This window comes from Pieris rapae, chromosome 14 (genome assembly GCF_905147795.1).
Source record: "Pieris rapae chromosome 14, ilPieRapa1.1, whole genome shotgun sequence".
In the NCBI taxonomy this organism is placed as follows: domain Eukaryota; kingdom Metazoa; phylum Arthropoda; class Insecta; order Lepidoptera; family Pieridae; genus Pieris; species Pieris rapae.
In genome coordinates, this window is record NC_059522.1 from 8,266,370 (window position 1) to 8,405,178 (window position 138,809).

General features: G+C 32.2%; 4 protein-coding genes across 7 annotated transcripts in view; all 4 read left to right on the plus strand.

The window, feature by feature from the left end:
- The window catches only part of LOC110999221 (F-box/LRR-repeat protein 4), a 14,667-nt gene extending 8,078 nt beyond the window's left edge, over positions 1–6,589 (plus strand). For both annotated transcript variants that reach the window (XM_022268177.2, XM_022268178.2), the window contains exons 7-13: positions 32–129; positions 676–785; positions 2,185–2,340; positions 3,140–3,305; positions 4,168–4,353; positions 5,009–5,078; positions 5,417–6,589. In XM_022268177.2, coding sequence (XP_022123869.2) covers positions 32–129; positions 676–785; positions 2,185–2,340; positions 3,140–3,305; positions 4,168–4,353; positions 5,009–5,078; positions 5,417–5,527 — 897 coding nt within the window. In that variant the 3' untranslated portion in view covers positions 5,528–6,589. The remainder of the gene's footprint in view (positions 1–31; positions 130–675; positions 786–2,184; positions 2,341–3,139; positions 3,306–4,167; positions 4,354–5,008; positions 5,079–5,416) is intronic.
- A 3,199-nt stretch (positions 6,590–9,788) lies between these two features.
- LOC110999215 (alpha-amylase 1) lies at positions 9,789–19,501 on the plus strand. 2 transcript variants are annotated; one of them, XM_022268160.2, is made up of 10 exons: positions 9,790–9,927; positions 11,763–11,941; positions 13,233–13,384; positions 13,543–13,723; positions 14,584–14,699; positions 15,270–15,506; positions 16,245–16,515; positions 18,167–18,367; positions 18,706–18,867; positions 19,416–19,501. In XM_022268160.2, exons 2-10 carry the CDS (start codon positions 11,771–11,773, stop codon positions 19,425–19,427), a joined length of 1,503 nt encoding a protein of 500 aa, XP_022123852.1. In that variant the 5' UTR covers positions 9,790–9,927; positions 11,763–11,770; the 3' UTR covers positions 19,428–19,501. The 2 variants fall into 2 exon arrangements, with proteins under 2 accessions (XP_022123853.1, XP_022123852.1); XM_022268161.2 differs by lacking the exon at positions 19,416–19,501 and having other exon boundaries at positions 9,789–9,927; positions 18,706–18,873.
- A 3,685-nt stretch (positions 19,502–23,186) lies between these two features.
- Positions 23,187–119,116, plus strand: LOC110999222. Of its 2 annotated transcripts, none has more exons than XM_022268179.2 (9): positions 23,187–23,404; positions 71,720–71,830; positions 75,264–75,396; positions 84,050–84,195; positions 92,816–92,907; positions 94,848–94,985; positions 96,046–96,123; positions 116,254–116,441; positions 117,002–119,116. In XM_022268179.2, the coding sequence occupies exons 2-9, from the start codon at positions 71,755–71,757 to the stop codon at positions 117,213–117,215; spliced, it is 1,065 nt and encodes a 354-aa protein (XP_022123871.1). In that variant the 5' UTR covers positions 23,187–23,404; positions 71,720–71,754; the 3' UTR covers positions 117,216–119,116. The 2 variants fall into 2 exon arrangements, with proteins under 2 accessions (XP_022123871.1, XP_045487090.1); XM_045631134.1 differs by having other exon boundaries at positions 84,056–84,195.
- On the plus strand, positions 32,896–37,947 carry LOC123689754. The gene is made up of 2 exons (XM_045631180.1): positions 32,896–33,147; positions 33,886–37,947. Exons 1-2 carry the CDS (start codon positions 32,896–32,898, stop codon positions 37,945–37,947), a joined length of 4,314 nt encoding a protein of 1,437 aa, XP_045487136.1.
- Positions 119,117–138,809: the final 19,693 nt, after the last annotated feature.

The following is a 138,809-nucleotide window of genomic DNA, read 5'->3' on the forward strand; positions in this document are numbered from 1 at the left end:
TTGAATAATTGTTCAAATTGATTATTTTTAGGTGTTGATGTCATTGTCAAAACGTTGCAAGTTTCTTCAAAAGCTTGACCTGTCATGGTGCGGAAGTCACTGTATGATTCAACCACATTTTGTTGTCGAGTGAGTATTTTAAAGTTGGTCACTGGTATTACATGTAAAATATTTTTGTAGTTGTTATTTTCTTATAGAATTTGAAGGTTGTTTTAAAAAAGTTTTGCTGCAACAATTGTACCATGTTCCACATGACATCTTCAAGTAATTAACTATAAAAAAATGAATAAACGAAAAAAAATTGTAGTCCTCTATCAGCAGTAGGCATGGTGAAATAGAAGCACGCTCTTACATTCCCGTGGGAACAACTTATGATCCAAAATGTTCTGACAAGAAAATCTTCGAATTAAAATTTATGACAGGCTACTAGCGTCTTTCCCACATATATTTATTAAATACTGTATGCGTTAAAAATATATGAACCGCCACTCCTAGCATCGTATCTGACAATTATTTAAAATATTTTAAAAACAAATTTATGTTACTCAGGGATAATTATGCCAAAAACGAAATAATTTTTAAATCACCCAGTATTTCAGTTTTTGTATATATCCTTAATATAGTGAATAAATATCCATTTTTGTTTTATTATTTTTTTTGTATAACATATTACAGTTTTCTGAAGGACAGTGGCGCGGAGTTAACTCACTTGCGGATGAATTGTTGCAAATTCGTAGACAACTCCGTGTTAAGAGCAGTTGTTGAGACATCGGCGAATTTGCAAGGTTTGTAACTTTCCTGTTATTATTTATTTATTTCCTTCATTAATTGTGTACAAATAGTATTTATATTACTTGGATATTTATGTTTCAATCTTCAACATTTACCGCAGTAGTAGATTGAAGTTAAAAGAAAAGTAACTTTTATTGTATAGTCCTGCAAAGAGAGTGAAACTTTTAAACTTGTATCTACTACACTTCAGGGACACTATGAAGGTTTTTTTTTTTCAAATATAATTCTATTATTTATTCCAAGAAAGCGCGACGATCTTGAATCAGAGGCTTGAAAATCGCCCTTGTCTACCTTTTTTAAATATAAATATAGCATTATATATTGACCCTAATGTTATTTATTTGGCGATTTTGAAAATCTCCCTTGTAATCTTTCTTACCAGATTAAATTGAGAAACAAATATACTGGAACGTTTTCAGTTTGTTGCGCAGTTTGAGTTGGTATTACATTATTGAAATAAGTTAAATAATGTTTCAATACATTCAGCCTTACAGAAATGAATACATTACATTGACATACATTGCTTACGAATATAAGCTTTGTCTCTTTCATTTAGAATGATAAGGGTAGAGACAACATACGTCCTAATGTAATTCGTCTGACGGTATGGAAAATTCCATTGTTGACGGTTTCATTTTTCGCATGTACCTATCATTCGTATGAATTTATTCAATAGTTTTTTAAGCATTCAGCTGCAAGGGACTGTGTTATTTAAATATTATTTATTGATGTCCGAGACTTCATTTTGAGGTTTTTTATGTATTTTACGTAGAAACTTCTCGAAACAAAACATGTTTAACGTCTACTTAACTGTGATACGTTTAAAATCTGAAATCTAAGAAGAGTATATCATACTATACTGTGCATTTTTGTTGGTACTGATAAATCTTTGTAATTTTTTTAATATTGATACTTCCACAGCATGAAAACAATATTTTTTGCAGTTTGCCCGTTAAGATAATTTGTAATATAACTATTTAAATATCAGATTGCTTGAATTAGAACTTTTGTAAAAATTCAGTCATAATATCTTTAGCTCCCAGAGTACACTTTTGTAACTATTCGAAACTTTGAGTTATGCCAATTATTTCTTCGTGTTCTACATAGACCTTTTATTAAAGCGATTGAGTCTTATTAAAAAAGTGAAATTACGTACACGAAAAAGAAATCAATAAATGTACAAAAATGGGCCTAATTAAGTTTTCTTAAAGTTACCATTAAGTTGCTGTCACCAGCAACACTGATTACAGTGACAGCAAAAATTGTATCTATAAAATAAACAGAAAAAAACTATTTACAGACAGAAAAAAATTGAGAACTACTGACGGTTTCCAGTCCGGTAATATAAATTTTAAAGTAAAGTATTTTAATGGGTTTATTGTAATTTTTCAGAATTATGTCTTCGCTCTGTAGTTACCTGTTCCGATTGGTCGAGTCTTGTGACGCTAACGAAGTTAAAAAGATTAGACTTATATAGAACTCATATAAATACAAGCGCGGCTGTGGCAATAATACGAGCGAACCCTGGATTGCAGCATCTTAATGTTGGTATGCAAATTATTGCTCATATTTATACCCTTGCTAAAAATATAAGAATAGTATAAAAATAAAAATAAAATTTTTTTTCACTGTCTTAGGATGTTTGTATGTATTTTTTCCTTTTTGTTAATTTTGACTGAATAAAATTCTCTTTATGTAATTAATGCTTAAAGAAATTTATTTCTCATTACAAAAATATATTTATTTACATGAGAAACTTAATCTGTATATACGAGCGAGATACACGAGCGATTATCCGTCCCAATTATAAGTCTACTATGTTTACTCTAAAATGCATCGTTAATGCCAATTTGAATTAGTAAAACGCACTAATATTGCGAGTTTTAGACTTAGATTATATTTTCCTAACAGGCAAAACTAATTTGCTTTCGCTTGCTTATTGAAGGAGAGTAGAAAATTAAACAACAAACGTAAATATAATCTTGTCTGACGTGTACAATAAGGGAAAACTGTTATTTAAATTTGCGCCTATTTTACCTACTATTTATCGATAATCCACTAAATATGTTGTGGTGAAAAAAGAAAAATTATTTCTGTGGCGACGCCTGTATGCCTTGGCGCCTATGTGTGAAGTGTATTGCGATCGGGCAAACATTTCCAAACAGCATTTTAATAGTTTCATGAATCTTTTCGTAAATTTGTCGTCGTGACGTCGTACGACGCGATCGCTGTGTTAAACGTACTCGATAATTTTCATAGGAAATAAGAGACATATAAGACTGCTACATTATCCATGGTCATTGGCTATATTTATTTCCGAAATATACATCAGCCTAATATATTTTAGGTTCGTGCAAAATGATATCTGGTATGGATGAAGTTGCAATCGCACTTGGAGCTAATTGCCCGAATCTTATGTCAGTGGACTTTTGGAAGTCTTACTCTTTAACGGCTGTTGGGATTCGGGCACTCGGTCATTGCAAGCATTTACAGGAACTGGATGTTGGATGGTGGTAAGTTTCAGTTTAACACACACACACAGTTTGGAACAGTGGCAGGCAAATAATGGCGGGCCACAAAGTTAAAGAAATTCTAGAGGAGGGCCAGAAATATCAAAATAAATGCATTATGTGTTAATGCTTTTAATCTTAAAATTACAAGTAGAATATTTTTCTTCATTGTTCTTCATCTATCCTTGTCCATGGACCCTCGATGGGTCCTATTAAACACTTCTGCGGGCCGTACTTCCGTACTTTGCCCATCACTAACGTGACTTTAGAATAAATTTGATTGCCATATGACATAGGCGGTTTCTTTAGAAGTTCATTTAGGAACAAAACTATCTTATTTGATTCTTGTAAAACAGCTAAATGATAACAGCAGAAGGCCTCAAAAAATGGTTTTCTGTTTAAAAAAATGATAAGTCCCCTAGGCCTTGTATTCGGATTTTTGTATCTGTTTACTGAATATTTATTTCTTAATATCATATCAGTTGACTAGCAGCACCGTTTTTTTGCTACAACGTTTTCGTTGCAGCACATAATTGTTCGTTGTTGTATTTATTCGCGAAAATATTCGAGATTTCTTAAAACAGAATTTCTTTAAATATTCAGTCACAATATCCTCTATACTATACTTTCTCCCTGGAGATGGAAGAACAGTTTACTTAACTACTGGAAACTTCGACTTATATAACTTATTTTTTCGCGTTAAAATATATAGAACTGTTATTGCAATTTTGTGTTACAACACACTGGTTCCTGCTCGTCCCAACATGCACGCGTCCACGGAAAATCATTTCGTGAATTTTCTTTTGCAATTATTGATTTTCCGAGAGATGTGAACAGTCTGTAATTTTTTAAAATTTTGTTTAAGTCTCCAAGCTGGTGGTTCAGGTGAATGGTTAGCGGCGCTAAATGGCGGAGAACTTCGGAAACTGTTTCTTGGTGCTTTGCGTGGGGTTTGCGATCGAGACCTAAGGACCTTATTGCCGCGAGCCAAGAAACTATCGCAGCTGGATTTGTTAGGAGTGAGAGCTGTAACACCAGATATTTGTTCTGAGTGAGTTTTTCTTATACTTAACACGTTAAAGTAGTATGAGAGGTAGTTTATAAATTATTATAAGACTAATTCTATGGGAAAACGACTTTTAGGATGTAAGGCAAGTGGGTTTCACGATGTTTTCTTTCACCGTCGAGCGAGTGTTGATAGCGTACATAGAAAGAAAGTGCACATCTTGGTATGGTATTTACGATCTCTGGAAACGCACTCGCGAGCCCTCTGGCACTGAGTGTCCATGGGCAGCGGTATCACTTAGCATCAGGTGAGTCTCCTGCCCGTTTGCCCGCTATTCTATAAAAAAACTTTTACCTTAAGAATAAATTCTAGAATTCGAACATCAAATTTAGTAATACAACTAACCCTAAAAGTGATTAAGAAATGTGGCTTAGACTTCACTAGGACTCCTGTCTGTCAAAATCCAATACACTTTTTGTTTTTTGAAGTCATTTATATTCGAGACGAAATACGGTAGGTACGTACGTACGTAGATAGGTACGGAACCTACGTAAAAAAAGTATTCACGCAAATGTAGTTGCAAATTTTTCTTTCTGTATTAAGATTGACATATTACACAGCGCTCAAGACGAGATTGTGTCTTGAGTCACGAATTAGAACCTAAGTTTAGACTCTTAAATATGTTATTTCTTAATTTCAGTATATTAGCGGAATGTCGGGAGCTGAAATTGCTTGATGTTAGTTTTTGTGATCAAATACACGAGGCACAGGTAAGTTTAATGTTTAATATAGACACTGCCTTGTTTAGTATTTCCTTTTCAAAAGTAATGAGGAATATTTAGGAATATTTATCAATTTTTTTACATATTTTTGATGGTCCACCATTATGAGGTTTAAATCATTTTGTTTCCCGTATTTAACTAATAACTACCGAGTAACGATGTAAATATTAAGAAATCAAAACTTAAAATGTTCTCTTACGTATACGTGTACGCTTAGGCGTACCCAGAAACGTATACATTAATAGATATGTTTGTAGTGGCTTGATACGATTCGATTAGTGGTTGAATCTAATAATTTTGAATTATTTGTTTATTATTTCTTACAGGTACTAGAATGGCGTCGTCAATATCCAAACGTTAGTATAAAACGATCTTTCCAGTCCGCTAATCTCACAGCGGCTCCGAACTCATTATTTTTAGCACCCAGTTTGGAGTAAATATAAACGAAGGAAATATCCAACGAAGTGTTAAACAACGATAAGATGGTCAAGTCAAATATAAAATTAATTATTAAAAATTATTCTAGTGATTTTGGAAGACTGAATAGTCAATTGAATCTCTCATAGATAAGATATGCATATACTAGATTTTCTTTAAGATAAACGTCAATTAACTTAATAATTGGAACCTCTAATAATTAGCAAGACCAGGTGTCCATATTCCAATATGTCACTTATGACATAACATATGTCATTGTCAAATATTGTTAACTGTCAAAGATGTAAAACATACTGTAATGTGAGCTTTATGTTTCAAAGATTACTTTTTAATGTCACGAAATTAAGACTGATAAATAACCGTATTTTTAACTAATTTGCGTCAAAATTCAAATAAAAATGTAACTATTTTATTTGTGGGCTACAAATGTATATAATTACACCGTTTTAACTAAAGTACGCATTTTGATAGGAGACAAAAGAGTAATTTAGTTAACCGTGCAATTAGATTGATTTATGTGAAACGGGAATTTGGTAGCTAGGTTTTTTTAATAACAATTGGTATTATTACTGAACGTTTTTGTAAATATTAAATATAAAATGATCCGAATATGAATCCGTAAATTCTGGTTTTGTTTCCATTTGCTACCATTTATATCTGTTCTTTTGACAGCCTTAAAAACTCCAGCAGTACGATCGGGAGTCCATCTGCAAAAAGGATTTTCTCAGAATTCATGTTTCAGATCGTATCTGCCGGACTAGACTTTATTACTAACTTTTTATTGGATTTTATGTACTTACTAGGAAATAGGCTAAAATTTTACACCGAGTCCCAGATTGGATGAATAAATGTGAACCATGTAGGTTTAATATAACAATCGTAAAAACTAAAATATGACCAAATTTTTGATCGTCTCTTAAGATGCGTTAAAAATAGCGCGTATCGTATGTATCGAGGCAATTAATAAAATTTCATTAAGTTTATTATCGGTTAACGCCCGAACCCAATAATTTATCCACAATTGAAAACAATCTGAGATCAGATTGTGATAGTCGATCGATCTCCTATCTAAAACCCAATAAAAAAAAATTTACGAAGACAATTAATTTTTGGCGACGCAATATCTTCGCTCTTTACACTCGTGTTTGATAATCAATATAAACATAATAAATCCGTTTAAATAATATTGAAATATACATGTCTATGTTTAAAACATATCAAATACCTTTTTAATTATTTAAAAAACTGGTTTTAGTTAAAATCTTTAGATACAAAGGATATCCACAGATGGTTATTACAATCTGTCGATTGGTTATTGGCCCTCTTTATTTTTAGATTTACATGGCTATCTCATATGGTAAAAAATGGATTGAGATTATTGGGTTTGGGCGTAAAGGTTTAAAGTAAACTTTCTATAAATCTAAAACAACTGCACTGCTGTAATAATTCTAGTGATAATAGTTGTTAAAATTAATTACACATTTAAATATCCGCCTGCGAAATGAATTAATTAGTTATGTGGATAATATTATTTTAAATATAATTACACTGATTATCACACCGCCTGATAATTTAGATATTATCTATATTACTTATTATTATATAAAGGGTATTATATCTGATTGCAACCCAAAAAAATCAAATTTAGTCTGTGGAGAATTTTTTTGAGATATAACGACGCGGATATAGTATTACCGCCACAATAGTTCTATTTCCGCACATACTATATGTGTTCATAATAATTCTAAGAGATACATAAGTTTGCTTAATGTATGTTTTTAAAGGCATGGGATACGGTGCAATTTCCCTAATTATATTTCAGTCATAGTATAAGTGCACTTTATACCACGAAATAACACATGGAGCCTTTAAATATATATATATATTTAGTATATAAAATATTAATGTTTTATGACACGGTCCGCTTGCTTGCGTCATACGTGCCACTAAAACTTTTCCATACGTATTTATTTCGTGGTTTTTACTCATACAAGGATCTTTTTGTGGCGAAAATTTGAAGAAGCGCCATCTTGTGGGTTCAATGTCAAGTTATTGCCTACCCAGTACGGTAGTATTACTATCCTTGTGGAGTTTTTAGTCTTAAGTATGCTGATGAGTCCATAGATACTTGTATGTTGTAGAATATTTTATATAATAAAGTTTTTAAAAATATGTGTTTTATTTTTTTTTGTTTTACTTGAGTCAGATTTTTCTTCGCCTATTAGTCTAATATATTCAGAGCATATCGAATAATCAAAGGAAAGCGTATTGTTATTTAAATCAGTATACACCATCCTGTGCAGCGATAAATCAGCAGCGGAGATAGCTTAAAATAATTCATGTCTAAAGATATCATGAATATGATGTCAATCAAAGACGCCAAAACGAAGGGATCAGAGATCCATTCATGTACGAGAAGAGATGTTGATGCTAGTCAGCCTCATCCACCTCGAAATACGAAGGCGGATGGGCTGATTTGAAAGTGACCCTTGCAGTATCATCCTCATACCCGTGGAGAACCAGGGTTAAGCGTTTGTCGCGTGGTGGGGTGCGAATATCGCTGGCTGTTCCCGTTCCCCGTCTAGAACGATTCTTGGTGTTGTAACTGTTTTTTTTGGGTATGCACAGAGAGTCCCCTCCGCCCAAACATTTAATTCAGATTTCTTATTTATTCATTTAGGTAGGTATTTCTCGTAGGAACAACACGTAAGCAGCATTTCTCCACTTGATAAAAAAACAAAATATATGTTAAGTAAAAACGACACTAGTAACTATTCTAGACAACAAATGAAAATAATATCGACGGCGTTTATATTTAAATAATAATTACATAGCAACAGAATGGACTGGAAGTTACATTACTTTAATCACAATCAGTGTTATATGCATTGATAGAGTAATTAAATGATTAGCGTCGACGCAAGATAAAACCATAGATACTCACAAAAACTTGTTTGAGAACATGCAACTGCAATACATTGCAAGAGTGTGAAACGATTGGCTATTAAAATGTATTAACGAATAGGTATCGTGCTAGATTCAGAGGTAGATATAGCTAGTTACACTACTTCTAATGCAGTACGACAGATAACATAGGTCAACAGATTATTTGAATGAACATAACAGAGACAAACTTTAAAGAAAATATTGAACTAAAGCTTAACGAGACTAAAAACTTTACTGTAAGTATGATATAAGAAGTTAACAGTTAACAGAAATAAGTAGTGCTTAATCATCTTAGTTACAAAAGCTATTTACTTAACATACATAAGTAAATACCCTTAACGACAATATAAAAAAATATGTCCAAATTGCCTTTGCGATGCTGACTTTAAAGTTGATTTCAAGTATCGGGCAGTTTTAAGAATGCGACATTATCCGTAACGGGTAGGTATTGAAAGAACTTTATGAAATACGTCAAAAATAACGCATTCAGTTTTTTTTATCTTCGAGATGGAAACATCTAGAATAACTGAGTAATTTATAAATATTAATAAATATTCGTTATAGTTATAAGGAGACTCTTTTACAGGAAAAAATAATTACTGTCCACTTATTGGGCATGCCATAAACTGAAGTGGTTTCAATTGAATACACATAATTTTATTTATATTACAAATACAATAATGTAATTTCAGTAAGTAATTATCTAATAACGAAAAAACTTGAAATAGTCAGTAAAGATAACACGAACAAAATGTTATTGGGTTAGGTTTGTCTTACAAATTGTCTGATTTTCTCTGAGTAAATAAAGACCTAGACTATTATCATCAATCACTTATTATTGACTTAGATTTTTATCGAAAACTGATCTTCGCGATGTCATACCATATATTATTACACTGACTATACATGGACTGATATCTAAAAATCAGCAGTATAGGACTTCAATGGCGGTTACCTCAACAACGAGTGAATAATTAATTTTATTACTGCACCTTAGTATCGTATTATCCTTAGTACTATTCACAGAAGTAAATAGTCACATCTTGTAATGAATATTCTAGATTAAAACAAAGGGTTCTTGCCAGTTCTCGATCTCGATTTGTGGCACTAAATCTAAATTCCGATATTTTTGACTATTATATAATAAGTTTAATACTCTTTTATGACACTGTTAATCAGTTATTATTGACCTGAATAGTCTCATAATTATGTCGCATTTTCCTTAACTGCGTAAACATAGTATTTAGTACTTAATTGTATGCAAAATATTGCAGTTGTTTTGATAAGCGAATACTATTTTAATATTTTTACTTGTCGTTGTAATAATTAGTTATCATGGATTAGTAGATAATATATAAATGATTGAGATTGTTTTTATTGATTAAAGAAAATCTATATAAAGAATATCAGTGGCGGGTGGTCGAAGATAAGACGTAGTGAACGAAGGATTCAGGTATGGGAAAGTTGTAATATTATTTTTTAATAATTCATTCCATAGCACAAGCATACTTTATCGATAACAAATGTACCCATATTTTCATGCAATAAATACGTTTCAAAATTCTATACCTTTCCTTAAATGACATTTAATATTGCATTTTCACTTCTTATCATTTATTTATTTGTTTATAGTAATATTATTGAATTCACTGCCGTGATATAAGTGAGATAATGTAGATGTGTCGCAGCCAACTTATTTAATAAGCTGTTCAATTAACACCCTAGCCTTTTAACAAAACCTCGCCGTTTAACCAGCGGCCTGAAAGATTTTTTACAACATTTTATAAATTGGCTAATCCTTCGGACATTCGTACGATCGAGTGACAATGTGGCAGAAATAAGATGAAATATCTGACATAAAAATATAAATATAAATATATAATAAATATTTCTTCAAAAATTACATTACTTGAGTCAGACACAGCTAAATGCACATTATTTACATACCGACGCCTAAATGACGGATGAATATCTTTCAGGCTGCCAGTTACACGGCGCTGTTTACCTACTTAAGGGGCTAGGCTGTTGTTCCAACGGCTAATTTAACTAGTTGACTGCGACATAAACGTTTGTAGGTAGGACTTATAACCTCGTATTGCATACTAACTTAGGCAATTAACTCAACCAAATATTATTCTATAGACGTGTGTCCTATTTTAATTGTGAGGTTACGTAAAATAATTATATAGTAAACTTCTAACTAACGTAAGTAAATAAAGAAGTATACAGATAATAATAATAATTGGAATGTGGAATATTATCGTTAGTATTTCACATCATAATTGTTTATCGCTCGCCTTCGTTGGTTGCTCGATGTGCGTTGTTATTTAATATTTACTGTTATTGATGTCTTGATTGGTATAGCTGTTGGGAGTTCTGGGACATCTCCTTCCACTTGACCATATTCACCGTAGAGGGATTCAAATTTACGACAACCAATAATTTTCCAAGCGGCTTCATCCTTTGGCGTTGTATAGATATGTGGGGTCTCGCTGCATCTTCTACCGCATTTACCATGGAGAGTGTTCAGAGGAGTTGTTCGGATTGTTACCTGCAGCTTCCACCTTCTGAAATCCTTCTGAAAATTCCACCCGTCAAATCGACGTACATCGTTCCACAACTGAGCGTACTGAAGTGACTCCAGGACCAATTTGTCTTAGGGTCTTTTAAGAACAGAGCGTACGAATACGTAAAAGGCCGGCAACGTACTTGCGAAACCTCTGACAACGAGAGTGTCTATGGGTGGCGGTACCACTTAACTAGCACTTCTTACTGGCAGGTCTTTTTAAAAACACACAACAACGGCTTCAGTTAATCTATTTCAGGACTGATATTTTGTTGTTGTTTTTGTTGCTTAGATTAGGATATATGATATTATCTTATATATCTTATCTTCATTATTCTATCGAATGCCTATCTTTGACAATCTGAATCAATTCTTTCTTTTAATTTATATTATTATTATTTATTACTTAAGATATCACGTGGAACATGGTATGCAGTTCGTTACAAACGTTGTGTAAAACAAAAGAGTGGCATCGAGTTTATTGCCAGTTCTTCTCATCCATTCTACGCCCTTGATTTGAGAACTGGCAGTAAATGTAAAATTAGAAGTATTTAAAATGTATTTTTTTTTCGACGTTCATAAGTGTTATGAATAAATGATTTTTGACTTTGACTTTGAGTGAAGGCCTATAAATAACCAAAAACCAGATATCCTGCCCTGGTACTTGTAGGTACTATTAAAAAAAAAGACAACTTTACTAAACTAAAGAAATTACTTTTCAGTCATCAAGATGCTGCGGCTCATCCTACTGGCGTGTGCCGTGGTGGCAGCGGTAGCATTTAAAAACCCCCACTATGCTTCTGGTAGAACGACAATGGTCCACCTGTTCGAATGGAAGTGGGATGACATTGCAGCTGAATGCGAGAGATTCTTAGGCCCACGAGGATTTGGTGGTGTTCAGGTAGGAATTTTATATTGTGTACACATCGTTAGCTTTGAGTCATTACTTAAAATTAATGACCGAGTAAAATAAAAAAGAATAATCAAAAAGGTTTTACTCATTTATAACTCATTATTTAGTTTTAACTAACGCTGGTTTTTTGAATTTAGAACAAAAAAAAGCTTTTTTTTTACTTGTAATTAAATACTTATCAAAGTGTGATTAATAAAACATAATTGTTTTATTTGAATATGGAACATATACAATACCAACCTTAAAAATATTACTTTGACAAAACATTATCCGATTTTTCTTATTAAGCAGTCAACGGTGATGTTCTGCACAATATTTTAGACAACCGATTTATGCCGACATTTATTTAAGAGCGAACTTCTGTTGTTTACGATGTAAATTAATCTGGGGCCTAAACCTTCTTAAGTCAATTATTCAACCGTATTTCTTTACGCGTCTAAGCAAACTTCGTGTTACGCAAATATTAATATTGCAAATTTTGTATTGCGAACTTTCTAGAATTAAACTAATAATTATGTTAGATATAATTACAGAGTGGTAAAGTTTGTAAGCTGGTAGGGGAATTCTCTTCAATTTATTGGATAGAAAAAAGTTATGACATTTTAGTTGGAGAAGAAATGGTCGAATGAAAATATTTCTTGCAATCGCGATTTTAAATTTTATTTTTTTAAGGTTAAGGATTAACGGTTTTTTGAATGCGGAGATCGCTTGTATTAGATTTAGTAGATAGAATTAGAGTTTGAATTTCATGAGTCATTTTTATTATGCAATGTAGGTTACCTATGTACATAATCCTTTTTGGTATGAGATCATTTCGGGTCCGATTTAAAAGTCTTATTATTTATTCTCTTTTACACATATAATCGTCAAATAAAAATAAAATTACTGTAATATTTAAAATATAGTTATGAAATCAAAGACGTAAGAAACCAACTCCTTTTATTTAACGAGATATATGTATTGGGTTAGAATAAGTACCCATGCACATTATATGGAATAACTTATGATAAATAAACAACTTATAAATGAAAATAATCATTAGATTCTTCAATAATAATAATAATGTTTTCTTCAAGTTTGTCAAAGTCGCTTCAAAAATAATCATTATAAATTTTATCATAACCTAAACGTAAGAATTATTACTTTTAAAATCAGAGAACTTGGCAAGTTTAAATGCTAGCAACGCACTTGCGAATTGTGTCATTAGGTATAACTTAACGCTCCATGAACCTCCTATAGGTTTATCTCCTGTTACACTAAAAAATGTTTTTTTTTTAAGATCTCACCACCGAATGAAAATTTGGTTATTTGGTCCCATAATCGTCCATGGTGGGAGCGATACCAACCGATCTCTTATCGTCTTGTAACGCGCTCTGGAAACGAGCAACAATTCGCTAATATGGTTAGAAGATGTAATAATGTTGGTGTCAGGTATGTAAATATGTGTGATTATATAATAATAATTTGCTTTTTATAAAAATATGATCATGAAATATGACAGTTGGCTCAATGTTTTAATAACTTACTTCGTACCAAATACTTTTTTATTTATACAATTATTTACCTTATACCATTCTTATTATTAATAGAATCTACGTGGATGCCATCATTAACCACATGACAGGTACATGGGGTGAAAACGTCGGAACAGGCGGGAGTGAAGCCTTCTTTAACAGGTGGTCGTATCCATCTGTGCCCTACGGTAGAAACGACTTCAATTCACCGCATTGTGTTATCCAGGGGAATGATTACAACTGTTGTGCGGATAGGGTAAGAATTTGATTTAATGCGTATTTATTTTACGTAACTCGTTGTTTCAAGCGCTTGACAGGGCGTTGCAGATCCTGCGAAAAACCACAGCTCAGAGGCATCCAAATGTGCTTGGCTAGCCGACCCGTTTTAATCCAGTTTTGTATGTAATCAATACAAAGACTTTATATTTGTATTGTCACAGTGTTTAAAGTCATCGGACATCGAGACAGAATACAAAAGCCGCCGTAATACTTCGACGCTTGTCGTTGCACAAATTTTAAAACCAATTCGACTTAGGGTCCTATAAGAAACTTGTATACTAATTGTTAACATGCCGGCAACATTTGTGCGATTGTTAATGGGCCGTATTACTTAACACTAGGTGAGCCTACTTCTCATTGGCTCACTGTTACAATGAAAAGTGCGTGCGTATAAAGTACAATTGTGAAACTTCTTTGTACAGTTATTACTAAGGTTAAAGCCCCAATGGAATTCATGTACCAGTATATGATCACTCCATGTATTTGTATATCTATATTCACACTGTTTACGCACTGCTTATGATCATATAAATAAATAAAAATGTGCGTTTACTGCATAGCAACAGAATTGCCATCTAAAGTTTTAATTTGTACCAAACTAATACATCAACCAATAGCGTGTATTTTTTATTGAACTCCCTTTCTCACTCTCTCTCAATCGGGCTCAATCGCTCTCTCCCTTTTCTTCGACGAAAACGCTGCATATCTTCGTGACGTTCTGTAAATCATTTACCCTCATTCGCCTAAAGAAGATTCACTTCAAAAAAGAAGCCACTTTATATATATTAGGCGAACTGCCTAACATATATCTTTATATAGTTCTAATTACTGTTTTAGGTTCGTAACTGCGAATTATCAGGTCTCAAGGATTTAAATCAGGGCTCTGAGCATGTTCGAGGAAAAATTGTAGAGTACATGAACCGACTCATTGATATGGGAGTCGCTGGTTTCAGGTAAATATTAAAGCATATCTGTGCTTTTAATATATGGCTATAAATTATTCTGAGAAATTATTTATTAAAATCAATAACAACTTTGTCATTCCTGGCTTTTGTAAACAACGTATTATCGCTACCTCTCAGAATGGCAAAGACTTCTTCTAGCGCCTAACTATCGTGGTGAGCGGACCCGAAAGTTTTAAAGAAATCACCTTGAACCCCTGATGCTACCCGTAGGCCTCAGTCTATAATCTTAGGTCTCCTGGTGCCGACATCCTACATTTATATTTAAATTTTTATATTTACGACTTGTCTTAGTCCTGTACAGTTGTTAGGTTCACACTCTCTCATATATTTATTTATCTACTGCTAATACATAAACTACTTATCACAGTATCAATAAATCTTGTATACTATAATGGTATATGATGAATTCTTAAATAGTCCAGTGGTTTGCAAGCTAAAACATCGAGAAAGTTTAGTAAAATTGCTGTAGTAATTAAATATGTAATGATAAATTAAAAAGTAATTTATTTATTAGGCCCAATCATTTATTTCTGAGCAACAAATAAATTTTAATTTCAGAATTGACGCTGCGAAGCATATGTGGCCACATGACCTTAGAATCATGTACAACAGGCTTCACAATTTGAACCCAAGCCATGGATTTCCAAATGGTGCTCGACCATACATTTTCCAAGAGGTCATTGACCTAGGTGGTGAGGCTATCAGCAGAAATGAGTACACAGCATTAGCCGCGGTGACTGAATTCAGATTTGGAATGGAACTTAGCAGAGCTTTTTCACGTGGAAACCAGCTCAGGTGAGCTTTGTTATCTTTTTAAAAAATAATAATAATTTTAAATTGATAGCTGTTATCTTATACGGATTCCATATACGTATTGTCATAATTGTTATTTATTACGCAATAGAGAATGTGCTAGTAAACCTTTATCTATGATGCCGATAAACGGTTGTTTTCTTTTTTATTATAATTACTTGCTTCACGATAATTTACTTAAGACACTTTATTTGATTTGAGAACTGGTAGTGAAATGTGGCCGTTCATAAGTGTACATACATTATGTTACCTATATGAATAAATTATTTTTGACTTTGACTTTGAATGTTAATTGCATTTAAAAGAAATGTTAATGATTTTTTATCATCGTAATCTTGCACACTGTGCTATCTATATTAATAAATGGTATCGATAAGAAGTTAAACAAAACATAAATATTGTATGTAGATTGTATGTACTTTGAAGATAAACTTCACTTCATGTTTGGAAGCTGTCAAACTTTTTGGTATATAGAACTTAATCGTCTCGAAGTAAATGTGAATCCAAATTTATTCATTAACACTGGGTTACAGGGACATATAATACAATTGAAATAATTAAATGAAAATGACCTGGCAGTCTTTTCGCTTTCGAGCGATCTCTTCCATACAACCACTTTACGCAATTTATTGTAAAACATATTGTTGTTGAGTTTAATATTTTTTTACTGGCCCAATGTGAGCTGAATTTTATTCTTATTAAATTACATGCCTATTGCAGCTGGTTATCGAACTGGGGTGAAAGCTGGGGTCTCCTAAGTTCAAATGACGCTCTGGCCTTCATCGACAACCACGACAACCAAAGAGGTCATGGTGCCGGTGGCCAAATCTTGACACACAAGCAATCGAAACAGTATAAGGGCGCTATTGCCTTTATGTTAGCGCATCCTTACGGAAAACCTCAGCTGATGAGTAGCTTCAGCTTCCATAATACAGAGGCTGGACCTCCGATGGACTCCAGTGGAAATATCATCTCGCCGTCTATTAATTCGGTATGTGTTTTATCATCCGTAATCTTATAAGATTCAATTTCCTTCCGTCTTTTGATGGCGTTGACATCTCTTAACATATCGTACTATAAAAATTAGCAAAACCTAGTTTATCTATTAAGGAAGATGCACTTTGTTGTAGTTTTGGTGTTTATCTTAAAACAATGCGGCATAGATAAGGTGAGGTTTATTGTAATAATCTATTTATTACAAATTATTTCTGCTTATCAATATTAATATTATAAAGAGGAAAGATTTGTATGTAAGTATGTTTGTAAGGAAATGGCTCAAAAAGTACGGGACCGTTTTAAAAAATTCTTTAACCACTTTAATGCTACATTACCACCGATTAATATAGGCTATTTTGATTGCAAGAAAACAACAGGGATCCCTACTAAAACAGCAATCATAATTAAATAAAATATCTTTCATTGCATGAGCTTCGAAAACTATTGATGATAAAAAGTTCCACTGTATTAAGGAACATACCTATCAACCTACAAATTAAAAAACTATATTCACCCGATTCGAAGCCGGGACGGGCCGTTAGTAAGCTATAAAAGTAAAATTTAGTCTTGTGAAAAATTCTATTAATTTAGGTTTTTATGTGTATAACTAGGATTTAGTTATAAAAAGAAAAGTGTTTGTCTTTGTGGGCATATGTCCAGAAATCAATTCCAGTTCTTGTGAAGTTCTTAAAGGTTTATTGCTAGCCTCTTGGCAGTATATGCAATGTTGCTTTAACTTAATCATATTTAGGTATAAATGTAGCTTAATTAAGATAGAACAACGTTTCTCTGCTCAACATTAATATAAATTAAGGCTTATTCGAGACTAGCTCACGTTAGATTTAGCCTTTGACCGTACATTTATGCACATTATTAGAATTATAAATTGAATTCAGTTATGCAAATAATTAGAGAATTAATTTACGAAAAAATAGACAGATTAATTTATTTTCTGTACAGTTTGGAGAATGTTTGTAGTAAAAGTTAGTTAAATCGGCAAAAGCCAGTTATTATTCACAAGCGTTATTAGGACTATAAGTTTTTCAAACATTTGTCTTACGTTTTCCAGGAACAACAATGTTAGTGATTTTTTGCAACTCAAGTTTTCCATGTAACAATCTTTTTCGTAATTATATATTGGTAATTATTTGATTTACTACAGCGGTCTGATCTCTCACTCTTTCAATCCATTTATTTATTTCGTAATCCTACTGCTGACGTAAGTTATATAACAAAAAAACAGTTTAAGTACTTAATATATACAAAAAGGTTAAAACCAAAGGCAAAAAATACATTTAAATGAGTAATACGTATGTGTTGCTCATGATGCAGGATATTTAGCGCTACATTATTGTTGTAATTACATGTATTGATATTCTTCACACTCCTTTTAAGCATATTCCCCTATAGTTTAAATATATCGAGGCTTAAATAGGCCTAGTTGAATAAAAAGATTAAAATAACTGGCTGAATTCACAAGAATTGCATTATATAAAACTAGTTATAAAATGGTTTAGGTTTTAGTTGTTACTTGTTAGGTTTATATTATGTTTTTAGTTTAGTTTTCTATTGTATTAGTATTAAGTTACTGTAAAAATAGGAAATAAGGATAAATAAATATATTTATTTTATAATTGTCGTTGTAGGACAACAGTTGCGGTAATGGTTGGGTATGCGAGCACCGTTGGCGTCAAATCTACCAAATGGTAGCATTTAGGAACGTCGCTGGCAACACCGGTCTAAATGACTGGTGGGACAATGGTAGCAACCAGATTGCCTTCTGTCGAGGTGGTCAGGGCTTTGTGGCTTTCAACAATGATAACTGGGATCTCAACACTAGCTTACAGGTTAATTAATATTTATGATATTATTGAAATAAATAATGTACCTATTCATAAGTTATGTATAGTTATTAAAATAGTTTAGAAGGCAAAAAAGTCATCAGCCTTCTGTGCCTGAAACGCGCCGCTGTTTTTTGTGACTTAGACTAGAGAATCGTACTCAGTATGAGAGAGTATTAATTCATACATATAAATATCCATTCTTGGAAAGTTGGTTATCTAACGTATCTTGAGAGCTGCTTCTTTTTAATTTAATTGTGATTTTGCATATATTCTCTCTAATACTTTGCAAAAGCGATACGGATAGTTTGATATGAAACATTTAATTGGCATTTAAATTTCAGACCTGTCTCCCAGCTGGTAGATATTGCGATGTAATATCTGGTGAAAAACGCAATAATGGTTGTACTGGCAAAACTATCACTGTGGGCAATAATGGTGTGGCTCAGATAACAATACGAGCTAATGAATATGACATGGTGCTCGCCATACATAGAGGAAGCGAGGTATGAAAAATGTAGATTTTTACGTCTGTTATTAATGTGAAACGGATAACTGCAGTATTGTCTTGCAATATGTTTCATGAGGATTGTAATTCAGAACTTGAACTTATTATTGTATGATAAATATAAATAATGTTGGTATATATTATATTTATTATAACTAAAGATTTTTTTACACAGTGTATAAGTACTGACTGTATGTCTCGAATATAATCCAGAATGTTCTAGTTAACATATTTAAATGATTATATGATGAAATCATATTGCCATAACTTAAGATTTTTGTAGACAGTGGCAAAGAAAAAAAAACATTAATTTAAAAAAATATATATTTAATTAAGTCCTAATATATAATTATCTTTTTACTAGTCGATCAAATTTATATTTTACTGTTATATAATTTGCCTTAAGACTGTTGTTCAGATTTTTTCAGATAAGGGATTTGAACTTTGTTTCTCTCTACTAAAATATTCTCTCTTGCTTTCTAAGAACTAAAGTCTCCTAAATAATAAAAACTCATTACATTATTTGACCTTGAATTTCTTTTTCAGTCGAGATTGTAAGTGGCTGTGACACGGGTAATGAAGATTAGTACGCCGTTAATACAAAATAAAAGAATAAACTTTTCAAACAAGAATTTGGTTTTATTCATTCAAATTCCTTAAAATAAGATTTTACGCTATTTTATTAAGTTAGAACATCGAAAAGGAGAGAGAGAGAGAGATTAGACTTAACAGAAGATTGTGTGTTTAAACGTTGTAATTGACTTTTTGGCAAGTGTACGCAACTACACAATTGTCAAACTAAAATGAAAATTTCGTCTAAATTGTACGTTTGTTGTATGTTTTGGCATCCCTGTACAATGATTCCACTGCTGTAAGACCTATCAGATGTGGCAGTTTCCCGAACATTATACGACCTACCATTATACTGCTATTATTATTTTTATCACAGATCTTTGGTCAAATAAAATGTTTGATGCCTTAATCCAGTTAGAACGTGCGTTCTTAAACACGCCCTATAAAAAATGATTGGGTCCTCTACGAATTCTTACCCAATAAGTGGGTTTATAATTCGGTATGATTCTTGTGTTCATTACATTACTAAAATGAAGAAGGGTTGCTAGAGACAGTACAATGGAAATTGTTAGAGGAGGCCTTTGCCAAGAGGCAAATTGAATTGATGAGATATTTTATAAATAAACAGACACCACTATACAAAGAAAGAAGAAAGCAGTTAAGGATAAGAGGCTTATTATTATTATTATTAAGATTCTCACATAAGGTAGGCGAGGAAAGGGCATAGAACAAACAACACTTACTTATTCAGCAAATGACAAATGAATGCAATATACTACAGGTTACCAAAGCGTTCCAAATTTGAACTTAAAAAAAGTTTTCATTAGCCATGTTTCTAACTGGCCAGTTCTAAACATTGTCAGTGTTACCTATGTATAACCGGCCTCTCCTGGTTTCGCTGTTTATTTTGTTATTTCATATAAGTAGATAACATATAACTTTTCACATATGACAGGATGCTCACCAGATGTTAAGTGATACCGCCGCTCATGAACACTGTCAACACGACATAGGGCTCGCGATTACGTTGCTGGCCCTTTCAGAATTGGTACGCTCTTTCCTTGAAGGACCCTAAGTGGAATTGGTTCGGAAATAAATTGATATACATTTTGGAATTGGTATTTTTGTTACATCTACCAAAATATAAATACTACCATAATATTATAACATACATGCTTATGTGAATATAATATAGTAACGGCAAAATATTGAATTTATATATGGGTCATGGATTCACAGTTCGTTTAGCGTTGATTGGCACCTTCAGCCCCAATAAATTTACGATTGCCTGCAGCAAACAATATACTGCATTAGGGACATCGGTATCTGTTAATTTTGTTTTTTATAGAATTCGGAGCAAACGGGCAGAATTCTTAATGCCAGTGGGCTTGCGAAAGCGTTGCCGTCTTTTTAAGAATTGGTACGCTCTTTTCTTGACCTTAAATTGGATATATTCTTAAATACTTCAGTGGATAGCTGGTTCCATATGGTGGTGGTGCGCGGCCAAAACTGCCTTAAATAACACACTGACAAAGTTGGTAGTTGTGTTATGAGAATTCAAACAACATACTTTAATCTGAATCTTACCGTCAGAGTTGTTACATAGCGTTAGCGTTCATCACGTCTTATCTATGGTTTTCACCATACTTAGCCAGTGTCGAGAGTTTGTCATTCCGCAAATAGACTTAGTGCGAACTATGATTTCCGTTGTCAAAATTCAATACAATTTTCAAACAAACGAGGAGCCTCTTCTGATGTTAAGTGATACCGCCGCCCATGTACACCCTTAGGTATTGCCAGAGGACTCGCGAGTGCGTCGTCAGCCTTTTAAGAATAAACTATTACTCTCTAAGACAATACATTGAACAAATGATTATCAAAGCTTTTTAAGTTTCTATGAGCTATGACATTAACATAACTTCCACTTTAAAAACAAAAATAGTTTTCTTCACCATAGACAATAGTTGTTTTTAAACATTCGTTTAGCAATAAATCGTGCTGAAATATACGCGTCAATTCGGAGTCGTAAATTGGACAAGTTGTAAACAAACTCCTTCGGTTTATAAACGTAAGTTTATAGACTGTTAAGAATTATGTTTCCTAAAATAAATGTTCTGATTTTGTTTTGCTATTAAGACCTCAGACGAATGCCTGGACATTTCTGCATACTATGTGAATTATTATATTGTTTCCTCCCTTAAAAAAGGTTTAACTATATAATATAACAAGTATTATGATTTTCAGTATAGACGACTTTGATAACATATATACAATGAACGCTAAATAATGACAATTAACTATTGAACCGAAAAAAAATATTGTAAATGTATGTAAGCCAGTGCTGAAATCCAATATAGCCCTGACATTTTTCTATCTGTTTCATTATTTTTTTTATATTTTTTGTAATCTATATACTTATCAAAAAATAAATGATAAAAACACTTAAGTAATTAATACAGAAACAGCCTCAAAAAGGATTATTGTATCTTTTCTGTGGGAGTGTAGATTATATTTAAAAAAAAGATGTAGATGTGCAAAGTACCCAAAAAATAAGCAAAATTTTGCAAAATCAAACCATATTTATTATGCAAATTATATTTTACAATATATAAGTGGGTAACACTGAAAATGTTTAGAACTGGCCAGTTAGAAACATTGCTAATGAAAACTTTTTTTGAGTTTCAATTTTAGAACTCTTTGGTAACCTAATGTATATTGCATTCATTTGTCATTTGTTGTTATGAATTGACGTCAAATCTAATACTCAACGACTGCAGCGCTCTCGAAGCAGGATCCTACTACACCACGACAATGCTTCAGCGCACTCCGCAAAACGGACTGTTGAATAACATTAATCATTAATAAAGTGAAAGCTTACGAAAATCTCATAGAAGAGATCCCTAATGAAGAAAATGCCTAATGCTTTTCTCAGTCGTTCCACCGAATGTGTAGAGAGGAACGGATATTACTTCAAAAAACAATAAAGGTATTGGCAACTTAATCAAAGGTTTTTCATTTTCAAAATATTTTCAGTGTAGGTATCTCAGTTCAAACAAATCCTAAAAACCTTTTTTTTAAACGAAAAGTTCCTATAAATAAAACAATATTACCTTAGTATTGTAAGTGATCCTAATATAGTACGAGCATATACATATTATTGAAACCTTATCTGAAACATTCAACAATTCCTTGACCTACTATAGAAGAGCCTTACCCTGCATGTAAAATTATCGTAACTATTGATTCCTAGTAATTTGTTGAATGAATTATATGAATTGGCTTTGTTGTGTACCTCAATTAGTTCATGTATTCCTAAGCGAAAGGTTAAGAAACTGTTGTTAATGCTTTTTTAATCAAGCATTTAATGTCAGCGAAATGTGAGAAGATCAATCAAATTATTTGAAGATTACATTTAAACTGATATTAAATAAAAAGTACTACTATCCTTTTACGACCTGCCGAACTCAATTAGTATAAGAATATAGCTTGATTTCATACGGCATAGAACAAGCGTCAAATCAAAGCTTTCATTAAACGCGACTAGCTTTTTAAACTAAATATATTATATTTAGTTATTATACTGTGAAATCTTAATTCGTCAAAATGTATTCCTGAGATATTATCGTAATTGAATACTGGAAATATAAAAACTGAAATACATTAATTTTAGTTAGCAAATCCTTATATCAACTTTTATTTTAGTCGTAAATATCCAAGTTTCAGTCCGCCCAAGCGGCTAACGATGCTACGACTTCAGTAGTTGCCCAGTCGTCGAGGTGTCGGCCGCGTTTCGCGTTGCTTCCGACCGTTAATTTTTAATACCGATGTATGCTTGCACGTATGCCCTATTCTAGTAATAGAATGTTTATTTAAAGTGATTTTCATAAGTGTAGTGAGGTTAAAGTTTCCGAAGTGCAATCGAGTGAAAATAGTCGCTTGCGAACTGTTTCCTTATTGGATTGGTAAGATTAATTACGTATTGATTAAAGTTATTCATTAAGTTTTGCATGGTATTTACGATTATTTCACTTATGAATAATTGTTATACGTGTATACATTTTTTAAGTTGAAAATATATATTTTAAGTTGGAATGCCTACAGGAGATTGCTTTTTGCGTTGCATTAAAGCCTTAGATTAAAACCGAATAATATAATCTTAATTACATAAATTAATTTAATATTTACAGTAATTAACAATTAGCATTATGAGACATGTACTATACAAAAAAAGAAACACACCCATGTTTCCGTACTCCTTAAATCGCTTTTTTGGAGGATTTAAAAAATTATAAATTTCCTAATACATATATCTATAATAGCGGTTATCCAGCAGCGCCTTCTGGCTGTGTGTCCATGGGCGGTGGTATCACTGAACATTAGAGGAGCCTTTTGCCCGTTTGTCTCCTGTAATATAAAAAAAAAACAGTTTGCGCGAACATTGATTGAAGTGGTCCAAATGACGGTTAATTAACAAAAATATTAAAAATTTTGTGCTGGCATAGGTATTAACTTAGTAATATCGACATAAATTTACTTAAATGTAAAGTATCACATATGTAATTGATTATGAACCTTTTTAAACTTGTCAAGTAATTCTTCTCTCCAACCACAAAATTTATTATTGAATTAGATTAACAAATTGAGTCTTTTTCTTTTTCTTATGTGTGTTTATATACATATGTTTAAGGTAAATAATAAATGTATGTGTCCCAAGCGTTAGCATGCTCTAGAGTAATGAAGAAACTAATAATGTCCCTATTTTCTACGATGAAATATAATCGGAGAGTTTTATGCCTCTTCGTTCTTCCCTTCCGTTCTACGCCTTTGATTTGAGAACTGTAAATGTAAATGTAAAATTAGAAGCATGTAATGTATATTTCTTGTTTTGACTGTCATAAGTGTACAATGTGTTACCTATATGAATAAATGATTTTTGACTTTGACTAAATTTAATATAAATATTATACGTATATAAGAAAAAACCTTCTTCGTGGCATGATGCCTACACAGCGCCCATCGTTTCACTTCGTTGAAATTAGGCTAAGTGCATGTGGGGACTTTTTTGTTTCAAAAAAGATTGAAAAATGGTTCACGAAGATTTGAAAACGATTTTGTACATATTTTCAAAGAAATTAGTAAAGTTTAATATCCTTTGGATTAGATAGATTCTTCGGGGACCACTAATAGAAATTGGTATTTTAATATTCAATGTATCGTTTAACCTATGTGGAAATTGTATCTTGCTTAGACTTATATTATCTTTCTACTTACTGACCTTTTAAAAGTGTGAACAATTAAGTTTTTGCAACATTTTGGACAGATACTAGTAACATATATAATAATTGTGTTTCAACATTTCGCCCTTTTAATAATAATTCTATTCAAATAAGTGTTATCATTAATTTGTTAACAAATATTTCATCTAGTCAGAATAAAACTTGGAAATTTAGGCGTGTCTTGGCCATGTGTTATGTAGTTTTTCAATAATAAGATTTTATTATTAAGTTAATTAATGACTACTAAAATCTGTCAGTTTTAGCTTCCTAGTTAGGTGACCCACTTGAAACAACTATTTGAGTAATACAAAATGTGACTCATTCAGTTATTATGAAGAAGTACTTCTATGAAGTATTATACGTTTTATTATTCATTAATGGTGTAATCAGTTACTACATGAGTAATTATTGCATTCGATTCTGCTACTAACTTTTCATATTTAGTTGTAATATAAAAAAATTCTCGTGCCACGTTGTTAGTAATTAAACTCCTCCGAAATGGCTCTAACGATTTTCGTGAAATTTTGTGTGCATAATATCGATTAGATCTTCGAATCTGAAAACATCTATTTTTCATCCCCCTAAATGTTAAGGGTAGTGAAACCCATTTTTTTGTCCAGCATACAAAAATACATATTACCCTTAATTTTCAACCCTTTATGATCAATCCCTATTTTATGTTATAATAGATAGTTATCTAAAAACATGTTTACTAAAAATAATATACATGTCAAAAGAACGTTAGCCGGGTCAGATAGTGTACAATAAATATGTAATTAAATTTTAAAACGTTACGTTATTGTAGTTTTTACTTAAAAAAATATATATTATTCCCACAGTTACAATGTTTTATTATTGAATTTTAATTATATATTAATAAATTATAATTATACTACTTTAATATCTCGATTATATATTCATTATAAAGTGGCGTACCCTTTCTAAGAAACCTCTACAAAGGCTCTCTTAATGTTGTGGTAAGGAAAAGATAAATTAATCCAACCTGAAAACTATTCCCGAAAGCTCCTAAGCATGGCTTAAAGCTTACAAGGTGATCCCTAACGTGCGATTATGGCTAAGATGTGTAATTTTCCGCTTTACAACTTTCTAAGAGAAAACTTGTACTCTATATCCTCAGACCATTGAATATGCATAAAGCCTTGTGCTCCTTAATGCATACCTTTTAAACTTAACCATTTATTGCAATATTCTACTTCCCGACATATATTTTATAAAAAGGTTAAAGGTTAGGATATAGTGAATGTTTTGGTTTGATTCGTTAAGCTATTTTTTTACGGCAAATTGTCTCTTTGATTTAAAATGAGCGATGTATATCACAGGAGACAGGGGCTGATAACATTGTTTTTCATAGCAATGAAAACCAATATTTGAGGTTAACAGAGTTCGAACGTCAATATATTTTTGCGCAATCATCGTTATTAATTAAAATTTTATTTAGTTTTTTTACCTTGCCTAAAGATACCCGCCGCTGACACACAATGCCAGGAGGCTCGCCAGTGCGTTGCTGGTCCTTTAAAGCACTCTTTTCTTGAAAGAACCTGATTTTGAAATACCTCGACGGATAGTTAGCTGGCGGTGTTGCGCATCAAAAAATATGTTAAAAAACGGTTAATTGTGGAAAGACAGCGAGGTGATACGTGGAATAGAGTTTTTTAAGGAAAGATTCAAGTTAGAATACATTGTTGAATTTTTATAAATTTTAAAAATTCAAATGTCTATGAATAATTATTTGGAAAGCCTCAATAATTAGTTAGTTTTAAACATTGTTAAATTCATTTGAAATCGCCTATATAAATTGCCTTGTTAACAATCTGTCACTGAAATATACTTAAATGTGCTACGAAGGTGACACTGAAAATGTTTAGAACTGGCCAGTTAGAAACATTGCTAATGAAAACTTTTTGAATTTCAATTTTAGAACTCTTTGGTACCTAATGTAGTTAATTGCATTCATTTGTCATTTGTTTTGTGAATTGGCGGCAAATTTTGTTACACGTGAAAATGAACGTAACGTGAGAAATTTTCGGTCAATGATTTATTATGACTATGCGGTGAAAGCGTACAAAAATGCTATAAAAAGACCCCTTAGGAAGAATGGGCCCACTGCCATCGAATACGACAATGTGTAGAGAGGAACGGAGATTACTTTGAAAAACAATTAAAGTATTCGCAACTTTCTACATTAAGCCGTTTTTCATTTTTTAAACAATTTAAATGTTACCTAGATACTAGTTCGTATTATGAAGAGGTAAGGTTTGATTATATGTTTGTTTGTTTGCATTGATCTGGCTCCAAAACACACTGACAGGACTGATTTGAATTATGAATTAGGCTATGTAAAAAAATATTGGTTTCTGTATGAAATTACAATAACGTACAGTGGGTGAAAATACCAGTAAATATTCCAAAATCATCTACCCTGCGGTAAATATTGATAATTAAATAGCACATCGTGTGACCGAATTAATGCGGGTCCAACCGCAAAGCACGGTTAGTGTATTATAAAGAAAAAATATTGTTTTTTTATTCAATTTAAAACTTCTAAAACGATTTCAAAAGTTTTTATACAAATATTTCGGCCGTTTATAAAAATAGTTTTTCAAAATATTTTTATTAGCTAACATAAAAACATCACAAACCTTGAACCTCAATTATGTCAAAATATACAGATTACTTCGTCGGGCCTAGATATTTACAACGCGGGGGAATGTGAGCTTCTCACGAAGATATAAATTTTATTAAAGCTAGTAATTTGAATCTGTTTTATGTCGCAGTACATTTTAGTTAAATCACACTGACAATTTTTTTTACATCTATGTCTAGAAGGTGGTTTAACATGGGTCTGAAAATATAAAGAAGGCCTCCTCCAACTTATTTCACCCTCTCAATCCCGTCAGCTCATCGCTCATCTATTGGTCTTCTTTTGTTTCTTGTTCCTTTTGGATCAGTCCATTCGGTTACTGCTTTATACCATCTGTCATCTGTATAACGCGCTACGTGGCCTGCCCATCTCCATTTCCATATTTGGCTTTATTGATTTAGTATATATAATATTTTTAGTAGTAGGTTTACTGCTTATAATACTTACTATACTTTTATGTAACTGAAAATTGATTCCATTAAAAGATGGGCATGCTGGTATAGGATGCATCCTGTTCAGACTCACTGGCCTCTTCCCATCAATATGGAACCAACAACAGAGCTGGTGCGGTTTGTGATGCGGCTGAAAAAGCTAAAGCCGGCAAATACAGTTGTCTGAATCTCATTTGTAAAATTCTCTAATTAATTTCAACATTGGAATTTAACATTGGGACAATCTAAACGCAAGTTATCTTATTAATTAAATAATAATATAGAGGCAAAAATTAACAATTAAACATCTTTAAAATACCACAAATAATTGTTTGATGGTTATCCACACATTTTTACAATTAGCTATTTGTTAGGTACCCGGTATATGTTATTGAATTATGTCATATTAAAGCGTACAACTGTTATTCGTACTCCGGACCATATTAAATAACAAGAATATAACAACGCTAACTATATTAAAGTACGACACAATTTCTCAGTAAGGAAACCTTATTAAATTAAGACGTCACAAAGTCACGGAAATCTTTACTAAACGAACTCATGCGTACGGCTTATATTTATTGTAATATTTATTGCGTTTTAAATATCGCTTTTTTACTTTAAATACATTGATAAACGGTCATGGATCCCAAATCTCATGAGAATTAATCATTGTCTATGTAAAAAATAAAAATAAAATACGTTTATTTTGGAACATAAGATCATCATGGTATCACTTATTCCACGCCATTAAATTCGAGCCTGTTGGCATCCCTACTCATCGGCAAAGAAGACAGAGGGTGTTGGCCGAAAGAAACAGCCGGCGTAAAAAACTCTCGGTACTCTTTTAAAAAAAAAGCAAATCATCAAACAATTCTACAATATTTAAAACAAAAATAGCAAAATAATGTATGGTATTACCGTCGTAGTATATTTGTATGTCAATCGGAATAAGTTAACTAATGCAAGTCACACTTAGACATTCTGAATCTTCTCTGATTAGACTAGTAAAATCTGTTAAGGGTCACATTTCGGCATTAATGAAGAAGTGTATACTTTTGTTCATTAAATAAACAAACTGGTAATATTGTAAGTGTTGCGGCTTAAACGATACCACCTCCTGTATTTAATTATCATGCGTTAATCATCAATTTTCCTTCTACTTACGGGTAGAACCAAGCCAAGTCAACAAGTCGCATGTACTAGCAAGTATATAAGAATTCATTGAGAGATTTGACTATAATTAAACGTCAATTTCGCATCTTTAACGTTTTATTACTACAGTACAGTTTTCAAGTGGTGAAAGCATAGTTTTAGATAGCTGATCAACATGCAAAAATTTAATTTTGTAACGCTTTATCAGAGAATAGAACCCCTGGCGAAATTAACTTAGTGATAACAGCAGACATTTTAACTAAGTTTCAAACATTTACAAAGCTGAAGTTAGGTGGCTAGTAGAATATTGAAACAGCTATTATATGCTTTGGCTGACCAATAGTTTGGAACTGTACCAGAATATTAAGTTATGAGACTTTACTTAAATGACTTCCAGTAGGTATCTTCAAGGACATATTTTAAGACAATACAGGAGGTAGGCACTACTTACAAACTAGTGTCAGAGAAACGCTATCTTCTGTATTTATTGCTGACGTCACTTAAAAAAAACTTCTAGTAGGTTCTTACTAAAACATTTATTTATTTATTTATTTTCCATTAAATAAACATATTTTAAGACTACAGAAAGTAGGCAATACTTACAAACTAGTGCCCGAGAAACGCCACCTTCTATTTATTCCTAACTTCACTTTAAATTGGTGTCATAGTAAACTACTACTGGTGAAAAATATTATGCCATTGACTCACGCGATTAAAGATTTTGTACCATTAATTTATATAATGTTGCTCATATTATTTTATAAGTAATACTTCAGATAACGACGCATTACAGGAAAATATCACATGGAAAATGAAATATCAGTTAAAAATAGTTAAACGTTACAAAACTCTAATTTTTACCCACGGTGAAATAAACTGAGGTAATTATTATGTTACCAGTATTAGACTGTTGTTATTTATATGACTACCTTAATGTAATTCGTTTGCAATATTCTAAGTGGCCAATCGCCAAATCGCTCGTTGTTATCGACACGCATGGAACTAAATTGTTAATAAATTTACTGTCTATTAATTATTCATAGTTTCAGTACTTCATACTTCAAAAGATTTTCTTTGATCATGACAGATTCGTTAATCTCGGCATTTACGTATAATTACAACCTTGAAGACTTTGACCCAGTGCGTACATTCCTTTGCCATAGCTAGACTTGATTGGTGATATAATCTTTAATACTGGTTATATGGTGGGTATATAACAATAATGAGTAATTACAATAGGAACGTTTTATGGAAAGAATTCTTTAATAAAAATAGATCTATGAAAAAAATGAAATGGAATTGTTACCACTATTATACATATCCCTTCAGAAATGCGTTATTTGTTGTACTTTAATTAGCACACATGCTTTAAACATAAATAGGTAACACCCAAATATTAAATTCTTAATTCTAATGATTAAAAAAAAAACGTTATTTTATTTTTTAATTCACAAAAAAAAAAAATAACGGGTGGTGTTTCGTTAATGGAAATATGATTGACACATGCGCTCACGACGGCTTCTAATGACCTAAAATTAAGGCGTAACGTTACACTCAAAGGGATTTGTAAAAATACCGCCAACAGTGCTCGCAGTACTGAATTGTAACATTTTTTCTTCTCGTTACATTACGTTACGTTACGTTACGTTAGCTGTAGCTGTGGCGTGATAATTTTTGGCTTTCTTGTACTTGACATGGCAAGGCAATGCATGCCGGATTCCACCTGATGTTTTACTTCAGCGAGTTTAAATTGCATATACAATGAAAAGTGTAAGTGCACAAGCGTGATTCACACTACTTTAAGTTGGAGGCGCACGCTTGAGCCAATACTTCCCACATAAATTATTTATTTTTATTTATTTATTCACACTTCGTTGCTAGAAAGAAACACAAATAACACAATACATATAAATTACAAGGGATGCAACGGGCGGCCTTATCGCTAACAAGCAAACAAATTAAAACCTATTTTAACCATTTTAAATATCCAACTACGAAAACTGCTTAGTAATTACTTTGAAGCCGTTCTACCATGCTTATTAAGTAACAAAATATAGGATTAAGTTGTATGGTATCAGTTATGTCGACCATGTGTTTATTTCAATCGATTTATACGTTATGTACAAGTGATATGTAGATTACTAAGCGTAGTATGACAAACTAAGCACCTTTTGTTAAGTTTGCCTAGATGAATGTTTGACACTTAAATAATAACCATTAATAAATCTTTACACAAAGGCGCGAGGTCGTCGTAAAAATAACCACCACTTTGTCACTGAAGTCTTTCCGAACCAATTCGACTTAGGGTCCTTCAAGAAAAGAGCGTACAAATTCTTAAAAGGCCTGAAACGTACTCGCGAGCCCTCTAGCATCGAGAGTATCCATGGGCGGTTACCACTAAGCATCAGGTGAGCTTCCAGCCCCTTTGTCTGTTGTAACATAAAAAAAGAGTGGAATTTCTGTGGTCAGGTCTGATCTGGCTTTGTCCTTTACATCCACCAAATAAAAAACCTACAGAAGACTAAAGAAGTATCCATAACCGACGATCATGCATGTAATGAAAGTAGTGGAAGTGAGGTATGTCAGGATCTTAGCACGTATATATCTGGTTGTCATTCGGAATTCGAATTGTAGATAGTTGAAAATTCCTCTTTGATTTTCACTTTTTGTAGTTTTGATGTGTCAAACGAAAGAATGTGTTCCTAAGAAACAAGTTTTATTTGAACACGTAAAGTTTTGGAGCAAAGTCCACAGGGATATTTCTTATTCGTATAAAATGCGTGGGGATCTTACTAAATTATCAGTTTTACGTTTGTTTTAAATCACTCTTTTTCTTGCCGAGAACATTTGTCATTTACACGGGTATATTAAAAAACTTCTTCTTTGACTATAAGTAATTTTGTTCGCGCTAAATCGGTGTCGGTCAAAGAAGGATGACACTTCGATTTGACTTTGACACACGAACCGGAGACGATAGGTGGCGTCCCGCCATAATAGCGCAAAGTAGTTGCAATTAAACCGCTGTCGCGTGCGCATTGAATACCGCAAAACCGTACCGCATTTCCGTATATATGATAGATTTAAGGATCCCGGATTTGGAGTGAGACACAACACCGTTGATGGTAAGTGCTAGTCATAGTCTTATCGTTTGTGGATTCCTTTTTAATTATACTGACACGCGATAGCCGAACCAGCGCAAATTTATTTTCACCGTGGGAAGGGATCATCCTGGATATAGTTTCCGGATACCCAGGCCCACACATCTTTTTTGGTCCTTCGAGCCGGATATGTATCATATCTCTTAGTTAGGCATATTTATTTTCGTATATTTTCTTTCAATTTTGTTCGTTAGGTGAAATTGCCGGTGGGCATTTTTTATTACCTGTATAACGACAATTTTAATATAGATTTTAAATATTATATGTATTTATAAATCTATTATCCGTATTTCATATCCCGTATTACGTATTTACGTATTTAATAATATATTGTGCCTGATTTGGTGAGAATGATCATGCGTAACATTAGTACCTACATCACTTTTTTCTAAAAATTGTTTCATAGTTAACAGTCGAAATAAATCTGTTTATAGTTTAATTTAATCGTATTGTTCATATTTAATTTTTATTTTTTTTATTTTATAAAGTTAATTTTGAAACGATTAATAATTATTTGTAGATAATATGGACAAAAGAACAAGAACAAAGGCCGGTGAATGTTCACCAATCGAGTTAGAACATGTTCAAAGTTCCATATTATTATTACAAGCACGACAAAATTCGTATTTTTCTAAGATGCAATCATTATACGATTTGTCGTTAAATATTAATAGTAAGGAAGACGAAAAAAATTTCCAAATTAAAACGTTTAATATACAAGTACTTCGTAGTGAATTTAATGAGTTAGTAACTCAATTAAATATTGAACAAATGAAGCATAACCCTCAGTTCACTCCTTCTTTTCAAACATGGGAGTCCTTTGAGGACCTGTACGCAACCATACAAAGTAAGCTGCAGGAAATTAAAAATACTTCACCTGAGGAGAAATTAGATCACCCGAAATTGAAATTGCCTCCAATTAAATTACCACAGTTTAATGGCGACCCAAATAATTGGACGTCGTTTTATGAAGCCTTTAACCATTTAGTGCATAATAATGGGTCAATTTCGAACTCAGAAAAGGTGTTTTATCTTTGTGGGCAACTAACAGGTAAGGCCCTAACTGTGATCGCTGGCATAAATCCAACCGCGAATAATTATAATTTAATTTATTCTACCTTGGTTGATAAATATCAAGATATACGGTCTCTCGGCTTTCAGTATTTAGATAATATATATAATTTCAAAACATTAACTAGTTCTTCTACGGACGGTTTAAATAATTTTCTTGATAATTTTGTTACATCAATCGCAGCATTTGAAAAACTAGAAATACCTGATAAATTGAATTTTTTATTTTTATTTTTGGCACTTAAAAAATTAGATAACGAAACAATTATTTCATTTGAGAATTCTGTTAGAAAAGAAAAATTACCCTGTTACACGCAATTAGTTATGTTTTTAAGAGAACAGTGTAAAGTTTTGGATCGAACAAATTCTATTATTATTAAACCGGCTAATAATAAATATTCCAAAACCGTAAAATCTTTTGTAACTTCTAACTCTGATCAAACTAATTTAAAATGTCCTTTATGTCATAGTAAAAATCACGATCAGTTATACGGTTGTCCTGATTTTTTAAAATTAAATGCAAGGGAACGATTCAATATCATTAAAAAACGAAATTATTGTGTGAAGTGTTTAAGCGTAAAACATAAAACCACAAATTGTAATTCTGTTAAAAGTTGTAAAACATGTAATTCTAATACGCACAATACACTGCTGCATTTTTCGTTAAATTCCAGTTTGTTTAATAAACAGGAGAAACCGTTCGAACCTGCTATCGATGGACTGCGATCAAACGCGCAAGCCATTGAGTCGCAGCGTGAGTCATTGCTAGTCGACAGTACCCCGCGCGTCGCGTCTGGCTCCTTTGACGAACCTAATAACAATCACGCGCCGATTTCTCTGTGTTCATTGCAGAATGAAGCGAATACTTTAATATCACAACCGTCAACGGTTTTACTTGGTACTGCCCGCGTATGTACTCTTGATACGCGTGGTAACCCGCATATTTTGCGTTGTCTTATAGACAACGGCTCTCAAAATCATTTTATAACGACTGAGTGTTGTAAAAAGTTACTATTAAATTACAATACGTTTTCCGAACCTATGTTTGTGAACGGGTTTGGTGGCTGTTCGAATGATATAATAGGAGCAACCAATATTGTTATATCCTCTCGTTATGATAAAAATATTAAATATTCTATTAATTCTTTAATCGTGAAACGCATTACGGATTATTTACCCACTTCTAAGGTTGATAGATCGAAGTTGGAGTATTTGTTTAACATACCGCTTGCCGATGATATATTTCATGAACCCGGTCAGATTGATATGTTAATCGGTGCGCAGCTGTTTTCGAAACTACTCAAGCAGGGTCGTATCCAGGGACCGCCTGGTATGCCCGATGCTGTTCAAACCACATTTGGTTTTATTTTAATGGGTGAAGCGCCTATTTTATCTATAAATTCTAATATAAAAAGTTCATCGGTTTTATGCGCTTACTCGAATATCCCTTTAGAAAACATTTTGCGAAGATTCTGGGAGCTTGAGGAGCCGTCATCTAAGTCTTCCGCTTTCCTTAGTGAGGAAGAGGAAGAGTGTGAACGTATATATAAGACTACCACGTATCGTGAATTGTCAGGTCGATATGTTGTTGCACTTCCATTCAAGAAAAGCCCTCTTAATCTGGGTTCATCTATGGACATAGCTAAAAAGCGGTTTATGTCACTCGAACGTAAATTACAGTCATCGCCTAGTTATCGTGAGGCATACGACAAAATATTCATTGAATATCTGGAAAAAGATTATATTTCTCCTGTAGTAGATCAGTGCGACAATATAGGTTACATTATTCCACATCACGGTGTAATTCGTGAGTCATCTATAAGCACCAAAGTTAGAATGGTGCTCGATTCCAGCGCGAAGACTGATAATAACATATCGATTAATGATATTTTACATGTCGGTCCCAACTTACAGCCTGACTTATTTGCAGTTATACTTCGGTTTAGAACGTTCCCTATCGCCTTTTGCGCTGACGTGAAACAGATGTATCTACAACTGAAAACCCTTCCTGAACATAATAAATATCAACGCGTTTATTATAGATTTGATCCGTCTGATCCGTTACAATTATTTGAATTTAAGCGCGTTTGTTTTGGATTTTCTTCAAGCCCATATTTAGCGCTTCGGACTTTGAAACAACTAGCCGATGATGAAAGGGCCAAATATCCTTTGGCTGCTGACGTTATTGATCGCGGTAATTATTATATGGACGATATTTGCTGTAGTTGCGATTCGATTCCCGAAGCATTTGAAGTATCCTCTCAACTTATTAAAATGTTTTCAGCTGGTGGATTTGATCTTTTAAAATGGTCTAGTAATTCTGAAAAGTTACTTTCTTCTTTACCTTCCCATCATTTGCATCCGCAAGCAGTTCATTTTGACTCAAATGAGTTTCATAAAGTTTTAGGTGTAAAATGGGATTCAAAATCAGATACCTTCTCGTTCGAAGTAAGCAACTTAACTAATGTCACAGCAACTAAGCGTAATATGCTTTCTATCATTGCCCGTTTATGGGATGTGCTAGGTTTTGCCGCACCTTTCATACTATACGTTAAACTTCTAATAAAGGAGCTTTGGCTTTTAAAACAGGATTGGGATGAGATTGCTCCTCCTCATATTATTAAAGCATGGAAGAAATTCTATAGTGATTTACCCTTCTTATCTAATCTTCAAGTACCACGGCATGTAGGTGTAACTAAAACTTCTTCACCCATACTGCTGGCATTTTGTGATGCCAGTGAAAAGGCCTATGGTGCCGTAATTTATCTATGTGTACAATCTGAGGGAAATAATACTATCCGTATATTATATAGTAAATCTAAGATTTCACCGCTGAAAGTTGTTTCTTTAGCTCGACTTGAGCTCTGTGCCGCTCACCTCATGGCAAAATTATTGTCTGCCGTGACACGTGCCTTCGAAAAGCAATTTTCTGTGCAGCGAGTAGTCGCTATGTCTGACTCAACGATTGTTTTAAACTGGATAAATTCCAGTCCCCACCGCTTAAAGACATTTGTAGCCAATAGGGTTACTAAGATTCAGGAGGTTTTATCCCCTAAAAACTTCTACCACATTTCCGGCAAAACCAATCCTGCCGATTGTTTATCCCGTGGTCTAACCGCTTCTCAACTTATTTCGCACGGTTTATGGTTAAACGGTCCCTCTTGGGCAGTTTTAAATGTGAATCAATGGCCACTAGAACCCTTCATATTGTGCGCGTCTGATGAAATACCAGAACGTAAAGTAGTCGCTTTACCGACTATATCCATCCCGCAAGATGAAGGAATATTAGAAATCGTTAATAGAATCTCTGATTGGTCTCGTTGTTTACGCGTATGTACATATATATTTAGGTTCATAGGTAAATTAAAGTCTCGAGGTAAAATATCACCTCAAGATTTACAAGAAACCGAAATAATTATCCTGCGTGCTGTTCAAAAAAAGCACTTTCATTTTTTAACTCAATCTCTTCTACTTAACAAATCGTACCCCGTAGCTTTGCGTAAACTTAGCCCATTTATTGTTAATGATGTAATTCGAGTTGGCGGTCGTCTTTCTAACACCGACCTAACATTTGATCACAAACACCCTATTATTTTGCCTCATAAAGATCATGTAGTGAATTTAATTATTGATTGGATGCACAAAAAGTCATGTCACGCTGGACCTCAACATTTAATTTCGTTGTTACGACAAAGATTTTGGATTTTATCTGCAAGACGTATTGTAAGATCAAGGGTTTATCAATGTATTAAATGCTTTAAATTGCGCCCGAGAGCTGCAACAGCGCCAATAATGGCTGACTTACCAAAGTGTAGATTATCAATTTCTAAACCTTTTACTCATGTTGGCGTGGATTTCGGTGGACCTTTATTATATACCCCTATTCGTAGACGGGGTAGTAAAAGTGAAAAGATTTATATCTGCGTATTTATATGTCTTGTGACAAGAGCGATTCACATAGAAACCGCAACTGATTTAAGTACTAACTCATTTCTGAATGCTTTAAAACGATTCATGTCGCGCAGAGGTCCAATCCAAGTCATTTATTCTGATAATGGAACTAATTTTATTGGTGCACGTTCCTATTTAAGCGAACTTCAAAATTTCATTTTTTCTAACGCATTCAGTGAGGACTTTCGCTGCGTATTAAACGAAAATCGTATTACATGGCAAATGATTCCGCCTAACGCTCCACATTTTGGTGGTAGTTGGGAAGCGGCAATCAAAAGTGTAAAGACTCATTTGTTCCGTGTGATAGGTAAGCAATTGTTATCTTATGAGGAGTTTCTAACTGTTTTAAGTCAAATTGAAGCAATTCTTAATTCTAGACCTTTAGGCATACTAAGTGAAGATCCTTCTGATCCAAGTCCCTTGACTCCAGCTCATTTTTTAAATTTAAAGCCATTAAATTACCTGCTTTCATCTAACATTGAGGAAGAAAGGATGCAGCTCCTTTCTCGGTACCATTTATTGGACAAATTAATTCAATCATACTGGAAAAGATGGAGTAACGAATATCTACATACGTTGCAAACGCGTGAGAAATGGAATTCTGCAAGTTATCCTATAAAAGAGGGTGTTATTGTACTTCTTATGGAAAAAAACGCACCATCACTTCATTGGCCTTTAGGAATTGTAGAAAAAACTTATCCTGGTAAAGATGATCGTACTCGTGTCGCCTTAATTCGTACCAAATCAGGAACATTTAAACGTCCTATCATACGTCTATGCCCTTTACCCATTCTATCTTAAATTTAGTTTTATCTTTAGTTTATTATCGTAGTTTAGTTTTTATTTGTATTATTATTATTATTATATATATATATATATACATTTTGTTTTTTTTTTAATTCTATCAATTTTTTTTTTCTTTCTTTCCGCAATCCTCTCTTTTGAAAGATGAACTTTCAAGGCGGGGAGCTATGTTCGCGCTAAATCGGTGTCGGTCAAAGAAGGATGACACTTCGATTTGACTTTGACACACGAACCGGAGACGATAGGTGGCGTCCCGCCATAATAGCGCAAAGTAGTTGCAATTAAACCGCTGTCGCGTGCGCATTGAATACCGCAAAACCGTACCGCATTTCCGTATATATGATAGATTTAAGGATCCCGGATTTGGAGTGAGACACAACACCGTTGATGGTAAGTGCTAGTCATAGTCTTATCGTTTGTGGATTCCTTTTTAATTATACTGACACGCGATAGCCGAACCAGCGCAAATTTATTTTCACCGTGGGAAGGGATCATCCTGGATATAGTTTCCGGATACCCAGGCCCACACAAATTTATTACATCATTTATATCACTCGACTTTCTGAGTGCTAAAATATGCGATGCAAATTTACTTCTAAAACACATAATTAAGTATGGCATAGTGTCTAGAGTAAGTATGACATAAGCTTACTATGAGGCTAAATTAGTAACGGAATCTTTTTTAATTACAAATTAATGACATTTATATGTAAGATGTTATGTGCAGGGAAGTTAATATTAGCTCACTCCGAAGTAAAAGTACAGAGTCGAAGAACCCAATGTATTTTAAGACATTTGAACTGGATATAACTGAGTTAAGTGCGACGTGTGCTAGATCCGTCAGTTAATTGAATCGTTTCCAACTAATGGACTAACATCTCACTTTTTACTGTTGAACAAGAATAAACTCTTTGTTCCTGATAAATTAATCCATATTTAGATGTTGCAACTCTGCATCTTCAACCGTGTTTACCATGGAAAATGTTCAAAGGAGTTGGTCGGATTTTTATTTATTTATTAACACTTCGTTGTATTACATAAAAGGAAAATATTAAACATAATTTAATGAAAAGCATCTGGCGGCCTTATCGCTTTAGAGCGATTTCTTCCAGACAACCACTTTTTTACCTGGAGCTAAAAAGATGCTCCTTTCGGTGGCGGTTTGTCCAACAGGCTGAGTAAGTAGTCTGAAGCGGCAGATTTCTGAGGCGACAACATTTTGCTACTTCTTAGACATCTAAAAGATTGGCAAGGGCGGTAAAAAGTACACAATCTATAAAGGTATATAGGTTGTGTATTTTTCCTTTGAAAATTTATAAATCCACATCTTCCTTATAGTCAAAAATAAATATATAATTAATACATTTACATAATTACAATTACAAAATACAGCCGTAATTTATTACCTATATATGTCCTATAGGGAACTAAGAGAGTCATAACATAATACCCTTTCCGATAATCAGATCAGGGGAGTTGAAAAAATATCAAGACAGCTCGAACTCTTCAAGAGACACTACATATCCAAATGCCTACTGCCTTTAACATTAGTAAATTTTTAATCAAAGAAGCCAACGAACTATCGATTTAAAAACTTAAGGTAAATAGTCGAGGTCTATTAAATTATTGAAGAGTATTGATTGGTACGCCTCGTTCGTGTTTAGTACATAATTACATACAAAATATACAGTTCTAATCGTTGTAAAATGCGCGTTATAGAAAAGTCGAATTATGAAACTGAAATTTACTGTTTTTCTTTTGAGTGACATGGTATCGTTTTGTTAGAAGAAAAATCTAAATTAATTTGTAATTTCTTTTTGGCTAGTGGCAAACATGTTGGTTTGATTATTGAAATCTCTGATTTTTTCCTAAAAGTTAAAAAAAAAATCTCATTAATTCTTCTGAAATATTCCAATAGTAAAATTACACAGTAAATTTATATGCAGCGAAGAATAATGTGTATCTCTTAATTAATTTGTTTTCATATTTAGCCAGCAATGAAGGGGATATATATTTTTAAATTATCATATAATTTTTATTTCTTTCCCTGACTCCTTGCTTTATACAATTAGTTAGTTTTTGATAATATGCGTATAATGAAAATTTAACTTAAAAAAATTATTAATCTACAATTGCTATGAAGCTCCTGTTTAGCCTTACCTTTTTAAAGTCTGTTAAGGGGTGAGCTTTTATGGTTTTATAAGTAAATACAAAAAAGTCTGTGGCGCTCCCTCAATCAACAACCTTTTTAGGCTGCTGCTAAAATTTCTGTATCTGTTTTATGATCATTTGTCAATCTAATTCAATTCAATACAAAATCATTTATTCATTTAGGTAACTTAATGAACGTTAAAAAAAGAAATTCTAATATATTTCCTTGATATTAAGTGGGGTGACGCTATAATCTTTGAAGCTATCAGATTTTATTGTCTTTTATTAACATAACTTTTACACATTTAAAGAAAAACACTTTTTTACGGATTATAGTTATGTATTATTGTATTTAAACCAACTCCGGGGAAATAAATACAGATAACACAACATTTTCTACAGCTGTAATACTTTTTGACATTTAACACCTTTGTCTTCAGTCACCGTGACCACGCACGCTGTAAAGCACGCGAAACGTCGGTTTAAATTTAAAAGAATGTGTAAATAATTATAAGTTTAAATACAATAATACATAACTATAATCCATAAAAAAGTGTTTTTCTTTAGCTATCAGATTTATTTTATTCGTTATCAAATATTTTTAAATATTCAAGTAGCTTAGTATCACCATATATTGAACAGAAAGTCCATTGGTGCACAGCCGGGGCTCGAACCTACGACCTCGACCTTGCACGCTGTAGCCCTGAAACGCTGCTGTTTGATTTTAAGTGTAATTAAACTGATTTTCTGTATTATGATCTCCAGACTAAATTTAACTTCGATACTTTTGATGTAACTTAAACATAAATCCCAAGCTGTTATACACAATAGTTAATATGCATGAGTGCATATGCTATATGTAATATTATATAAAACGTTATCTCAATTGAATCAGTGAATCACTCGTCTAGACTTAATAATACGTTTGAAATAATAACCGACTTACCAGACATAGGAATCTTAGTTTTAATTTAGATATCCTTAAATATTCTTTGTATCGATTTTATTAGTTCGAAATATTACCCTGGATATAAGACTAATTTAACTCATAATAACCGCTTTCAGAAGTTTTGTGGGGTGCTATTTTAGTTTAGTTCTGTGTAATTTATAAGTTTAAATTTCATAGGCTACAGTTAATGTATCGTATGTTAGCAAGACTTCCATTGGTTATCGATTGATACCTCAGTTAGCAATATTAATAATAATAAAGAAAATTATTATAAATATTGCATGTCTCAGCACTGTCAGCTGTCATTGTCATATCATAAGCTTATAAACTAACAACGGCGATATCAAATAAACTACTTGTATTATCAATATATAATATTAATTTAGTAACTTAAGATTTTTTAACAAAATATAATGTACGGGAATGTCTAATAGTTTCAAAAACTCATTAATCTGCTGTTAGTTAATTTTTGGTTGAAAATAATACGGCTATTTTTTTTACGATAAAAAGCATATGAGCCTTCACAACACCCGTATGACCCCAATCTCCATCACCTCATTTTACACAACTGAGCGTTTTTTATAGTTTGATATGGTTATACGGTTTGCCGCGTCCCACCTCTTTTTGGAACACAACAGCCCACTAAAGAATTTCCGTACTAATTCGACCCTAGAATTCCTTACCAATTCCTTTTAGGCAGGCAATAGGCACTTGCGATCCTTCTGGCAGTGTATGGGCAGCAGGGTATTACCTGTTTACCCCATGTTCTATAAAATATAATATACAACTACAGCGTACAATCGTTCTTGCTTATCCAAAAACACTGATAGCGGTACAAGGACAAACTACATACTTTTGGGAATAAATCTGCTCTGCGCGACATATTCTTCACGAATTCAGATTTACATATTCCTTACCTTGAAGAGAAACCGCGTCTAATGGATGAAGAACGTGATACTGTGTGAGACAGGCGGACACGATCTGACTATTATACAAATGCCAAAACCATTTACTTAATGCAATCTACATTTCTAGATGATGTGTGATGCAATTTAACTTTCTTAACTTTAAAGGTATTGTTTTATTTTATCCAAATAATTTATTTGTAGTTTCGAAATCGATACATTTAAATATTTAAATTTATCAAGCCTTCAATTTATAGGGACTAAATTTTATATTGTTTTCATATATACATATAAAGCCACTTTAAATCCATACTGTTAAAAATTACATTTAAAATTACTTTTGTTATTATACTCTTATTTACGTTAATTATTGTTATTTCCGTTTCTTTATTCTCTGTTGTATGAATCCCTTTTGGGTAACGGATCTCCATCCAATTCCAGAAACCTTAACTAAGTCAGCCCATCGCTGTTGTGGTTTCCCACTTCTTTTTTTTTGGAGGACCCCACCAGTAGCCTCGGCTGTTTATCTGTGCACCTTACAATATAGCCGGCCCATTTCTATTTCAGCTGTAAGGCGATTATCGGTGATCATCTTTTTAATTTAAGGATACTCCGCTCCACTGCTCTCTGTGCCCTAGTCAACTTCGAACCTAACTCTTTCGGTTCTAGTCCAATCTCCCGTAGGCAATGGAGCATAGTTGTGTCCATAACAGTATTTTTTTAATATCCATTCTGTAGTTTCCTTTTAAAACTTTTCATATAAAATATATACATTTTTAATCCGAAATCAATTATTATGTTACTAACAATATGATATTATATTTGTAATTAATAAGTTGCAACATATTTTGATTGTATAATTTGTATTTTGTATTACGTTTAAATTTCAATTTAATAGTACCGTAAAGAAAACCGTTTCATGTTTTTTAATTATTCAAATCTAATCTCAGATTTTAATGTTTCTTTCACATGTTTCATGAAGTTTTAGAGCTTGTTTAAGAAATTAATTAAACACTTAATAGGTATTCGAGGGATTAATTACGTTATTAAAATTGTATGTATCACTACGAAAAACTTGAATACATAAATATACAAATCATATATATATACATATAATTTTTTTTTTCAATGCATCTCTCTCTCTCTCCTTGATATCTTTTATAAGTTCCAAATTAAGAAATTACCACATCAAGTTAAATTAAAAGATTTATTACTCGCTAGCTACGACTTTCGTTCTAAGCTTTATGAAGAGTTGTAAATGTAATTTTTATTCCGAATTCCATTAAGCTAGTTATAGTATTCGTTTATAGATTAGGAGCAGATTAAATAGACGTACTTTTATTTAAACTAGTTGTGACAATAAAACCAATTTATTTGGCAAAGTCAAAAATTATCTTTAAAAAAAACTTTATTTATAAATTTACAATTAAGGTATTAAAAAAATGATTTAAATTCAATAGAGTCTCGTGTGGGTGATGTGAATAACAGTCCTGAGTCTTGAGTCTGTTTCAGGAACTTGATGTCTGAATGTCTGCGCGGGCGCAATGTAACAATGCTCCATCAAGTCAATCTCAAGTGTTTGTCTTTTTGAAGTATTAGATTTTTGTGCCTGTTTTATGATTAAGTCCAGTCTTGACACACGCCGTCGACTTTATTTTTGGGTCTAAGATTTTCTCACGCTATTTTCTTTCACTGTTCGAGAAAATGTTAAATGTGTACACAGACAGAAAGTCCAACTGCACAGCAGCAAATCAAACCTGCGACCGCAAGAATCAGAGTCGCAGGCTGAAATCACTAAGCCAACATTGCTTTAGTGTGATGAATTTAAGGAGAAGAAAAAAAAATAACATTCATTATTGGTTTTGTATCAATTTCGAAATATTACAAGCATTTGAAAATGTCTCCAGTCCAGTGTGGTTTTTACAGTTCTATTACATTTCCTCATGTAAAAAATTTCGCCTTTTCCACAAATTCAACAGTAGTGAAGAAATTATAAGAAGAATCATATCACTGATTACATAATATAAAACATCGTGATTCATTCCTTCGTTAGCCACTTTCAGCAAACAAATCCAGCTCAATCATTACGCGAAATCGTAGAACAGTGAAACATAAATAACGTACTGATAGCGAACGCAAATACCACTGGCTCAAAGAAAACAAAAAAACTTGATGAACGTTTTATTGCAATTTTATGTGGTTCGTTAAATGAATTCGTATTTTGAAATGCCAGTATCGGAATTGAATCGAAACAACTGAAGCCAAGATAGCCAGCAGCATTTGTTTATGATCTCGTTCAATAACTAAGAACCGAATATTTTTTTATTAACAGTTGAATGTTTTCACGAAAACAATGGTTAAGCATCGTCAAACAGTATCAGAAAAATATATCTGGCACAGGCCTTGCTAATTGATTTGACGTTCTCCCAAAAGAAAAAATGGCGAAAGCATAAAACAGAATTCCTTATCAGGGATTAGCTTCTATCTAATTGGAGTTTTCTATGTATGTCCGCTAATACTGGGAAGAATATATGTATTTCTTGCAGCTACTTATGTATTAACGTCAATGCTTGAATGGGCATGTGACGTTTTACGCGCAATATAATGGTTATATTTGTGCTTGATGGGTGTCATTGGTATATGATTTAAATCTGTTTGACGTCTTGATCGGAAAAAAACTATATCCAGCTTGTGTTTACCACACTGTTGTACACTTCTTAATGTTTTTGTATAAAATATATATTCCTTACTTTAATCGTTACGTTAATTTTAATCGTGCCAGCGAACATTTTGAAAATTCGTTCAAAACTGATATTTTTAAATAAATCTTATTTCTTATAAAAATGAAAGGTTCGCAATGCGATAAGTCTGAAATGTTCCATCTCCATCAATCCCTCAGGAGTTATCCAATGTCCCTTGTTCAAACAAGTTTGATGGAAACTCGGAGAACAAACACGAACATCGGATTACCCATATTGCAGATTGTTGCTTCGTCGGCAATTTTCAAGTACGATTATTGTTGTAGTACAAAAATATGGTATTAGCTGTAAGCTTATATTTCTACTATTGCTGATAATTTTCTTTTGGTTATATATTTGGTAGTTTGATTAACTGGTAAATAATGTAAAACCCTACATATTTTATACAATAAGTTTGGTATAATTCTTTTTGTATAGCTGTAAAATTCAATAAACAGAAGTTTAATATTCTGTGATTATTGTTAATCATAAAATATATAATAACTAAATATATTTCTCACCTCACCTCACCTCATTTATAGTGATTTCAGGATCTTCTTGATTGACATCTTATTAAGGTTTAAATTTAATTAATGTCAGAAAAATTCCCTAAACGACGTTGTTAAATAGTATTTACACTCTCATTTGCCTCAAAAATGAGACGCAAAATACTTTTACATTATAAATGACTTTCGCGATTCCCCGAAAGTCTAATTCGTTTACAATTAACGACCAAACAGAAAATAAGGTTAAAAAACTTTTCAAACATCCAAAAGCTAATTAGTTCCTCGGAGAATGTAATCAGGTGTGAGTGGATCCACTTCGGAGTAATTTACCTCGCTTCCTGTGACGTCTGCTTTAAGGAAAGTTGTATGTGACTTAAATAAGAATTTTAATATTTCTAATATTAGAGTGAGGTGGGAAGTTGGGGATGGTGTTGGTGTGAATCGCTGATGGAGTGAGGTCAGCATTAGCAAAAGCCAAATAAAACCATCTGCTGTGTTATGTAGTGAAACACTAGTGTAAGCAGAACCCTGGCTATTCCGAGTCATCCACGTCCTAGTCGTCCGCCCTGGGACCTGCTGCAGCCACGCTTTTACATGCCCACTACCTTGAGCTGTAGTTGAGATGAGGATGCAGAGCAAAATCCACTGTCAGACTAGGGCACAGTGGGCTAATCTCCTGCTTGCCTGAAAAACAATGATTCAAGAAATCGAAAAGTGATATTAGATTGAACTGTTATTGGAGGCTAGTGTTTTACTGGAAAATTCTGAATTCGATATTCAAATCCGAAACATCAATGGACGTGTATTTCGTTACATTCCTATACTAATATAAGGGGAAACATCGCTTATCGGATTTTGATATAGGTCAAAGTTCACGATAAATCTTGACGATGATCTTATGTTTACACTCTGAACATGACTATAATTATCGCTTAGAATGTATTTATTAAATTATTTAATATACACATAATACATAATGCAATTTCGATATCATAACTTACAATTCAACTTTACAAAAAACAATAAAAATACTTCCAACTACAAATTTTCGTTTTAACTAGTAATTTTCTTGTTTATTATTCATTTCCTAAAATTAAAGCAGTTCTTTGATTTAGGATTACTCTTAAAAATCTATAAAATGGCTATCATAGACGCTAGATGTGTTTGAGAATCTGCTAGTGGATCACATAGAAAACGCAGTAGATCTCTTCAAGGGTTTATTTTAAATTAATGAACAAAGATTTTTTTAGACTACAAATACTGGCACTTAACTTTCGTGCACCTAACACTACTGTATCAGTAGTCTTCACAATTCGCTGTTTAGCTCTTCGATGTTAATCTCTCGGAATCACACTCGTAACTGAATTCCTGGGTCATAATTACATATATACACAGAAATACATACATTATCCTTACAGACTATGCCAATACAATAATAGAAAACATTAAATAAAATATAATTTATTTATTTATTATTTATTTATTTATTAATTACAGACATAAAATACATATATAATATTATACACAATATCGCTACTGTGAATTCACTCTGCGAACATATAAATATGTCGATAATGTCGGAGACGTCAGTAGGCGCAACGTCCTGGATAGCGGGTATCTGTGCAACATACTTGTTCTTGCCCTTGGTATCGCTAATAAACTAGACCTTTGCCGTCGCACATATTCTATAGGTACTAAGGAATATGTGATTGACCCTCTCCTGAAACGGTCATAAATATTTCAGCTTGCTAAAAACATCTTTTATTGGTGGGAAAATGGAGAAACATTTCAGTTAACCCAACTTCGTTACACTATGTATGGAAATGTGTCAAAACTAACAAAGTTACGTATAACTTAATACATATGTACGTATAACGTAACATTTATACAAGGCGAGTAACATTGCTAACGAATTCTTACATTTAAAAATTGATTAACTTGCATTCAAACAACTTGCGCCAACAGGAATAAATGAGTTTGTTTTAAATATGTAGATTAGTTCAACAATGCGTTTAGTGCTGTATTAATGATCAAATTCACTGAATTTCAATTCAACTGTGAATTATTCATACATTTTCCATGTTATCATTATAATGGAGTCGGAATTATGCTCTTATTTTATTCAGTTTGTTTATTGAAAATTAACTCATACTTAAATTAACATTTATATATAAGAGATTAACAAAGGTATTATAAAGGGGGAACGCTGCTAGTATCTTCGGAACCTTGCCTAAAGGGACTCCTTTTAATAATATTTTTTAATAATTAAATTTTAAGGTTAGTTATTAGATATATTTTTAGTTTGTAATTGTATATTAATATAATTAAATGTAATTACATATTATTAACGTAATAATAAAACAGAGATTAACATATTTATAAATATAATAATTTTTTATCTGCGTCTGCGGGGCTTTACTTACGCAGTCTAGTACATCGAACCTTATTCAACAATAACTTGTTGGTAGAAACTAATCACATTAGAAAGCTGTAGTATACAAATTTATTTAAATTTTCAATACTTTAGATTAATATTATGCATACCTCTGATACCTTTCTTATTCTATTCTAAGACTCCAGGTTATTTCGTTAAACATTTGTGAATTAATATCATCAGTTGCTTATATAATAAAAATTCCTTCATGCCTCAGCTAACATTGGAATACGCGGCGTTGTACGTCGTAAGGCTAAATAACCCTCAAAAATCTTGTTGTGCACGACAAGGCGAGACTATATTTCATTCCGGGCCACTAGTTACAACTCTGTAAAGTGCAAATTGGGCGCACATAATGTACTGTTGTCACCTCTGGGCTCTCAGCTGGTAGTGGTAAGCTCCCGCCCTAGAACCAGCCCCTTCCGTTGACCGTTTTCAACGGAGAGCGATTCGAAAGGTCGACCAGTCACTTTCCGTGCGGATTGATTATTTGGCGTTGAGCAGACTTGTGGGGTCTCGCATCTTCTACCGCGTTTGCCATAGATAGTGTTTAGAGGAGTTGTTTAGTATAATCATTATAGCTAAGTGTCACTATCGAAAGTCAAGCCGGAATACAAAATACCACGTATCACCTCGATAACAGTCGTTCCTCAACTAAACACCTCTCGTTTTTGACGTGACAACCTCTTATAATTTGATGGAGCCTAGAAAAAACATGTCGCGTTAAAAACTTGACATAATTGTATCTATGCGTACAAATAAATGCAACTTTATCAATCCCATTTTGTGATTTCCATTTACCTCCTTCTCTATAGATGTAATATATCAAACAAATAAAATTAAAATATTCTTTTCAAACCATTCCATCAGTATTTTCTTTTGACGTTGTCACGTTTAACTATCGCCAGTAAACCGACTGTACATACAACCGACTGTTTTTGACGCTTACTAACGCTTTGTGGAACCAGCTGCTCACTCAAGTATTTCCGTACAAATTCGACTTAGGGTCCTTCAAGAAAAGAGCGTACCGATTCTTGAAATGCCGGCAATTCACTTGCAAGCTTCTGTCAATGTCTACTTGCATTGCCAATTCTCGGGTTTTATACCGGTATTTATATATACAGCATAAAATTAAATTTAATCCCGAAATGAACAAAACACAAATGAAGCGATGTTTCGAGGCCTCTTGTCGGCAACAAAGAACAACCCATCTAACTTTTACTAACAACATAATTAGCTTCATATGTAATTTATTCGTTCCCATCTTCTGTAGAATGTAATAAATTACGGCTTACCATATAACTCCAACGTGGCGTCGTACCTGAGTAGAGACTTTGTACCTTATGTTGGCTACAATATATTGTTGACTAGCAATTGAGTCAATCGTTAAAATTAAACTAAATAATTGGACCACTGCTTCTAAGCAATCGTTGCCAGCAGAAATTGTTAGTATACTAATAGTATAGTCTCAGTATTTTTTTTATATTCACGCGGGGTTTTCAACTCTGATAGTGATATTCATAAATGAAACTAAGCGCGAAACTCCCGAATGTCAAAATATTACGTCCTTACATATGAAATTGACCTTTTGTCGTACTAGCCACCTTGAACTCAAATAGTTCTAATTCAACCCTGATAATAAATAGACCATTATTTTTTTAGACTTAGCTCAGTCTAGTTTCTAAACTCTGAGGTCATTCGAAGCCAGCTATGCACAGATTACCTATTATGAGCTATTGATTCATACTGGTTCACACTTTAAAGTAACTTTTTTGACGCACACAAACGTAGCTAAGTCTCGTTTCTGAATCTTGTCTATCATTCGAACCCACCTTTGCACAGATTACATATTATGCGCTATTGATACATACTGGTACATACTTTAATTATCATGACGTCACAGTCAAATATTTATGTAGGGATTTGACGTCTAACGGTATATGAAATCGGTATATGAAACTAAACACATGTAGCACTAAAATATGGATTACAATGGTTATAAAAGGAACTAGTTTTAATAAAAAATGTTACGCCCACATTGAGTTTAACGCACACATACAATCACAAAGTTTTACGTGAAAAGGGAATAATTAAACTAACAACCCTTTTAAATTAAATATAACGCAACGGTCTACTTTTTGAAATTCCAAAGTTCCCTTTGTACCTTTGTGAAAATCTTCACTTTGTGATTTCAATAGAATAACATGTGTTTCGTTTGTTATTAAGCAAAGATTTGAAATTGGAATTAGACAACACACTTTTTTCGCGTGCCTTAGACGAGGTTGGTCAAATATTGTTGGATTTTTAATTAATGTTACATATTCTTGTGTTAGTTGTCGGTCTCGTCTTCAAACACACCTAGTTGATTATATTACTCTGTAAATACATTTAAGCATGTCATAAAATTTTATATAACAGCTTAAAAAACACTACTTTTGCGCTAATTCCGTTTTAAAATTAAATTTTTTTCACGAATTCATTAAATACCATATTGTTTACACAACTCAATGTCTGAGATACAGCAATTAATTAACGGTTAACGATAAAGATTTTGTGTATTTTCTTTTACCAAATTTACCAATTGTTATTTAAAAACTTCAAATATTTATCATGCGATATGATCCTTCGTTAAATTTCGACTTAGCGAAATGCGTGAAGTCTTGATCAGACTTTTTCTAAATATAAGTATCTTTAAAATCATCAATGTAATACAACTTATAACTTAACTTCTGCAATTATTATTTATTCATTACTTAAATTGCCTTACTAAACTAGTCACACAGAAATGGTGATTACAAGCAAAGAAACGATATGAATAATACACACGAACTGAATCGATAAAGCTTCAAAGGTAAAATTCCTACACATCGACACGTCGAGGGATTACTGACTAATAAGTATCGATTTTTCGTGGCTACGTTGGAACAATCATTATAATTGACGTATATTTGTACGGAATATCATTATTAAAACGAAAATATGATACACGGATTGATAGCCTAGTAGCACTTGAAGTAATGAAAGCTTTAGTTCGTGATTCAAAAAAGCTTTTATAAAGCTTTGAGGATTGTTGGTCTAGTGGCTTCAGTTTGAGATTGTCATCCCTGAGGTTGTAGGGTTGATCCCCGGCGGTAAACGCACGGACTGTCTTTCTATGTACGCTTGTAACAATCGCTTGAATTGTTAAGGAAAACATCGAGTAATCTGGCCCAGACTTATAAAGGTATATAAGATATCACGTTATTCACGATTGTTTCTTGTTTTGACAGCGTTTTATTCAGGATTTACTTGCATCAAATAATACTGTCTGACGAATACTAGAAAATATATCAGTATTATTGGATGTGCCCTTACGTAAACCGCATCTGTAGCTGAGTTGGAGACTAGGGCCAGTCCTATAAACTTTGCAGGATAGCGATGTGCCGATACGATCTCTTTGAATATCGTAATAAGTTCCAATACATTTTAGTATCAGATCCAAACTACGAATTCATGTTGTGTGACGCAGGTGCTGTGGATATTTTGTCTGTAAATTATAAAATGTTCTCTACTATCTATACTAATATTAAAAAGCGAAAATATTTGTATAAGTAGGTTTGTAACGAAATCGTTCAATAAATACTGGACCGATTTTAAAAATTCTTTCACTATTTTAATTGCATGAAAGAAAAGGAACTGAAACTATAATGTTAACCAAGGTGTAACAAAATGCCCATAAAATTCCTTCGCATCGCTGCGAAAACTATTGATGATAGAAAAAAAATTTACAATAATAAAGAACATAATAACGTAACATCTACAAAAAATGATTTTAAAATGTCCACCCGTGCGAAGTGCGTGCGTCACGGGTCGCTAGTATTTCATAAATAATAATCGTCCAGTGGCGCTAAAACCCTACACACACTGACCCTTTGTACTTCATAGACAAGTAAGTAGCCTTCAGCCTAACTGGTTTCCTCACGATATTTTACTTCATAATATGAGCTAGTAACATGTTCCAAGTCCATTGTTGCACAGCCTACCACCTAATGAAAGCCTACCACTGGGAAGTAAACAAAGTACGTGAGCCTACCACTGGGATCGGGTTCGCTGTGTTATTTACTAAAATACTCTAATATCGTCGTACTCTATTTGACTGTATGCAACGCCATACGCGCTAGGATTTGATGCTTACCCGGGAGCCTCTCTAACTTTCTGCCCGTTTGCCCCCTGTTCTATAAAAAAAACGTGGCTTTATAAGAACTAACCGAGGTGGTTTTAGTGGGTCAGTCTGGTGTGGGCCTACATATCGTCTTTTTGAGGGGGAAAGGTGATGGGCAAATGCATTTCTACTTCAAAAAAGGCTTATTGATTCTAGCTTTGCATGACGAAATAATCAATATTGTTGGTTTTCACATGCATAAATAATTGCGATGTATGCTATATTCGACTCGATGTAGGGTTGCCTGGAAGAGATCGCTTGTTAGCGATAAGGCCGCCCGTTGCATCCCTTGTAATTTATATATATTGTGTTATTTGTTTTTCTTTCTAGCAACGAAGTGTGAATAAATAAATATAAATAAATATTTATTATTCAGACGAAGATATTTGTAAATATTGTTTTCAATGAGTCTAAGGTTTATTTTAAACATGAAAGCGCTAGAATTATTAGAATTATAGCTGATTGTGGCTAGTGTTCGTATACTGGCTTCTGTGTGTGACTCCTATCCCTAAGGTCGTAGGTTCGATACCTGTGCACCATTGGACTTCATTTATATGTGCGCATTTAACATTTGCTCGAACGGTGCAGAAAAGCATCGTGCGGAAACCGGCTAGTCTTACACCTATAAAGTCGAAGACGTTGGTCAGGCACAGCTGATCACCAACTTGCCTATTAGATTAACAAATTAAATAGACAAGAAATTTAAGGCCCAGTCCTCAAAAGGTTGAAGTGCCTATTTTATTTTTATTTTATAGGTGATTGTGATTACAATTCTCTCAATATACACTCGATATATAGAGAGAATTGTACCAAATTAAGTAACACAACTATCGCATTGGCTATTAGGTTATAATAAATAAATACAAATCTTCTGTGCGTGTGTAATTAAAATCCTCCTAAACGGCCGTTTTGTTCATAATGGATTCGAGAATGGTTCAGATTTACAGTTTCATGAATTTGTGTTTAAGACGTGACATGAGTTACATGACAACATCTGTCGGGTCCGCTGTTCTATCATCTAAATTACGATTTCACTGTTTCAACTTATGCAGTCTTTTGTCCTTTTCTATCACAGTGGATATGCAATTTCAGAAAAGGAGTCGAATACTTGTTTGATGATCGCGATTTTGTTTTAGTTGAAATATTTTATTAAGTTTTTTTGTTTAGGAAAGTAATGTACCTGACTTGACCTGACACTATAGTAGGGTAGGTAGCAGCCTAGGGTAGGGTTATAATTAATGAATCACTTTAGTATCTAGATCTAAAAGTCTGGCAGCGTGTTCTTATCGGCCTAAAACTATTTTCATGTTTACCGCATATAGTTTTGATATAGGATACCCTTTTGTAGTTCGATTAGTTGACTCTGAAACTCGTAAACTATACGTTATGTAAGATTGTTTTGTCTTTTGGAGTTCACTTCTTAGTATCTCAATCAGAAATATTGTGTCTGTAGTATCTTACTTGTCCACCTTTTTATTACCGGCACCTTTCTTATTGCGTTATAGAATATGGATTTCACTTCAGAGCTTCAAATTCAATCAACTTCTCAAGTAATTTATTATGGCGTCATTTTGCTTTCTCTGTTGGGTCTGTTTGTCTTTAGCAGCAACACACTGAGACATCGGTACATAAAGAAAAATAAAGTTCTTTTAAAAAACCACGAAGAGAAAAATAATACATCGATTCATAAATTATAAAAACTAAATGAATTTATTTCAAAGTGTGAGGAGAGAAACTTACGAGAGGAGTGTGAGGAGAGAACGGATAGCTGGACCCAGATTGTTAATCAGAATGCTCAATCGGATATCAGTCCTGTTCTGTTGGCAAATGGGATGATGGGATGCCTGTGGTATCTAGATGAAGCAGGTCTTTTATAACTTATTTATTCTTCTCTCTCTCTTCTGTGTATGTATATTGCAGCGACAATCTGATGCTGAAGATCCTTCAAATCAATAACCTTAACCACCGGGGCCTGGTAGCCGGTGTGGTGGTCGGAAGAAGAGCAGAACCTTGTATATTTATCCTGCACACAATATTTGATTGATATCAAAAATTCAGAAGAATTTTAATAAAATATATTTCTTAGTTATAGCAAGAGTTATTTGACTATCACAGTTATATTCTAATGTCCTCACTTATCAGCTATAAAATATACAAGTTTAATAGTGCAATCAAACGTTTATTAACCCTTCTGTGCAATAAAGTTTTAAGTTGTTTTAACTTGCAAATTTAAATGTGCTGCAAATTTTTTTTTACACCTAGATTTACCATATACCATAGGCCTAGTTAGGTAGGCATAGTTGGCCTTGGGGTTACGATCGTGCGTTTGAACGCGGGCTCTGTAGTAATTGATTTGCCTTACTTTGACTTAGAGGAAAACACTGCCTCAAAAAAAAGCTTAGTTACAGATGATGATATGATGATAAAATAATCCAATAATAATCCGTTCCACAACCTGTCCACTGAAGTATTTCCGAACCAATTCTACTTAGGGTCCTTCAAGAAAAGGGCGTACCAATTCTTAAAATGCCGGCAACGTACTCGCGAGCCCTTTGGCATTGGGAGTGTCCATGGGCGGCTGTATCACTTAACATCAGGTGAGCCTCCTGCCCATTTGCACCGTGTTCTATAAAAAAAAACCAATTCATAAAAGGCTGACAACGCACTCGCAAGCCCTCTGGAATTGAGTGTCCATGGGCGGCGGTATCACTTAACATCAGGTGAGCCTCCTGCCAGCTTGCCCTCTGTTCTATAAAAAAATATAATAATTATGCTATACGTAGATAATATGGATGACAAGGTATCGCTGAAATGTGCCTCACCTCAGGTGTCGAGATACATTGAAGGGCTGCAACAAAGGCTTTTTCTATATAGAGCTGAAAATACAGCACAACGATCAATAGAAAGCATAAGTGAAGTGCAATATAGCATGAAATGGGGTCATTCGCAAAAGAAAAAAGCAAGTTAAAGTGGCTAGGTTATAGAACGACTGACAAGTTGATGCTTGAATAATGAAACCTCTGCGAATGCAATAAATCATACATCTGAAGGAAAGAAATGCACTCGTAAATTATCAGATGTGGACGCGGTAGTTGTTAGCTTTGCATTTCGACTGATTTGCATGTTAAAGTTCTAGAATTTGAGGAAATGTGGTCTAAAAAATTCACATCTCATCGCAATCTAAATTATTATGTAGTACTCAGTCTTTTAATAATTTCTTTGATAGTTCTAAGTTGTGTATATATGCACAGCCTGTTGCTCCACTATGATCAGACATTAGTCCAGAAACGTAGGACTAGGCAAGGACTCAAGTTTTAAGATGACTTAAATGTCGTGTACTATTATTATTACAAAGGGGTCAAACAGCCAGTAAGGCTCATGTGATGTTAAGTGATACCATAGATATCATTGCCATAGGGCTCGCAAATGCGTTGTCGGCCAGCTGCTTCCACATAGTAATGGTGCGCGGGAAAAAACTGCCTCAAATAAAGCTCAGTTGTAATATGTAATATGCAATATTATTGTTACATAATACCACTTATAGTAACATATGGGAAAACAAAACAATATCTATATTTATAAAAGATAAGAAGTCATGATTGTCCCGCAGGCTCGTTTGTGTCCCTATATAAAATAATTAAATAAATAATTGAGTGCACCGGTTTTGATGAGAATTTAAGGGGATTCGAGAATAGTTCAGATTATTTACGATTATATGTTTTTATTTTGTAATTAAAGTTTGTGCACAGGACAGCGTCTGTCAGGTATGCTAGTTTGATATTATATCATATATAAAACAATATGTCTTTTCATTTTCATTTATCCTTGTATAACTTAAACAACATATTACATTTTTACTAAATTAAAAACATAAGGTATGCTCTTTATGCTTTATTTGAAAACTGCAAAAAGTAATCTAATCCAATGAGTTCTGCTCTTGACAGAGTAATTAGTCACAACGTTAGATTAATCAAGTTTGTCCCAAACTTGATGTGGTTTGAACGTAAACTAATTTCGAGCTGGCAACTGCAGTATTCTACGTTTTATAGTAAACCAAAATTAAGAAATATATTTTTTTAATAATATTATTGTTTATGGATTTATCACATTCAGTGCTCTTTTCTCGGATCCGAGTGGAGTGGGGTCATAGTAACTATAACTAACTAAAAAATAATGTATGTCGACCACTCGGATCTGAAAAATGTGTTTTTATTTTAAATAATAAAATACATTGATACATATTTTCAAACATTCATATTTAAGTAATCAACATTTTTACCATAATAAGTTTTGGTTTCTGGCTGTTACTTTGTATCCATTCTTCAAGGTGTTAAAAATTTTGTACGTAAGATTATATTACATTATATGTTACAGCCCAATGTTACGATGTTATGTCCCATCTTAAGAGAAAGAGAAAGTATGTTGCTTCACATATATCTTCTCAATTTGTGTGCGGCACAGTGGCTGAACCTGTAGATTTTTTTTACCACAATGATTTTTCAACAATCTCACACGTTTATTGCGTCATTTTATTTAAGCGTGCTAAGAGTATTGGTTTAAGATTAAATAAAAGCTTTGCTATCTGATTTTTTTTGGAATGCTGAAGCTGCAGGGCTCAGGTTGTTTTGGCGAGAGGGGCTCGGCTGGTATGGGTTTTATAGGACCGTCGCGGGGTAGTATATCGCGTGAAGGGCAGGACCTTCCCCGGTGAAGGCGGTTTTTTACCATAATCTGTTTTTGTATGTCTGACCAAACAAAAGAACTAAAACTTAAATTTGCTGGAATGTGGTAATTAGGCGTACAAATATGTTAGATTTTGTTCTTTCCTTGGAGTTTGTGGAATGTTTCCTTGTATAATAAATAGTATAAATGACCAAGAAGGGTTTTTGTATTAGATTAAATAAAAATTGCCAAAAATACGGTTTTTGTTCTTGACAGACCAATTAGCTTTTTCGACGTCGCTTGATTAATTATACTAAAATGGGCTGTCAATAAGCTATAAAGTTACCTCAGTGACAATAGATATAAAGTTTGTAACAACACAGATTTATTGTTATAATATGTTTTGGATAAATCATTTATTTTCTATTAGATTTTTAACATTATGTATGTTAAGAATCTGTGAAAAATTAATATCTTAACATTAGTAAATTAAAACAACTTTTATAAAGTTTGGTCCCTGTGGCATTTTAACTTTATGCTGGCAGCATTTCCTGGCTGTATCGCGGGACTTACTTCGTAGTATATTTTAAATTATCTTTTCATAAGATTTCCTGCAATGTATCCCCCCACCCCTTCCTCTTGTCAGCTAAAGTAAGCAAAGCTATCAAAAATATTACTACATTATTAATTCTATGTTGGAACCAGAAAATGCATTTTGCTTTAGTATAAACATTGTGTGGGTAATATTTGTAAAAATGTAAAAAAGTAAATAATTACTGTTGACGTAGTCACCAAATAAGACGAGCAAAGACCCTCTCGCCACCTTAAAGTGCTTACGTAATACTTAAATGACCCTATAAGATGATATTCAAAATATTGTAAGACCTTTTCCGTCTAAATGCACAATTACAATTCAAAAATAAGCCCTTCCCTAGTTGCTTCAAACGGCAAAAGAAGCAAATAAAATCTGATACCAACCAAGACAACGAAAATTAGCGCCCTTTACGTCTCCCTTAAATCTTTACGCCTCACATCTCACACCCCTGATTAGGACAACCAAATAACAGAATATTCCAAAGAGCATCGCTCTCGGCAGCTCAATTAGTCACTTCGATGCTTGATTAATTTGATTTATCTCAACGTAATAAACGAGATAACTTGACAAATGTGGTGACTGTTTGAACGTAAACCTGGGTTTAAAAATATTATAGTAATTAAGGTTTTGTTAAAAACAATATTATTTTATGAGATTAATTCCTTTTTCTATATTGTTAGAAACTGTAATTCTTTATTTATCAACGGATGCTGCGTTTCGTTCTCTTCTTTCGTTACCGCCCGTGTTTTGGCATAAGTAATGCCTTTGGTCATTCCACTCGCAAATTAGACTAATAAGAGATGATCGGTTAAGTGGAACACCCACATAATATAGTAAAAATTGATTTATAAACGACACTATGTATATTATACGTTCAATACTGATTTACGTCTCCATTATGAAACTCAAATTAATCTCCTCATTGTGATTTTTTATGCGTCTGGTACTTGTGCTACCTTCTATTCCTACCGCCTCCAATTACATTTTGGAAAACAAATGAAAGTATAAAATTGTGTAATATCTTTAAATACCCTTTGCTCGGTTATAGTAGCCTTAACAGATTTATTTTTAGCGGCACCAACAACGCCACATAAAAGAAAAAAAATTGTGGCCTAGATATGTCTAAAGACGCGCACCAACATAATGCTATTAATTTATTTTATAATTAAAATTTTTACATCAAGAGTTTAATATATCTATAATAGGTTTTTTTTTAATACAAGTATATATAACGTGTTAATTATAACTGACGCAAACAAAGAATAATGACAATATCTAAAAATAAACACTCCATCGTTTGTACAGTTCGTAGTGACGTATTTTGAATACAAGGGTTGCGTAACGTCTTATTTCGATTAGATAATTAGATCGACTTTTACTTAAATTGGTTCCCGTATCTGAGATATCTCTATTGTCTTTGATGTAGACAATACGACAGCGCGATTCGTTTCCTTCTGATTGGTCAAAGGCATCTCTAGTCTTGTCAAGTATTTGTAATAATCCACACACACACAGAAACACCCAAAAAAACAAGAATCAAAGAAAAAAATGCGTGTATGCTGTGCTTGTAGTTGGCCCGGTCGTTACGGACGTACTGCGTACGTACGTATTGACGTACGTAATGAAAGAATCATCAGAAGATCCAGATATCAAAAATGAAAACTTATGAAATTAGGTCAGTTATTCTATTTCCGGTTTAATCGATTGTTACCCAAGCTTATTTATTGCACTGTATAACTGACATATGTCCTATAATAGTACATTCCGTTGTTTCAATAAAATATATTCGTTTTGTCACGCGAACGTGATTCGTGTTCTCTACGTGTGGGCGCACTCCATGATTTCAATATGTTAGGGAGTGTCAAGCGAGTTGCAGATATTAATTCGTATGGATATTGTATTTCAGTCATCGTTATGGAATTTGTATTTTGACGGTGGTGTTATATCAAAGTAGTTAGATTACTGTGGACTCAATATTGTCTACATGAGTACATTTAAGCCTTTAAGTCATTTAAGTCTTTAACGTGCGAATTAACACTAATTATATTGACAGTTTTGTTAACGGTCTCATAAGCAGTGGTGCTACAATCCCTAGTTGTGGCCTCAAATTTCCTTTAAAAAGACAAGTTAGAGACTTATGTCCCTGTTACACGCTGTCAAATTTTTTGTCTAAGGCATGCAGGTTTTATTAAACACCTTCATTCGAGCGATTGCTCCTGCGCTCATAATACCATTATATATGTCATTGGTACCAGGAAGTTCGAATCTACGATCTCAGGGATGAGAGTCGTACGCCGACTGCACTACTTACCACATAAAACAAATAATTAATAAATTAGTTTAGGTAAATAGTACTTTGTCTTCTTCGTTTCAAAGCCCCCAGACTAAAATACAAAACATTATATAAAAAGTTATCTTACTAGTTATGCGTTATCTTACTAGTCTGGCCATAAGTTCTGTTACAAATTTATTTTTTGCAACTTTATAATTATTTTGAATTTGGAACACGTATATTATTTTAAAAACCTTCAATTTTGCGCCGTTTCACATATTTTTCACGGTCATATTACAGACACTGCAAAACCTTGGTATCAACCGTATGTTTGTAAACATATGTTAGAGACTATCATCATCGTCATCACATATTGTACTATTATGAATTTATAAAGCTTGACTTTACTGATTACATTAAATATCTACAAAGCAACTTTTAGGCTAACAGCATTAAACCCACGTTTATAGAGATCATTGTTCAAGTCCCTTGATTTAAAGCGGTCTAGTCAAGTGTTGACAACATCCATATTTTAAATCCTTCCCGAGATTCGGGCGTTGCCGACTGACGTCTCTATCTGTGCTGCTTTGTTTCAAGACTGGCGTTACTATAAAATCTGTCTTCGAGCATTTGTTTTCATATAGTATATGTGTATTGTAGGTTATAGAATGCACAAGCATGAAAAAATATTCATTTTCATTTCATAATTAATGTCTCGCGTCATAAGAAGTTTTTAATGAATACACGTGTTTACCACGCAAAGTCAAAGTTATACAAGTCTTATAATACTGTGCGGATTTTATTTACTTTTGAGGTAAGATGTTTTTATTACAATTCCGAAACTACGCCGTAGAGATAATCGTCATATTAACGTTGTGGATAGAAACATTCAACTTTGAACGGTCCACTGAGCTTTGCAGAGGCAGGGTTGTGCTTAAAGCTTTTTCTTGTTGTAACTTGGAATATGACTTTGTAATTTAAACTACAATGCCAACTCATGTATTGTTTGTTTGGAATTCTTAAATACTCAAATTCATCGGTATTATACCACAATATATAAATTTATGATTTAATATTTATATTCACATATTTTTGTTCTGTGTATTTATATATGTTTATTACACACATTTTCCACTGAATAATTAAACATTGGAATAAGATTCCATCCCATGGTGAGTATATATATATATATATATATATATATATATATATATATGCACCTTAGCTCTTAAAATAATAGCGGATATATCAGATAATTTGGGTAGAAATAAAAAAAACCTTTGGGAAAATACTATAATATTAATAAATATGAACATAGAATTGTATAATTGCTAACTGGTACAAACTTACAAATAAATAAAATCTTTATTGTACTCAGTTGGGGATTGTTTCACCATGTGCCACAGGGGTTAAGAATTAAATATATTCGTTAGATTTCTGTATTTTAAGTTGTCTTAGCTATGCTTAACTTAAAAATTATCCATACGAAAGACTACTAGAAAGTATTACAAATATAGAAATTCTTAGAGACAGCCCTTGAATATTGGCTGTTTAAGCTTTGTTTGGTCTCAATCCAACTCGGGAATTGTTTACACAATTCACTTCCACGTGATGCGTTTCCAATTACGATTTTCCCCACACGTATTGTTTTGAAAATTTGCTTATGTTACAGTAAAAACTTTGTATTTGAAGTATTAATTAGCATGGTGTAAGTGGCTTTATCGCCGCAAAAGTTAAATGTTTTAGCTTGGGGATTCAAAATTATAGTCATAAAAATTTCGTTTATAGACGCAAATTTTTATGCAGTGATTTCGGAATAAAATTATAAAAAAATTATTCAAACGTAAAATTTTAAATACAATATTCATAATTAAAATAGGGTATCATAAAAATGAAATCGATTATGTTGTGTCATCATAAAAACTAAAGTATTTTATCGTTTATAATTTGATAATAGGATATAAATTTCCTCCTAGTTCATAACTTTAACGATAAAAATAATATGACAGATGTTCAGTGACATACTATGAATGTATTTGATATTATTGTCGAGTTACAGTTGTTACAGTTCTAGACTACTATTTTGATGGTTAGGTCTGTTTTATTAACTATACATACAATAACTTTGACCTCAAAGAAAAGCTAACAAAAAAAACATATTTTAATAATTTCTACAACATGACATCATCTCAAATAAATTACAATTTATTTTATATTATTTTATTTTAATGGCCTACAAGATTGTAATCGTGCTTTGGTTCATGTTCAGCCGTAACATACCAATTTTTAAACTTTGGCTTGTTTAAGATATCGGGGAATATAGTTAAAAGGATTATTAAGAATGTCCATAGCGGAAAATCACCTGCATCATGAGCATACCCCACCTCCACATAGACACCTTCACTTACTTATCCTCATTTTCACACCATCACCATGACAGCCAAATTAGGTATGTGTTAGTTAAATGTATTTACTATTTTTATTGTCTTGTCCCTTTCGTAAATGTTTAATCCTTTTTGTAAATATTGTTTATTTATTTATTAATACTTCGTTGCAATAACATTATTAAATTAACAAAATTAAATGAACAGGAGGCCTTATCGCTTTTGAGCGATGTCGTCCAGGCAACCAGTGTTGATAAAAAAAGAAAATATCTTAAATTAGATAATGTAAGCAAGAAGCGCGAAATACTTAATACATACATATTAGATATTTACAAAAAACACAGGACCAAAAACACTACTATACTACTAATACTACTAATACTAAAATATTATTGTATAGATTTGCCTATATTGAAGTGAAATTATTTATTTTTATTTATAATGTATTTAGCTGTAAGATTACGAAAAAAAATATTTACTTTAATTAAGAATACTTCATTAACTATTGCTTCACTTTATTCGTTTTCCATTACATTTAGTTCTTAAACATTTATTATTCCTTTGGGTCTTTGTTCTCGAAGCTAACGTAGTCATTATCAATATGCCATTGAAACTAATTTAATAATTAAGCGTTGTTTTTTACATTAGGATTGCATTTGCAATCAGAATTGGTGTAGAATTTTCATATATGTACACATTTTTATCAAATAACTAATCATTTACCTTGAATTAAGTATAATTGTATAAGTTTTGTATAATTTTATATATGACTTTTGTACTATACTTAACTCTATGATTAATAAATACATAACCCAATCATTGTATTTTACATCATGAAACAATCTAAAAATTATCTAAAATATACCTAATGTTTTAACATTTTTTATCAATAAATGTCTTGTTGTTATTAGAAGAAAAAAAATCACGAAATACATCCATAAATCTGAGGCCTAGACCTAAAAGGTTGTATGGCTACCGGTTTTTACATTTTTTAAGTAAAATTCTCAGACACGAATTCTTAAAAAAAATCACGTGTATTTTCGCGTCTCTTACAAATACTATATTCAAAGTGCATACTTTAATATAACAAGTGACAAATATTGTCACTTAATAATAAACTTGTCACTTTATTAATAGTCTGCAAATACAGGGCTCTAGGCTCTGAATATGATTTTGTCCCATTCGGTGTCGAGACCCTTGGTCCGTGGGGTCCTAGCGCGTTAAGGCTTTTTAGGGAATTATCAAAAAGGTTAGTCGACATCATAGGAGAACGAAGAGCTGGCAGCTACCTCGCACAAAGAATATATTGAATAATTTAGTTACGGAGATACATTAAGAATTTAGTGCAGTTAATTAAGACGGATGCTATCCAGGGCAATCCCCTTAACGTCTAATTGAAAGACAGTGACGTATTACATCAAGCAATAAAGGTCGAACCTTGGCTAAGTTCAGGACAGTTGAGATACAGATTGAGAATTCGCTGGGTTCATATCTTATGTAATTATAATAATTTATTTTAATTTTAAGTAATTTTTTCATAAGATTGTGGACATGAGATAGATTTGTTTAATCATTAATCATCTGCCGAGAAAAAGATACACTTTCTTTTTATCTTTAGGATTCTCTTCTGAGAACTACTTGCAAGCTTATTAATGTTGTTAATTATTTGCCAATTTTTTCCAATTTACATACACCTCTTTTTTATAGACATATTTGTACTTTCATTTGCTGGGAATACGTATATGTTTTTACCTGGTGTCGCAGGCTGCAAAATTGATTGATTATTATTTCTTAGTTGAAGGTGCTGACCTATCCGTTTGCTGGGGAAACGAAGCTTTTGTCATAGCCACGTTTGTTGTCTGCAAATACTATTTCAACCGGGAATACTTGTGTGCATAACCTTTAATTAGCACTCAAATATTAACACTTAAAACGAGTGAAAATTACTCGACCCACAAGTCATCAGGCTTTGTGTTATTGTATACAGAGCGGAATTCTTACTTTAATGTTTAAAGACTAACGCAAAAATTACACAATATTTATTTAATTAATTGAAATACAAATGATAATCATACGTGTCATACAAGTTAATCAATGACACATGCAGAAACCCTCATGTTATCAATGGAACTAGCACATGAAAGTTCTTCAGAAGAACTTCCAAACAAACAGATAAATCAATTTATATTTTAATATTCAACTCAGCTTCGACCCTTTGCCTTTTGTTAAATCTCGCCGTCACTCGTTCAACTTTATTGTCACCTATTTGCCACATTCGACCGGAATTTTAATAGAATCGATAGTAAGAACTCAATTTGCGCCCTTTTGTTATTGAAAAGCATTTCCAATGGAAAAGGTAAAACGTATTTACAATGTAATTGGACGTGACGTTGTTAAGCGTTGTTGTTGACGGTTTCGTGCCGACGATTATGTGAAGCTTATAATGATATTTATTGGTAATGAAAACATGTAGCAATTAATGATTTATCATTATTTGTAATGATAATAATCATTCTTAAAAGTTCAATCGAGGAATTTCTTCTGTTAAAGTCTATTGTTAATGCGTGTAATTTGACAATATCGCGGAAAATTGGAACCGTTTGAAGAAGAGGAAAGTGCTGTTTTATCAAGACCGTGTCACAAATTAATGAAAACGATGGCAAAATTTCATTAATTAGGCTTTTAATTTTACTGTTTTTTCGCATAATAGAAAAAATATAATCTAAGCATCGCTCTCAAAAGCGAATATTTAAATAAAAGATATTAATAATCTAATTTAATTTTAAAAAATATGTTAACATAATGAATAACGTAACTGAGTTAACATAATAAAATATAATTCACAAATAATTCTTTTCTTGATGCGCTTAACAAAGCTTACTAATAAAACCTGACTTTATTTCAATTTGTAAAAAACTTTTTTGAATACTTTTTTAGTTCTTTTAAAATTTAGACCTGACTGATCTGTTGTTTAATAGTATTAGAATTCGTCAGTATTTTTCAGCTTTTTTAAATCGCTTTGTTATCTGTATAGCTAAAACCAACTAACGAATGGCAATATTATTGAATTCCGAAAAGCTGTTTTCATAACTTTAAACGAAACTGGGGAAAAATTTGAATACGTGATACAATAAGAACTCGACCTCCATCTTGACCGTTATAAGTGGTTCATGAATAAAAGTCCCTTGCCTTGACTTATTCTGAAAATTGCTAAAGCAAACTATGAGATTTACATACATTCTTCTTCACATTACATTCAATACCAGTTTATTATAAATTATTTTTACAAACATATAAACAATGTTTTTTGTCGGTTATTGTTGTTGATTGTTGGTGAGTTGTGTTGGTAATTGCTGTTGATTGTTGTTGAATAGTGTTGTTGGTTTTTCCAATGGTATCCCATTGGGTTGTTGTGTGATGTTATATAATATACGTAGGTTTTCTCATGAGTAGACTATAAGAGACTAAAGAAAATATTCAAAGAAATCGATATAGTTACAGAGATAAACGTTTTGAACCGAATAAATTATTTAGCTTATTCCAGTATAAATATATTAAAATTGAAACATTTGAAGAATTATTTCATGAGTAACATTCACAAAATAGAAAAATAAAGTTACTTCAGCCATAAATGGACCCATTACATAATGAAATTGGAGTCAACAGTAATTTCAATTGCATATACAGTCAAAACCTTACGACGACATCGTTTAAAACAACATACAATTAAGGGTCCGGCCTGAATTCTATTATATTAGGTACTTAATAACAACGTCATCGGCTGTTACGTCTAGTAATTCAATTTCGTTCATGTTAATACCATATCCTATGACTGACGAATTGATTTCACTTAGTACTAAGTTTGTGACTTCTTTACAACAGCGTCATCTTAATTGTCTCCCATAGCCTGGAAATGAATGAAAACCGTAATTATAAAGCTCAAGGATTCAAAATTGTTTATAAGATTTTTAAAGCAAAAGCTTTTGTTTCTTAGAACTTGTACTAACTTGTCCATATTATTCTTATACCTCGGCCCTTGTTGTTCAAGATTTATGTGGCTATCAACTTTGAAACATTCAAATTTGATTGAGATAGACAACCTTTAAACGTGCACTTTATATGCATTTATACAGTGAAGTCGACAGAATTTTAGTTGCACGCAATTCCAGATCCTGTTACGTTGATGTAAGGTATATTTTAGCATTATGGAAAGCGCTAATGGAGCTGTAACTTGCGGGAAGGTACTTAATCTTGTTCTGAGAATAATGATGTTGAATATATACAAATTTTACTAATTAGGTTAACAGTTTACATCATATCTGTTTCTAATGAACTGTAATTGTTGGTTGTGTAAGTCATTTTGGGATTATCGTAGCACTCTCTCGAGCGTAGCGTTATTGTTGAATATAATCGTTTACGATAAAAAGGGGCCCGACAAATAATGTATTAGAATTAAATAGTAGTTAAAGATGCAGCTGAAGTTGTTAGTATCGACGGCATATAGAATTAATAATCAATTTATAACTTTTTAAATAGGCAAAAGTTTTAGTCACATTTGAATGGAGAATATTATCTAAATGGTCATTAAAGTAAAATTAAATACAACACAATGCCGAAAAATCCAAATGCGTGCTGCCATATCTAACTTATAGGTGACAAACTTGGCCAGCAACGCTGAAAAACAATTAATAGTGTTTCAACGAAACATGGAGAGCAGTATGCTTATAATTAATGACAACTGGACGACAACAAAAATACGAAAAAAGATTACAATTTCTTAACGTAGTAATCGTCTAAAGAATAACATAATATAAAATGGAACTGACGATAAGAAACAAAAAAAATGGACAAAAGATCCGTTGGTATGCTATCCAAAAAAAAGGCCAAAGAAAGAGGCAATATCAAGAAAATGGTCTGCCGAAGAAATGGTGTAGGCTAGTCCCAGTTAGAGCAGAATGGGTTAAATATCAGAAGATCCGGGAACCCCAAGGGCCCATCTGAAGGGCGTGTGAATGGCTGAGGTATTTTTAGTGGATGGGTTCTCGCTACTCCTTTTAATAGCAGATGGCTTTGGGTCCTATAGACCCGCGTCAAACTCGTCATTCATGGCGCGGGCCTGTGTAAGCTCATTTTCACCTCATCAAAAAAACAAATTGGATTTCTTACTATTAATTTGTTTGTAAAGTAGCCAGAAACTAAAGACTTCTATTATCTAATCTCTTTTGTCTAATTTAAACAATATTAAGAAATATATTTCAATTTTCATAGTCAGTTATAATTGTTTAGCTAAAAGTAAATAAAAAGTTTAAACAAGTTTTCACAAATAAATAAAGAACTCTATTTTCTTTTAGATTGTATTAGGATTTCCATTATATACCAGAGACGTCTTATGAAAATCTCGGACTGCATTTCAACTGTAGAAAATCCCTAGACGATATGTTTCATGTTATAAAGGAAACCAAATGGTTTAGCTTCATATTGCTTAAGCAATTCGTGAAAACCCCCAATTTAATATAATGAACAAAGTAGAATCAAAGATAGAGAGTGTTTTGTTATATAATATTTACTAGCTGCCCCCGCGAACTTCGTTTCACAAAATAAATTTAATTGATACTTTAGCCTCAATAACACGTGGTAACCATGATATTGAATTGTATCTTATATAACACGTTTGTCGATTTACCATAGCAGTGCCATCTATTGATTACTTACTCAATCCAGTCGAAAAGTATCGACTGGATATCGAAATGAAAATATCTGTTCTTTTGAATCTTTTGGAGTTAAGAGATTATTGTGATAGTTATAGTCAAATAATTTGCAATAAAATAAAATTGCGACTATAATTAAAGATCTAAGCTATCCTATCTCATAAGTTGTACCAGACTGCTCACGGTGTGCCAATTTAATTTAAAATCGGTTAAGTAGTTTAGGAGTCCATCGCGGACAAACATCGTCAGGAGATTTATATATAAGATAACAGATTATTGACCATTGACAGAATGTTTTTGTGTTATAAATAGCTCCCGATTTTAATGTTGTTTTTGTATCATGCTATCGATACTGAGCTATCTAAGAAATGACATACCAGCAAGCATTAAACGCTATTACAAATTATAAGAGTAAAATTTATTATCACTGTCATAAAAATAATAATTCAGTGGCTTTATCACTTTTTACAATATAAAAAATTACTTTCTTCTTAATAAATACGCCTTTATTTAAAATTTGTATCTATTTAATACTATGAAATATTGTATAATTAAATAAGGAGTTATCATAAAATCTTTAAGAGCTTTTAATAGAATCCAAGTTCGTCTTAATGCATAACAAAATTGTCTTAATAGAATCTTAAGAACCTCCGACTTGAGTGATGATTACTTTTTCATTAGACGCTCTTTTTCGAGAGAGATTAACCCTAATTAATTATTCCTAATGTATTTAGTTCTTTATTAAAGTGCCAACGTAACATTACGAAATTAGTAATTAATTTCTGTATTTTTTAACTAAATGTCACTATTTTCATTAACTTTAACGATTGAAATAAAAAATAATATTTTTGTTGTATTGAAATAAAAACTCAAAATAACCTGTAACTATAACTAAAATAAAATAAAATAAAATCTAAAGAAAAATATAAACAATATTTATAAACAAAAATGCAGAAGCTTCTTTTCTTAGCGGCACCTAGGTCAAACCTAGGAAATACCAATGTAATATTAGACATATTGAATAAATAATATAATATTACAAAGCATACACAAATGAGTGAAAGATCAAGGGTTGTAGGACCAGGTTTTTATTTTGATTTTGAAAAGATATGGAAGCAAACGAGAGAATCAAAAATAATGATTCATAGCAGTGGACAACCACTTTAGTGGGTGTATTTGTGACCGGCATTAATATTGAAGAAAACACAAAATAATGTCGAAATAAAAAGTCATAAAACACGATAAAACGAGTTCGCCGCTGAGTACGGAAGAACATTTCAAGTGCTCTCATTATAAGAGGCTTTACGCCTTGTGATGCGTCATTAATATGCTGTTACTGCTTTTGAGAGGACACGGAAGTTTTCTGAATGCCACCCTCGAGAATTACCATGAGGAGACCACGTACTAATGAATTATTGGTGCAACTTTTGAACCTAGAACGGGTAGCGCGGGAAATGAAAATGATAACTGAATGTGTTAGGGTTTCTAAAATTGTATAATGAATACGTTGCTACTTGTACCATAATAAATATGTTAAGAAGTAGTTGATATATACTTATTGCGTTTAATAATTAGAATATAAATAACACTTCTATTGTATGCCTTACAATTGTCCTCAATGTTCCTGCGGAGACGCTAGCCAATCATAGTAACGGTTTAGTCTGTGATACTTTTTACTTTGTACAACAATATCCGGTGGTTTTTACAATAAATACAAGTTTTGTTATAATTCAGGTCATTTAATAAATAGAAGATTTATATTATTATTATCTTAAATTATTAGTACTTAAAATAGATACAATGATGTATATTTAATGTGATTTTGTAAATAATAGTTCCATTGACAAGACCCACGGTAGGTGGTTTTTTCTCGAGTGGTGTAGTGTGGTGGGAAAATATCGGGCGTTGATTGGTTAAGGTCAATTTCAAGTTAACTTAATATTAATTATTTTAAGTTAACAAAACTATTACATGTATCAGGAACTGATTACGTCTATAAGTTATCAAATACACACATGTAATATGCGGTCACATACGTTTATTACATAGATATTTACGTATGAGACACAAAATGAAAAATAAGGAATTTTTGAAATATCACAGCAATTTTTACTGTTTTTTACGTTCATATACAATTCATAGAACCATAAGTAACGTTAGCCTCTATCGAGGCCAAGGGAATTCCAACGAATATTCTGAAATACATCCAAGGCATAAATATAATTCGTTTCAGGAGCCTTTAGGATCAGAGCGAATTGGGTCCTTTGAGAAAAGAACGTACCAAAAATTTTAAAAGGCCGGCAACGCACTCGCCAATATTTAAATTGTCCATGGGCGGCGGTATCACTTAACATCATGTGAGCGTCCTGCCCGTTGGCCACCACTTCTATAAAAAAAAAACTTTTAACGCCAGTAACAAAGTAACTGTTATTTAAGGTGTCCATTGGCGGCGGGCATGCTCATTTGCCTTTTATCTCAAAAAGTTATGAATGAAATTTTGCGCTATATTTAAATTAAATTTTAACCAAATCCCAACTAAAATATTCATACATCAAAAGCTATGACGTTTCTAGCTTTTCTTTATCAATATTACTTAGAAAGTTCATTAGAATATTTTTAAAGTTCTTTATACCTATATTCCCTGAAATTCTTTGAACAAATAATAAACTTTACGACCTTTCTAAAATAAAAAATAAACTAGTTCAAATAACGTTTGTGTATTCGGCCTTTATTTAGAGGCAGACATATTCCCATATGTAACCATTACTATTTGCACTGTCGCTTTTGACGTGCAGCGATGTGTGACATGTTTATCATTTTACTATGTCAATATTGTACATGAATGAGCTTTGCTCACTTAAAGTAAATAGTATATAAACCTTATATACTACTATCATTTTGTCCTTGTTTTGCATGGTTGGTAACTTTATTTTTCAATATTTTAAAAATAAAAATTTTACTTAAAACATTACAATAAAATCTTTAAAAAAAAATCAGTGGCGCTACGGCCTCTTTAGGTCTTGCCCTCGGATTTCTGAATTTATTTTATGATCATTTTAAAATCTAATAGGCAAGTAGGGAATCAGCCTCCAGTGCTTGACACACGTCGTCGACTTTTTGGGTCTAAGACATGTCGGTTTCCTCACGATGTTTTCCTTCACCGTTCGAGCAAATGTTAAATGCGCACATAGAAAGAAACTCCATTTGTGCACAGCCGGGGATCGAACCTACGAGCTCTGGTATAAAAGTCGCATGCTGAAGCCACTAGGCCAACACTGCTCTATAAAATCTTTACTCAAGAATATACGTAGCATTCTATCGGGGAAAACGTTTTTCGTCAAAAAATTTTTATCGGTAAATCTTATCTATGTGAGCTATGGGTATTGGCCTGTTTATAAATAAAATTGATTAAAACAGGCGAACAATGTACTATAGAAAATGATATCGTCACTGAAATATATTCATTTATTACTTTGAAAATAAGAATACAAAACAACTATATGTTTAAAGTACCTGTATTTTAATTTAAAAAAGAAACTCTCTCCACAGTAGCTTATTATTTCAAAAAATCAAATACACAACTACACGCAATACTAGTCGAGTGAGTTTGCTGATCTTGCCGAAGCCGCGTACAAATTATTAGGTATGAGGGTGTGCAATTATGTAATCAATTACAATCTAAAATTCGCAATATTGGTGTGTTTGACAAATTCAAAACGGTAATAAAGATGCATGTTAGAATGCACACAGTTGACTAAAATTGAGACGGCTAATGACGACGTGTATGTCGCTCGTATAAATACATATTAAATTACTCATGTTAATAAAATATTTTATTTTTTTGTAATGAGTAATAAAGTTTTTTTAACGTTATACAATAAAACCAAAACACGTTTAAGTGCGATGGGCGGTCTAGAACGCTTATAAATTCTACTCGCTTCCTGCGAAGAGCGACTTAGGGATACATTTAGGGCCTATTTCACAATGTCCGGATAAGTTCCAAATAAGCTATTTATTACTTATTGGTATGATAAATAGTATTTTTGCGTTTCACGACTGTCAGATAGCGCTATACGTCATGAAATTCGAAGTATCTTATTTGGAACTTTTATCTTTCGAATAATTTATGTGTTGCATAGCTATTTGACACTTTATCCATACATTGTGAAACAGGCCTTTATAATCCTAAAATATGTATATTCCGTATATAAATTTCGAGCATTCAATAATGAGAGGTGAATGAATCTTTTTTTTTTTTTTTCAGAAGCGACATGGCATGAGGGACTGCGCGGGCGCGACATGCGGCGAGCGCCGCTCGCGCACTCTGCCGCCGCCGCTCTTCTGCTCTCCTTCCTTCTTCCTTTAGCATACGCTGGTAAGAATTTTGCTAAAAAAGACAATACTTATACTAGTTTTATAGTGCAATTTTCAACCCTAAGGATAGATCCCCGGCTGTGCGCTTGTAAGATGAAGTAAAACTTAACCGGCATGATTTTTGAAATATCATCAGATCTCTCTTCGTTATTTGCTTTTAAAATGTGTAAATATCCTTGTAGCATAGTGTCTAGTTCTATGAGCTGACAATAACATGTTTGAACTACCAAAACATATGCCTTTGTTTTCTACTATTATGTTATACTAATGTAATACAATAAAAAAGACTTCACGTTAAATACAGTTTCACAGATGTTCATTTTCTTAAAATATTATTCCTACACTACTTATATTATGGTATGATTCGAGTACAGTAAACATCGAAATCATTTCGACCCTTGTCCATCAAACTAAGTAAGGTAAAGGCATTTTATGTAATAAAAGGGTATAACGAATAAGCCTGCGTAACAATGGCGTGTTTTATCAATAGAAAGTGAAAATCTAATTTTTATTCAGAATGAGGTGATTTAATAATGTTTATTTCGGCATACTAGAATTGTGCATGCAGTTCGTTTTCAAAAACATTAATAAAAGTTGTCAACCAATATGACTCAAATTTTGGGAGAAAAAGTTCAAAGACAAGTGCGTATTACGACAGGAAAAATATTGTAGCTTTTGTAATATGAGTAATATTTTTTTAATCAGAGTTATATTATATAGACAATTAATATATATCAAATAAGAAGTATAACTTTAAGCAAAAGACGTTTAATCAAAAATAATACCATAATATTTATAATATAAAACTTTTTTGTATTCGGATACGAATCTATATGGTGAATTTGGCTTTAACGCCTTCTGCTCTATAAGGAGTACGAAGCTATGTGGGACTAATGCTCTTGAAGAATGTACTTGAAGCCAACAAAAATTGTATGACGAAGTCAAAGCAGACGTAGATAACATACAAAGCTGTGAGCCATTCCAAAAAAATCAGATTTGGAGTTGTTTACTATCTGTAGTAATAAGACAAATTTTGTTTATATTTTTGATCTAAAAGATTAATTATTTGCAGTCCAGCGTAAATGTTTGTGTGTATTGTATGACATTATAAAATTAATATACATTAGCATGCCTATTTTTATAATTAATGTCTCTTATTGTACCAATCTAGTTAAAGCCTGTTTAATAGAGGTAAATTGCCTTATTTACCTGTTAATAAATACTATTTCATATTAAATTATATGACAACATTGTTCATACTTGTGGTATTCAATACAGAAACCACGTCAGTATATTGATTCCATTCAGTTCAAAGCTGCATTGTGTCAAATGCTTCCATCGTTGAATCGCTGCGGGCTGTAAATCGTTTATTTATGAAGTTGTAGCTTCCATTCAGAACTTTATAGCACCATACATTTTTTCTTAGACTATTTTCTATTTCCGTAAAAACTGTTATGTTTCAGGTTAACGATGAAACAAAAAATAATAATATAATGTATTATTTGAGTACTTATTGAAAGACAGTTAAGGCACCTACATGTTTATTTATTTACTCCTATTGATTTTCTTATTTTTACATCATTATAATTTGATCAGTACCCTTGTTTAAATAAAAAAATACCAGCTATTAACCAAGATAAGCACGTGACGCGTAGACCCGTGACTCGTCATTTAGAATCACATTGGAATTCTTCCATTGGACTTGCAAATCTTTTAAAATAAAGCTTACATCTCCCTTAAAGGCCGCACCTACTTAAATGGGTGTCTTTGGGCTGTGGTAAATGGCTTTTATGGATGGAAATGATATACACAAATAATTATTATCATACATAATTTAAGGTGCACCCACGAACATCTTTGTTGTTAATACTTAATTTTAAAAGTGTAATAATTATTTCTTTCCAAAAAGTTCCAAACAACCAAACGTTTTCTGTTATGTAAAGTCATTGACGAATTTAACAGGTGCTTAGTATAAACCTGAATTGGATTATAGGATTAAGAATCCGATTTTGATTTATCTATTCAAATACGCATGACATTGGCTCTAACCTGGATTTATTGTTTATCCATTTAAACGCTGAATATAAAATATACGTTGATATATTGTGATTTTATGAGCACACCGCGCATTTAATGAACATTTATGTACTTATCCGAAAAGGTTAATCTTTGTAATAATTCTTTTTGGAGATTTTGTATCCTTAATGAGTACGACAATTAAAACTGTCTCTGTTATCTATGAGATAAGTAAAGGACGTATAAATGAGACAAAAGATCTAGGAGTTAGTGTCGAGGTTCATTATTCTGTGACGCGTAAGACAGTTGTACCAGCTTGGTGACCGAAACTCAGTACAAGCACGGAAGTTAAGAATTCCAACTAAGCCAACACCAAACTGGAATAAAATGATGTATGAAATACATTTAAAAAATTCAGTGGCGCTGCAACGTTTTTAGTTATGGGCCTGATATGTATCTGATTCATGATCATTTATTTATCAATCTAATAGGCAAGTATGTGATCGGCCTTCTGTGCCTTACACACGCCGTCGACTTTTTGGGTCTAAGGCAACTCGGTTTCCTCACGATGTTTTCCTTCACTGATCGAGCGACTGATTAATGTGCACATAGAAAGAAAGTCCATTTGCTGAACAGCCGGGAATCGAACCTACGACCTCAGGGGTGAGAGTAACGCGCTGAGGCTACTAGGCCAACACTGCGACTGGATTAGATTAAGCTGCAAAATTGTATAATTTATTATTCAAATTCTTTCACACAAATTTCTAGATAATGTATGGTAACTCACTTTTTACGTGATGTAAAAAAAAACATATTGCAAAATGTTATATGCAATCCTTATAACCACTATTTACATTTTTTAGATATTCAGGTAGATAGCGTACAGTACTGGGCTATGTCAACAGTTTCCATTTTTAGAAATGTAAACGAAACGGTACGGCACATTTGATATTAAATATTAACAATTTTGTGGAAGGTTTCAAGAGATTTTCATATAAGTACCTCTTTATGTAAAGTGAAACTAAGATTGTGGTGATTTGGCCTTCTGTGTATCTTGGAAATGACCCAGTTCAGATCTAAACAATAACTATCTTATCAAGTTATATACCGCCAAACTAATTTTTATTTAAATTAAAACGCCGGCCACGCACTCTCGAGCCCTCTGCTACTGAGGGAATCCTTGGCCGTCTGTTTTATAGAAACAGAGCGGTAAATTACATATTTACATATGTCTTTTGAAATTTTATCACCTCGGCATTATAAATGATATATTTACCAAAATCTTTTAAACTTTAATAAGTTTAATGGATTCGATTTCAAATGCTGTTTACTTTTTAATATATATAATATGCACCACTGATAAATAATAATAACAAATATGCTTATATTAAAAATAAATATAAATATTTTATTTTCAGGTTCGATGGGCCCAGGTGTTCCCGAGAATATAACAGTGACATTTCTGAATCCGACCACAGTGAGAGTATCATGGTCTACTACAGCTGAGCTGGTGGAGAAATATGACGTTACATATAAGCCCTCTGACGCTAGGTAAGATTCCGTAACAATTATTATTTTAAAGAAATGTAACCAGTTAAATAAAACAACAGCAAAAATAAGCTTTAATAATTTTTTTATTCTATTGCTTATAATTTTCAAATGTTATATCCATTGGAACAATCAAATTAAGTATTTTAGTATTCGGGTTTGAGTGAATGTTTTCTTTTAAGAATGATTTTTATCAGTATCGATGTATTTATAGTATATACATAGCTAGATTAATTAAGATTAAATAGCCTTTCAATTTACAGCCCAGCCTTTAACTATACGGCGCCGTTTAACTAACGGCCTGAAAGATATTCAACTATATAGCGTTTATTACAACATTTAATAAACTAGCGGGTTGTTAGGTCATATGATAGTCCTTTTTAAAATAGATGACACACAAGACATGAAAAATATTTATTTTAAAATTAAATTGCGTGAGTTAAATTCACATAATTAATGTCACGACACTCTTCCATTGTACTTGTTGTATTTAATGAAACTTTTGAAAGACCATCGAAGCTGTGGTTTTCCGATGCCATATTGTCTTTTTAAGAGTTTTGTTTCGAATTTGGGTGTGGTAGAAAGTGGAATTAAAATTTATATAAATTAACAATCAACAGGCCAGGCAAGTAATAAAACGTCATTAATCCAAGTAATTTGCCTAGCTGTTTGATCAACTGGCTTTGAACATCTTTCAGGCCGCTAGTTAAACTTCGCCGTTTAGTTAATCGGCTAGGCTGTTAATTGAACCGTTATTTAAGCAACATAGATAACACTACCTTACCCAGGACGCGGGAAATATCGTCATAGTACACAATATATTAAATTAATTGGATACATAAGTAGTCATACATGAAAAAATATCAAATTTCCAAATGTTTTCTATCAGAAGCTCCGACTAACAATTTAGTACATTAAAGTTTATGATTACTTGGAAACTATATTGTAATTTAATCTTAAAGCCCTTAAGCTAATTCGTAATACAAAGTAAAGAAAAAAAAATCATAGTATGTCATATTTACGAACTCAAATTAATCGGATTTTGATGAAAAATATTGAATATTATCTAAAGAATACTTCAAAATATTATTGCTTGTAAAGATTTCAAAGACCCGTCTGATTACTTATTCATGGCACTTGATCAAATCCACTTACATAGCTTTATGATTATGACATATTTACTTTATTTCATTCCTGAGAAATCAAAATTGGAAACAATAAGTGTAAACTGGGATAAGTAAAACATATAAAGACTCATTACTGATGAAACTCAAATGGAACAAATAAAATTCATTAATTTGTTCCTTCGGTACCTTAACATATAAAAACAGGTTACATAAATTAATAGGCAACAAATGGCTTTATTGCTAGCAAGCAACAACCCTAGTGTAGGAAATAAAAAAGAACTTTTTACATGCGAAGCTCATGAGATCGATGGGTTTGATCAAATAAAACAAACTTTCGGGATACATATAGTATTAGGTATATAGTTTATACGCTTAATACCATTTACGGAATTGACCTTAAACTAGGCGGACAGGTATGCAAGCTCAGCTCAACAGAACTCTTCATCAATTTCAGCTGCAGATAAGCTGTCACTACTGAGAATAGACAAAGCTTATCACTTGATATTTCATGTAATACACTGACCTTATTAATGCAGTGGGCGTAAATCCGAAGGTTAATTGTTGTTAATGAAAGGTGAACAAAAGTTAACTGTACAATGGATATCCATAATAAACCTCATTTTACTGTATTTTACCTCGTTCAGTGACATGTTTTACTTCTGGTGATTCTTGCTTGCGCACTTAATACTTTCTACGTACGGGGATGGAATATTTGAGAAACCATGTCTTAAAACCTATAAATTTAGTATAAGAATCAGGCACAGAAGGCTGATTACCTACCTACCCACCTGAAAAAACCTAAACGAATTTTGCTTTAGTAGGCTTGAATAAAGTTTTAACCGCCGTTAATTGATACATGCAACGCCGGGGCTAGGGCTAGCCAACCTTTCACGGTATAGTATGCTTTTTCTCCTTAAGTCATAGTAGGTTCAGCAAGCAAGATCAGATTCATTTTATTAATTGGCGATGTTGCGAAAATATTATTGTTATTTCTTTTAAAACCTATGATATTCTACTTATTTGTATTATTATATATATATATATATATATTACTTATTAGGTTATTACCTAAACGCAAATGCTTATAAAACAAAAATAAAAAAATACTTAATAATAATAAAAGTAAAAATACCTAATAGACGCATTATTTTAATAAAGTCTAAACACAACAAAAAAATTAACATAAAATATACTACCTTTACATATAAAACACATGCAAAAACTGAAAAACGCATTTTTTTACAATGGCATTTAATTTCGACATAACACAATTTATAACTAAAAATTTATTAGTACAACTTGTCATCAAGTTGTTGTGATTGAGTAGTGAATGTATGTAATGTGAATATGTTAAAATTAAAGCATATTATATACAAAAATACATAAACATATACTTATAGAAACAATTGATTCAAACGTTTGAAGGATAATAGAAATTTTTATTCTTTCGGCTGGGCTAACCTCCATACTATCCTTGTCTCACATATTTATTTCTAGTAAACTTCACAATTTTAAAACAAAATATTAATATTACTATATAAACAATAGTTAAACAAATATATCAATAAATTAATCAATGCATCGTTGAATTAAATACATATTAATATAATGAAAATTAAAAAAAAAATGACAATGTTGCATGAACTGTCAAAGGGAATGTTTTGATAGTTGTATAAACACAACTGAGTAAATTAATATTTATATGAGCTTTTCAGGCTTGATCACATCTATTTATATACGAGTATTTTAATTTATGTCAGAATAGATACATCAAAAATACAATACAATATACATCTTATCGTATTGCCTAACAGACTTGGTAATATCGAAGGGGTGCAAGTATGTTGCCGGCCTTTTAGAAATACTTGCAATGCGAACTATAAAACTCTTATTTTTTTCTTTAACACAATTTATTCGAATAATTTAGTTATTTTATTGCAGAGCAGTGATGCCATCTTTCGGTATTAGGAAATGCATCTATAGACTTTCTATAAGCGTATTTAACACTTACTCACACAGTGGAGAACATTGAGGCGTGCCTTAGATCCAAAAAGCCAACTTCGTGCAGCATAGAAAGCTACTTGTCTATTAAAATTGTCATTAAATAGGTCAAAGGATCAACGAACTTATAGGTTGTACTAATGTTTTCAGTGAATATATTCTCCATAGTTGGATAGCTATTTTTACAATAAACTTTGTGAATATTTGAATTTGATTCAAATATTTAGGTTTTCAATTCTGTTATTTCTTATTTGATGCTGTAAACCTCATAAAACATATGTTTAATCTGGAATGAAGATGTGGCTTTTCAATTCGACTGTAACCAAAGCTCTGAAACAAAGGTTTAGAATTTTTGAAATAAGGCTTTTAGCTGCTCTTGTGCTAATGTGCATTAATTCAACCCTTGTCTCATTCACCTCCTCTCTTAAGCTGCCACTTTAATAAATTAAAGGAAAGCTGATGGGGTTTTAATGTAGGGTATATTTATAGATAAAAATGTGTTAAGAATAATAATATTCGTTTCAAAAATTATAAACAAATGAAGCTGAAATTTATCAACGTATCGGGGTAGAAATAATTGCAATTGCATTTTATTGAGTGCGAACAAGCATAAATATGGTTAGGTGAATAAGTCGTAAAAAAACCCAAATATAACCTGAAATTTGTCAAGATATCGAGAAAAAATACAATTGTACTTTATTGAGTGCTTTTCTGCTCTCTATTGGTCAATATTTTCAGAATCATCAACCAGCGTCTCACTCGTCTTTCTCTTTTTCTCTCGTTGGATACTAGGTATTTAGATGCTAACATCTCTCATTTTTTGCAATCATTGCATCTATTTGTTGATACTCTATCAGGTATTAACTGCACGTGGGTCGGCTAACCTTTTTTTGATTTTTTATACCACGCGTTCTGCGCAGCCGTACCTGTCATTAGTCATAAGCTTGCGTCGCCTTGTAATTTTGTTTGACCATAACTTACGTTCAATAAACGAAACAATTATAACTCCACTTTTGAGTTTTATGTCGAGATTAGTCGGTGGTTCAGATCGAGCCCTCGTACGTTTAATCAAGCCAGTGTCATGTGCTGAGCCTATCTAAGAAACAAATAATATTTTGTCGTATACAGTGTGATTTGTGTGTGACGCCGTCAGTGTAAATTACTAAGTAAAGTGAGTGTAATGATGTTATCTAATATTAGGTCCTGAAATTGACGTTTTGTAGCCACTTTGACCTCTAATATCTCTTTAGTGAGACACTTGTCTAAGACATTCTCCGTACTCCCCGGACCTTGCATTACACATAACTTTTTTTTTCGAAATTCGGATAACTTCTTGCACTGTAAAAACATCAACTCTGATGGTGCAGTCAAAGCACCTTTCAAAGATTTTATTGATGCACGAATGGTTTTGTCAGTAAAGAGATCAATGATCAACCCTATGAGATGGCAATAGTTATGCACTATTGTCATCTCATATAGATAGATAGCAATAGCATATACTTTGATTAATTAAATACATTGTATTTTTTGCTACTTTTTGTTACTTCTATGCAAAACGCCAGTTTCATATCTTATATCTTTAAACGAGCAATTCTTGTATATATATATATATATATATGTATATAATTGGAATCTCGGGATCGGCTCCAATGATTTTCATGAAATTTAGTATACGGGGGGTTTCGGGGGCGATAAATCGATCTAGCTATGAATAAATGATAGAAAATAACAAAAAGGTGGTGTTTGAGTAGTCCCAAATTAAACTGAAAAATGAATCTTGCTTACATCTATCGGCGAATAATAATACTACTATTTTATTAAATTGCTTTAACGACACAACAACACTAAAGCTATTCCAGCATATATAATCTATACTGTTCATATTTCATCATTTAATTAGTATGTAATTCTTACTTATATATAATTTTTAAAAAATTATTAATTTTAAAAACACAATTTATAAAAAAATAAAAATACCGAGGAAAGCTCGGCCATCCAGGTACTGTAAGTAATGTATTGCAAGTGATAATGTTCACAGAAATTTGTTTCGTAAAAATAGTGTCAAACAGATAAATTTACTATTATAAAAATCTGCGAGCTATACAGCTTCACAAATAGAATGTTCGAAGCTCAAAGCTAGCAATCTAAAACAAGTACAGCGTACCAAATGTTAATTTCGTAGATCCTTTACAAAAAGGGAATATTTTGTGACTGAAATCTAGGAATTTTTGAGCTAAATCTCAGGACAATTGTAATAAAAAAAAATTCTTGATTTATTTTAAACCCTTACAGTTTCGAGATAAGAGTCTTTAAGGCCCTTGATGTGGGCTGCACCGCGTGGGAAGACGCGGTTTTTACTCGCTGCGCGCACCCGATGGGTTCGGAATCCTAGTAATATACTCGTCGTGAGTCTTGTGTACGAAGAATGTGACGTCTGCGGGGTAGGAGAGCACGGCGATACCGGAGGTCGCTTGTGGTGTCTTGCTCACAAAGCTACATTATTCCTTATCATGTTTCGTTGTCTAATGAGATTGATTTGTTCATCATTATTGGGGGATTCGATGCTTTAAGATGAGATCATAATTACTTTATATTTTATTCAATATGTCAAACACTTAACACTAATGTGCACTAAGCGTTAATCAGTCACACATAAATGATGGGCATATGTGGTTTCTGCCGAAATAATTTCCATAAAATTAACATTAAGTTGGATGAGGAAAAAAAAGCAAACAAACGAAGCCGTTTAAATTCATTCGCTGAGTAGTGATTCGTATTCTTCTTGCCCTTATACAGCTTCAATGTATTTGGAAGCATATAGTTTTTAATAAATAATTAAAAGTGCATATTAGCGTGTCATATTAACGAATTACCAATTGTAGTACTGTGTAATTTTGTACATCAATGGTGAAGAAACCGTGACAGATTATTAAAGAACGAAACTGTCAAAATAGATAATTGAATTTATCTTCGATGAAAATTTTGAACTTTTTGGCTTTTTAGTAGAATTGTTATTTTTTTATTTGGTCATTTTCAGTATTTGTTAGAAGATTTTGAACTAATTTCTATAATTTTTGAATGATGTCATAATACTATACATTTTTAATTAATTCTTTTTAACTTTATTTCACAGTTAAATAAATCGTTATTAACCTCAATACATTTAAGGTAATTTTAGTATCTTCATACAACTTACAAGAACTTTGCATTAATAAATATGGATTTCTATGTACCTGGTACGACAAAATAATATTATGCAATCAATTCGTGCATAACGAAACCGTACAGTTTAAACTTTTCAACTATTATTGAATTATAAATTTTATTAGCCTTGTTAAATTTATTCAATAATATTTGACACATCACATTTCAATTGGGTGAATCGGTTGCCAAAATGTATTCACGATTAGCCATTTATTGTAATGTCGACAAGAGTGGATAATTAATGCGTTACGTGCACTAATAAACCTTTGTTCATTTACATAACTTGCGTTAGATAACCATTTTTTTTTAATACAATGATTACTTATGCCATAATAAAAAATATTATAAACAGTAAAATACTAATATGATTCATTAAGACCTATCCGGTCGCCAAACTCTAAAAAAGTATTTTCTTTTCATTTTTTGTCATCGTTTCTTAAATTAGGGCAAATTGGAAAAATATATGGTGGAGTTGAGTAGTTCATGTATCCATTTTGCAAGATTGATACACGATTTCAATAACTTCGCTTGATACTAAAAAAAAATCAAACATAGCCAATTTTTGAAACTATGGATTCATTTTATGACGAAAATTTATATCGAAATTTATACGATATATTTTGTCGGAAGCCAAGTAATCCAAAAAATTTGATTAAACTACATGCATTTAATGTTTTACATAACTAATTATTATTACGGGATGGCGCGCCTCCAGGTCCATCACCGCAGTCTACCCCGAGACACTGACACAGAAATTCGTGCTGAAATAGGGCCTTAATAGAAAAATACAAGTACTTTTTCATCATAACCTGCATGTTTTAAGCAGGTATCTTCACTATTTATTTTAAGTGTCAAATGTGATCTATGACTGGCGATACAATTAGCTAAGGTGTTTTGTATGTTTATGTATTTGGGATGTAATAACAATAAGTGATGTGTAAGAGCTGACGACAAAATAATGTTATATTTTCTTATCATGAAAAAATGCTAGAATACGCTAAGTATATTAAAAATGCAGACAATTCTTTTTTGTAGAACATGGGGTGAAAGGCAGGAGGCTCAACTGTTAAGTGATATCGCTTCCGTGGACACTTACACTAGCAAGTGCAAGTGCGTCGCCGGCCTTTAAAGAATTTGTACGCCCTAAAAGGACCTTAAGTCAAATTTGTCCGGAAATACTAACAATACAGTAGGTAGCTGATTCCACTTGGTCTTAGGCTGGTGGTGGCTCAGTTCCAAGACGGACGTCGAGGTGATACGGGTGGAATTTCGTATTCTGCCTCGACGTCCGATGATGAAACTGAGCTGAGGTAATAATCCGAACAACTAACAAACTTTTATAGATCTTAATATATATATTTCTTGTGTGCGTGTGTATGTGACTGAACTCCTCCTAAATGACTGGACCGATTTAGACGAAATTTTTTGTGTGTGTTCAAGGGGATCTGGGAATGGTTTAGATTCACAATTTTGTCCGCTGGACAATGTTTTTTTAATTAATTTTCAATTTATTAGTTGTTGTTGATTTTGGAATGTTTTACATTGGATCCGACAGACGGCGCTACCATCGCAGTGTCAAATTTTAAATAATATTCGAATTTTAATTTTAGTCTGTCCCGAAATTTAAAAAAAGTTTTGTTATCATTGTGTTATATCGTGTGTGACCATGTGCTGGATCGTTAGATATTGTCATAACATTTGAATAATAATTTTCATCAAAATGGCTTATTAAAAATTGAAATTTTGAAATTAAAGACGTGTAGACAGGACAACGTCTGTCGGATCCGCTAGTATGAATATAAATCTACAAATTAAATTGAGCTAATTGTCAAAGATAGGTAGGTATAGGTAGGACACAACAGAATGAAAATGGATACGACCAAAATTAAGCTAAAACTTCTATTCACTTTTTAACATTTATTATTCAAAATAATCACTAACATTTTAAAAATGAATTTACATACATTTACTAAAAATCTCAAACAATATCTTGTTAACATATCCTACGATGATACAGAAAATATTCTTACTGTACAAAAATAGTCTAAATATGAATGTGTTATGAAGAAATTATTTAGTAAAATACTTTTTACATGTGAAAAAGAAGAGACTGGCTGCCTACAGCGCAGGGAATCCTAGTGTGGGGGCCAGTGCACTTTATCTAAATATTCCTGTATATTGTCTAATAAAGTTTTCTTTCTTTCTTCTTTATCAAACAAACCGAAAGTTTCTAGCGTCAATGAAGGTTAAACAGCAATTAAAAATATCTTTGCCACTATCTGCATGTTAATAGAAAACAACGAAATTGACTCATTATCGATTAGTTACAGAGTGGTCCTTGAAGTTGCTGGAAACTCGGACGCAGTGATATTGAGCGGACTGGAGGCAGATACTCAGTACCAGGTGACAGTAGCCGCGTTGTGGGGAGGGCACAAGTACAGAAGTCGGCCGATTGTCTTCCGCACGCTGGGTAAGAATAAATTGTAACACGGAAACTTGCAAGTAATAGTTCTGTTTCTCTGTTTCTAATCGCGATGGAAATTCATTCTGGTTCGAGTTATGTAAACCAATTGACATGTATGTCCAATGTATGACACATAAGTGCCATTTAGATATTTTTTTTAATTTTTTTTTATTTTCGGAAAACGAAGTTCCATAACAATGTTAGTAATTACAACTTAATAAATTATTAAGGCAATTTCTGCCACGCACCACCACTATTTGGAACTAGCTGCCCACTGATGTATTTTTGAACAAATTCGACTTAGGGTCCTTCAACAAAAGAGCGTTCCTGAAAGGCCGGTAGCGCGGTTGAGAATTGCGAATGTCCATGGGCGGCGGTTTAAATTAACATTAGATAAGCCTTCTGCCCGTTTGCCTCCTGTATCAGAAAATAGGGAATTCTGGCTTTTTTATATTTTTTTGATGAATCTATAAAGCCAATGTACACGGCAACAAATAACATATAAAAATCAGCAGTAAAGGCTATTTTTTTTAAAATTAAATGACAACACAAATGTAAAAACCAAATACCGAGTGTGACTTCCTCTTGCCGAAATCAAAGAAATTTTGAGAAATACGTTCTCACTCTAATGAAATTAAGATGCGTTGTGTCGAAATAAAAAGTAATTTATTACTAATGTATTTGTATGGAAAATATTAACGTTCTTTCATAAGATACTTGTGTTAGCATGGATTGTTCGATTTTCTCCCTACCATTTAAAAGACGATACACAAATAGATATAATTCATGCAATGGGTAGGTCCAAATGTTAATTGATTCACGAAGGTTCCGACCCTGTAAAACTAATTACTCAAACTACTGGGTATTTTCATTTAAATTACTATAAACTTTGTAATTTTCATTAATACTTTGCGTGAATAGGTAACTTTAAGGCTTCTCAGGATTGGCAGAGCGAATTGTTCTAATTGAATTCAAAGTAATAGAGCTTTTAACATTAAGCTCCTAAAAGTTAATATAATTCAAATTAAGTTACTTCATTTAAATATATAAATTTATATAGGTGTTTTGTTTATTTACTTTAAAACCGCTAAAAGTTGGTTCCATAATTTAGTTAGTTAAATAAAGTGGGGTATCTACCGAATCCATAAAATATTTATTAAACATATTTGAACTTATAAGAAATAAGAATCTAGACTAATCCATTACATGTTATGTTGTTGAGTTGTTTGTTTTAAAAAGTATATATATAACGCATTATTAATTACTAAATAAATACAAAAACGAAAAGAATGAATACATGCATTCATTCATTGCAATTATTTACTGCTAGGATATAAACGTGCCGGTTCTAGTTAGATTAAATATATTTTTCGTAAAAGTTGATTCGCTTAACCAGCTTCAATTCTGTTGTAAAACAACTCTTTAACAAATCGTTTAATAAAGGCAGTACATTTTATAACTAAACGAAACATTTTAACCTGACAGCCGCGTCATTAATCATCACTTTCCTTGCGAGAAATATTCCCTGAATTTGTGAACAAATATTGTTAAATATTTGTTATAACACATTTAGCCGACAATAAAATGAAAATAATAAACTTTATTGTTTTGATATTAACACTAAACATTATATATCCTAAAGCGTCTGATAAAACTGTATGTATTACGATTGATGAGTGTTAACCTAGTGGCTTGAGTGTGCTAGTTTAATCTCTGAGTTCCGAGAGTTAAGTTTGATCCCCGGCTGTGCACAAAATAAAAAAAATAATAATAAAAGGACTTTCTTTCTATTTAACAATCCGTGAAAGATTACATCGCTAGGAAAGTGGCATGCATTAGACACAAAAACTCGATGGCTTATGTCAGAGTTACGTCATTTAATTTTAAAAAAATACCACATAATAGGCATAGAAATCTAAGGCCATAGGTTGTAGCACCATTTTTTAACAATTGTACGGAACATTGTTCTAATACTAACTTTAAAAAAGGCAGGTTGTATCTAAACCTGAGTCATTAAGGCTTGTTAAATTATTAATTTAACTTAAACATAAAGCCCTGTAACTTGTGTCCTCATAAACGAGGTCAAAACTTAATTTCATTGCACCTGTTGCGTGCCTTGCCGTGCGTGTCTTTATCCTTGGGGATATAATGGAGGGTAGGCCGAATTCCCTTATTGTTTTAATTATTTAAACGTAATGTAGGTGTTTTAAGGGTCACGGTAATGTGAAGTAATTATTAGTGGTTTAATGGAGTTAAAGCGTAGGTGAAGGTAAATCGACATCAATGCACAACTAACGAAAACCGTCTACTCAGGAAACAAAATTAAACAAAGAATTATTAATAAAAAAAATATACGTTTTTTTAAAATTAAGTACCTAACTACTATATATAGCGTGTGAACAGAATCGTAGTTAAAATGTAAAGACTACTCGAAACTTAAGTTATCAATTGAAGGATAGAAATACTTTAACTTGAAGACACAACTTAAAACATTATGGTGTTTATGTTCATAGTTAAAATATATAACTCTCATCCATTTCCAAGGACCCGTCTATATAATTTTCAGTCTGTACCTTTTTGCAAATAGTGCTCCCGATATATAATCACTATGACCAATAATATGTACACATAAGTAGCCGGTAATGAAGGAATGGTATTATGAAAATAGGAAAAAAGTTATTTTGTTCAGACAATCTTCAAGACACAATATTCGTGTCTTAGTTTTTTATATATAAAATATAATGGTAGTAAACGGGCAGGATTCTCACCTGATAATAAGTTATATGAACACTCTTAAAGCTAGAAAACCCGAAAGTGCGTTGCCGGCCTTTTAAGAATTGGTTCGGAAACACCTCATGACGGATGTCGAGGTGAAATTTCGTATTCTGCCTCGACATCCGATGATGACACTCAGTCGCAGGTATTAATCCGACCAACTACTGTTGGTAAAACAACGAGTATTGGCTTTGTAGGTAGATTCAATTTCAATTCAATTTCAAAAATTCTTTATTTAATGTTCAATAAAAATTAAAAGTGCTACATGTCCAGTGTACATTAATTCCTGGAATGTAGCAAACTTATAACTAACACGTTTTATTAAAAGCCGTATTGCTTTTTTAAAAAAACTTATGAGAAGGAACAGATAAAAACTAAAGTTATAATAATTCGAGATTTAGCATTGATAATAAGGTAAACTATGCAATCTTTAGCTGAGATTTGCGATTTTTGACATATCAGTATAGGTATCATGTAGGTAGATTAGATCATTCATTTTCTCCGTGCCTAAATAATTTAGCAAGGTACTGATAAGCTAAGGTCATTTAGACAATCTAATCTAAAATATTAATTTTTATTACATTCAAAACATCCCTCTCACCTTACTCACAGGGAGAACACTTGAACACTTCACACCATAATAAAATTACTTATTAAATTGATTGTAAATTACAACATATAAGTTTCGCCAATGAGTCATGAACTTGATGCTAGAGTTTTTGTCTAATATATTTAAGGGGTTAGGCGCTGTATGCTGAAAATCAGGTTCATACCTAGTTCAGCGTCAGATAAACCTGACTAATTTTGTTTATATAACTAGCGCAATTAGATATAATCTTTTCCTGTGAAGCAAACTTGAAATAAATTATTATTATTATTTATAATATAACACGCTTCCATTATCGAACTTTTACGAGTTATTAAGTACAAAATGCAGTGGAAGTCGATTAATTTTCATCATTTCTGCTCGTGTAATGCGATATGTGGTGTTAAAATCTTATGACCTGGCAACACGCCAGACGGTTCATTTACCGGGATGATCTTCCTGATGCACTTTTAGCGTGTTATTTACGGACGGTTCATATTTCTTCTTATTCTGTATGTTTCATCTATGTCTGACTCTGTTAGCAATGAAGTTATGACAGTAAACAGATTGTAGTTAAATTAAGCATAAAACTCGCACATCATTATCACAATTAGGCGTTTGTATTAGTATGCTGTGGCAGATTACACTTTTTCATATGCTACATGTTTTAAAAAAAATCTCAGTCTGTTAGTATATGGGAGATATTATTCAAATGATCAGTGTGGGCTTAGTGGTGACAGCGCCCGTCGCTCATTCCTGAAGTTGTAGGTTCGATCTTCAGCTGCGCACCACTTTCTATGTATTCAACACTCGCATAATGTGAATGAACCTTCTTTTATTTATTTACTGTAATAATCTTAAATAGAAAAAAAGTTGGCGTGGTGAAAATACAAACTGTTGACACAATTTTTCTGTCCACCAGGACGTCGAACATATTTCAATAATTAACGTATATAAGGCCTAAGGCCAGTGTTAAAATATCCAATTGTTATAAGAGAATAAAAGCATCAATTAAAATTACCCAGGATATCACAAGATGATTATCTCATCCTTTGCAGTTCCACCAGGCTATGAATAATTTAATTGTTTATAGTCTTAAAACAACATGTATTACACACATACCCATACACATCAAAGATTGTTGTAAAGAATATCAACATTTTCATTAATGTAAGTAATATTAATAATAATAATAATAATCGTTTGCCCCCTATTATATTAAAAAAATGTTGAAAGACCGTTTCGCCTTTTCAATAGACCATTAAAAGTAGCAAGCAACTACAAAAATCTTGATAAAGAGACTAGAGATGTATTATTATAATTAACCTAGTATCTCCTTTGTGAAGAAGCGGAAAGTACTATTACAAGTAAACACTGTTTTAAACTAACTTCGTAGCTAATATGCGTCCATTAGGAGTAATGACGCCATCACTGTAGTATCATTAATTCGATAGTTAAAACGACCATTCTTGATATTTACGGTTGGAATACGAATTGTTGGAATTTTCAATAATGTTTTAGTACTGAGTTTCCTTTGTAATCTATGTTCCTATTATTGTATAAAGAAAATGTAAAATAATGAAAAATTCAATATCTAACTAATCATTCATCATAGGAATACTCTTAGTTATATATTAAAAAAGATAATATTTATATCTTTAGAAGAAACTGTTTATTTATAAAACAATTTAGAATTGCATCGTTTTATTTTGTCCCTTTTCATAGCAATGTAAAGCCGGTTTAACAACTAGAAACAAAATAATACTTAGTGGAAGGTGATTATTATTAATTAATTTTCCTCCGTGCTGGTTAAAAAAAAGCTGTTACAGTACGAAAGTCTATATGGTTGGGTGTACCCAACAAACCACAGCTAAAAAAGCAGTTTTAGTTGTTATACAGGGATAAATGTTAAAGCCAGACACTAGTCGTAATATTATGTATAAAGAAATATAATAAACTACGTACAAATATAAAAAAAAATTACTTCTTTCATTACATTCAAAACATCCCTCTCACCTTACTCACAGGGAGAACACTTGAACACTTCACACCATAATAAAATTACTTATTAAATTGATTGTAAATTACAACATATAAGTTTCGCCAATGAGTCATGAACTTGATGCTAGAGTTTTTGTCTAATATATTTAAGGGGTTAGGCGCTGTATGCTGAAAATCAGGTTCATACCTAGTTCAGCGTCAGATAAACCTGACTAATTTTGTTTATATAACTAGCGCAATTAGATATAATCTTTTCCTGTGAAGCAAACTTGAAATAAATTATTATTATTATTTATAATATAACACGCTTCCATTATCGAACTTTTACGAGTTATTAAGTACAAAATGCAGTGGAAGTCGATTAATTTTCATCATTTCTGCTCGTGTAATGCGATATGTGGTGTTAAAATCTTATGACCTGGCAACACGCCAGACGGTTCATTTACCGGGATGATCTTCCTGATGCACTTTTAGCGTGTTATTTACGGACGGTTCATATTTCTTCTTATTCTGTATGTTTCATCTATGTCTGACTCTGTTAGCAATGAAGTTATGACAGTAAACAGATTGTAGTTAAATTAAGCATAAAACTCGCACATCATTATCACAATTAGGCGTTTGTATTAGTATGCTGTGGCAGATTACACTTTTTCATATGCTACATGTTTTAAAAAAAATCTCAGTCTGTTAGTATATGGGAGATATTATTCAAATGATCAGTGTGGGCTTAGTGGTGACAGCGCCCGTCGCTCATTCCTGAAGTTGTAGGTTCGATCTTCAGCTGCGCACCACTTTCTATGTATTCAACACTCGCATAATGTGAATGAACCTTCTTTTATTTATTTACTGTAATAATCTTAAATAGAAAAAAAGTTGGCGTGGTGAAAATACAAACTGTTGACACAATTTTTCTGTCCACCAGGACGTCGAACATATTTCAATAATTAACGTATATAAGGCCTAAGGCCAGTGTTAAAATATCCAATTGTTATAAGAGAATAAAAGCATCAATTAAAATTACCCAGGATATCACAAGATGATTATCTCATCCTTTGCAGTTCCACCAGGCTATGAATAATTTAATTGTTTATAGTCTTAAAACAACATGTATTACACACATACCCATACACATCAAAGATTGTTGTAAAGAATATCAACATTTTCATTAATGTAAGTAATATTAATAATAATAATAATAATCGTTTGCCCCCTATTATATTAAAAAAATGTTGAAAGACCGTTTCGCCTTTTCAATAGACCATTAAAAGTAGCAAGCAACTACAAAAATCTTGATAAAGAGACTAGAGATGTATTATTATAATTAACCTAGTATCTCCTTTGTGAAGAAGCGGAAAGTACTATTACAAGTAAACACTGTTTTAAACTAACTTCGTAGCTAATATGCGTCCATTAGGAGTAATGACGCCATCACTGTAGTATCATTAATTCGATAGTTAAAACGACCATTCTTGATATTTACGGTTGGAATACGAATTGTTGGAATTTTCAATAATGTTTTAGTACTGAGTTTCCTTTGTAATCTATGTTCCTATTATTGTATAAAGAAAATGTAAAATAATGAAAAATTCAATATCTAACTAATCATTCATCATAGGAATACTCTTAGTTATATATTAAAAAAGATAATATTTATATCTTTAGAAGAAACTGTTTATTTATAAAACAATTTAGAATTGCATCGTTTTATTTTGTCCCTTTTCATAGCAATGTAAAGCCGGTTTAACAACTAGAAACAAAATAATACTTAGTGGAAGGTGATTATTATTAATTAATTTTCCTCCGTGCTGGTTAAAAAAAAGCTGTTACAGTACGAAAGTCTATATGGTTGGGTGTACCCAACAAACCACAGCTAAAAAAGCAGTTTTAGTTGTTATACAGGGATAAATGTTAAAGCCAGACACTAGTCGTAATATTATGTATAAAGAAATATAATAAACTACGTACAAATATAAAAAAAAATTACTTCTTTCATTTCATTCAAATCGAAGCTAAGTGAATATGCTAGACAAAATTACTTTCAATTTCATTTCTTTGGTTACTTTTGCTTTTAAGTTTATTCCATGTACTATTTATCTTTTTCCTGTGATTATTGTATAAGAACGACTACAATGTAATGTTAAACAAGTGTTGTCCTCATGCAAGTGACATTTTTGTCTGTATATTTTACAGTATATATAATCAATTAAAAAAGCTTTATTACCACATACATCTTTAAACATAGGTACTTTAAACACTAATATAGAAGATCTTAAAGTAAAACGAAGGCCATCATTTAAGGATCCACCGCAACCTGCAAAACAAACAGATCTACATCTTAACATTAAATAAAGTGCGGCTAGGAAACATTAACAAACCATGAATGGTTATTATAATCAACGAATGAAATAATCGCGAGCCCTCTAGCATCGAGAGTGTCCTTGGGCGGCGGTATCACTTAACATCAGGTGAGCCTCCTGCCCGTTTGCCCCCTGTTCTAGAAAAAAAAAACAAATGCAGCTATTTGAAAGTCAGGTGCCGTCATCTGTTGCTAAATGATCGACCTTTAATCATATTCAATCAACACTATCATTGATTGGACGTGAAATTGTAAACGATAGGCCTAATTGAACGCAACAACGTCATGACAGTAATTAACACGTCAATTACTCTATAATTTATGTGCATATTCTATTAACAGGCTATTATCATGTCCATAGGGTATTCCGTATTGATTGGGTCTAATGCTTTTTATTGCAAGATTTCAATGTACAACGTAATTTATAAATGGCTGTACTATCTTTAACCCTGACATTTGAAGTTTTCCGTCAGAACATTAGTTTTATTTGCCATCTACGGTAAAGAAAAACATCTTTAAATTTCCAATAAGAGTGAGAATCACTGAAAGCTGATCAAATATGAATAATAAAATATAACTATATTCTACAATATATTTTTTTAAAGATATAACTAATATGGTCCTGTTTAAGAAGAAAAGTGGTAAACGCCACTATAAAAAATATTAAACTTTTCCGAGCGACCTATATCCGTTTGGAGACAGAATTCTAAATCTTATACGCTTGTAATATAATAATTATTCTATAACGAGCGAAAACACTCAAATAAACAACAATTCGGAATATATAGACGTCTGACATTTAGATATAATAAATAACAAATATTTGCATACAACTAAGAATACCAATTTTGGTCGCGTGGCAAAACTGTAATATTCAAATAGTTAATACCGATATCTTGTCGTTGCAGAGCCACCGCGAACTTCACCTCAGCAGGACGGGGGCCTGGAGATACCCCGCTCCTCTGTGACACCGCCAGAACCTTCTCCGACCTTTCCTACGGTATATTTTCATTATATTTTGTTTGTGAAGGACAGTGTAGTTTGCAAGAATTATGTGTACAGGCAGAGGGAAGCGACGTTTCTCTATTATAGTGAGACACTAATAGGTTTCAAGATTATTATTGTGGTTTTAAGTTGCATTTAAACAAACGTTGTTTTCTCCGAGAGACTGGTACCTAGGAAGACAAAGACTTACTGGATAAAAGAGTACATAGTTGCTGACTCAAAATATTTCAAAGTAGCATGGTATAGGTATCTTTGTGATTTTCAAACCTATAAATCAGAGACGGTAAGTGTTAAAATATAGGTTGTCTACAGTTTATGCTGTATACTCTCTAGTAAAATTTGCGCCTTTCTATGACTATTAGAAACATTTCTCTTTGCTCTGTGACATAATAAAAGACAGGGGGACATAGTTTTATTTCCCAAAAGAAAATTTACACTATGTTAACAGTAAGAATAAATGTTTTAAAAATGTCAAAAATCGATAACATCGCTGTAACAGCTATTTATTACAGTCGTTTAAAAGATCCATACGAGAAAGCCAATCGATTGTGGTCCTCGATAAATAGACAAAATAAAACTGTTCACAATGTAACAATCATATTATATAACTTGATCGATACTTTAACAACCAATTATATATGAGTACAGATTTACATATACTTATGGGCTTATGTCAGATTTGCACTTGTAAGTTATTTCTTACGAAGTGATTATGTAATTTGTTTTGTATTATGTATTATATATAGGATAGGTATTACATATATATACGGTGTCTTGTCTCCTAGTGACTTAAGTCTGCAACTCTCAAGCGGAGTCGACTAAGATGAAAACATCAAAGATTGATCTCTGTTGCTAATAAAACAAAATTCTGAGGAAAGGGTTGTAGTTTACCTGTTTCATACTAGCAACAAACTGCCTTGCTCCTTATGAATCTGTGGTGTTTTTATGTGTTAATTCTTCATTAAACAAAGTTACTTTAAATTTAAAATAATTGCATAAATAAATTAATTGTCTTATCGCATTAGTGGATCAAGATTGATGTCGATACAAATAGAGCAATCACAATGATTAGTTTTTTTTTCAATTCATTGTTTCTACACTGTATGTACTCTCAATAAGTGGTAAATAGACTTCTGTATAGTATAAAGTATGTGATGAGAAAATTTGTAAAGATAAAATTAATTTATATTTTTTACCTATACAATGCTAACAATATATGGGTCTTGGCCTCATATAACACCTGTTTTCTGATATTTATTATTACTGAGATAAATTGTAGATCAGCCTGCTATATGACATGGAATTTTGGAACTGTGACATTCTGGTGTCCTCGCGATCTTTTCTATCATCGAGTATTAGAAGCGCACATAGACAGAAAGCCCAACAACATTGGTGCACAACCGGGAATCGAACTCAGTGCCGAGGGTCGTACAAGGTCGTACTATGACTATTTTATTATATGAATTTAATTAAGTATTATGTAGACGTATTAACGAGAAGCAATCTCATACATCTTTTGTCATTCTATTAAAAAGGAATTTTGATAGTGCAGGTTCCTATTTGTATTTTCTAAGAGTAAAATATTAACTTTTTTCGTTAATATGTATAAAAAATGCATGAATTAAATAAATATTTGTAAGAATACAACAGTAGGTGGTAGAAAAATGTATGAAAGGTAAACTTAACTAATTGATAAATTATTGTGGGTAAAAAAAATGTTTATAAACTAACAGTCATGATGCCATGTTGTCTGTGACAAGGAATAATTGATTAAATACGTTACATAGTAAACACATCGTATAATTAACTTAACATACGTAGAAAATCCCTAATTTCAGTAGATGTTTAGAATTATATACCTGCTTACGGCTATATAGGGTATTCACGTACCCTTGTCTGTGGTATCATAGAACATGATCTGTAAATAATTTTTAGATAAGAGGCGTGGAGATTGGTTTAGTAGTGTTAGTGCTGATTATATGGATCGGCGCTATCACTCTCTTCTTCAATCGTTGGGGAAAAATCCGGATGCTACTACCGTATCAACCGGATTACAAACAGGAGCAATTAAAAGTAAGTCATAAACAATATGTATTAAAAATTCTTAATCACTAATAGAACAATTTTCTCTATGAAATATAATTGTAAATATTATAGGATGAGTGGCTATCAGCGAAGCTTATATTATCACAGATTCAATTTGTAGCAGCTAGAACCTCAACTAGGCATATATTTCTAAGACTTGTTCTATTAATGAACGTTATTTAATTTATTATCTGGCGCAGGTGAATTAATTACATTGTTTAACATTTTCCATAGTCGTAAACATTTTGACAGGTTCAAGAATGTTCGTCAAATTCAACGCCATAGGATAAAGATATGGTGTGTTTTTACTTTTCAAAATTTCTTTCATCATTCCTAATCCAAGACTAATAATTATCTTTTAAAGTATTTTACTAAAACATTCCTTCTAGCAAGTACTAATGTCATTTATAAAAAAAATGTATATACAATGTTGAGCTATCCTTCAATAGACATCCAGTTACCCTCAGTTTCGACAGTAATCGTATAGCTTATGTAGCTCTGGTAATTTACTATACGAATACTATTCGAAGGGTCCTGCTTCCGTTTTAGTTTCAAATCAGCTCACCGAACCTTGATCGATATTTCCATACATATATTGTAACAATTCCATTGTATTGTTCGTGCTAAGTGGCTGCTACAATTAATCCATTATAACAGTAGGCTTTATATGTATATGGTTTGGCTGGCTATTCCCTTTGTGTATCAAATTCAAATAGATCCCTATATCTAGGTTATATATACTATAGAGATGACGATTCACTTCCTATTCCAATACTAGTATTTGTATAGTTATAGTAATATCATTACCTATGAAATATGATAGACAATTTCCATGTATATACTTTTAGCTATTTTATCTTTTTGTCATAGCGTGATCATAAACAGTATATAAGGCTAGACTAGACTTAGTATATCCCAAAAATCTAACATTTTGTGATCCTTAGTAACATTCGTAGTAAGTTTGTACCATACAATACTCGTAACGCTTTTTTAGCCATCATCAATAATGTAACTTTGTGCTGGTTTTACAATAATTTTATCTTCATAGGTGCCAGGCAGCAGTGCTCTAGCTGCCGCAACAGCAGCTGGAAATTGTGGGGCACATTCGGCAACATCTGCTTGTTCGGTATACCATTTTTAAATGTCATTAATACGCATGACTCAATGAAATGCTAAAATTTAATATTGCACGTATTTTTGTTACTAACATATTATCAGAATATGATTTATATAACAATTATGCATTAGTTTATGGGGTTTATATTCAATGCCAAGAGCTAAATGTCTAAGCTACTGAATCTATTTTAGTTTCGAAGATTTGAGAGATTGTTTTTCGCGAACTAGTAAGCTGCGAAATCGAAACCCTGTGGGGGTTGTGTGTGGGGATTTCGCTGGGAGAATATATATTCCTAACTTAAGGCCCGGCAATGCACCCGCTGGAATGAATGTCCATGGGGTGCGTTGAATGCCCCTTTTTGGGCGTCCCGTCAAAACGCATGAATGTCCTTACAGCATGAAATCATATTTGTCTTGACAGCAAATTTTGAAGTGAGCTCACACTGCACGCCATTGATGGGAGTTCATTTCATAATTGTTTTTTAATTAAATAGTCCTGAACTAATAATTTTCTTTTTTATGCGTTAGGAGCTTAGGAATCATAGTGATGTAAGAAATTTTAATGTTTTTTCATGTAGAATGTAGATTTTATCCGTATTTGCTGTTCAATTTGCTTCTAAATTTACCATCACTCACCCCCTAAAACTCAGCCTAAATGCATCGTATTAACTAAAGTACTCGTCTGACCCGTTTAATCTGTGTTAACACAATCTGACAGTAAGAGATACAATACTGTAGTTTGATGTGCCATTAGCTACTAATTTTGGGGGTAAATTACTAAGCGTAAAGACTTTTTAATCTATGTATCTAATATTTAATATTGTATATTTTTTACCACTTGTAATAAATACAAAATTAAAAGGCGGCAAATTAAGCACATATTAATAAAATTAATTATTTGATAAAAATAGTGACATATCTGAGTTGGGTTGGTAACATTATAAACGCGAAATTCTGTATGGATGGATATTTGTTACTCTTTGATTTTTATTTTAATATAGTATATACTTCATTTCAGAGTACAACCTTAAAGTTATACTCATCACTTGAGTGGCTAATTTATTTATAAACATCATTTGTTTTTAATTGCGTAACAAAGCTTACAATATAATGTCTAAATAATTCCACTATTTGACTAGTGACTTACCAAGGGCGGCAGTGACTCTCAGATTGCAGTAAGACAGCTAGCGTGATCCGAACCGCATTGCAGCATGACGAAGGCCATAGGAATCCTGCATGTTATTTTTAGAACAACGCCATTAACAAAACAATGACCAGTTCAGATGCTTAACCTTTCGTGTAGTTTATCGTCTCGGAAAATACACTATTATTCACAAAAAAGAGATTTCTCGAATTGACGTAATTTTTTGCATTATCCACTCAGCTATGAACGAATAATATTAGAAGTATAAAATGACTTGAAACACCAAATCAAATGTTTATCTATTTTTTTATTTACTATATAACTTTTTTAATTTGTATATTACATGTATGGGTTAGTATGATTTTATCAGTTCAAAATTTAATCTGAAAATTCTACAAAAAGCGTCTTAATAAGTTACAATAATTACGAACCAAAAATAAACAATTTTATTCTGGGATTACAGTATCTTCACATAATATAATTATTTAACTAATGTTTACAAATGTAGTAAATTCCATTTTAAAAGAGTAAAATAACTATCACTTAACATCAGGTGAGCCTCCTGCCCGTTTGCCCCCCTGTTCTAAAAAAAAATTAGTGTGGAGTTTCTTGCCCATTCTTCTCCATATGAAACCTTTTGGAAGAAGCAACTATAATCATATTTATTTATTTAACGTTCAAAAGTGCCATTTTAGGTGGTCTAATTGGAATAAATGTTTTATTTTGATTTGAACTGACTCGGTTAAAACTTGGGCTTCATGTTTCTGTTACTGTATCGTGATCATTTCGATTTCTGTTTCCGCCATACCCGTCCATGCCGTCGACCTTTTGTGTCAAAGGCATGCCAGTTTCCTCACGATGTTTATCTTCAACGCGCTAGTGTTAAATAGCTCAAAGACAGGAATTAAAGGGAGTCTCACGATGAAGCTATTTCTGCTCAATTATTACTATGACTACCTTTGTTTTTTAAATTGTATTTATTTTATAAGCTATCTAATGATTAAGTTGGCTTAAAATGATTACAATATTGCTTAAATTAAATAATTATTATAATTATTGCCACTGTAGTAGTTAAGTATGTCACCTCTATGGTTTTTACTTAACCTAAAATATTGAGTATTTATCAAAACCTTGGCAATTAGATAGAATTGCCGTCTCTGGAATTTGGTATGATTGGAAGCTAGTAGTGAATTTAAATTTAGAACCCTCCATACCTACAAGAATACATGAATTTTGATTTGATTTATTGTCGGCTTTATCACGTACCCTGAAAATCTCTGAAACCTATACATTTCTACATAAAGATATTCTGTTTGAACTCAAAACAGTTTCAATCGATAAACAATCAAGCAATGTATTGTTTTCAAATTAAATAAAGAACGTTATTGAACTAATTATATGAAGCGGGTAAATGTGGTTGTATTTTCGTTACAAATATATTAATTTCAGGTTATTAAAGTTATATTGATTGTGTGGTTTATACGCCATTGTTAATGGTATCAAATGAGTACTGATTTTTGAAATGTTGTGATAATTTTTATATCAAACATAATGTTTTTGGACATTGAATTTTTCATTCATTTTTTAAATAATGTGATGTAATTATATTAGATAGATTATATAAGACTGTTAAAATAAGACTTATTACGCTGTTTTAAGTAAAACCTTTACTTTATAACGATGTAAGTAGAATATGAGACAAACGAATTATGCTAAATTCTCAATTTAAAAAATTATTCTTATCTAAAAAATAATTAATTAAAACTATACATATCTATATCGTTTATGTATTACGTAAGCCTTGTAGGGGATAGGGGGGTTTGATTTTCTTATTTGATAATTCCGTCAACAGTAACTCTACTTTTCTACACATGTATTTTGAGAGCTTTGCTTACACTTGCGTGCAAGAGGAAGGGGGCAGAAATCGTAGTATATCTGTTTACGTAATATTTGATCGGAAGTCTGAATAATAACGCATGGAAATAAAAAAACTATCACAAACATTTTCATATTTATATATCGTGCTCTTGACAAGACTTTTGTAATATATTTTAATTTTTGTAATATATTTTATTTTATTGCGTAGTTATTTAATAAACTCTAAGTAATAATAAATAAACTTTTTATATAATATTCTTATTTGAATAAAATTCTTATCTAAAATGCGTCAAAGTTTAACGAAAATCGCGCAGATTTTTTAACTTTCTCGAACAAAACTTATAATTGATGGACTCAATGTGGGACTCATTAGAAACTTTCTTTGGGGTTTTACACAATAGTGGGCGTAGAAGAAAATCGATTCAAGTTCGTGAATAGTTAATCCAATAAAATCTGAATTAAATATAATTATACCTGGTAAAATCTATATACGGTATTTACAATATTCTTAACATATATAGTTATAATAATTAGAAATTAACAAAAAAAAAAAAAAGTTTGGTATTGGTTTTAAGTGCTAGGAACATTTATATTAAACCACTGCAAAAAGATTTTATTTGATAGACTCTTTCACAATCAACTGAAGTGTCATGCAGACAGCATTAGGTTAAGTAATCAGTAATAAAAGTATATTTCAAGTTAAAAAAAAGTATAAACGATTTGTAACTTTTAAATTAAAATTTTAATAGAATACTTAGAATATGCGCTTTCTGTGCTAAAAGCTCACGTCAGAATTAGGCGAACCTTAGATGTTACAGTTTTCATATAACACCAAAATAAAACATAACTGAGCTATTTACTTTTGATAAATACGGAAGTTAGTATAACAAAAACTTTAAAGACTTAGACATCATAAAACCTGAAACTATCACTAAACCGTTTTATTGGAGACAACTTTGTAGTGTAGTAATGTTATATGGTAGTATAAAACTGGAGGAATGATTACAAACCGGCACATATAATATATCTATATCTTATATGTTAACGAGTTATTGTTAAGAATAGCGGTAGATCAACTCGGTAACATCAACACGACAGTGTTTTTTTCCAATAGAAATGATAGCTTTTTGTATAGAACAGAATGCAAATGGGCAGGAACGTTCATCTAATGTTATGTGATATCGCCCATGGACACTCAATGCCGGATGTCTCGCGGGTGCGTTGCTGGCCTTTTAAGTACGCTCTTCGAATTGGTTCTAATAATCTAACGACTATGTCGCAAATTTGAAATTATGTGAAAAAACTTTATAATTTTATTAAAAGCGCCATTGAAATTATTTATGTCAAATTATATAATAATACCTACATAGAAAGCTATAACATAATATAATTTTAACAAAATCACCACTGTATTATAATTGTAGATTATGTAAATTTCAATAAAAAAACCCAGGATTCTACGCGTACGTTATGACACCACAAACGACGTACTTAAAAAAACAATTAATTACTCCTTACGCCTATAGATTTCTCCGAATTGCGGGATCTTTATTTTTATGGATTTTATGACAAAATAAAACCTGTTAAAGTAACTGCATATAAAAGGCATTGTGGCTTAACTGGCAATATTCTACATAAGCTTATGGCGTACTAAAACGGGATCTGGAACATAAAAAGCTTTCCATTCCGCCCAAAACCAACTTCCGATTGCTATCAACATGATTGCCTAAATATAAAATTCGCGTAAAAAACAAATAGAGTGAATTCCAAATTTGAAAATCCGACAAGTTTGGAAAAATCTAACCGTTCTTGTTCGAATATGCTGCCTCTAGGATTACGTGTTTTAAATGCTTATCAACATTTAGCTAATAAATTACAAACATTGGCCTAGCCTAATGAAAGGAAATTGGACTGAAGCAAGCCTTCTCAATAAATGTCTTTATATATTTTAATGTTACAACAGTATTATAATATAATCTTGTACAACTATATTAAATTCTTTGAGGATTTTTTAACTAAGCTAAAATAAAACATTCTAAAACAGAAACTATCCTGAACTTAGATCATAATTTATGCATTTGTATGTACACCAAGTGGCGCCACCTTTATGAGTGACTCACACTTCTTTATCTGTTTGATTATTTATTCAAAAGAGTGGCGGAACGTTCTCATACGCTCTTGGGTTTAACACAAGCAGTAAATGTAGAGTACATTTTTACAATTTATTAAATATTTAATTATATTTTGACTTTCTTATAATAACTGTGCCCGATCTGAATGAACTAACAATATTTTACTGTACGAGCCAGTATTGATAAAATTAGAAAATAAAATTCAGATTTTCAAATTAAAATTGAAATCGATTTTTGTTTAGTTTCTGATGTTTTTTTTAATAGTGTTTTTTTTTTGTTTTGACAAATAGTTGTTTTGTTTTGTTTAATATTAGATATCTTTGTGTATGTCATGTTTGCCTATAAGTGCTTGTCACATTTAAAATTGTATTTAGTGATTTTTTTGCGATGTGGTAACAGTGTGCCAAGCGTTGGCAAGCTTTTTATCAATAAAAAAAAATCAATTGATACACAGTCAAGGCATCATTTAACATTAGTGTTACTACGTGCTCTTAAACGTAGTTCCCTTGAAATTTGTCGCAAAGTTTCGTGTAATTTACGAGGAACAATGCGAATCATATCTAATGCAAGTACTGGAAAGTATCAATCTAATACATCTGTCTCCAATGTTGAACGAAATTGTCCAATTTCATTCTTCGTTAAGAACATTGATTGGATGACTGGCGGGTATCGCTATATTTTTAGCTTCGGATTTCTAGATCTGAGTTGATTTTAAAGAGACTTGACAGTGTTATTGTATTGACTTTATTTTATTTAATCTGTATTCTTAAACATTAAATATAATCAAAATCAAATAAGGCAACGCGTATTGTGTAGCTTTGGTAGGTTTTTTTATTTATTTATTATTTGTGATATTTTTGGTTAACGTGAGCGCTGATATGATCACTAGAAGCGTATTTCATCTTACAGTAAAAAAATAACTTTGCCACACACCACTACTATTCTTCTTCTTCTAGTCCTGTAACCCCTAGGTGGGGCAGAGGGCTTCCACAGCGAGTCTCCATCGCGTTCGGTCTTGCGCCTCGTGTTTCACCTCGCTCCAAGTCTTACCAGCTCTCTTTGCCTCGTCCGCTACTGTACGACGCCAGGTTTGTTTGGGACGGCCACGCCTTCGCTTTCTTTGCGGGTTCCAATCAAGCGCCTGCTTGGGAATATGATTGGGTATTCTATAAGAGTTTGATTTTTATACTATTTATCAGATAAAGGAACTTAATAATAAAACAAATGAATCTACAATCGTTTCAATATTTGAAAGAAAGATGTTTAATTAATATATGTAATAGGTACTCAGAGGATTGTAGGACAAACCTACAAAACTTTTTGATTACTCATTCTTATTAGGTAATGTATAAATTGTTCTACCCTTAGTGCAGTGCTTAGAGCGATTCTTTATCCCCTATATGAGATTTATATTACGCCAGTAAACTTAAGTTTATTTAACAAGAAAACATATTTGCACATACATTATAAACAACGATCTCAGTATGACATTTTTTATTAATGAAATACCGTAAACATATTATATAAAAAACAAATAAAAATATAACAAAAACTATAAGTACGCCATTAATAACCTCAAAGGTTATTTAGACCCGAGACCATTAGTGTAAATTTAATGTATCGTAATTCTGTTAGCCATAAAGATTCCCGAACGAGGTTTTAACGCCTTTGAAAGGAAAATTATTTCTGATGTTATTTTCTGATGAACATTTTTTGCTTATTTTTTACAATGATATTATGGGCTGCAATTTAAAATTTATTTTGCCTTATCTTAAAGGCAGCTTAACTGTAAATAATAATATAACTGTTTATCCTAATTCAAGATAAAGTCCAACCAACCAAAATTTCTTTGTGAAACTTAAGTTCAGTATTTAAAATAAATGCTCAAAATATTGTTTAAATTTTACTTTCTATAGCAGGTATCTTGGATTTTCTATCAAATAGCCTTCATTATAATACTGTTAATTGATAAGCATTCATACCCAGTATTAATATAAAGTACATACTGCAAGTTATTTAATCTCTTTGAAAACTAGAGCGTATATTTTCGTCGAGCTCTCCTCCATAGTATTAATTGATTATTTGGAAATGGCTTATAAACCCGCAATGCGCTCAACACTTTAATGACCGCGGAATATTTACATGCCTTTTTAAATAAAGAATTCGATTTATTTAAATAAGTACTGTAGTTTATGGCTTTGTAAATAAATTATATTTATGAAATAATATAGACTTTGATCTTCGTTGGTATATCAGAAACTAAATTTAAGTGTATTTTATCCGCGGATTATAAATAAGGATAATGATACTAAGCCCGATTAAAAACTTATACTTTTTTATACAACACGGTTTAGCGGGCTCACCTGATGTAAAGTGATTCTGTCGTCAATAGATACTCTCAATGCCAGGCTCGCGGTATGCTTTTTTCTTAAAGGACCCTGAAACGAATTGGTTTTGAAATACTTCAGTGGGCAGCTGAAAAAGAGTCAAAATTGCAAAATTTAAAAACAAGGTGACCTTTAAAATTAATGTATTCGGTGAGAGATGTTTGCCTTTTTTGCAACAGGTTGCAAATGTCAGACTTGAATCAAAATTAGGGTCGCTGTTTTATTGCTAGTTTTTCCGCATACGTTTTACAGTTACTGGTTTTCTGGAGCTTCGTAAAAAAGTAATTTTACCTTTTGGTATGCATATGTTATATTTTGTGCGACAATATATAACATATGCATACTACATATTATATGTAAGAAGGTGATAATATTTTATAAATCATTATTCATACTTATAAGTTTATCAATTAAAAAGATTCAGTAACGGATATTAACGTAAATTTATTAAATCATTTTAAAATTTTGTGTACTTTACAAGGAATACTATGTTGTTAATTCGCATTTATGTGCATTAAAAACCAGTGGTAACCAATGATCTTGACCTCAGATTACCATATATGTTTTAGAGACTAGTAGGTCTTGTTGTGTGGCGGTGTTTTCTGTCACCGTACAATTGTAATGCCAGCTGTACACACTCGTCGAGATACCCCGAAACAGGCCGAGCGCGAGTCTATTGCGCTCTTCTCTCGGTTCCCTCGTTCGAGACTCTCGGTGAGAGGCTCTCGCCGAGTGTGTATAGCCGGCATTAAATTGGACATATCATAGAATCCATTCACTAACGTGATATCCGTTTAAAATGTGTGTACGTTTTTCTTTCTTAAAGGTCCTGTGGAATTAAGAGCGGCAAAGGACGGCGGTATCACTTTACATCAGATGAGCCCCTGTCGGTTTTTCTCCTGTTCTATAATTTATTTAGCGAATAGTATGCGACATTCTATTGTTTTAACTATTAGAAAATACATTTTAATTTATCACTTACGTCAGTCCATAAAATCGTTGAAAGCCAAGTACAATCCGATTGTAGTCTTGCGATAACGTCAAGATGACTGCATTGTGCCAAGATCCTTGAATATTGAACAAGTCTCCCCATTGTTACTGCCTGTTATTTCTTGTTGAATCGCGTAATTATGTTTATTTTGACATTTTAATTTAACTTCGTTTATAGTACTATTTCTATTGTTATTTGTGTATCTAATTATTTATAAATTATATTAGCAGAGACATAAGCCAAATTCACGATTGAAATGCTATATTTAATGTATATCTTAATGATTTCTTTAATAATTAATATGATATTCTTTCCCTGGAAGATGGGATGTATGATGTGTGATACATGTTAGCCCCGTCTCATCTCCCTCACATCTCCCTCGGACAAGCTAGGAAGCTGGCCGCAGAGTAGGCGGAAAAGAATAAACGGATCAAGTATTCTTTTTTCCAGCTTCGGTTTTGTTCCCTTTGGAGAAGAGACTCTTGGGCCGTGGGGTTTAATGGCACATGTGGTAATTACTTCCATTTAATTTGGGGCCTGGTAAATAGTGACCCCAGAGATGGTGCTTTCGTCGCTCAACGAAATTATTATATATTATAGGAATGCAGCGAGGAAATGCTGCCAGCGTAAAAGGTACACTACCACAGGGACCAAACTTTTTAAATTTGTTTAAATTTTATTAATTTGGAGGTTTGTAAATACTATATATTTGATTGTTATCTTTAGGTTTAAGTATACGATATTATAATATTCATTTTTATCTCATATATTATATAGAATCTAAATCCACCGTTCTCTTTGATCACTATATCTATTATTATAATAAAATCTTTTTAATATTTAGCGTAAGCGGGCGTTGTAAAAGTATTTTATTATATTTACTACAACATACAGATGTGTCTTTCACTCCTCTTGGATTTATAGTCAATGCTTTGTCGAGGTATTAATGTAGACGGAATGTACTACGTTTACCGTATCATACGTTATCTAAATTAAAATTAATATCACACAGACGTGAAGCCAATTGGGACTAATCTAAATACGAGTAGAATCTAATACTCTTTTATCGGATCCGAGTGGAACGGGGTCATAGTATCATAGTAGCGGTGCCACCCGATCGAATCCGTGCGAGTGTCCCGTTAATTTTTTAAAGCATCCATAGCTTTCGGATTCAAGTAGTTTTTTTTTAAATAATAATATACATTCATGCATATTTTCAAACAATCATATTTACTTAATCCGCCTTAATAAAATAATTAATTAAATGTTAAAGAAACATTTTGTTTCTATACAACTATAACAAACAAAACAAGATCAGTGGTGTAACAACGTTTGTGGTCTGAGCCCTCTGATTTCTGTATCTGTTTCATGATCATTTCTTTAGGCAAATACGTGATCAGCCTCTTGTGTTTGACACCTGCCGTTGGCTTTTTGGGTCAGATGGTTTACTCACGATGTTTTCCTATTAAATGGGCACTTGGAAAGGCACTGGACTTTCCATTGGTGCACAACCCGAGATCGAACCTACGACCTCTGGAATTAGAGTCGCACGCTGAAGGCACTAGACTAAAACTGCTCTAAAATCAAGCTCCTAAAATAGTCTAAAGATCCGATCGACACTTGCCGTGACATACTTGACACTTTTAAAACCGCGTCTTTGAAAGAAAAGCGTTATACAAAGAGCAAAACCACGAAATATATATTATTTCGAGGACTGTTTTAAATAAATTTTCACACTTTGATAGAGTAATCAATTTTTACTATTGTAGTTCCAAGTTTTATGTACATTGTTACACCATAAAATGTCTAGACTATTGGTTAGTAATTCCAATACATTTTGCATTGGAAATTCTGTCCTTAGTAATAAAAATAAAGCGGTCTAGAATATAATATGTAGTACGTTATTTAAGAAAACTTGACAAAACAAATTACGTGAGCGTAGACCGGATGTCACTGCCCACAGGTGCGTATCCGGCCTTTTAGAAATCAGTAAGCTCTATTCTTGGAAGACATCGTCGTATTGGTTCGAGAACCAAATCCTACATGAATCTTACCGTTACATAACTTTTTTCAATACAGAATCGAGCAATGCAATAAATGTGTGTAAAATTAGGTATCTCAGCGTATGTTTTCGTGTTATCACGAAAATATATTCACGAAGTGCATAGATGTATCTCTCTTGAAATTATAGTCGATGCGATGTGCGGTGTTAGTTTAGACTGACTAGTTCTGCACTGTGTTTACCGTATCTACAAATATTATCTAGATTAAAATTGATTTCACTCAGAAGTCAATCAAATTGGGACAATCAAAAATATTGCTATCTCTATACTTCACTACTGTACTAAATGAAAGAACCATTACATGTTTATAACGTCTAGAAGGTAATCAGCCACTTGTGCCTGACACGCCATCGACGTGTTAGTCCTAGGTGCGTCGGTTTCCTCACGATGTTTTCTTTTTCCTTTCGAGAGAATGTTAAATGCGCACATAGAAAGTTCATTTGTGCACAGCCGAGGATCGAACCTTGGACTACATGGATGATAACACGGAAGCCACTAAGCCAACACTGCTGATATAAGTGTATAGGTTAGGTACCTTAAAAAGAAATTACGTCATTAATAACCAATATTTATAGAGAATGTGCATCGCACGCTATCCGTTCATTACTCAGAACTCTGTATATTATTAACGTTGTACAATTTCAATCATAGCTTTTCGAAAATAATGTTTTGTTCAACAAGTTTCTACGCGCGGCTTCGATCGTAATCTATACACTAATATTATTGTAGGAAAGTTTTGTATGTATGTTTATGTTTGTATAACATTATTTTATTAAAACTAGAATAATGTTAACCAAGGTGTAAAACAAATGCTTATGAAATATTTTAATCACATGCGCTGCGAAAAGTATTGATGATAGAAAAAAGAAATGTTCCACAATATTAAAGAACTTATTAATATTTACACCAAATTTAAAAAATAATAATAGAAGTCGGGACAGGCCGCTAGTTTTAATATATATATATTAATATGATTGTGTAACTAAATAAATTGGCACAGAAATCATATAATTTTCAAATCAAGTAGGTAATCATTCGTCAAGTTTTTGACACAAAAAAGATTTTCCAAACCACAGGTATAATTTATTTTTTGATTTCTTATAACGAGCAAATTCTTTAGAGTATATTTAATTACTGTAAATAGATGTGCCCTATAATTATTTTATATAAAAAAGGAAATGGGTTTATTATTTATTGAAGTTTACAGTCGTACATAATGCTATAACTACAGTATATTTTACAGGATATCTTTTTTACATGACGATTATGGTAAACATAAATATTACAAAAAATAAGCATATAAAATTACCAGCAAAACAGCAGAATATGTATAAGAAGGCACTTAACAATACTTTTATTCTATAATTGATCAGGCCACTAGCGAATACATCCATTAATTTAATAACTTCTCAAACATAATTATTTAAATACAATGAAAACAGATTTAAAAACGTTTTAACGCTGGCAATATTTCTTATAATAATATACCAAGTTGGGTCTGATCTTGCCTTATTACATTATTTTATAGTAACTTATGAAACAGCTTCCGAAAAAACGATGATTGAACTTTGCCATATAAAATAAGCAACTAATCTTACTTTTACAATATTATAAATGCCTTTGCAAAGATATTTATTAGAGTTATAAAATTATTTCATCACAACAAAAAGCCCAAAGCTTCGGAAATCCTTTACGCAAATATCAAAATTGACTTGTGTAGAGAAGCCGTGACTTCTTAACGGATTTTCACTTTCACAAATCAGATGTTTTATAAAGAGTTTCATTTATTTTACGGCTGAATACCGTATGAAAGATTTTTATTAAGATATATTAAGTTCCGTGCTTGATCTTACGTTGTATATGTACTTGCTATGTTTATCTTTATGTTTGTTATTCGTAAGATTTAGAGCATATAGGCAACCACCGACCGGCTTGATTTCGGTGTATTTAAATTTTGTAGTTTTTTTTTATAGAACAGGGGGCAAATGGACAGGAGGCTCACCTGATGTTAAGTGATACCGCCGCCCATGGACACTCTCGATGCTAGAGGGCTCGCGAGTGCGTTGCCGGCTTTTTAAGAATATGTACGCTCTTTTCTTGAAGGACCCTCAGTCGAATTGGTTCGGAAATACTTCAGTGGGCAGCTGGTTCCACAAGGTGGTGGTGCGCGGCAAAAACTGCCTTGAAAAACGCACAGTTTGTAACAATTGCAAATTGAACGATTTAATTATAATGTACCTTTAAATTTTGTCATTTTAATAAATTGAACTGTAATTACATTGTCGTACTATTTCATGTTTAATATGTATCGTAAAAATAATATCACTAGTATAAAATTCACTATTTACTTATAATACATAATGTAGTCGTTGAATATGTGTACAAACCGCTCTGGAATGATAATTTATTTGTATATACAGACGGAACATTAGACCGCAGAACACCTGGACTTTAATAACTAATGATCCAATCAGGAGGGTACATAATTATCCTTTCCCATCAAATGACATCCCAAAATTATATATTCTGTGTTAATGGGGCTTACTCTATGCAAGCATAAGTTCCATACAATAACAGAACTGTATAGTTTTATTCTAGGAGTACAGTGTCTTCACATATAATTATTTAACTAATGTATATAAGTATTGTAAATTATTAAAGGAGCAAGTGTGAAGTGTCTTGCCAATTCTTCTCCAAACGAAACTACCTTTTAGAAGGGGCAACTAGAATCATCTTTGTATTTTTTTTAACGTTCGAAAATCCCATTTTAGTTGGTCTAATTGACTTTGACGTACGATTGCTTAGTTAAGTTTAAGTAAATAAGGCTTTGTAAAACTATATTGAAATTAAACGTCACCATAAATCATAAACTATTGGTATAATTGTCTAATATAACGACAGCGCACAGTATAACACAATCATGACCATGCACTAATCCTCCTTAGCAGTGCAAACACAGCAATATTGGTGATGATTCTAAATTGTTTAAGTGGTATGGTACGCAGGACGTATGCTGTCTACTGGACCGTTGCTTCCAATACCCCCGGCGAAGTGCCCGCGACTGCGGCTGTCAGTTTGCACTGCTGCATGCCGCGCCCGATGATAACCATGGCAGCTAGCGGAGCCCTGCCCGCGCTAGGACGCGGGCTTGCGCCCTTTGCGAATGCCAGTGCGCCGGTTGTGATCACCAAGTAAGCTGTAGCACGCTTACGTGTGTTGGTCAACGCACGCTTACACGATTTTGCGCACTGCTCTTATGAGTTTTATAAGGTATAAACTCGTTTAAGCGAAATGAAAGATTATTTTGCTTAGGCAGTTATACATTGTCAAACTTAGTTGAGTTACTGTTCCGAACTTTGTTATCGAAAGTCTAGAAGGCACTTTTGCATACACGTTTCACTATGGCTTACAAAGTAATTATATTGAATTATTGATATCGTTTAACTCCTATATGGTTAAGATTTTAAGTTCACAAGAGCACACACGAACTCTTAATAATACTTATTTCTATTTTTTTATAATTCAACTATCTTAAACGGCCTTCATAGACTGGAGATTTTGCGTTACCATGATGACGGAATTGTTTCTAACTACTTATAATCCACGTTATACATTTAGGTTAATGAAGAGGTTTTATACACAATTATAGATGTTTGATCGCATTGTATCGGAACAGTTTAAAATCGTGTTATAAAGATCTTGTGTGAGCGACTAACTTGGCACAGGTTTTATCACGGGCAAATGATTTACCAGAGTCGCGTGTTTTTCGTCACGCACCCAACAGTTTTGTAACTGTAAATTACGCACCTTCGTGATTCAATTGACGCACAATATTTCGCACTTTTCTAACTTTTGCCTCCACATTTATTTAATGCTTGGATTCTAAGTTTCTTTTCAACTATCTGTTACTAAAACAATATCAATATTCTTACTCTGAATACATAGAATCGTTTTAGTTCAAAGTTTCGGTGATATTCAATATTGCGTTCCGTCAAAGGTAGAAGTTTTGCGTCATTATTTGTTCTGATTTTAGAGTTTATTAAGAAACTTAAGACGCGGTAAAACATAGGCGATTCTTAGAACTGGTTACTAAAATCAGTAAGAAAGACACAAAAGTTGAAAACATGCGTTTCTCTCTTTTCTTCTTTGGAGGTTCATTTGATGTTTACCGATACCGCTGCCCATGGACACTCAATGACAGGGCTCGCGAGTGTGTTACCGGCCTTTTAAGAATAGGTAAGCTCTTTTCTTGAAGAGCTTCAACCCTCCCTGTTGAATAAAAGCACTAATACAAAGTATTACATAATTACAAAGTTATGTTTAAGAAAAATCCTCGAGGGCATACATATCGACATAACTTTCCTAATTACATAGGCAAATAACAATGCTCGCATTAATTTACAGCTCTAATGTTCGGGGTTATTAGTTTGAACCTTATGTTCCAGACTGTATATTATTAAGTACCTTGTAAGGGCAAAAACATGACCTTTGTATGGCGCTTTGTATAATATATTCTTAATATTTTTTATAAACATATTAAAACCTTTATTTGCATAAATAAGGCAAGGGACTAATCCCAAAAAGTCGACGGCGTGTGAGTCACACAGTCACAAGAGGCTGATTACCTACTAGCCTAATTGACAAATTGACAAATACAGACAGATACAGAAATCTGAGGGTAAACCTTAAAAAAAGTTTTAGCGCCACAGATTTTTTAAAAGTAGTTTTAAATTTTTCCCTCTCTTTATAGAATAGGGCACAAACAATCCTGCGGGGAGGTCCTAAAAGGCATTTACCGCAGCGAATGAACACCCATTCATTAGTGTGTTGCCGAGATTTTAACCCACTTTATAATAATATAATAAGCCTTTCCTTCTTTATATGTTAGTTAAAGTAATATGGATTAAAAAAATTCAATGTTTGTCTTCCAAATTATATAATAATAAAATATGAAGTTTATCTGCCAAAGAAGTTTTAATTGAATATGTAGCCCTGGATTTAACCAAAGATTGAAATGATAGCTAAATATAAAGCTGCCTTAGATTATTCCAATTACCATTTTTAATATGTCGCGGAGAATGTAATTATGTACCGCAGTTAGCGTAAAGTGGAAAATGCATTTAGCGAACTGTATCATGCCTTGTCGTCGTAAATTAAATTCACATGCACGTTTTTCTTATTACTTCTAGGAAATTTTAAATTTAATAAAATATTTTAAAAACTGAGGTAAAATTTATCAAAGGTTAATCAGCTAAAGAGTTTTTTTTGTTGAATTGAAACAAAAACAAATGACGGTTCGACTGTCATATTACTATTTTCTTAAAATTGTTTGATGCTCCTACTAAACTGATATTAAGTATTAAAATTAATTATATACTAAAATTCTTACCATATATCTATATTTAAATTATTCATGTAGGTTGGACGTTGTCGTTGTATTACATAAAAAAAACATAATACATAAACATATTACGTCATACGGTAATTTGTAGATAGACATCAGGCTAGTGGATTATAACATAATGTTCTGTCGACTGGGCCTCGCCTAGCACGCTTCAAGGTTTGCCGGCTTATGCCTGTTCTAGGTTCAATATATCTATATGAAACTTGGAATATATATCTTTAACCGAAGCACAAAAACTAATTACTAGAGAAAATTCGCTTTGTGGTTCGGTGAATTTTTAAAGAAAGTTCGTAATCAGCGTTTGTTTCAAATGCAAAATAATTTCTGACTCGCCCGCGATCGGCCACAGGAACTTCAAGTTGTCTTTTTCTCCGAATTAAAGGTTAGTTATTAGAACTATGATATCTGTAAAAATAAAAACCTTAAGTTTGAACTGAAAATACATCCTATAATACTTGGAATAGAAATTTCACAATAAAAATCCCGTTTCCATCCGATTTTAATAATATAATTTAATTAAGGAATGGAGATTTACGTGCTATACTATAAATAAAATCTTTTGAAACCAACTTTTAAAACTGCTATTATATTAACTAGTTTCTGTTTTGTTGCAAATTTTTTTCCATGGCAATTCACAGGTCACTTAAGCCGGAATTACATTAAGAAATTAGTGGCATAAAATTTCGTGACATTACATTTAACGTGTAATTTAATATTTTCGTAACGTAATTAATTTTATGAATGCAACTGAGTTACGTGCCCTGCGCGATTTTTTAGGGAAATAAATTTCATGTAACTAAATTCAATCTGTAATTCCGGCTTAAGAGAATGAAGTACCCAGTTCTTACGTGGCTTACGAAGACCTAGGTCTAACAGTGAATATGCTTCAAGATTCAAATCATTTATGTATATAATAAACTATTGGATTAGCTCAATTATTAACTGTTGTAAATATTGTTACGAGTTAGTGGATCGGATAGACACGAACATCTCTTTAATTGTTTATTTTAAATTGAATAACGAAAATTTTTATAAGATTTTTTTTATATAACAGGGCGCAAACGGTCAGGAGGCTCACCTGATGTTAAGTGATACCGCCGCCCATGGACACTCCCGATGCTAGAGGGCTCGCGAGCGCGTTGCCGGCCTTTTAAGAAATTGTACCCTCTTTTATTGAAGGACCTTAAGTCGAATTGGTTCGGAAATACTTCAGTAGGCAGCTGATTCCACAAAGTGGTGGTGCGCGGCAAAAACTGCCTAGAAAAACGAGTTATTGTGGAACGGCGGACGTAATTATAACTGACGGAGAATGTAATTAGAACTGTCCCATACCCAGAATGCTCGCTCTAGAATTGCTTTAGAATGCTCCATGACCGGATAATTAGTCTTTGTCTGAAATGGTATATAGCCTCTCTTGAAGTGTTCATAAATCAAACACAGCTTTCTAAAAAAATTGCAGAAAAATCGAGAAATCTCAAAATAAAATAATATATAAGCCGTTTTAATAACACCGCTTCCACTAAGTATTATATTAAATTCCTCACAACTTCAACGATAATAAAGAACGAACATCCCCGACTTAGGAAAGCTTAATCAAGTTACTTGCAAGTCACTGAATGACGTGGAACGGAAATAAAAAACTAGAATGGAAATGAGTTTGGGCCTTCCAAAATGACGGGACTCCGATGAATCGCTTTATATGATGGGCTTACATCATATTCAAGAGAAAATGTAAAAGGATAATAAAGGTTTCGATTTTGGAGCGGTGCGGGGTTATTCGAAGCCTGGCTGTGCATAAGTGGCTTTTTTACACGTATGTCTACAATTAATAGTCAACATACCATAATTAATAGTCCACTGGCCAAAATTTGTAGTAAATCACTATGTTAGAACTAAAAATTTGTGCCGTACAAAACTCTACTAAACCAACCTATTAAACAGAGACAGATATAGAAATTAAGCCAAGTCTTGGATTTAAAATCTATGGGATGAAGAATGATTTCTGTAGGAGAAAATAATTAAACAAAAATATTTTATCCAAAATCGTTTAGTAAAGGATTAAAATTTCAAACTGTTGAAATCTTAAAACAATTAAAATTTGATCTTCATAATTGCTTGGGTAGAGACTGCCATTATTTTAACTAAATGTATTTTATTGAATCTCAATCTCGAAAGAGATATTTATAAAATCCACTTAAGAGTTTTAAAGAAATATTTTCAGTATTTGGTTATGTCTTTCAACTAAGAACCGAACTTCTAAGAAATGCTACTTCAACAAAAATGTTTAAGTAACATTTCTAATTTGTTCGTTACAGCTTCGTCGCTTACGACCCGTAATAACTTTTACACGCACATACCTTGGTACTTGTGTGAAATAAAAAAAAAAAATTCTAGAATACACAATTCTTCAGGTTCATACGAGATATCACGTTTATAATTTACTAGTGACCCGCCCCAGCTTCGCACGGGTGCAATGCTGATGAAAAGCAGGTTTTTATTATGTATTGTTATTTCCGCCGCTGGAAAGCTTCGATAATATACGCGACATATACCATATAGACATATACCATCACGGACTTTTCTGTAGACCTTTTCAGTGTGTACAATACTTAGTACATTATTTTGATAAAACTCGTAGGGTTGAGCCTGCGTTTGCAATGTAAGCGGAAAAAATTTAATTAATTACGATATCACATTAGAAACCTCAAAAATAACAGTACTTTTTCACCTTCTTCATATAAACCTTCCTCTTGAATCACTCTATCTATTAAAAGAAATCGCATCAAAATCCGTTGCGTAGTTTCTAAGATTTAAGCATACAAAGGGACATAGGGACAGAGAAAGCGACTTTGTTTTATACTATGTAGTGATATATAAATAATCACAGTATACAAGAAGTTATAAATTTTGTAACCAGCGTGTTTTGCTCGATAGTAGGTGCGGACGGCGTGCAATATACCAACTTCACAGCTGTCATAGTTCCGGATATCTGATACGATACACGAACCGTAAAACAACTTTTAAAGAAGGCCTTTTTTAGCAGGAAAATCGTATTTGTAATCAGATTTTATCCCATTAAAGCAACCTCATGTTCTGTAGCATTATGCTACGCAACCGCTCTTCTTTGTATCTTTAGCACAAAATATTCGATAGTTATGTTTAGTGTATGAATTAGTTATGTGAATATGTAGGTTTAAAGACTTTATTTCTCAAAAATGTCATTTGGATGAGAACTACACTTGAGTATAGTTGATGGGAACTATACTTCCGATATTGTGGTGAATGAGACCAGGTTTTGATCTTGATCGAAGGCGTTACCTCATCAAAAAATGTTGTATATCAGAAAGTGCTTTAGCATGCAGTATCGTAATATTGGCGCTAGAGAGGCGCCTAATAAAACATTTCTATATTGTATTGTGTTGTATTAATGTTATTACTTTAATCAAATTCTAAAATAAGTTAACTAAAGTAACAACGATATTATTAGACTGTAAGCTAAATTGTAAATTACTAGCAAACTTCGTTCTAAGTTTGCTAGTAATTCATAAGAAAAAAAATTGTATAAAACCTATTTTTTTTTAAATTTTATCACATAACCCGTTATTCAAATTAATCAATATAAACTTAGTATTTGCTATGCGCTTCAAACAAGTCTAGAAATATGTCAGCAGTTTGACCTACTTTTACGTTCTTCTGAGTAACATCTTCAGTGGTATTTTAAGTATCTTGCTTACATACAGTTATGGTTTATGCAACTAATAATAACTTTGAGCTTGTAACCTAAGAATACACAATTAAGTATGAACTAGTTTCTTTACTTGACTATCTTGTTAAATTATCTGTTATGTTAGGCGGATGTTTTCGCCAATTAGGATTTAAGATCATACAAAATGTATTTTCAAAATTGTTTGTTTTCTGATATAAAGAAAGAAGATATTATTTTATCTATTTCTGAACATGTACAATTCGTAGGTATTACGATCATGATCTAGGTAGTCTATGTAAAACGGGTTTGCAAAATCGAATGGGGAAAGTTAATAGAAGTTTGGAAGTTGTGGATCAAGTTATCAATTATTCAAGGCAGACAGAACCTGCATTTAACAAAATCAATACGGGCTGTATTAATATATATTCTTTACAGCATATGCGCTGGTCACACACTCACACACAGAGTCTCGAGTGTGAAGAACGGTTACTCTCTCGGTGTAATCGGCCTCGGGTCAACTCCGCCATCTTTGTTTCTGCGGAGCCTACCGGCTTTGGCGCTTTTGATCCTGGCGAGTTTTTGCGGCGACACGGGTCGCAATCTAAGTTGTGCCGAAAAGCAAGGTAATCAAATATTCATACAACCCTTTGAAAATAAAAAAAAAACTTTGCGTATACTTTGTTTTTTACGTTTTTCTATTATAATTATGTGTACGAGTCGATTAAAATTCATTTTGTATATATGTGAACCTTGAATAGCTAGATACGTGAACTTGTTTGATTTAGGTTCGAACCCTTGCGAAAAACTATTAAATCGCGCTTAGAATGATCAGAAATACACTTAAATATAAAAATGACTTGTATAAGATGATTGATGAGAAGATTTTCCCTTCCGTAATTTCTACTTGTCTAAAATTTTACATCAAAATCGGGAGTTGCAAATAAAGAAATAACAACAACGTACATTTTTTTTTATAAAAGAGAAGTTAAGAAAACTTACAACAATCAAATTTGGTATCACATATTCATTACATCTATAATTTACCTAATACGAAGTTATTTTAATTGGTAAATTGGTTTTTATTGTATCATTAAGGTAATAGGAGTATGAATAACCTACAATCATTTTGTCTTTAAATGATATGTTATCAAATTCTTCAAATAAATAATAATTATTATTACAGATCTGCCGACAATATACCACTAACAAGTATGACTGATTCATCAGAGCGGCTATGTGCAATGAAAGCGCCTAGAGAAGAAACGATCAGTGAAGAAGGAAAATCCGATGACAGTAGTAGTATTGAAACTGTCAAACACTTTGGCCTGCCAATCCTTTCTGTTTCCGGACCGTCACCCCCCGATGAAGACTATGATCAGATAGATGAGTATCTGTAGCATTTCCACACCAGTTTCCAGCTGAAGTATGTGCTGGAAAAGATGCGGCCAGCTTGGCCTAGCCCAGCACAAAGTCCAATTCCTTTTGAATAGGAACTTTACTGTGGAACCTATTTTCTGGTGGTTTAGAATGTGTGTCTTGTGGAGGGACCATTTTTGTGCTTGCTTTCTTATACACTACCTATAGCGATATAGAATTTAAGATATAATAATCAAATTTACTACACTTTAATAGATTAAGTTTTGCACAATAACTTCAATAACAAAGACTATACCACTTTATCATCTTTCATGATATTTTATTGCGGTATGGTCTATATTATATGTAATAGACTTTTGTACCAATTTAGAATAACTAGGATAGTTTAATTTTCTAGATAATTGAGATAACGTCTCTCGTCTTTAAGACTTATGTAAAATATCTTTTCTAGAATAAGTTTGATGATTTGAAGGTTGAACTTTGGTCCAAAATACTGTATTATCGGCACATAACGTGTTCTAGGTACTAAGATTCTGAGGAAATATAAATATCAAACTCAATCTTGCCTAAACAAATTGTCAAGTCAATTAAAATCTTGTAGATAATCTTTGAAGGGACTATGGCACTATTATATATAAAAGTAGAGATAGTTTTAAATTTTATAATGAAGTATACATTAGCTGTCCTATTGTATCATATCATACATATATCAATCCCAGTATCATTAAAACATCTTTGTATTAATTACTATGTATTTCAAAAATATTTCTTTATCTGATATTAACCTAAATTTAATCCATTATTTAGCATACAAATTATAATATAAGTTCGACCATTTCTTTAATTACATTGAATATAATCGGTGGACACAATTTCCCATGTAGGCTAATGTATACCTCAGATTTCAATGAACGACACTGGTGTATAGGGACCAGACGAATTGGCTAGGAATGGTAAGCGTTTGAAAATGGAACGATTTTTACCTATTATAGTAACCACTTTTGAATTTAAGACTTGTAATTCCCTCCACTATTTTTAGATATATCGCGAATTTCGTGCTGCACCTTACTCCAGAAAAAACTTCCTTTTAAAATAGTATTTTTAAACTTACATTTTGCATCCTTTCTTCTCGAAATATATAGAATTATGGGTTGAGATTTGACTGTAATGTTTGGATAATGTAGTTGAGTGTGTATAGACTGTTGATATGACAAATAGTTTATTTAAGCATAAGTAGTTACTCCTAAGAGTCCTATATGTAGATGACAAATATTTGGCGTACTTTATTATACATTTAGTAGACCTATATGGCCTCATAAATTTATTCTCAATATGTAACCTGTTTCAGTGAGGTTACAAAATCATATATTTATGACAAAATTATTAATTTGACATTGATAATAGGCATAATAATGAAAGAGGCATAATTATCAATCTATTTCTTGCATTATATTATGTTGTATAAATTAAAATGGTCAAAATCTAAATTATAGAAATTATACATAAATTATAGTATGATTTTTAAATGTATTATTATGAGAGGTTTTCAGAAATTACTATTTCTTTGTCAGTGACTCTTTTATTCATGTAAAAATTCTATGTATACATTTTCATTGACCATAACAGTTCTAACTACATGAATTTAATTCGGTTAAGATTTTTTAAATAATTGTCGATGTAGGTAGTAGATTTATCGTGCCAATCATAACGTAACTCAATTTTTGTGTTTATATAAACATTAGATTCCTTTGTGTGTATGTTTGGCTATTAAGTACATATTAGACTATGTGTGTAGCTTTTCCAATATAGATTTCGTTTATCTTAATGTAATTGGTGTACATATCTTACGCTCATAGATAATGTAAAATATCTAAATATTTACATACTATATAATATCACAATAAAGTACCCATCGAAATTATATGGCTTTCATTATTTTTTTATAAATCCTTTAAATACCCAATATAAACAACTATTTTGGTTTATAATATACCACGATATACAGTCCGAGTCACTTGAATAGCCTCACCCCCAAAATTTATATAAATTCTGTTGTATATTCAATGTTGCCTGTTTTACTTCATAAGTAAACTTAATTAGCGACGTACTATAGCTTAATCATAAAAAGTAAGAATAAGATAAATAAATAGTACTAGCTGCACACTAAAGTAGTGAAAATGGTGCGTCACTTGAATAGCATCAGTGAAATAAAACACAAATAAATAAGGCTAGAATTTGTTTTTAATACTTTGTATACTTTCCATTGCTTTTAATAACTTCAAAAAGACGTTCGGGAATAGACTTATATAATGAATGAATGTAATTTTGATCCAAATTATTTCAATTTTATGAATTTCTTGTTCAAGATCTGCGCTTCTATTAAACTGGCGTCCACCGGCAAATATCTGGCGAGATAGATAGCCCTAAATATTTTCCATAATATTCAAGTCCGGAGAGTTCGATGGCCAATCTAAAACTTCAATTTTACTTTTTTGAAACCAAGCTTTTGTTTCCTGTGACGCATGTATAGAGGGATTATCGTGTTGGAAAATCCAGTTCCGGTGTTTTAAAATTTTACAAATATTTTTTTCTTTTCTTCTAATAGATTAGTATACAATGCTGAATTTTGTTTGCCTCGGAGATTTGCAATTGGAATAGGCCCCTTATAAGAAACCGCCCCCCATACCATTACTGAGCCACCTCCCGAATGACGACGTGATAACACCCGCTCTTCTTTTCTTAGATCGTGAAAATAATATGAATAACCATCTGGACCATCTAAATTGAATTTTTTTCATCACTAAAAACAACATTATGCCTTTGATTTGTCCAAGACATATGTATTTTAGCAAATAACAACGGGCTTTTTGATATTGATCGCGCAAATGAGGTTTCCTCTTGATTTTCTGCCGTTTAAGGTATGGTGATGACTTTATAATGCATCGCAGGGTAGACAGTGATGCGCTGGTGTTTACTTCATTCGCAATTTGTCGCGCTGTCTTGGAAGAATTAGATGCTGCACGTAAAATAAGCCGACGTTCACTTGACGAAGTAGCCAATTTTGTACGACCTTTATAGTTTTTCCCATAGTTTTCTTTATTTTTCACATAATTATTAACTACTTTAGGACTGCGACCAATTTTTATTGCAATTTCACGGTGAGATAGTTTTTGATCCAAATAAAAATTCACTTTTTCTCTTTCGATTTTAGTTAATTTTCGACCACGACCCATGATAGCTAAACATTTGAATAAGACTTCGAATAAAATATATACGTAATATTCGACGCTTAAATAAAGAATTGCTACCAAAAAACCAAAACAAACGCACGCGAGTAATGTTCGAATAGCACTGAGGCTAATCATGTGACGCGGACGAAATGTCGCACCGACGCGGGGCGCGGTATTCCAGTGCAGGTTCGTACGTGTTTTGTTTTGTATCGTAATGCACTGCGCGTGAAGTCTAATTAATACTATTATGAAAATAATATTCGTTCATATTTATACAGAAATTCCAAAATTTAGGGGTGAGGCTATTCAAGTGACTCGGACTGTATAAGTAAGGTGGCCTGTCTTAAGTGGGACGAATTTTGTACCGAAAGACGTGTTGTTGCCTTGATTATTCCACGTATCTATGAAGTACGATTGTTTAATTACATATCATGGCTCCATTCATGTATTACAAAAAGGGACAAAAATATCGATTTAAAAGTTATAACGTTTAATAGAAATATGTAAGTTATTACTGGGGTAATTTTTGAATCAAATTAGAATAAACAGACAAACAAAAATATCTTAATTCATATAGTTAAACAAGTACACTTATGAATGTCAAAAAAATTTAAATTAATTGTAAATTTACATTTACTACCAGTTCGCAAGTCAAGGGCGTAGAGGCGTAAAGATTTGAATATAGAATTTCAAACGTAAATCAATACCGGAAGCAACAATAAAAATATGAAAACAACATGAACGAAGTTTCCATTAAAGCATTGTTAATCATTCAAGTTTGGCCTTTTAGCGTATTTGTTCAGGCTTTTTGTACATATGGAGTGTTATTTCGAAATAAAGCAAACACATGAATCGTGCGATCGCAATCAGCAACTTAATAACAATAATCTCTCAATACTTTTTTTTCATATTCCTTACATACAGTTTTTCTATGATTGGTCAAAAGTAGTCATTAGAATGGTCTACCTCTTATGAATATGTTAAGCTCTTACAGCTATAGTGATACTAGTCATGTTAAATATCCTTCCTGTTGAATTGTAAGAATTATGATATAGTTCATTTTCAGACGGCGGCCTAACTATTGTTGGTTTAACTAAGCAAGTGCATGCCGATGCCTGAAATAATCGATCAACAGGTATGTTCTACAGATCATAAGTTACTCTATACAAATAGAAAACTTGGTTTCTCACTATTATAATATAGTAGCTGCTTACTGGCTTGCTTTCTTGGCTGGCATAATAACTAATGTTTAAAAAGAATAACGCCACTTAAACCGAGTTAACTTTTGAAATTCTATCCATAGTTATTGTCAGAATAAAGATTCTCATAGACAATCCTATGTTACACTATATGGAAATAAATTTTTGTTGACAAATTGTACGTTTTGCGATTGAAACACGGATTCGGATAACGGTAATAGACATGCCGTATATGTTTTATTACTCTGTTAATAGTTTATCGATATTGATTTGGCTTCAGTTGGAAATGGTTTTCATTAATACGCTATTAAAGACGATGGGGAAACTTGAATTAACTTTTTTTGTTAATAGTATCTTGTCTATATAAAAAAAACGTTTATCGGTTTTATTACTGGATTAAGACTAAACATTGGCGTAGTGTTGAGTTTTCAAGAAATTTTCGTATATTCGAATCAATTTTTTTACTATTCAATATACATTATTTAACAATAATTTTTATCAAATAATAGACATACGTATAATAAAAAAACTAAATTTAAAATATATCTTTAAATGCTTTGTCGTTGGGAATATATACCATCTATCAAACTATATAAAACGTTAACTAACAAATATTTTAGATATCGACGAAGTTTGCCACATTTATTTATATAGCCTCCAATACAATATTTAAAACATAAACGAGTTAGTAAAAACGATTTTCTAATTAATAAAATAGATTTTTCCATATCTAATCCACTCTTCAATTTGGTTCAATCGACATAAATAAATCATACATATTTTAGCACAAAGTAATAAAATATTGTATTTATTTGAATTCTCGTTCTACTTGATTATGATTATCCAAAAACCATGCAATGCCTTAGTCATGCTTTAGTCTTTCTTTTTAAATTCTCAGCAGTCAGACTATTTATAAGCATATAGAGAATTCAGGAAAGGGTTGTATCTTTAAAATATTTATATATTATTTACAGTGTAAGAGAGTGGTATCCCTCGGCGGTGAAATGATTTATGGTTCAGAACGTAGACAATAACAATTTAGTTTACGGCTTACCATAAACCACCAGTTGAGATTAATGGGAAGTTGGGAGTTCATAGGTTTGTTCATTAAAGGTTAAGTATATTTTTAGGTTGATAAAGTTTGCCAACGCTCGGCATACTGATACATTGGTAAAAACAAACACAAAATACAATTTAAAAAAATTAATGTGACAAGCACTTAGAGGCAAACATGACATTCATTTAGAGCACATACAAATATCAAACGAAACAATTATTAAGCAAAACAAACATTACAAAAAAGAAACAATTACAAAAAACTAAACAAAAATCGATTTTAAAGTGTGAGCGAGCAACAATGGATATCCAGACCTAGCTTGTTTATCAATTTAACAGAAGATGAGGGATAAACGTTTAAAAGCGGCCATACACCGCTCCACCCCATATCATACTAAGGAGGACCTCTCACAGAAGAAAGAACTACAACATGAAGTTAGAGGATTCGTTCTATGCAGGTCTTCTGATGCGCTAAAGTATAATAATACTAGCTGAACAGTGTTGGCCAAATGTTTTCAATGTGTTAATCTAATCTCTCGTTAAACGTTAATTACAAAATAAAGCTTTAAAAAAATACAAATATTTAAATGATCCTAATCCTTGCAGGGCTTTACAGGGTAAAGAGTACAGCGATACGACAAAGAACAAAAATAATAGACGCGGCAAAAATGGTGTGCCGCCTGAAATGGCGTTGGGCAGGGCACACAGCAAGAAAAAGTGACAACAGATGGAGCGAGAGAGTGCTGCACTGGTACCCGCGCAGCGCGAGCCGGCCGCAGGGTCGCCCACGCCGACGCTGGGCAGATGACATCATCGCAGTCGCCGGGGTTACCTGGCCGCGCCTGGACCGCGACAGACGCGAGTGGAACCGGAAGGAGGAGGCCTATGTCCAACGGTGGACAAACCAAAACTTAAGTGAATGTCGTTTTATTTTTATTATTTTATATTTATATATTTTATTATCCCTAAATTTTAAAGTTTTTTGGACATAAAGGCTATTATTATTATTATTAATCCTTGCTCCGGTTCAAACAATTTGTTTGTATCAAAAGATAGCGATTAAAAATGGTGGTGGAGAATTTCTTGCCCGTTGAACGCCCCTGATTTGCGAACTGTTAGTAAATGTAAATTTAGAATCAATTTAACATCGATCATCAAAAAGTTTCTGTTGACGTTAATGATTGTACTTGTTTACCCATGAATAAGTTATATTGCGTCCGACTTTGAGTATACCTAAAATATCGACCGTGTGTTAGTCAAGCTGATCAGTTACTTGCCTTTAAAAAAAAAATGATTTCGAAACAAATACAGATTTCCAACGCGCATATCTTATTAGTTTGTAGCACGTTTTTTAATAGATAAGACACAAACAGTCATTTGATAAATTAAATTATTAATACTAATACAAAAACACAAGTACAATGAACAACTGAGTGAAAACAAACAAATGTCATACACGATTATGATTATGTTAAAAAGTATATCAAGCGATTTCAAAGGTTACAAATATTATAAAAACAAGGAAGAAAATCAAAGACAGGACTGGGAACGCTCAACCAATCAGTAAAAACAAACTGTGTATATTTTATTTCCTTTATGAGGTAAATTTTTTTCTGGCTTAATAATAGTAACCACTGAATAATTGAATTTTTTTACTATCAAATAATTTATATCTAAAATCCATTTCCCTATTTTATCACAATTACACTTTCTTAACCCTTTATTCAAAACCAGTGTTATAAAGGCCCTAAGCAAACTACACACTAAACATTCTCATTAAAATTGTAATTTATTAGCATAATTTACCGCTTACTCCATCAGATAGTTTCAAAGGCCAAGGTTTCGTTCTTTGAAGCGAAACTATAGCTGAAACAAAGCATATTACCATATAACTGATGAATCTGATATATTTTAAATATCTCACTAAGCACTAAGTATGTTTTATTTAGATTTATTAAGATCCAGCATCCAAGGGAAACGGTAGGAGAACTTATGTGAAACGTTGGCACTATTAACACAGCGCCATCTGTTAGAATTGTATCAAATAATAAACAAATATTTGCAATAAAATAATATTTGGGGTAGAAATTGAGATGTAAGCTACCCTATCTCTTAAGTTGGACCAGACTGCTCACGGTGTGCCAATTTAATTTAAAATCGGTTAAGCAGAGTCCATCGGAGTCCATCGCGGACAAACATCGTAATAGGAGATTTATATATATTAAGATAAGATCAGTATATATGATCAGCATTCTATCTAGTCTTAATTAATAATCCATCAGCAAAAGCGGGGTTAGTTATCGCACGCATATCAGTATAATGCTAACTAAGAAAACATTTATATGTCATAGAATTGTTTCGTTACACATATTGCTTACAAACAAGAAAGCTTTACTCAATTTTGGAGTTTTAAAGATATAGTCTGACGAGACGTCGGACTCAGATCCCTAAGCTTATATAAAAATATATCTGGGAACTTTGGTAATAAAGTTGGCATTTAAGTTTCTCATTCAAGCATATGAATAAATATTAACTTTTATATATAAGGGCTACGTAGAACATTACGATTTACCAAACGAATGGAGTCTAAAGAATTCATCAAACTTAAGTAGACGACTTCTTTTGATGTGATTTTTGTTCATATTATACTTAGTTACATTTCTTAAATGTCAAATATTAAAATGGAACTAATTGTATTAAAATTTACTGAATAATTCAAACTTCGTTGGTTTAGCGTAATTGGCAATTAATATCGTAATCGGATAACAAAGCAACGATTTTCGCGTTCTATACTGTGTATTTCTAATTTTATTTTAATATCGATTTGGATGGATTAAACGAGGTAAACGTAAATTAAGAAATACCTTCAAGTCTGGGATTTTTATCTTTCTTTAATTCGTACCACTGACCGTTCAAACAATATCGTGGGATATGGAGACCAATAACGTTTCGAGGTACGGGGAAGGGGAGTGTTATTTAACTGTACAAAATTAAAAATGAATGCCCAAATTGACCGTCCGATTGTTACCTCAGTCAATATGCCGTATATATACAACATAAGTTTGTCGAAAATGAAAATGATATCAAAAATTCACCCAATCATTAAAAACTTATGATCCAAACGTTATGTAAATTGGGCTCATTATCACATCCACATCCTTCCCAGCCCATACCCACTGAGGGTGCGCCAAACACTTGCTTCAATTGTTAGTCAGCCCAGATCTATTGAATATGATAGCAATCGATTGGCGTAAAAATACTAGCTAAAATGCAACGCTACCTCTCGGGCTAATAGCGTTACATACTCGGACTTCGTGCGCGCATCGGTAACACTAAGGTATTGACAACGAGTCGTGCGTGACTTAAATACCTTTGGTGCAATCGAGTGTAATCTATATAACTTTAAATTTAATTGAATATACTATAACATAGAATTTATATCGAGATGATAATCGAGTTGTATCGAATAAAAACTAATAACCTGCCTATATACTAAAGGATTTGGGATTGAGTGGTGAAATAAGAGAATCATACTGAGTAGCACCACGTGGGTAACAATTATCGCTGATTCTACCTATTGGTTCAAAATGTACATAACAGGGGATTTTATTTCATAAAATGTTTGTAATTATATATCTGTCGTATGTCGTGTATTTTATTATAACTGTAATATTTCTTAGATTAGACTTTAGTACACGGCCACAATTACAGTGTTAATAACATATTTTAACTAATTTATTCACTGTTTACTAGGTAAAACATTTTAATACAATTTTATTCCAACCGAGTGGCTCTAGAAACAATTTACATGAGATAAACGTAAGAGGAGCTTTCTGTTGTGTAAATAAGCTCTCATTTTCTAAACATCTGTATACAAATTTTCACTCTTGTTACGTCAAGCGTAATTGGTTATTCTTTGCTTTAGTGAAGGCTAAAAAAGCTTTGCAGGAACGATGTAATAATAACTATGTTCTATTGTTTCATGTCTTAGTCAGGGTTCTACGACGCTACGGCGTAGAAAAAATTACACCGTAGACAAAACTGAAACACAACGAGTGTATTTAACACTAGCACTTTTTTATTTTATGTGCCAAACTTGTTTTGATTTATTACTCCCTATACAAATAAAATACATTTTGGCGGAAATTACTATATGTGTTCAGGAACTACGTCTTCAAATTACCTAAACCAATTTTAGTTATAATTGAATGAAATCTTTCAATTTTTAACAAAGTACAATTTTGTTAATGGAATCCAGTTTTATTTCCAAAGCTCAAATACATCAGAAATATTGAAATGAGATACTTAATATAATAAAAAACTGGTGGTAAATGATAGTGGTAGCAAAGATGTGATAATATGATTTCAATTGTTAAGATATAAAAACCTCTTTTAATTTATTTATTCTTTAAATAACGCATAAATTATTAAAATTTTACCTTATTTAAAAATAACGTTAATTTAACTAAATTTATTGGACAATGTTTTTATTTTGGGCACTTAAAGAGCACGTTTGAAAACGTTTATTTACCGATCAAAACTCGATATATGAACATACAAACATACATCCGGATGCCAGTCACGTCATTCGATCACTGGACTGGAACCTTTGAATTATTCATGATAGTATCAAGTCAGGGCTGGCGTGTGTGACATTATGATTAATAATTTTATTACTCAAATCTCTGTTTTATTCAGCCATTGTACGTCATAACAACTGAATAAATCAGGGATTATGTTTTACGAATCTATGCTTAAAGTGCTTAAATTTATGGCAAATTTCCCCAATCCTATGGTTATTATTTAGATAATTTCCTTTTTACTTTGGTATTATTTTTTTAATTTAGTGGACATATCTTCACATGTCATTTTCGTCTTATGTCATATCTGACGTATCAGAAATTATATGTACGTTAGCGCCAGGGTCTAACTGCAATTGACAAAAGTTAAAAGACTCCCATAAACTACTAAAAAAGGTTCAGTCCCCCCTTGGTACGAATTCTGATAGGATAAATATCTATGTTGTTTTCATTTCATAACAAGCTCTGCTCAGACCACGAAATCCAACAAAGTATATTGCACCTTACTGTAGAATGCAGCTGCCAGGCCTGGAGCACCAAATTGGACAATGGACAGACTGACCGGCTGGGATCTTGTGAAGATAAAAAAATCTCTTGACCGAGATTGAAAGAGGATTTTAAGATTAAGACATCGTATAAAATATATATAAACTTACTCACCTCAACTCACCATATACCTATATATATATATATATAGGTATATGGTGACAAATGCAATTTTTATTAATGTTTAAAGAACTTTATTTCTTATTACAAAAAATATATTTTATTTACATGAGAAACTTAATATTAAGATGTATATATACGAGCGTACGTATATATATACCCGTCGCCATTAGCCGTCTACATTTTAGTCAACTGTGTCCATTATAACATGCATCTTTACTGCCTTTTTGAATTTGTCAAACATTCCAATATTACGAATTTGAGATGGTAATTGATTAAATAATTGCAAAGACGTATTAAAAATCCAAATGACGTTTTAATTCAATCCCATCCGGAAATCAAGTTAAGGAAGTTAGTTATATACATACCCTTTTTTTCATAAAATAAATCAGTCTAAGTGCACTTTTAAATTAAATACTTAAATGTCTCTTCTTACCACAAGCTATAAACTTTTCTATAAATATGGATATAATACATGTAAAAATTATTAATTCTTTACATGAAACTCCCACCCCTACCCCAGACGTTTCTAGCAAACGTTATAACAATGTTTCCAATTGTCCAGTCTATATGACCCTACAGAGTTATGGGCGGATTTATGTTCACGAGCAAGTAGAAATTTAAGATTCTCCAGTTTCATAAGCTTTTATCTAAGTTGACAGCACTGAAAGCTTGTAAACTTAGTTTTTAATAAAAAAAACGACTGTTAAATGGACTAGATAATAAATTGTTCTCTGTTTACTAAGTGTATTTTTTGATTTTGTTTGTTTCTTTGTCTGTTCATTATTTGATTATATTTATTAAGCTTAAGGTTATGACAATTATTTTAAAAGAGACATGTTTAAATTTAGTGAAAATGAAACAATCTTAAATACAGTATCTATATCGTAAATTATAGAGTACAATACAAAATTTAACCAACAAATACATAAATCAAATGTTGAAAAAGTATAGTAATAGTTTTTATTTCCCAGAACTGAAGCCTTAATTTCTCATTTTTAGATACAATAATTACACTTTGGGTCATCAAAAAGTTAATCATAGTCAAAATTGCTCTTTGTTAAGTAAAGTCAAAAGCTATGCATAGCAAAACAGCGTTTGATAATGTAGGTATTTCCTCGAATTAAAACTTCATTGCCTCTATATGTAGCAATGTTTATTTTTGGTTGGATATACTAATCCCAGAGGCTCTATTATCTCTGCCTTTTAATAAATTTAAGAAATGTATTTTAAAAAATCTGTGTAAAATGACTTACTATAAAGAAAGCGATTATCTAGTTGATAAAAGAGCCTGGGACTAGTGCTGGGCACTACTTCTAATTAATTTGATATATTTGTTTAAATATTGTTTGATGATTTGCTTTTTTAAAAGAGTACCGAGAGTTTTTTACGCCGGCTTTTTCTCTTGGCTTACACCCTCTGTCTTCTTTGCCGATGAGTACGGATGCCTACAGGTTCAAATTTAATGACGTGGAAAAGTGATACCTTGATCATCTTATATTCCAAAATAAACGTATTTTAATTTTAATCATTTCAATCCTGTGCATACTTAAAGAAAAACACTTTTTTACGGATTATAGTTATGTAAACGTCGGTTTAAATTTAAAATTATGTCTAAATAATTATAAGTTTAAATACAATAATACATAACTATAATCCGTAAAAAAGTGTTTTTCTTTAAATGTGTAAAAGTTATGTTAATAAAAGACAATACCTGTGCATACTGTTCATACACAAAGTATTGGAATTTTATATTATTCTTGATAGTGTAGATTACTTAAAGTGAAGGACTCAGTTTCCGCAATAAGGTATCTCTTTCGTTCGTTGTGCATTTTTAAGATAAGCTTAAAGTTTTCTATATTTACTAGCTGTTATTGGTAAAGTGTGTTTCCATATTTAAATAAAAAGGTTCTGTGTATTGCAATACAAAACTTGAAACAGTAAAATAGTAATTTTACAACATTTTATTATATAATGTAGTTAAACAAACACATATTTTAATAAGATATTAAAAATATATAAAACTTTAAATCGAACGTATAAAATAGTAACAATATGTTAAAGCCACCTTACCTTACCCTTCAGCCTACAATTTATATTATGTATTTTTATAATTATATTTCATTTATATATGAAAACTGAAATTTTTCTTTAATATTTAGGTCCGTATAATACAGCTTTTAAAATTGTTATCGTAGCTTTTAGATTAATTTGATACAAACTTACAATCATAACCTTTCCTCTTCATATAATAATGTAAAACAATTAAAGAAGAAACTCTTCATAATGTATATAATAATGAATCATATTATCGCTTTGATACAGAGAAAAAAAAACTTTACATAAATAACAATGTAAATAACCCTAACTCGAAAAGCTTTCCCTAGTCTTTGTGATAATGCATTCGACCGTTAAAACTAGATTAACCAACAAACGACCAAAGTATTCCAAATTATTCTTGTGACATAAATTTCAAATTGAATATTAATTTTTATATTTTAATTTAGTTTGAATATTGCATTACTTGGCATTTCTGGTACATCATAGTATTTTATATATATCTCAATACGAAATTAATATTTCAAATAAAATAATATTTGTTTGCTCGTTTCGCCATTTTCAACCAAATATATGTCTTTGTTACCTAAAATTTACGTACATACTCATTGGCATACATTTCGTATATCAAAGCCAGCTCAACAAGAGGCATTGTCTATGGTACAATAGAATATTTTGAAAGGTATTTCCCGCTTCTAATATTTCAAAAATGTATATGAACTTTTTCTTCTAAGCTCACCTCCTCCAATAACTTTTATCTTTGCCTAATTATAAAACGTTTGCTCAGGATATTTCTTTAACGATTTTTTATAAAATGTAAAACAAGAAACTGTACACAATATTCCATTCAATTCCAATATTCAATGCTAATTCAATTAATACATAATTTACAAACAGTTTGAATCTTTTAATCACGCTTTTAATAAACATACGGAAAATGCAATGACAGTGTTTTCTCAAACAATATAAACTTTCAAACATAATTAAGGAGCACAGCAGGAACTTTTTATCTAAAAAAGAGTTTAGCTTATTGTTTCAGAATATACTCGTGTTAGTGGCTTGTTAGCTACAGTTAACTCGCGTAAAGTACTTGACTTTGTCTATTGTTGCTTTAATGACGTCGCTTTTAATTAAAATTTAGCTTTCTGTCAACAAAACTATAATTTTAAAACAAACTGCATCAAATTTTAGTTTAGAATACAAAATAAAGTAAAAAGGTTTTTATATCTAATAGTATAACCACTGTATTATTCCCCGATTATTTTTTTATAACGACTCGTTCCTAGATTATCAAAAATCATAGAACACAATCTGGAAATCCTAGGTTTAATTTGCGGTTATACCAATCCGCAATAGAGTAGGAGACTAAGCAGGTATAAAGATTCCCTTGTCGTATGACAATTTTTTGAAGATACTACATTTAGAGCGTTTTTCGGAGTTCTTGGCGTTGACATGGTTGAAGGGAAAAGGCGAAACGGTACTTCATACAGGGCACTGCTCGCAACTGTATAAAGCCCGCATGGGCCCCTCATGGAGTACTGTTCTCACCTCTGGAAACTCTACAGTGCCATCAGCAGCATTTGAACGCATCAAACGTAGTCAAGCTCGAATCGTCAACGACCCTGCTCTTACCAATCTTGATGCTTGAGCTTGGTCCTTTGGCATTGCGCAGAGGTGTTGGTTTCCTCGGCATCTTCTACCGCATTAAACATGGGGAGTGCTCTGAAGAAATTGTTTGGAGCAATACCTGCGGCAGAATGCTAAATTCTGTTCTTGCTATCACGTCGCCTGGGATCCTACAACACCGCACCGCAACAAGGCATTTTCTACCTAACCAGCTGCCAGTAGAGATATTTCCTAAGTTATATGACTTCGGGGCCTTTAAAAAGCGGCACACCGTTCCCTGAACGGTCGGTAACACCCGCTAATGTGGCATTTGTCTATGGGAGTTGATTATCACTTTAATGAACTGTGAACTACTCCTTCTGTCCCGTAAAAAAATTCAACAAAACACTCTTTATTTTTTATTTTCTGTAATTCACATTGAGTAAATAAAATATAAAGCACTGAAATCACAAATTCTCATACATTTATATTAAGAAATATTTGCAGCGCTTAGTGCTTCACAGTCGAGATTGGACGTTTAGCTGCAAAGAGCTCCTCTTTATCACTCGACGCAAGACAGATGAAAGTCCTTCACATAACATGGATAACGCTCGCTATCACTGACTTTCACGGTATATTTAACCAGCAGTTATTGGAGACTACGTCTGTACAAGCTTTGAATACACAGTAATGTAAATCTCGTTAGAGATTAGAGAACAAAAAAAGGATTTTTTTTCTCTAATCTCTAACGAGATTTAAGATCATAAAAGGCAAGAAATCACAATAGTTTACTTAAATGATACACGGGCGATGTCTTCCCAGATGAGGAGCGGATGACCACAAGCAGAGAAGTTAGTCTTCGCAGTGGAGGGCGGGTTCTTTTACAGATTACTCCGTATTTCGCACACTCCAGGGAGTGAAGGGAGGGACTTTCTTAAATTAATTAAAACTTCATATACAATTACAAATATAACATTAAATATACGTAGTACGAATAAAATAATGAAGGTATTAAATTAAATAAGTGTTTATTTATTTTGTTAGTAATCATAACAATCAAAGCCATAAATAAGTATCACAATACAGCAAGAAAAACCAGCGTTATAGGCCACAGGGAAAAACTTTTTTAAATTTGTTTAAATTTTCATTAATTTTCATTTTTTTATTATAACTTATGTATTATGTAGGTTACGGTAAATTTAATATTATATATTTCATATCAAATGAATTCCGTATACTGCAATAATGGTTTGAATGGCTTGGCGATCAGCCAAAAGATTGAAATAGAATCTTCATTGTCAATTTTTGCATTCTTTACTTTTCTTGATGAGACGGTTAAGGTTGAGGCTTAAGAGGTTATTAATTTCCCGCTTTTTTGATTTATAAATACTTTACTTGTTTCATTTACTAAGAAGACATGGTTCTATTAACACAGATTTACGATTTAAATCTGTGTTGAGTGTAAAATACTCTTTAGAATACCACCTTTATACCACCTTTAAAACAATCCAGTATACATGTTTTGTGTATATATATAATGAATGAATCATTTACATTTCTTACTTTTGAACCATTTAAAACAAAAAGTATCTAAAAATTGCTACATCTGAACGGTTAATCTTCGCGAACAATGCTTCGCGGAATTCAGGTAATAAAGCATAGTTTAATTGATAATCTAATAAAGATAAAAAATAATCTTTGCTCAATGAATAGTTTCGCCTCGCAAAGAGGGATTAATTAAAAGTTCACATAGTTATGGTGCAAATAGTTCGCTGTGTAAAGTCACCAACTGGACCTGATTAAATTATTTTTTTGCGCTTCGCAAAAAGTAGAAAGTTTTTGCTGTGACAAATTGGATTGTGGTGAAAATGCGGCCGCAATTCTCAGTCTTAATCGTATTACAGAAGATAGGATTGTTGATAAGCTTTTTTTCTTTGTCGACTAGAAAATTTTGCAATCCAACTCGCTATGATGCTCTCTATTGAGATTGCCAAGTACAATGGATTATCAAAAAGGTTAGTCGACATCACAGGAGAACGAAGAGCTGGCAGCTACCTCGCACAAAGAATTAGTCTAGCTATTCAAAGGGGGAACGCTGCTAGTATCTTCGGAGCCTTGCCTAAAGGAACTCCTTTTAATAATAATTTTTAATAATTAAATTTTAAGGTTAGTTATTAGATATATTTTTATGTATTATGTTATTTCTGTATTAAATATGAATTTTTATGTTACCTATGTGAATAAATATAATATTGAGTGTTTTCGCGTTCATGTACACGTTCTGTTCTCCCTCCAGATCCCAAGACCTAAATCCCTTCCCTACGATTATCATTCTGGTTTGTGTCAAGAACAAATGTCTCAACCATGTTAACCTTTATCTTTTCTGTTTCTTTTATAATACAGTATTTTGGTTTCAATTATTGTTAAGTTACTATTTCAATTACCCATTTGAAAGAGCGGAGTACTTTGACCTAAAGGTCTCCCTAGATTTAGGGGATCCAATAATAGCTAAAAATGTAACTTGTTATTGGATAAAAATTTTTGAATTTTCATCAACTCCATACATGAGACGGCCGACCCAATCGCAGTATCAGGTGAGCAGAGTCGAAAGACAGCCAATTTTCAACATCTTCGTAACTTCAAACTTTGCCCTATCATATATATAATTATGAAAGTAAAACATTTCACAGCATTTTTATTTGATGCTGCAGTATTAAATAGAAAAATACCCTTTACTTTACCCTGACTAATTTCGTTCGGTGTCAGTATTTACAACCGGCCGCATATATTTACACCGGCCGTGCTGTCTTTGGTTCATATTTCAATTACTATAATATATTCATCAGTTCACAAACATCGCGTGTACCATTTAAACGCACGCTATAAAAGAGTTGTATTTTAATACCCGTAAACTAGAATATTGACAGTTTTTTTCATATAATGTTATATTATTTACTCTAAAGAACTACTTAAAAGTTATATATAGTATCAAGCACAATAATCCTTTATACAAGGTCCGGCTATTCTGTCAGGAGATATATTCGATGTGATGAACTTACAATAGGAAACAATTTTGTCACAGGTAATCGAACTCAGGATTTCTGGTTATATGCTGTTTGAGGCGGTATACATATAAAATGTCAAATATGATATTAACCTAAAACTTAATTTACATTGGAGATATTCGAATCTTTTTTTGACATCGTTGAAAAGCTACGGTATATATTTATGAGAACATATGCACAACCTCTCAGCCGTAACCCCTCAAAACATGGTCACCTATTGTTTATTTTTATTGATATCTATAGCGAAAATTATATTATTTCCACTTTGTTAAGATAATAACTGTTTAACTAAAACTAACTTAACTCTTTTACTCTTAACTGTTAACTCTTGTGTAATTTTTCACATCGAACTTCGAATAGAACTGTACTGAATGTTGTGTGTTGTGTGATAAGCTTCGTTTTTACTTAAGAGGACTATGTGACTTAATGAACTAAACGCTAGCTTCAGGCTTTAAAATATTTAATTAAAACTGCTGCATTCGCCATTTAAATGTCATTACCAGCAACAGTACACCGCTTCGCTAATAAAACCAATAAACAATTGCAGCACTTAATAACGCGCCAAGATTAAGAGCCAATTAGTTCCATACACTGACCTTTTAAATAAAATGATTTCTACTTGAAATGTTGCAAATTTTGCTATTGGAATTTGAATATTGTTCAATGTTTTGCGTTCCATGTTCTACACATACCATGTGAATGATGCCTAACTAAACAAATAGACTTTCCGACAGAAAAAATCAGTTTTGTATCGCGCAAACCAACTATCGTGGAATATTCATAAAAGGAGCATAAAGAATATCCATAGTGCTAAATCACCAAGAGCGCACAATACATAAACACCCTTAAAACAACACAGCCGAATTAAATATTACTTAATTAAATTAATTTTATAACTTTAATTGATTTTTCCGTTATAAGTGTCGTAAATTTTTGAGATTATCTTTATTATGTTTTTTTATATATATAATTTATGTTAGCTATAGGATTATGGAATCATATAAAACGTAGAACATTAAACGTCAACAGTTGTTGTAAAGTAATTGGTTTCTTGTGATATTGTAATATAAGTCAGTTCTCGCTGTTTCTCAGCTTCCGCCTAAGCTACCCTTCGTACAGAAGCGAGTATTTATATAATATAATTCTTACAAAGCGTTCGTATTATGAAAGCTGTAAAATGGGATTCCTATATTACATTCTAATTCTAGTTTTGGGTCAAAAGCATGCCAGTTTTCTCACGACCCTAACTAGCGAGTGTTTTTTTTATAGAACAGGGGGCAAACGGGCAGGAGGCTCATCTGATGTTAAACGTGCACATAGGAAGAAAGTCCATTGGTGCACCCGAAGATCGATTTAACGGCATGAGTGGGAGTCGTACGCGGAAGCCATAGACTAACACTGATTCTTTAAACCTTATTAAAAATATATACTTTCAGCCCTGAAAGCAGTCGCACTGAGTGGCAAGCAACATCCGGCAAATAAATAAATAAATTCCAGATTTATATTAAGCAAATGATGCAATTTGAATGAAATTCAGTTATATATTATTTTATATTCCTTTGTATTTTAATGAGGTTTTCGAGAAGTCACGAAAATTCTTTGGGAAAAATATGGAAAGTGTTCCGAGTATGGATGTAAGCGGGTGAAGGTTGGAGTGATACTCAGAGTAATGTAAATGAGAGGTGTTATTAAAATACAAATATTTCAAATATAAAATGAGTTTGTGTATTCATTGGTATATATGCATTACATTTAAAAAAATCTATAACCGTAAATTATATGAGTCTAATACCATCAAGCTGTTATCTTAGTAATGCCTATGATGACTTTATTATCAAATAAAGGAAATTAATTGAATTTATTATAACACTCGTCGTACCACAGAAACACAGAGAATATTTTTGAAAAAAAAAAGACTACTACTTAGAGTGACTTGACTAGACTTTACTAAGAGTGAACAACAATGGAAAGGGGGATTTAATATTTAAATATTAATAACAGCCTGAAATCATATATAATCTAGAACCTAGTACCAAAATCTTATTTTGATATTGCCAGCCAACTTCTAATAAATAATAGTCAAGGACTGATTGTTACTTAATATTTTTTATGTATACACTAGAAATCTTTGATCAAAAATACTCAAAGCGAACATCCATAAGGCACCTACTTCAACACACATAAACCTTTGAAAGAGCTACTTTACCGAACACGAATTTACGTATAGTAAACAGTTTTATTTGTTTTACGAAACAGACGGTGCGTGACTAAAACGCCAGCCGTTGTCCAAACTGCGCTGAACTATTCTCTCTGTAGTCACATTAATCTATATCATTATGAAAATACTCGGAGTCGATTACGTTCGTTCCGCAATGTTTGCGAGGTATTACCACAATATAGCTAATAAGAGAAATATATAAATACTTGAAATCTAATAATTTTTGTATTGTATTTAATTTTACAATTTTTTTTTTAAATTTGGGATAGCTAGAACATTTTTGACAGATAAAATGAAATTAATATTTTATAATCACATGATTACCTATCGATTGTGTTATATTAAATATACGGGCTACCAATAAACAATATAAAATTGAAATTAAATAATGTTTCTAAAAATATGATGGTATTTCGTTGCGGCGATACGGCGTTACCAGTAAGAATGCAGTAAGTAATACCTATTTATATAATATATGCTACGTGTGCAAAGTCAATATGAAAACTATAAATATAAACATTTATATAAGCCATTTGCTAAATTCTTATCACTTGTTCTGTTTAATTTGTAACAGTTACAGTATAACTTTTGTCCAAGTAACAAGCTACAGAGATAGAATGAAGATATCAAGTAGCCAGTACGTTCTTAACTTATAACATCCAAAACATAAACACCACTCAATGAAAAACCTAATTGTATAACCCTGGAGTTTTCCAATAATTCAAGTTACTTCAAATTACGAGCCAATACACTTTACCCAAGCTAACAAAACCAACTCGTTTTATCTGCAACCGGTAAATCCAATTAGGAACAAAATACAACACATTGAATCAAACAACACACTTTAAATGGAAATTAAATTGGGAACCCTAACACAGGTATATTTACTTAAAAGGGTTCCCAAATCTTACATGAAAAGAAAGATGTACCTACTTAAAATGAATAAAGACTTTATTATTATTATTATTATTATTATTAAGTAATGAAAATACTTGGTATTAACGCATACTTTAGAAGATCAAGCCCTACGCAATTTCTTATTAATATAATATACAAGATCACGAGTTTACAACTCAGAAGCTATGGAAACGTTAAATGAGAAACATCTTAAGCCAAAATATCAATCGTTATTAGTAATTATAACAAAGACTAAATATAATTTTTGAAATACGTATTTTAACATTCTAGGGCCTATTTTTGATTCTTTCATCGAGTGCATTACGTTTTTATCAAATAATATATGTAACTAGGAAGAATAGAAATGTTTATAACGAATAATCACTTCAAAACATTTTTATTATAAAAAACTATAAACATTTAAGTTATAATGTTACTTATAACAAGGCAGTATGTTGCCATAGGTAAACCTTTAAGACGAACCTTTAGAATGTCGCTGTAGTTAGTTCTAAGTCGCTATTATACGCACGCAGCCCTTATCTGATATTTAATATATTACCAAATAAAATAAAAAAATATTTAAGTATATAATTAAATATTTTTTTAAGTTTATAAGTATTTCAATTTCACTCAGATTTAGTTAATAAATGATAATTACACTACAAATATATATGATGAATACTGAATTTCCGATGTGGACATTTATTACTTAAAATTTATTACTATACTATACTACTATTTTTGTAACAAATTAACTAAAAAATCAGTGACTTTGAAAATTCTTTCACGATTTAAATGATACAGTCCCAAGTACGTCATAATGATTAATTACATACACATTACCCTTTATGTATATTTGTATTTAATCGACACATGTTGTAAACACACAAAACAGAAAATAAAGGTTTTCTGGGTTAATGTTCGTTCCTAAAATGCACCAGAATGAGGTCAGCATTTTATGTCATATCCGTTTGTCATGCAACACTAATACATCCTTAATCTTATCCTAACTACTAATGTTTAAAAAATCGGTACATTTA

Excerpts from the sequence above, each read along its gene's own strand:
- LOC110999215 (XM_022268160.2), top strand. The coding sequence starts at position 11,771 with ATGCTGCGGCTCATCCTACTGGCGTGTGCCGTGGTGGCAGCGGTAGCA. Across the intron at positions 13,385-13,542 it reads TGTAATAATGTTGGTGTCAG|AATCTACGTGGATGCCATCA; the intron begins GTATGTAAATAT and ends TATTATTAATAG. Across the intron at positions 14,700-15,269 it reads ATGGGAGTCGCTGGTTTCAG|AATTGACGCTGCGAAGCATA; the intron begins GTAAATATTAAA and ends TTTTAATTTCAG.
- LOC123689754 (XM_045631180.1), top strand. The coding sequence starts at position 32,896 with ATGAAGCATAACCCTCAGTTCACTCCTTCTTTTCAAACATGGGAGTCC. Across the intron at positions 33,148-33,885 it reads CAATTTCGAACTCAGAAAAG|GAGAAACCGTTCGAACCTGC; the intron begins GTGTTTTATCTT and ends TTTAATAAACAG.
- LOC110999222 (XM_022268179.2), top strand. The coding sequence starts at position 71,755 with ATGCGGCGAGCGCCGCTCGCGCACTCTGCCGCCGCCGCTCTTCTGCTC. Across the intron at positions 71,831-75,263 it reads TCTTCCTTTAGCATACGCTG|GTTCGATGGGCCCAGGTGTT; the intron begins GTAAGAATTTTG and ends TTTTATTTTCAG. Across the intron at positions 94,986-96,045 it reads ACAAACAGGAGCAATTAAAA|GTGCCAGGCAGCAGTGCTCT; the intron begins GTAAGTCATAAA and ends TTATCTTCATAG.